Below are 119,681 nucleotides of genomic sequence, written 5' to 3' on the forward strand. Positions count from 1 at the left end.
TTTTCAAATAACATGTTAACTTACACTGAAATGCCAAAATAATCAGCAAACTAACTATTAGTACTAATAAGAGTTTAACAGAGCTGCCCAATACAAAAGTCAATAGTATTCCTTTAAGTCACTGAAAAATACATATATAACAGGAAAGATGTTATTTTCAAAAAGAACAAAAATTGTAAAATATTCAGGAGTTAATCTTGAAATCCACAAGTCCTTTATGGGGGCAAAAAGCCCTGAAATATCTTTCCAAGCTTTAACAGAACACTGGAATAGATGACACTTTCCTGCCATGCTTGTGGGTTGGGAGCCGGATGTGAGGGTGAGGCTGCTGCCCTCAGGCTGCTGTTGCCTTGGCCACACTTGCCGGTTCTGGTGCCCAAATTTCTGTGGGTTTGGAGACCTGCAGGAGGCTCTGAGCGGTGGGGTGGGTCACTGCTCTGTAGGCATCACGGCCCCTCTGGGTCTGCCTTTGATCCCAGCTGGCCCACGGCTGGATGGAGCTGCCCTGGCCCCCAGCACTTGCATCCATGGGCTGTGCTCTAGTCTCCTAATCCATGGTGCTGGGACCTGGCCTTCTCCAAGGCTGCCCATCCCATGCTGGGCTTTGTGTCTCCTGGGACAGGACGTCCTGGCCCCTCTGCCCCACACAATTGGTCCCAGGTCAGTGGCCCATGTTGGTGTTTTCTGCTCAGCCCTCCATGGTCTGAGCTCCTGAGAGAGACATTGTGGTGTGACCAAGCCTGACGGGTTCTTCCCAGACCATCCGGCCAGGAATGCCAGGGCGTGCTGGAGCATGCCTGTCTGCCATCTGGCTCAGCAGAGCTGCTTCCTGTGTGTGTGTGCATGTTGGGTGTGGGGCCTGGGCCTGGACCCTGCAGGAGATCTGGAGTCAGCTCCTCCCTGAGCCTGGAGGGGGCAAGCCAGGGGATCTCCCCTCTGCCCAGCCACCTGGACCCTAGGTTGGCTGCATGATGCCACGCCAGTCACCTGATCTCTCTGGGATGTGAGTCCCAGCCACGGGCCTTGGCCTTGGTTGAGGGTCTCATTCTGCGGACCCTTGGTGAGGGCTTTCCCTGCCACAGCTGGGGACACAGGGTCTGACTCAGGCTCAGGGGTGACATGTGAGGAGGTTTGGGGCCCTGGGAAGGGCAGAGGCAAGGGCCAGGGGCAGGGAGGAGGTATGGGGCTGTGGGCGGAGCGTGCCATGGCTGCGTGAGTCCGGAGTGGGGGAGGAGAGGGGCAGAATCAGGACAGGGTCTGCAAAACTGGCCATGTTTGAGCCCTTGCCTCTTAGAGCTTCCTCAGTTTGGCCCCAGGGCCCTCAACATCTTCACATCCCACCCCCGAGTCTAGGTCAGACTCTGTGTCCCCCAGCATGGGGGATGGACATAGGAGGGGTGTGTGCAAACAGCTGAGCAGGGGCTTAATGGGCGCGCAGGTTTGTTCCTGTGGGCACTGGAGAGCCATGGTGGGCTTTAAAGCAGGAGAGGGTCCTGTCACATGCGTGCCTGTGTTGGCAGCTGGAAGAGGGCAGGGAGGGGGCAGGTGAGGACTACCTGGGGTGTGCTGGAGTGGATGGAGGGTTAGGAGGCTGGACAGGAAGGGATGACTCCCACCAGGTTCCGGCCTGAGCAGCCAGGGGAGGGGTGCATCTGAAGTGGGGGGGGGATCAGGGAGGGTCCCAAGGCCAGCTGGCACCCCCATCGGTGCTCAGAAGGAGTCTGGGCTGGGGACAGAGGGCAGGGTCCCTGGCACATAAGGGAGATCAGAGCTGGGGGTTCCTGGAAGTCGCCCAGGAGGGTGTGTCAGGTCCTAGTGCCAGAGAAGAGGCTTGGGGGGAGGATCGAGGCATGGCAGGCAGAGAGGCAGGGGAAGCCCTCTGACATGCCACTGGAGGGGTGTGAAGCTGGCCCAGCTTCGCCAGCCAGCAGGTGGTGACCATCGGGAGTCCTTACTTATTTCTAGAAATCTGTCTTCGTGAGTCAGAACGCGACAGTGATGCCCCACGCAGAACTACCTCTAACTGGAAATCTGGAAACCATCTTAATTAATATCCAATATTAGGGGATTTATTCAATAAACGTGGGTCCCGCCTGAGAGACGGATTATTCTACAATCCTGTGCATCGTGCTTTCACGGTGTCTGTTGGGGTGATCTTTCCAAAACTCGCATCTGACCATATCACTCGCCTGCTCAAGCACCTCCCACGGCCCCTACTGCCCTCACGAGTGTGCTGCAGCCCAGGCTTCTCCATCCAGCCTCACCTGCAAGCTGGCATTCAACCTTTGCCCTGTGCACCACACCAGGCATTTCTCAGGGGTCGACCTTCACTCCTTGGGGCCCCTGCCTGTACCCCTCAAGACTCACCCCGACTCTCCTGCCCTCTCAGCACTTCTGGCCTCTCTCGCCTCTGTGCCACCATTCTCATGCTCTCCCCCAACCCCTCCTCTGTTATCCCCTCCCTCTGGGGCCTGCGAGTGTGTCCAATGCCCAACCTGGGCCTGGGGGTGCGGTGGTCATTGCAGGTGAGCTGAGCACATGGGAGTGAGAAAGGACCTGGTCGCTTGGGGGAAGCAGCCTTGCAGCCCAGCCGGCCCTCCAGCTGGTCCCCAGGGCCCAGCCCTCCCTGGTGGGCCGCCCCCTTCCAGCAGGGACCCAGGACGCCCTGCCGCACTCCGCACCCGGCTATTGGCGGCCCCTGCGGACCTCGTGGAGACTGCCCCGCCCTTGAAGGCGCGCATCTCCCTGGTCGTGGCGGATGTTTCGGCCCAGCTCACGGCAAGACGCTGGCGCCCAGCAGGTGCGTGTGGAGTGAGCGAGCGGGGGCGCGGGGGCGCGGCTGAAGGGATGACACCAGCGGCAGCAAGCCTCCCAGCTCCTGCTCGGACCTCCCACCCCTGCCACTCCCTGCGCGACCACACAGGCCGCCCGCGCTTCGGCCTCTGCTCTCGCTTCGCTCTTTGCCCGAGCCCCGCCGGCTGGGAAGCGTCGAGACAGGCTGCCCGGGCTCAGCAGCACCCGTCCCCACCGGCTGCCACCTGGCGCCGTCACTCCACCCCTCTGGGGACCATCCCTCGGCCCGTCACCACCCCCAGCGTGCCCGGGGCCCAGGCCTGAGGTGGACACGGCCTCGGGTCCCCGCTGTCGGAGGAGGAATTCACCTCTTCCCGGGGGTGCCTTCCGCCCTCCTGCCGGTGGCGCCTGGCCTCGCCAGGAATGCGCACGGGGCCGGGGCGCGGGCCGAGGGCGGGCGCTGGAGTGCGGTGTGCCGGGCCCGCCGCGACACGCTAGGGGACGCCATGCTGTGCCGCCGCCCCGGCGCCCCGAGCCGCCCCGTCTGGCCAGGGGGCCGTGCCGTCCCCGGGCCGGGCAGGTGTTGGGGGATCGGGGTCCCGTCCTCCCGCCCCTCCCCCGCGCCGGCCAAGTGCCCGACGGTGGCGCAGGAATCCGCAGGCCCAGCCGCTGTGCTGGGATGAGGTGCGCGGCCACGTGGAAGGCCCTGGCCTCTCCGTGGGCCCCGCCGCGCTCCATCTTTCCACCTTGGGTGGAGGTTTTGCTCAAGAATGCGTTCCTGCACCTAAGGGACCTCGCCGTGCCCCCTCCTCCAGGAAGCGTCCCTGGCTGCTCCGGTCGCAGGATGCCTCCTCCTCAGCCACTGCGTGCAGACTCTGAGGGCCTGGCCCCGTCCCTCTCCGTGTCCCCAGAGGGCGGCACCTGGTTGGGAAAGGACACCCCAAGTCTCTGGCAGTCCCGTGGCTGGGTAGGGGTCGGGGGCAAGGCCTGACCGGGTGGAGAGGGTGTGCACACAGCAGGTGGGCAGGAGAGTGACTGACACTGAAGGTTCCCCGCGAGCCCTGCGGCGTGGCTCTGAGGCCGGGCCCTCCCCTTCCTCGGTGGAGCCCTCCTTGATTCCCTTCTCCTTGGCTGGGGGCACGTGGCTGAGGCTGAATGAGCATGTCCCAGGCCAGCTCCAGGGCCCGCTGGCCTCTGGGAGGGGTGCTAATTAACGGTAATTAACATCTGCAGGTGCGGAAACCCAGGGACGGCTGGCTGAGGAGGCAGAGCTGAGGCGCCTCTCCAGCCCCAGCCCCGCGCCTCCCCGAGCTCCCGAAGAGACCCCGCCGCCAGCCCTCCCGCTTGGGGTTTTGAGATTCTGTCCCCCAACCCAGGCTCAGAGGGCGCCCCTGGTCCCGGGGTCGAGGGTGCTCAGTGGCACTGGCACGTGGGGTAGGTGACCCACTGTACTGAGTGAGTAGCAACTGTCAGCCGCTCAGAGAGAATGTGGGGGAAGGGCAGGAAAGAAGCACATTTGGGGGGTGACAAGCCAGGATCAGCATGGGCTCCACTGCGGTCAAGGGTGAGGCCAGGGCGTCCTGGGGTCTCAGAATGGGTCAGCTGTGGCAGGGGCGTGAGGGTGGAGGTGAGCAGGGCAAGGCCCAGCTGGCAGGGGGGAGTGGGCCTCCGGACACCCCAGGGTGGGCTGGGGGAGGGGCAGGGCTGGTGTTGGAGACTCACAGGCCGAAGGTGGGGAGCAGATCTGGGCCCCCAGGTGAGAGGCAGGGACCACCTCCCGGCGGGCAGGAATTCCCTGGGGCGTCCGGGGAGCAGGGCTGGGCCCTGGGAGCTGGGGTTCAGAGCCTGGGGGAGCAGGGGCTTGAGACCTGCCCCCTGCCCCCCTCCCAGCCTCCCCTGTGGCCTGGCTGGCAAGGCCTGGGCGCGCCCAGCTCCCTGGAATTGGCAAGGATCAAAGGGTGGAAAGCCGTCCTCCACCCTCGCCCACTGAGACAGGAATTTGTGGCCCCGGGGGACGGAATCCACAGCCACATTCCGGGTGCCCTGGTCGCCACAAGGCAAGGGTGGGGCAGGGCTGGAGTGCCAAGGCTGGCACCAGGGAGCGTGGGAACCCTGCCGCTGCCAGCACCTGGGCAGGCGGCACCCTCTGCTGGCCTGGGGTCAGGGCCTCTGCGGGGCCAAAGTGGGGTCCAGGGTGCAAGGCAGTGGGTGGGGCCTGGGTCTCTTCTGCTCACGGCAGGGTCACTCTCACCACCCAGGGGAGGCGCAGAGCCTGCCCCGTCTGGCCAAACAGCGGCCTCGGAAGGCAGAGGGTATTGGTGGGCCGCCCTGGTAGGGGTCACGCTGAGGGACAGGATCCTGGCGCACTCAGATGTGCTCACACACGTACGCACTCAGCCTGCGGCGACTTGCTCGCTGGCAGGAAGGCGGCCTCGCCTGTCCTGGTTGCAGCCCCAGAAGCACCCTGGAAGAGGCTGTTCCCTGCTGGCTGGAGCAGAGCTGAACTGCCCTGCAGACCCCCACCCTATGGGCACAAGGCCTGGCCTGCTGAGGTCGCGGCCTTCAGAGGCACCCGTGCTGGGGGAGTGGGGGGGTGGAGCCCTGCTCCAGAGGAGGGGGACGGAGACCAGCCTGGCACGGGCTGGAGGCCAGAGCCCAGTGCTCTGACTAGGAGTTGGCCCTGCCCAGCCAAGGCAATGCCTTCCCACCCCCACTTTACAGGTGGAGAAACTGAGGCCCAGAGAGGTCAGGTGACTTTTCCAAAGTCACACAGCAAGGTGGGGGCAACACAGCAGATACAAGGTGGACTTGGAGAACCCTTAGAGACCCGAACCTTACTTTCCCAAGAGCCAGGCTGGGTGGCATCCCCGTCTCTGGCCTCAGTTTCCTCACCTGGGGAGTGGGCTCACAGTAACCACCTGGCAGAGCTCTCAAGAAGCCCAGAAGGTGGCAGCCAACAGTCAGTCTCTTCTGCCCCCAGTCCCCACTCCCAGATCCCAGGTTAAGAGGCTCTGATGCACCCCAACTCCACATCCAAAACATGGCGCCCCCTGGTGGCCGCTGGTGGCATGAGCCCACCCGACCTCTGCCCCTGGGTGAGGGAAGAGCCTTTGCCAGGTGGGTGAGAAAGGACCTGAAGAGGGGCAGGGGAGAGGGCAGGCCCCGGGGACAGCGCTGTGGGGGCCACAGGCAGTGGGGCTGCTGGGCCGGGGCAGTGTCCCTGGGGGCTGGTCCGTGCAGGGGAGGCTGCAAACGACCGCTCAGGGGTTTGGAGCGGGTCCTGTGGGTAGCTGAAGGCCATTAGGGCCGAGGCACACTGTCCCCTGGAGGATGGCCGCAGGGGAAGCAGGGACCAGGGCTGGGCCTGCACCTGAGAGGAGGGCGGCCCCAGCTATGGGGGTGCAGACGCGCTGGGGGCGCTCAGCTGTGGGGTGTGGTCAGTCTGAGGCCTCCACCAGTCCGGCTGGGAGAAGTGCTGGCCAGGCTCCCGAGGTCTTCGGGAGATTGCAACGCCCACTCCCTTTCAGACCCGAGTGCGTGTCATCTCGGGAGGCCTTCCCCGCTCCTCCACCCTCAGAGGCCCACCCTGACCCTAACTTGTCCCTGAGCAGCCAGCAGCGCGCTGGCCTGGGAGGCCCACCGTGCTTGTTGAACGGGACTTTGGTGAGTGAATGGATGGAGGGGCTCCCAGTCCCCCCGGGCTCCCCCCTTGCCTCCCCGCCCCCGCCTGGGGTCCAGCCACAGGCACCATGCTGCCTGTCTGGTCAGAGCCAGCAGACTGTGATGGTCGGGGGCAGGAGGGACGAGGCTGGGGGTGGACAGAACTCAGGGTCATCCACCGGCCCCCAAAACCCCAGGGGGGAGCACAGAGAGGAGCCTTGAAGGGCGGGGGTCACAGGCCGAAGAGGGGCCGGGCCAGTCCATGGGGCCGCGCTGGCCTTTGGGTAAAGGGCTGGGCTGGGGTTCAGGGACACCTGCCTGGCCTCTGGGCACAGGGTAAAAGAACAAGTCTTGGCTTGTAGCCTGTGGCCCCTGCTCCTTCCACTACCAGTGGGTGCGGGGCAGGACAGACACCGGTGTGGCCCTGTGCGGGGAGAGGCCCTCAGCTCTCCCCCTCACCTCAGGGGCACTCCCGGCATCCTCCAGGGAGGGGGCTCCATGCACCATAACACACATGCACGCTGGCGTGAGCATACATTCACGCCAGCACGCACTCACAGGCCCACACCGTCACACACAAAGGAGCACAGGGCACGCACCCTTGTATGACCCATGCCCACACACGCACGTGTGAGCCGACCCAAAGCGGTGGGGACGGGGCTCCGTGGTTGGGTCCCGCGGCCTGTCTCTCCTCCACGGCAGCTGTAACAAGCCCCCCTCACTGGGGGTTCACCAGACACCGTTCCAGGCACCGTTTATGTATCAACTCCCAGACCCTGATGAACCCTCCAGTGATGGAAGCAACGCCCCTGGCACAGAGCGGGCAACCGAGGCAGCTGGGATTCACACCAGTGGCGCGGGGGCTGTGAGGTGCGGGCGGGGACGCGCAGGGCGGCAGGGCTGCAGCACCTGGAGGAACCGGGCCTGGCGGCCCTGAGGGGAGGAGGAGCTCGGTGCGCGCCCCGCCCCGTCGGGGAGCCGGCCTCCTCTTACCCCCGCGGGCTGGGGCCGGCCCGGTTCGGAGGGGTCGCCGAGGCCGGCGGCCCCCCCCCGGGAATTCCGGGCGCGTGTGTCAGCGCGCTCGGCTTCGCCACCTCCTCGGCCCCCTCGGCCCCCGCGGAGAGCTGGATTCCCGATGGGGCGGGGGCGGGGGAGGCCCCCGGGCCTAGGGCGGGGTCGCGGGCCCAGCCCTGCACCCCCGGAGCGTCCCTGGCAGGAGCCGGTCTCCCCTCCGCCGCCTCCCAGTTTCCGCGCCCCGAGGGGTCGCCGCTCCCCCGGGGACGGGCGGGGAGGGCTGGCACAGGAGGACCCTGACTGCGGAAGTGGACGCCCCTGGCCCTGGGTGCCGGCACGTGCGCCGGGAATTCTCACCACCTTGGGGTGGGGGGCGGGTCCTGCCCGACAGACAGGTGAGACCCTGGGGCTCGGTGACGATCCCCCAGGTCATGACCCACCAACTGTTTCTGTGCAAACCTCTACGTGAGTTTGGGGCGGCGTCTGGATCTTGGGTGCGAAGCCCAGTTGTGCCTCGGTTTTCGCATCTGGAATATGGGAACCATAGCAGTACCTACCTCGCAGAGTACTGTGCAAATAAAAGACACCACGGGGAACCCCGTCTGTGCCCGGGATGGGGTCCTGCCTGGGAACCCGGTCGCGGTCCTCTCCGGCGCGCGTTCGCGCGGGGACCCAGGACGCCCGCTTGCCCCGCGCCTCCGCTCTGTCCGCCTGGCTCCCTCGGGGGCTGCCTGGAGCCCCCTCCGGGCCGCCAAGACCGAAATCTCCTCGCTCGCCCCAGGCCCGCCCCGGCGCTGCTTTGCCGGCGGTCTCAACAGGCCCCGGCGCGCTCAGGCCCGCCGCCGGGCGAGGGTGGGTGCGCGCCGCAGCCTGGCTACCCCGCCGGCGGGCCCGGGGCGAGCCGGGGATCGGAGGGGGCAGCGGCGGCTCTAGGCCGGGGGAGGGGATGGGAGGGGGTAGGGGTGGAGGGGTCGGGGCGAAAGGGGCAGGGAGTTGGGGGTAGGGGCTGGGAGGGTCCGGGCGGGGGCCGGGGTAGAGGGGGCAAGGAAGCTCAGGGCGACGGGGGCCGGGGGAGAAGCGAGCAGGCTCAGGGTCTAGACGGGGTGAGGGGAGGAGGGGAGGGAGAAGGGCATCTCGGGATCCCCCATGGGGGAGGGGGCTGCGGGACGGCTGAGAACCCGGAACCCTCAACTCCCGCCGGTGGATGCCCCGCCCCTCCCCGGGCCCCTAGGCGCCGCACGCCCGTTTCACTGCGGGGGAAACGAAGGGTACAGGTCTGCAGCGCATCTGGCGGGGGTGGGGTTTTGTGTCCCTGCGCCCGGGGTGCTGAGGGGTACCCCCTGGGTTGCTGATGGGAACGCTGGCGGCGCTGGGGGGAGAAGCAAGCCCTGAGCACTGGCCGAGTCGGTGGTCTTGGACCTCACCTCCGCCTTCCTCTGCCCTCACCGGCGCCTCCCGGACAGGGGCTCTGGGCCGCGAGGCGAGGGAGGCGCCCGCGCCCGCCGGCGGCCGAGAGGGAGCTCGGGAGCGAGGCCCGGGGGGCGCAGTGCCGGCCATGGCCACCAAGCGGCGCGATGGGGCCGGCGGAGCGGAGCAGATACGGTTCCCCAGGCCGGCCCGCGGCTTCCCGAGATGCGGACGCCTCGCCTCATTTTGGAGTTTCTGTGCGAGAGGGGGACAGGGAGGCGGCTATTTGGGGCATTAGGTGGATGAAACTTGGGGTCCCCAGCTGTGTCTCTGTGAGGTGACCTTAAGCACCTGGCCCAGGCTATGCCTTTGTCTCCCCTATGGAAATGGAGGGGGGCGCGGGGAGAGAAGAGCATTCCCTGGGTGCTGGTCCACCTTGTTCCGAAGAGAAACAGGCTGTGGGGACGCTGGGCCTCTGGAGGGCGGAGAGGGCGGACAGCTGGCCCAGCTGGAGGAGGGGAAGGTGGGCCCCAGGCTCAGCTGGGGAAGTGGCAGAGCCAGGAGAGGTCATCTGGGACCAGAGGACCCTGCCCTGAGCCTGGGGGCCGTGGGGGCCTGGGCCTGGGGCTGGACAGCTGGGAGGGCACGTCTGTCACCAGGGCCTGGCCACTCTGGGGAACAGCGGGGGAGGAGGTGGGGGGAGCCCAGCCTAGAGCAGTGCCCCCCACCCTGTACCAAAGCTCAGCTGCAGGAACCAGCCCTGCATTCAAAGCAGGCTTCTCCCTCTGGTGGGCGCTGCCAACCTCCAGCCCTGGGACCCCTCCCCAGACACCTGCCTTCCCCGGGTCCAGCCCCACGGAGGGAGGAGCAAGTCGGCTGGATAGCCCACTTCCAGCTGTGGTGTTGCCCGAGCCCGGTCATCACTCCCTGCAATGCCCAGGGCCTGCCCACCTGCCCCTCCCCTGCCCACCTCACTCCCACCCCGTGTCCCAGTCGCCGAGGGTTCAGCCTTTCCTGAGCCCTTCCCTGAACTCACCCTGCAAGGCTTGGCTTCACTGTCACCCTCAGAGGACCCTTTTCAGAGCCTGTGCAGTACAGGATTAACCCCACAGGCCAGGGTTGTCCACACCCTGCACAGTCCAGAGAAAGGTTCAGCCTTTGCCTGGCTCCTAGGAGGCAACCTCTGAGCCCCTGGAATGTCTGAGACCCCTGTCCTGAGCCCACAGTAGACCCTTGGGTGGGTGGTGGGCAGGCAGCAGCCCCAAGGATCCAGCCATCAGGTCTTTGTCCTTGGTTTCCCGTTTACCAGGGCACAGGGTGTGGAAGAAGCACCCCCAGTTGTAGTCAGGCTCTCAAGATAAGAAAGTGGGACTTATAGGGAAAAGGGAGGGGGCACAGTGGATGGATAGAGAGGTGGGCAGATGGATGGATGGATGGAGGAAGGAGGGAGGAACAGAGGGGTGGATGGAAGGGTGGATGGAGGGAAGGAGGGAGGAACAGAGGGGTGGATGGGTGGATGGATGGATGGAGAGATGAATGAAAGAGACAGTGAGTTGTGCACTGTAAAACGTAGGTGGTGGGTATGTGGGGTTTCCCTGTACAATTCTTTTAACTGTGCTGTGTGTTTGAAAATATAATACAATGTAGGGGATATGTTTATAGACAAGCACTGTAACACACGTACACACGCTGCTAAAAACTCGTGAGCTAAAGAAGAGATCATAATAGAAATTTTTAAATACCTAGCACTGAATGAGAATATAAAACACTGCGTATCCAGCTGCACGTGTGGAAAAGAAGGAAGCCGCAGGGTTTGTGAGCCGCGTCCCCGTCTTAGGAAGTTCAGGGGGCGTGGGGTGGGGGGAGCAAAGGGGCAGGAGGGAAGATTTTACACTGAATGCAAGGTATCCCTGAATTTTGTAAATCAAATAAAAAGAAGATGTTGGGGGGAAAAAAGAAGATTTTGCGGGGTAGGACAGAATAAGCCCAAAGAAAGTTTGAAAACAGAGATAAAAATAAGCTTGGGAATGGATGAAATAGGAAGCAAAGGTGTGATGGAGAAGGCCCGTGGAGACAAAGTTAGTTCTTGGAAAAGAATCAACCAATGAAACAGACCAACTTCTGAGAAAAATAAACACACAAAAAAAGGAAAGAAAAAACACAAATTAAAAAACGTGAATCAAAAAGAAGATACAATTTTAGATTTAAAAGGAAATGAGAAGCCACAGACTGCTGGAAAATGGTTGCAAACCGTGTATCAGATAAAGGACTTGTATTCAGAATTATAAAGAACTTCCAGAACTCAACAGTAAAGGAACAAGTAACCTGATTTTAAAATGGACCAGGGACTTCCCTGGTGGCACAGTGGTTGAGAATCCACCTGCCAGTGCAGGGGACACGGGTTCGAGCCCTGGTCCGGGAAGATCCCACATGCCACAGAGCAACTAAGCCCGTGCGCCACAACTGCTGAGCCTGCGCTCTAGAGCCCACGAGCCACAACTACGGAGCCCACGTGCCACAACTACTGAAGCCCACATGCCTAGAGCCCGTGCTCTACAACAAGAGAAACCACCGTAATGAGAAGCCCACGCACCACAACGAAGAGTAGCCCCCGCTCGCCTCAACTAGAGAAACCCCACGCACAGCAATGGAGACCCAATGCAGCCCCCCTCAAAAAAAAAAAAGCGCCAAAGATCTGAACACAGCATGGATGATGGCAAATAAGTACATGAAAAGATGCTCCCCGTCCTTTGTCATTAGGGGAATGCAAATTAAAACCACGGTGCAATGCCACCGCATACCCATGAGAATGGCGGAAACTAGTGACATGAATAAAATGGCAACACCACATGCTGATGAAATTGTGAAGCAAAAACTTCTTACATATCACAGGTGAGAATGCAAAGTGGTGCAGCCCCGTGGAAAAGTGCGGTCACTTCTCACCATCTGGTGACCCAGGATTTCTACTCCCAGTATTTCCTCAAAGAAATGAAAACTTATGTTCACACAAAAGCCTATGTGTGAATCTTTATAGCAGCTTTATTTATGATCACCCCAGACTGGAAACAAAGCTGGTGTCCTCCAGCTGGTGAGGAGGTGACCTCTGAGGTCCGTCCACGAGATGCCGTGAGAGGAAGGGGCTCTCCGCGGGCCCAGCAGGGATACACCTCCAGTGCCTTTTCTGTGGGAAAGACACCAGACCCAAAAGGCTGCACAATTCCCTTCACATGACCTTCTGGAAGAGACACATTGAGAGAGAGGGAGATAGATCAGTGGTTGCTATGGGTTGGGGGTCAGGGAAGGATTGTCTCGCAAGGGCAGCAGGAGGGAATTTGGGGTGATGGAGCTGTTCTGTGGCATCACTCTGGTGGATACACAACCGTATGCATTTGTCAAAACCTACAGAGCCGAACACTGCAGAGTGAATCTTACTGTATATACATTTAAATTTTTTGAAGTGCAAACACATCAATTTCAAAAGAGAGGCAATTAGAGAGTACTGTAAACAACCATATGTCACCATTTCTGAAAACATAGATGAAATGGACAAATCGTTAGAAAAATAGAATGGGCTAGAAGAAATAAAAATCTTGAATGGCCCTATGACTAGCAAATCCATTGGAGCAGTATTCAAAAGTCTTCACATGCGGACACTTGGGGCTGGAAGTGAAGACACAAAGGGTGGAGGACGGGGACCCAAAGCCAGGGTCAGCTCTCCTGACCACGTTGACAGGCGACTCTTGGCTCTGACGGGCAGGGAGGGGCTGGGGGGGCGGGGAGCCTGGCACGCAGGCGGAAGCGGTAGCCCATGGCCACAGCAGGGGACGGAAGTCTGCCCACTGTCTCCCCGACGCTGAGCGGGGTTTCTGGGGCTCAGCCTGGGACCACAGATGCCAGTGTGGCACCTGAAGGCAAGATAGGACACGTGAAGGCTGAAGGTAGCAGTAGCACTCGCGCTTCTAGAAGGGCCCTGTCACTTCTGCCCGCAGGAAGGCCTCAGGGGCCAGCACACAGCCGCCAGCGATAACGGGAAGTTCACGGTGGAGCCCGGGGCCTTTTTGCAGAATAAAGTAGGAAATACAAGTTTCCTACGCAGTCACACTGATGTAAACGGGATGAAGAGGGCTCTCTGTGCAGAACCAGTAGAATGGGCCGTCCCCGGGGCACTGACCCCAAAAGGCATCCAGCTGGGAAAGGAAGAAGTAAAATGACCTCTGTTGGTAGGTGGTGTGATCTGAGATGTAGAAAATCCTAAAGATTCCACAAAAAAACCTGTTAGGACAAAGAGATGATGTCAGCTTAGTAGCAGGATACAAAGTGAACCTGGAAATCAGCTGTGTTTCTATTCACTAACAGCAAAGAAACTGGAAAGGAAATAAAGAGATCAGTTCCGTTTTCTTTTCTTTTTTTCCTACCGTGGGTCCCAAGAATTTGCATTTCTACCAAGTTCCCTAGGGATGCTGATGTGGCTGGTCTGGGGGTAGAAACCAGTTCCATTTTCAGTGGCATCAAAAATAATAAAATAGGGCTTCCCTGGTGGCGCAGTGGTTGAGAATCTGCCTGCCAATGCAGGGGACACGGGTTTGAGCGCTGGTCTGGGAAGATCCCACATGCCGCAGAGCAACTAGGCCCGTGAGCCACAACTACTGACCCTGCGTGTCTGGAGCCTGTGCTCCGCAACAAGAGAGGCCACGACAGTGAGAGGCCCGCGCACCGCGATGAAGAGTGGCCCCCGCTTGCCACAACTGGAGAAAGTCCTCGCACAGAAACGAAGACCCAACACAGCAAAAATAAATAAATAAATAAATTTTAAAAAAAAATAATAAAATACTTAGGAATGAACTGACCCAAGGAGAGAAAAGCCTTGTACAATGGAAGCCACAGAGCAGTGAAGTGGGAGAAGTGAAGAAAGACACAGGTGAAGGGCCCACATCCCACGCGCAAGGACCAGAGTGCTCACCGTTCTTACAACGTGATCTGCAGAGTCACCGCAAACCCACCCGAATCCCAGTGATGTGCATTCTTCCCCCCAGAAACATCCATCTTAACATTCATATGGAGACTCAGGGGCCCCAAACAGCCCAGGGAATTAACCCTCCTGGGGCAGAGATGGACGCCTCCCCACCTCCCCCGAGCCTGGCCGGCAGAGACCTAGGGAGAGGGCACAGGGACAAGGGGGCGGGTGCAGGAGGGACGGGCCGCGCCGGGGAAGGAAGCCAGACAGACGGGGAGCCAAGTCTGCGGCCGGGGCCTGACGTCAGTGTCCCAGCTCAGCCGGGGGCGGCTCTGCCCCACACCTTGCAGGTGCTAACGCCCCTCACGGGGTCCTGTCCGCACCCCATCCTAACCGGGGGAGCCAGGCCACCTGACCCGCACAGGGAGGAAAATGGGCCGGAGGTGGGCGGGGGGTGGGGGTGGATTCCAAGCGCTCCAGCTCCTCCTGGTCGCCTGGGGCCCTTGCCAGGGTTCCTGCGCGTCCGTGTGCGACACGGCGTGGGTGTGCGTGCGAGTGAGTGCAGGTGAGCCTACGTGCCGCACGCGCGTGCCCCGGGTTCACTCGTGTGTGGGTAAACCAGCGAGCCTTGGTGTCGCAGGTGGTGAGGAGGCAGATGGGGTGCCAGCAGGGCTGGGGTGGAAGAGGCCCGTCCAGGTGGGTGAGGGCAGCGACAGGTCACGGGTGCGGAGCATCGGGCGAGCGGCAGGAAGTGGGAGGGAGCGGCTCTGCCACTGACCTGAATTTTCTGAGGTGGGAGGAGCCTATGCGGTTGGAGTGGAAGAGATGGCTGCACACGCACACGCGCACGCGCACGCGCACGCCTCTCCCACCTGGACTCTCCCCAGCCCTGAGCAAAGCCCCTTCAGTGGGTTGGCTGCACCCCCCACCTGGTTACCCCGGGAGACCAGCTGCAGGCCTGGCCCTCGCGCTCCCCCCGGCCCCCCGACCGTGTCCTCCCGCCCTCGGCTGCGCCCGCCCCCCTCAGGCCCCAGGTCCCTCTGCAATGCTTCTGGCCACCCACCAGGGTTGTGGTCACGCTCCCAGGGCGGCCACAGTGCCTCTTCCGGTGCCTGCTGACTTGAGGGACCCCCTCCTCCAGCTGTGGGTTCCTGGAGGGCCGTGATCCCTGCCTTCCAGGACCTTCCGCGGGGCAGTGCACACAGCAGGTGCTCAGCAAATGCTCACTGGGTTGAGCTGATGGCCAGACCAGCCCTAGTTCCCCCAGCCCAGCAGCCCCCCTGGGTGTTACCCAAACTGCTGTAAGGAGGTTGGCCGGAGCTCCAGCACCCTGCAGAGGAAACCGATTGCTTCCGGAGCAAGCAATGGGCTCCCGCCCGTGTCAGCCGGGGTGTCTTCCACGTGGGGCTGCTGCCTCTGCCTCGTCTGTCTGGGGAGCGGGGTGGGGGGAGAAGGGAGCGAGAGGTGGGGGGAGCCTCAGCCCACAGCCTCGACAGCCCCACCCCTGGCGGTTTTCCTCCCCAGGTCACTTCTGCTTTCTACTCAGTGGCCGCGGATGACAGGTGGGGGAGGGCACAGCGCCTCAGACCCTGCTGGGCAGCTACAAACCTCGAAGCACGTTCTCGCCCCGCCCTCCTGGCACCTCGGCAGCTTCGGGCTTCCCGGGTCTGGGTCGGTGGTGGGTCAGGGGCAGCCCCTCTTGGCAGGGCTACCAGGCAGCCTGTGTCCCCGCCCACCCTCCTCCCACGGGGGCATCAGAGCAATTCCTAACAGGGGGCCTGCTTTAAACCCGCCCACAGGCCTTCGGGGCTCCCTACCCCGAAGGCAGTGCCGACATCTGGGGCTGGAAAATTCTTTGTGGTGGAAGAGGGCTGTCCTGGGCATTAGGGGTTGTCTGGCATCATGCCTAGCCTCCCCCACCCGATGCTAGCAGCACCTCCACCCCAGCTGTGAAACCCAAAACTGTCTCCAGAAAGGCTCAATGTCCCCTGGGGACGAAATCGCCCCAGCTGGGGACCCCGGGCAAGGTCCTGGGCCTGGATGGGTTGCAAGGAAGTGAGGCCCTCGGGGCCTCAGAGGCAGGGGATCCAGTGGGAAGGCTTCTGCTTTCACTCCCGACCTGCCATCTGCGGCCGACCTTGGACAGCTGAGCCGGGAGGCAGACTGGAAAGAAGGCAGACGCTCGGACCCGATGTCTGTGAGCCGCGCCACCCTGCCACGCGGGCTGCTCCTGGCTGCCTCTCCGCTTCTGCCTCAGCTCTCGCTGGACCGAGCTTTCCAAAGCTCCCGGGGCAGGGCAGGTGAAGGGCTGCACACACCTGCACTTCTGCTGGGCAGAGGCTGTTCTGCCGTCCCTCTGGGGGTGGCCTGGGGTGGCCCTGGTCTTTGGGACCCTTCCTGTGTCATGGGATCCGTAGGGCAAAACAAGCAGCTCCCAAAGGCCGCTGAGGCTGGACCGCAAGGGCCCGAGGGCCACACTCCTGGGAGGGCAGCAGGGCTGAGGGAGGGCAGGGGTCCCTTACCTGGGGTGGGGAGACTATCTTGCCCCTGCTTTGGGCCTGGCACACAGTAGGTGCTTAATAAAACAGCTGTTGGCCGAGTGAATGGCCTCCTGTGTGGCCCTGTGCACATCCTGTCTTGCAGAGAGGCTCACTCAGCCGGCGCCTTCCCGAGTCCTCGGCGGGTAGCCCTGGACAGGGTGAGCGCTGCCGGCCAGGCTGGCTCGGGGTCCCCGGCCAGGCGTGCTGGGAACCGTGGACACTGTCCACCGAGTGTCTGCCTGCTGAGGCTCCCTCCCTGGGGAGGCCAGGGACCGCCCTGGGGGCTCGTGGACCCGCTGTGGCTGGGGGGCCGTGGGCCGCGTCCACGCAGATGCCGGTGCCTCTCCCCTGCACGTCTCCACCTGCAGAAGCTCCTCGCACACCTTCAGTATTAATTCTTGTTAATTGTAGCACCTGTGCTCTCCTGTTCTGTCTTCGTGCGTTAACTTGGTGCAGGCATCCCCTCGGACTAGAGGGACAGACAGAGGGGGAGGCCCTGTCATACGAGCAGGACTCGGTGTGACGGTGACCCTGTCCTATGTCTGGAGCCCGCTGGTGCCCCCAACAGACACTGGTGATCGTGGGTCCCCAAAATATCACCCAAAGTGTCACTTGACGCTTTCTTTTTTCTTTTTTTAATTTATTAATTTATTAATTTATTTTTGCTTGTGTTGGGTCTTCGTTTCTGTGCGAGGGCTTTCTCTAGTTGCGGCAAGCGGGGGCCACTCTTCATCGCGGTGCGCGGGCCTCTCACTATCGCGGCCTCTCTTATTGCGGAGCACAGGCTCCAGACGCGCAGGCTCAGTAGTTGTGGCTCACGGGCCCAGTTGCTCCGTGGCATGTGGGATCTTCCCAGACCAGGGCTCAAACCCGTGCCCCCTGCATTGGCAGGCAGATTCTCAACCACTGCACCACCAGGGAAGCCCTCTTTTTTAAAATTAATTAATTAATTTATTTTTGACTGTGTTGGGTCTTCGTTGCTGCGCGCGGGCTTTTCTCTAGTTGCAGTGAGCGGGGGCTACTCTTCATTGCGGTGCGCGGGCTTCTCTTTGTTGTGGAGCATGGGCTCTAAGCACGTGGGCTTCAGTAGTTGTGGCACGTGGGCTCAGAAGTTGTGGCTCGCAGGCTCTAGAGCGCAGGCTCAGTAGTTGTGGCCCACGGGCTTAGCTGCTCCGCGGCATGTGGGATCTTCCCGGACTAGAACTTGAACCCATGTCCCTAGCATTGGCAGGCGGATTCTTAACCACTGCGCCACCAGGGAAGTCCCCTGATGCTTTCTACTGAAGAGTTGATGGGTCCTTCTGGAAATTCTGGAATGAACAATAAGATTATTTGCCATATTTAGCTTCCCTGGGAGGAGCACAGTTCTGTCAGTGGAGGCGGGTGTAGCAAATCCTGTTCATGCTGGTGGGCCAGAGCCACGTGGGCCAGAAGCCACGTGGGTTCATGGTTTCGGTTCTCCATGTGGGTCCTGCTTCCCAGGCTTGGGGGTGGTGGGTCTCCTGGGGTTTCTGAGGGGAGAAAGCCACCTTCAGAGGAGCTGATCCAGCCTCTACATTGGGGCCTTCTCCCCTCCATCTCCCCTCGTCATCCCTACCCCAAACCCCCTCTCCCAGTTTCTCTGGTCTCTGGGGTCCTCCTCCTCCCAGATCAACCCCCCTCTGGACGCTTTTCTCATCTGGGGGCAGTTTCATCCCTGGGCCTAGGCACTGTGCGCCTCACCCACCAGTCTGGGACGTGCCCTCGCCAGGTGGAAGGGAAGCTGGTGACCACGTGTGCCCAAGGCAGCACACCCCCAATACCCAAATGCCCCTTCTTGCTTAGGAAGAGCACCCAGGGTCAGTGGACACAGTGAAATCAAAGACCACATTTCCCAGCCGCCCCTGCAGCTGGGTGTGGCCACAGGACTGAATTCCTGAGGAGGCAAGACCAGAAGCATTGGGTGGGGATTCTGGGATGTCTCCTCAAAGGGGAGGGGCCCCATCGTCCTCCACTTCCTTCCTTCCTAACACCTGGAATGTAGATGTGAAGGCTGGAGCTCAAGTGGCCATTTTTGACCAAGAGACAAGGCACCTGGTTTCCCAAGGCCATGGAAGCTGCCGGACCAGCCCCGAGAGAGAGAGAGAGAGAGAGAGAGAGAGAGAGAGAGAGAGAGAAAACCCCTGTGTGTTCAGCATGGTTGTCTGGGGTTTCTGAGGTGATGGGTAGCCTGTCCTGGGCTGATCTAGGGCACACTATAACTTTGTTGAAACCATGACCCATGATTCACACTCAGAGCGTGCCCTGGTCAGAGGAACACGGGCTGGTATGAGTTTCAGAATCACCACGTTCTTGGGGTGACAGCTTCTCAAAAGCCCCTTTCCATTCCCAGCCTCTTCTCTCTCAGGAAAACTCTCTCTGAAACTACCCTGAAAGCCCCTTCCCTGGCTGGTGACGGGGAACTCCTGCCCTCTTATGAGAGCACTGAGTCCCATGGAAACCCCCGGAAGTCCCTGCCTCCCCCTCCTCCAGCCCGATTCAGTGACTCAGCACCACTGAGGCTCAAAAGTGGGGGGGGGGGGGAGAGGTCAGCAGTCAGGGAAGCCTGGCAGACTTACTGGAAGAAGGAAAAAAACGATCATCTCAGCCAATGGGATCCGGCGTCACACAAACGGACTGACACACACGACGGAGTAGGGCTCACTCCAGGCTCGTGGTGTTTGGTGATCGATGGACAAAATTTACCATAATAACAAAGCTAAAGAGACAGACCATGTAATCATCCCCACAGAGGCAAGGCGGATGGTTCATCGAGTTTGGGATAATTTGAGTGTCCTCGAGAGTGACGACTGTGGTCGACGGAAACACACTGAAGATACAAAAACCCACGGGTCCTGCACACCCGTGTTCACAGCAGCGTTACACATGGCAGCCAAAAGGGGGAAGCAACCCACATGTCCATGGACGGATGACGGATAAACAGATGTGGCCCATGCACACAGTGGAATAGGACTCAGCCGTAATGAGGAGTGAAGCTCTGACACCTGCTCCAACATGGGTGGACCTCCAGGACTTCATGCTGAGTGAAATAAACCAGTCACGAAAGGACAGATCCTGTGTGATCCCACTCATATGAGGCCCCTAGAGCAGACAGTCCTAGAGACGGAAGTAGGATGCTGGGGGCAGGGGCTGGAGGAGGGGATGGGGAGTGAGTGTTTAATGGGGACGGAGTTTCTGTCTGGGGAGATGAAGAGTCCCAGGGATGACGGTAGTGGTGGTCGCACGACTATGTGAGTATATTTATCACTGAGCTGTTGACTTAGAAGTGGTTAAAATGGTAAATTTTACGTTATGTATAATTTACCACAATAAAAATCCCCGAGTGCTTAATGATACTCGGGGAGAGAGTGAGAGAGAGTCCCAGACCTGGGCTACAGCAGGAGGCGACCGTTGCCTGTCGGTTGGGAGAAGAGGGGGGGGGGCAGCTCATTTCTCCCCGGAACCTGCCGGAGGACACAGGTGGAAACATCACATAATGGGAAAGTCACCACTTAGCCGACCAAGCAAGGTGGCTGCCCTGGGATGGGGAGTGGGGGGTACAGCGCCAGGAGGGGCGGCCAGGGTGCCGGGGGGGGGTCCACCCCACCACCCATCACCGGCCCTGTCGAAGGAGTGGTTGTTGTCGCCGTGATCCCGGTGCCAGAAACATCGAACTGAACCTGCCGGGGCTTTAGAACCACTTCCCAGTCACGGGAAGCCCGTGATGGAGAACCACGTACAATGACCCCGGGAGGACCCAATCAAGCAAATCTAGAATGTGCGACATTTTAGGAGACAGGCCCCTTCGGAAAGCGAATGTCATGGGCGCAAGGGGTCGGGGCGCTGCTTCCGAGTGAGGAGACCAAGAGGCCTGACGTCAACCAGCTGCGCCGTCCCTGCTGTAAACACCTGGGGACAACCAGGCTGGCTGTTGGGGGCCGAGGGGTGTGGAGGGCGGGCAGGACACGCACACGGCTCTGGAGGTGAACTCGGAGGGTCTGGGTGCCGAGCCAGGGGCCCGATTCTGCTCACAAACACGAAGCCCATCTCAGGGGATCTTCGTGCCTGTTGAACGTGGGCGGTGGTCCCCCCCCCGTCCCCTATAAAACCTTTAGGAGCAGTGAGGAGAGTGGAGACGTCAGCCGGAGGTGCACGGTGCCCGGCAGATGCCCGGAGAGGGTCACCACCGCCCGCCCTCTTACCTCTTCTCGAGTTTGAATCCATGAATATTCGACCCACTTAAAACGGTGAATAATGTTCCCCTGTCACGAGGTGATGAAAGTGAGGTTGCAGACAGGATCAGTGAGGAAACCCTTCTGGGTTCACAGACACCTGCCTGGTGGAAGTGGGACCACGGAAGCTAGTGGCCTCTTCTCAAGGGGGCCCCCGGGACATTGTCAAGAGGGGGCTACAGGGTCCCCCTTTGTCCTGCCTGAAAGACACTCAGCCTCCAGGAAAAGCACCCAGCCCCCTCACCCCCCAAAACCCCTTCCCCACACCTGCTTTGCTGGTCAGGAATTGTGCTCGGAAGGGGGTGGGGTGGGCACAGCTGCCACCCCCCAGCTCACAGCCCTCCACTCCCACCCCAGGGGCCCAGGCTTCCCTTCCCAGACCCCCCTGAAGACCCCAAGGGGAGGATTCGGCTGCCACCCCTGACCCGACAGCCGCGGCACAGAGGGTGACGGTGGCCAGGGTTTCACGTCCAAGCCCATCAGCGGGGTGCGGGGCGGCCTGGGAATACGCGGACCTCTAGGTGGGCGTGCAGAAGGGAACAGTCCCGGGGAGGGCCTGGGCCGCCCCCATGATGACAGCTGTCCCCCGCCATCCCTGAGGGTGCCTGGCCCACTGGCCGGACGTGGGCTCTGCCCCGGCTGAGGCCCTGCCTCACTCGGGCCCCAGGGGTGGGGGTGCCACCCGGCCCACCCAGACCTCAGCTCTCCCTGCCACTGCTCATCGGGGAAGAGCTGCCCTGGGCAGGTGCTCCGGGAAGGCTGAGGGGGGCCTGTGCTCAGACCCGCACGTGCTCTGCACCCAGCTCCCCAGGTGTTCCACGCCCCCACCCACCCTGAGAAGCTGCTGCGAGGTGGAGGTGGGGGGACCGAGAGGGAGCCAGCCTCCAGCCGCCAGACGAACGTCCCGAGGGAAAGTGCAGAGTGGGGGCCCGCCCTCCCGGGCTCCCCTGGCCCTGGACGTGAGGGGGGCGGTGGCCTCAGTTCCAACGCCGCCTACCGCCCCTGCTGTGGTGCTGGACACAGATCACCCACAAATGTTGGTGGGCCCAGCCCTGCCCTGGGCTGAAGAGCCAGGTCTGCAGTGGGGACGCAGGGAGGGGCCCACGGTGCCGCCGTCTCACCCCGAAACCCAGAACCAGCCCAGGGTGGTCAGGCAAGGTGGCGGTCACCTGCAGCACCCCCGCATCTTCCGAGGACAATGGCCGTGTGCTTTAGGCTGTGATCCTGCAAGCCGGAGAGAGACACACAGACCCCCCACGGCCAGCGTGGACACTGGGTCCCCGGGGGATCCCACGCGGCCTCTCAAGAGAAACCCACCCTCAGAGGCCACCTGGCCTGGCTGGAATCGGCTTTAGGGGCTCAGAGACACCACCCAGACGGGGTGTGCTGACCCACCCCAGGACGGGGAGCGGGGAGGGCGGGCTCCGTGTGAGATGTCTGGGCGCTGGGGATAGGTGCTGTCCTGGGGCCACGGTGGGCAGGGCCGGGCAGCATCTCTGTTCCCAGTGCCCCACGGGTGTCCCTGGGAAGGCAAGGCCTCTTGCAGGCGGCCCTGCTCTGTGCTCACCAGCCTGTGAGGGGCCATGCCAGGCCTGAGCCTGAGGAGCTGGGGTCCGTCTCCCCGGGGGTCCCTGCCCCTGGGTGACCAGCCGCAGCTGTCTGGGAACACTAGGCACCAGCAGCGCACGCGAGCGGGCCCCACGTTCGGCCCGAGCCGCCTGGGAAGGTCCTGAGGGAAGGCAGGCCTGCGTGTTGCCAGAACCACGAGGAGAAGGGGCACTGAGGCCGCTTTCAGGAAAGAGATGGGGCTACAGTCTCACCACCACTGAGAAGAGGCCCCGCCGGGCTGGCCAACCCCAGGTCTCGCTCGGTTTGCGGTTTGGGGAGTTTTAGAGGCACTCCTGCTACTTCCTGAAAGCTCTGAGCCGCGCCTGCAGGGAGGGAGCACGAGGCTGGCGCCCGCTGGGCCCTGAGTAAGTCCCGGGCCCTGTGCGGGGAGCAGTCGGGGTGCGGGTCTGAAAGCAGAGTGATCCGTTGGCATAAAGGTGGGGGCTTGGTGGAGGGTCTTAACCTGGGCTCCTTCACCGAGAGAGACCCCAGGGCACCACAAATGCGGTGGGAGGGCGGGGGACTGGGGGGAGGGACAGTCCCTCTGCTGCCCCTTCCAAGCTGCTGAGATGCCCCTCTGCAGAGTCCCCCGCCCCTCGGCCGCAGGGCTGGGCCGGCTCGGAGCCGGGAGCCGGGGCTTATCCGCCCGGGGAAGCTCTCCTTGCCCCGTGCCCAGGCACTCGGGGACTTCCCAGGGGCTGCGTGCTTGTCGCTGGTTCTCGGAGGTGGTGGGGAGGCTGTCGGGGTGGGTATAACGCGTGGCCACCCTGGCCTCCAGGGGCTGGTGGGGCCAGAGGCACGTGGGCGAGAGGAGGGACGGAAGGCCAGGGGGTCTCTGCTGGGGTGGGCAGCCAGCCCGGTCCTGAGGCCGGGCAGCTCGCAGGCTTCTTGGGACGGTGTCCAGCGCCAGGCGCTGGGGGGGGGGGGGCTCCCGCAGGTGTCTGCCGAGAACGGTGGGCAGGGGCTGGGCGCTGAGGAAGGGGTTCTTCCTGGCGTCTCTGCCTGGACGGCGACAAGGTGATGTTTTAGGGGTTCCTCCAGGCGGAAGGGAGAGGACGGAAGTGCCTCTGGCGACGGTGGGACAAGGTGCGGGTGTTCCACCTCCCTAGCCATCAAAGAAAGGGAGGTGCGTTTTAGAAGGCACACTATAAAAAATCTATCTAAATGGGAGAAATGGAGATGGACTCCCGCTGTGCTGGTGAGATGGGGGCCTCGGTTCAGCTGCCTGAGAGCAAGGCGCTCAGGGGCTGCAGGGGCTGGTAAGTCAGGAGCTCCCTCCCCAAAGTGTAACCTACGCACAGGGACAGAAGTAAAGTCAAAGCTCTGAGTGTGAGGAGGCGGGAGTGAGAGGCTGGAAATAACCTGGAAGTTCCAGCCGTAGTGAAAGGGTGAAGACGTCCTAGCAGACCCACCGCGACGCTCTGTAGCTGGGGACCAGGTCCCGTGGCGCGTGGTGGGGCACCGGGGGGGGGGAGGGCAGTGCGCCCGCTGCACCTGGGCTCGTCCTCTGTGCTTTTGCGTTTGTTTGAAAAGCTCCAGAGTGAAACGTCTGAAAGTGTATCTTAAATGACGGGAGGGACCCACTGCACACGCAGGGCGTAGGGCGCCGGGGGCCAGCGCTGGGGGCCAGGTCACTCTTTACCGTGTCATGTGAGTGTCCATCCGGACGCAGTGCTTCCTGTGGGGCTTCCGTGGGCCCTTTGGGGATGTGCAGGCACCAGGGTGGTGCCCAGGGCCAGAGGGGGTGGGGGCGGGAGGCAGGGGCCGCTCGAGCCCAGGGGTGGGTGCGTAGGGGCTTCGGGCTGACCTGGGCCACCCACCCCATGGCCTGTGGCTGTCACAGCCCCTCTGGAGCGCAGAGCAGGGACGGAGGCCCTGAGCCCACCAGGTTGGCATGCTGGGCAGGAAGGGCGGTGAGGCTGCTGGCGTGGAAGATGCATCCGTCTTGGCACCCGACCCCCGACCCCGGGAGAGGACAAGGGGGCACCCAGGCCTACCGGCTCCTGGCCGGCAAGAGCCCCAGCTGCCAGTGGGGAGGGGCCACGGGCACTCTGGGGCTGGCGGGGGGGGGACACCAGGAGGGGACAGTCCACGGCCACCCGGGGAGGAGGCCGGGGCGGAGACCTGAAGCCATGTGTGCATTGGGCAGGGAAAGGCCAGGACGAAGCCCAAGGCTGGGCTGAGCTCTGCTGGGCAAAAGGCCGGGGGTGGGCACGGGGGCAGGTGCCCGGGCCTGTGGGCATGGGCAGGGCGGGACCGCACCCCGGGGCGTGGGGCGGTCCCAGTGCCTGGCTGCTCCGGCCTGGGCCTCCTGTGGCCCCCGGTCCTCTCAGTGTGCCCCCCGCACCCCGCCAGTGCAGGCAGACTGTGGGCGCCCGACAGTCGGGGACGCGGCCCCGGATCTGGAATCAGTGCTCTGCTCTGCACAGGCTGCACAGCGCGGGGGTGCCGAGCAGGGGCCCCAGGACCGCACAGTGTCAGTTGGGCCGCTTCCTCTGGCTTTTGCAGAAGTGACTTCTAGAGACAGTGGTCCCCTTTCTGCTGCCATCTGCATCAGGGAAGAGCCGGGCGGTGCAGCCCTTGGGGGAAGGGACCACCTCCCAGTTTTCCAGAATCTCCGTTCTGACAAAGGAATCGGGCCCAGGGTGAGGCTTGTTGTGTCCCTCCCGGGCTCACGGGGCTCAGGGGCGTCTGGACAGCTCCCAGGTGGGCTGGCCCCCCTGCAGCTCAGGGCCCCCCTCACAGTGGGAGGCCCTCCTGGACCCCCCTTCCTCAGGCTCAGCCCTCCCTCACCCCCGAGCTGAGCGGGCCACAGCCCCATGTGCCACGCTGAGCCCGCTGGTGGCTGCCCTGGGCACCTTGGGCCATCTCCTCAGAGGGCAGGACGCCCGCTCTGCGTGCGGGTCTCAGGGCCGGGCGTAGACCTCGGCCAGAGCACCCCTGGGTGGCCCCCTGCCTCACTTCCTCACTTGCAGGGGGCTGACTGAGCAAGGAGGTGCAGGGATGGACGGGGGAGGCCCATTGACCCTCCAGGCCCATGCCCACCAGTCCGTCAGAACGTCAGTTTCGAAAGGTCAATGCGTTTCTTGATTCTTTGTTGCCTCAGCGCCTTACCTTTGTATTATCGAGGTCTTGCTTACAAATTCTCAGTCGATGAACTCCCTGCAGTTTCAGGTAAACACGTCGGCTTCCTGTTATTTCCCGGTGGTTCACCTGTTGTCAGCACAGCCGGCCCGCCCAGTGTTGGGGGGTGGGGCCTGCACCTGCCGACGCCCCACGGGGCTGGAGGCTCCGCCTGACAGGGGCTGTGGGTGGGGTCTGGGCCTGGCTCCAGGCTGGCTGAGGAAGGGTTTAGAGAGCCCGCCTCCCCCAGACCCTCTCTGGCTGACAGGATGGAGCTTACATTAGGGGCACCTCTGGTTCAGGAAGGAAGCAGAGAGATGGGGGGGGGGAGCCAGGATTCTGCCCCATCTGCCAGCACCCCCGAGCCTGTCCACCTCTGTCGTGGGCGGTCTCCCAGGGGTCCCGGTCCCTTTCACAGGAGTAATGTCCATGCACTTTGCATCTCAGGTAATTCTTTCACCAGGAAAAATTCCTAGAAAGGATTTTATCTGCTCAAAAGTGAAGCACAGGACTTCCCTGGTGGCCCCAAAATAAATAAATTTATTAAAAAAAAAAAAGTGAAGCACATTGAAGACTTTAAAATAATTAATTAATTTATTTAGTTTATTTTTTGCTGTGTTGGGTCTTTGTTGCTGAGCGCGGGTTTTCTCTAGTTGCGGCGAGCGGGGGCTACTCTTCCTTGTGGTGCACGGGCTGCTCATTGCGGTGGCTTCTCTTGTTTCTAAGCACGGGCTCTAGGCATGCAGGCTTCAGTAGTTGTGGCACGTGGGCTCAGTAGTTGTGACTCGCGGGCTCTAGAGCGCAGGCTCAGTAGTTGTGGCGCACGGGCTCAGTTGCTCCGCGGCATGTGGGATCTTCCCGGACCAGGGCTCGAACCCGTGTCCCCAGCATTGGCAGCCGGATTCTTAACCACTGCACCACCAGGGAAGCCCACATTGAAGATTTTTGAGGCATGTCACCAAACTCTGCTAGAAAACATCTGTGCCCATGTATGCTCCCAACACAGTGAAGGATCCCACTGCCTCACTCTCTTGCCAACACTAAGAATTAAAGTTCTTTATTTTTGCCAACCTGATAGGCAAGAAAAAGACCACTGTTTGGTTGTTTACGTTCGCATTTCTTTGACCATATAAGTGAAGTTGAGCGTTTTCCAATTTGTAGGAGGTACTTTTACTTCTTCTGTGAATGATCGGCTTTGACACTTATTTCTGTTGATTTGTGGGAGTCCTTTTTATATTAAGCCTCGGCTATTGTATCCCACAGGATGAATACAAGACTTGGCACTTAACAAATGCTCACCAACCATTTGTCAAATAACTTAATTTGTGATTTAATCTGATTTCCCTAAAGCAATTTCAACCCACCCTTTCTCCAGGTCACGTGAAACTCGTGAAACTCGGAGGAACCGTCTCAACAGGACTGTCATATGACCTACACCGCAGCCCTATCGCGAGCCCAGAGCTGGCAGACATGACAGGTGAGAGCCCCACGCCATGCCTCCTTTGACTTGGAACATTTAGGAGGGAGCCCGTGAGAATTTTTCTACCAATGTACTTTGTCTCGTAACAGGGAAAATTACTTCAAAAATTAGCATGCAAAAGTAGACTTCTCGAGGGACTTTCCTGGTGGCGCAGTGGCTGAGACTCCACGCTCCCAATGCAGGGGACCCGGGTTCGAGCCCTAGTCAGGGAGCTAGATCCCACATGCTGCAACTAAGAGTTCGCATGCCGCCACTAAAAAGATCCCGCATGCCGCAACTAAGACCTGAGGCAGCCAAATAAATTAAAAAAAAAAAAAGTAGACTTCTGGAAATAAAAACTAACTCAGAAACAATAAAGCCAGAGGCTTTCCACCAAGACATCAGGAAGCACCCACTTCTTAATTCTCTTGAAGGGCTAGAAAAGAACCAAGAACAGGACTGAAGGAGAAGTGGAGGCTCTGGGGTCCACCTGGGCCTCGTATCCTGCCCACTTCTTGTGAGAGACCCCGTGCCGAGCCACAGATGCCCCACAGCGCCTCCTTCCCCTCCTGGGGGCTCGTGTGCCCCCAGCCCGGGAGACTCCTTTCCCAAGCAGTCAGGGTCCTCTGAGTGCCCCGTGGTGGGAGGGGCAGGCTCTCACCTGTGTGCCGAGTGCTGGTCACCAGACGGCTTGGGGGAGGGGACTGGGCGTGGGCAGGTGAAGACGGGAGGCCACGTGCCAGCCTTGTGGCCCCAGCAGGTGGCATGTGGCTGCACCAGCTATACTGAGTCCAGTCGGCACCCTGGGGGGGGGGGTGGGCAGTGCTGGTGGGGGTGGCTGGGAGCAGCGAGGGGCCCACAGGCCTCACCTGGGCCTCCACTTGGGTTTTGGGTTCCCTGCACTCTGCCCCCCAGAGTGTGGCAAGACAGGGTCGGTGCTGGGATGGAGCCAGGGCAGTGCTGGGGTCCAGGGCGTTGGGCTGGCGCCTTGGAGGACTCGCATGGCTGGGAGGGACGAGCCGTCCAAGCAGGGCCAGCCTGGGCAGACAGGTGTCACCTTTCTCCCACCTGAGAACCGCCCTCCGCGGCCCGGTGCTCCCCTGCGCACCGTCGGCCCCTCCGCTTGGTGCAGCCCGACTCTCGTGTGGAGAGCTGACAGCCGGGTCTGATGACTCCCAGACGCCCTCCGTCTGCACGTGGAATGAAGCCCACGTCCCGGAGGTTAGGGCCATGGGTGGGGGCCCAGAGAAGGCACCGCCTCGCTCCCATCGGGATGGCCACTGTCAAAACCAAAATACCAAGGGCTAGCGAGGATGTGGAGAAATGGGAACCCCCGTGCGCTGTCGGTGGGAACGGAAAAGGGAGCAGCTGCTGGGGAAAACAGTATGGCGGCTCCTCAAAAAGCTAAAAAAGAGAATCGCCATACGATCCAGCAATCCACAAAAAAGAAGTGAACTTGGGTCTTCCCTGGCAGTCCAGTGGTTAAGAATCTGCCTTCCAATGCAGGCGACTCGGGTTCGATCCCTGGTCAGGGAACTAAGGTCCTACACGCCACAGGGCAACTAAGCCCACGCGCCACAACAAAGAGCCTGCGTGTGGCAACTAAGACCCAACGCAGCCAAAAATAAATAAATAAATAAATAAATAAATAAGAAGTGAACACAGGTGTGGAAGAGGTATTTGCACACCCATGTTCATGGCAGCACTACTCACAATAGCCAAGATGTGGAAGTAGCCCGAGTGTCCATAGACAGATGAGTGGAAAACCCTAATGTGGTCCATCCACACAGTGGGCTATTACTCTGTGCTAAAGAGGAAGGGTGCTCTGACACATGGACCCTGAGGATACGAGGCAAGGCGAAATAGGCCAGTCACAGAAGGACACACTCTTTACGATCCACTCACAGGAAGGGCTGGGGGAGGGGTGGGCAGTGAGTGTTTAATGGGGACAGAGTTTCAGTTTTGCAAGATGAAAAATTCTGGAAATGGATATGGTGACGGTTGCACAACAATGTGAATGTACTTAATGCCACAGAAGCGGACACTTAAAATGGTTAAGTTGGTCGCTTTTATCTTATGTATATTTTACCAGAATTTTAAAAATTTGGAAAAACAAGTGAGTGGCACAAAAGGTGTCGGGAGCACACTGGGGGCCGACAGCTCCATCACCCTGGGGACCTTCACAGCGAGCCTTCAGCTGAAGAACAAGCACTGCTCTCTGCCCGCCTTCACTGTCCTGCCGCTAATTTCTGCATCACGTCGCCCTGCGGGGGGCGGGGGGTGCTGAAAACCATGCACGGGCACTGGGGCTGAGTCCCTCGGGAGGGCCCTCGAAGCCCGAGGGATCCCGGACGGCTGCCCGCGACCCCACGGCCATGTCAGCCTTGGGATGCACTGAGGTTTCCTTGGCTGTTGGATGTGCATGTGGAAAGGTCCAGGGGTCTTCAACCTAAGCACCTAAAGAGCTTCCAGGCCTCAGGGGTCACTGGGCTGCGGAAGCAAGGGCCACGTTCTCCGCTGTCACTGAGGCCACCCCAGGCCTGTCCAGCCTGCTGGCCACTCCCCTGGCCGGATCACGGGGCCATCACCGCCAGAGGCTGCTGCAGCCGAGCGGCAGCGCGAAGCTCCACCTGCGTCCGGGCGCCGCCTGCGGCTCCCGCTGACCTCGAGGGGCTGCTCCGTCCACAGCCTGCTGTCGGAGATGCACAGGGCCTAAACGGGACAGCATCTCCCGAGGCCAGGGCACAGGCTCTGGGAGGTGCGTGTCCCCCCACGGCCACCCAGATGTTCCTGTCGCATGGCAGGTCCCAGGGGCGGGTCAGGAGGGAGAGGGTCCAGGAGGCTCCAGGCACAGGTCAGGCAGTGGGTGCTGGGGTCATCGCCACGAGAGGGACCCAGGAGAGGCAGGCTGGGCGGGAGAGGGAGGGCGCCTGGGACACGCTGGCTTCCTTCCCCACGTCGTGTGGGGTCCCTCAGCCTGGGGAGCCCCCGGTGTGAGTCACCGCAGTGTCCGTGGATCCTTAGACGGGGGGGCAGGGGGCTCATCCCTACAGCAGAGCCCTTTGTCCTGTGACTCATTCCTTGTCCCCTCGGAAACACCTGGTGGGGAGGCAGGTGAGGGGACCACCTCGCAGGTGCCTGGGGCCTGGGGCACCCCTCCGCACTGGCTTCTTTCCCCCTGTTGAGAGGGGTGGTAACTGGCATCCCAGGCGGGGCTTCAGGGGAGGGCAGGTGGGCATCCAGGTCCCGCCTTCCTCCTGGGTCCTCCATGACAAGCAGGCACTGGAGCTTGGAGGAGCCCTCAGTGCCAGTCTGTGGTTCTTCCCAGCCCCCCATCCCAGCAGGGACCCCAAAGCCCTGGTGAGCTTCCACTTCCCACGCTGTGGCCCAGCAGCCCGGCTCTGCACGGTCCCAGTGCGAACCCCGCGAAGCCCAGCTGACACATCTGAAGAGCGTCGTGAAAGCTCGGCTGAGCCCACGGGGGTGGAGGAAAGTCCGGAGCGGGCAGCGGGCCGTGGGCTGTGGGGAGCCCTGGGTTGTGTGATGCTGAGGTCCCTCTGAGCTGGGCTTCATATGATGGCTGACGGTGGCGACTGTCCCGTGTAACTGACGCCTAGAATCAACAGAGGGACGCTGACAGGCCTAAGGTTTCAGGGCTCATTTCATACTTATGGACGGATTCCTTATCGTTTGTTTCTTGAGGGCACAGCAGGTGAGCCCTGGCTCCCACGTGGGGAGGGCGTGGGCTCTGAATTGGGACACCTGCACAGGGACCCCTAAGTTCAGCCCCGCTATGAGGCCTGGATGGAAACCAGCCCTGGAGTAAATCCAAGCACTCCTGCCCTCCGGCCACCCGAGCTGGGGCAGAGGTCCCAGGCGGCCGGCTCCAGCCAGCCCACAACCCCTGGCAGGACAGCCCCTCCCACTCAGGAAACGCCCACGGATAACGCCCCATCAGGCGTGAGCTCACAACCGCCACAAGACGTGCGAGGGAGCCGGCCCGTGGGAGGGTGTGCAGGCACTGTGCCGTGGCGGGGGTCCTGCCTCCAAGACTGCAGGTGCTGGGAGGGTCACGCACAGTGACATCAGTACGTTGGGTGAATGTGAGGAGATCAGAGACGGAAGGAAAAACGTGAGCAGAGAACAAGAGACTCGAAAGGGAGCCAGATGGAGTGTCTAGAAATGAAAGACATGATCCCTGAATTTTAACGCAGTGAATGAGTAAAAAAACCCCGCCAATTAGACTCAGATACAAAGAGCTCACAAACTCAAGTTCAATGTCAGTAGGTTGCCTGGACAGAAGGACGGTCCTGCAGGATGGGGGCGGGGGGGAGGGTGCAGAGTGAGGTGAGGACAGGGCGAGAGGTCCAGCACGTGCCTGACCAGAGCCCCAGGAAGCAAACAGAGGGGCATCCGGAGAGCTGGGGTGTACAGAGTCTCAGATTCAGGGGTCCGAGGGCACGGCAACTAGACAGCAGGCGGCCGCCGTCGCAGCTTCAGAAGCCAGAAGACGGGCTGCAGCGGGGCCGGAGCTAAATCAGACCTCTGGGGGAACCGTCCTCCAGAATCGGGGTAAAAGTGCATTTCAGATGAACCAAAGCTGGGGCAGGCTCTCGTCCACAGGGCTTGCGAGGGCTGTCTTCAGGGAAAGGAGGGAATGACCTCGGAAATGCAGCAGATGAAGGAAAGGGAGCGGGCAGAAGACTGGCCGACATGTGGGCAGCTGTGAACAGGGATGGACAGTGTGAAGTCACAACAACAACCACGGCAGGAATAGTAATAATAATAACATCTGACCTATGGGGTTAAACAGGCAAAGAACCCCCACGGCTCCCATAACTGGGACCAGAATTGCACGTCAGCCAAACGTGGGGCCGTTAGAGCAGCAGTGTCCCAGGGTTTGTGCCCACCAGGAGGTGAAGGTTTTCTCACTTTAGACACTACTAAATATGCACATTAAAACATCCAGGGTACTCTCGAAAAGATTAAAAATGGCTTAATAATCTCCAAACCAATAAAGGGGGAAATAGACTAAAAACTAAACTCAATAAATCCAAAAGATGTATTGTTTGCTAGGGCTGCTGTAACAAAGGACCACAGACCAGGTGATTTATTTTTTTACTTTATTTTTTGGCTGCGTTGGGTCTTCGTTGCTGTGCACAGGCTTTCTCTAGTTGTGGTGAGCAGGGGCTACTCTTACTTGTGGTGCGCGGGCTTCTCATTGAGGTGGCTTCTCTTGTTGCAGAGCACAGGCTCTAGGCATGCAGGCTTCAGTAGTTGTGGCACACGGGCTCTGGAGCTGTGGCTCATGGGCTCTAGAGTGCAGGCTCAGTAGTTGTGGCGCACGGGCTTAGTAGCTCCGTGGCATGTGGGATCTTCCCGGACCAGGGCTCGCAGGCATTGGCAGGCAGATTCTTAACCACTGCGCTACCAGGGAAACCCAAACCAGATGATTTAAATCACAGACATTTCTTCTGTTGTAGCCCTGGAGGCTGGAAGTCTGAGATGGAGGTGTGGACGGGCTGCATTCTTCCGAGGCCTCTCTCCTCGGCTTGGGATGGCCGTCTTCTCCCTGTCCTCACATCGGCTTTCGTTCACACGTGTCCCTGGGTTTAAATGTCCCCCCCCCCTTTTTTTTTTTAAAAAAAGAATCCAGGTACTTGTTTTTTGGGTTTTTTAAAAAAATTTTATTTATTTATTTATGGCTGTGTTGGGTCTTCGTTTCTGTGCGAGGGCTTTCTCTAGTTGTGGCAAGCGGGGGCCACTCTTCATCGCGGTGTGCGGGCCTCTCACTATCGCGGCCTCTCTTGTTGCGGAGCACAGGCTCCAGACACGCAGGCTCAGTAATTGTGGCTCACGGGCCCAGCCGCTCCGCGGCATGTGGGATCTTCCCAGACCAGGGCTCGAATCCGTGTCCCCTGCATTGGCAGGCAGATTCTCAACCACTGCGCCACCAGGGAAGCCCCTAAATGTCCCGTTTTTATAAGGACACAGTCATACTGGATTAGGACCCACCCTAAAGACTTCATTTTGACTTGATCACCTCTGTAAAGATCCCATCTCCAAATCCAGTCACGTTTTGAGGTCCTGGGGGTTAGGACTCCACATATCTTTTTTTTGGCAGTTGGGGACACACAATTCAACTCATAACAGAAGGCGAATAGAGAATAAACTCTCTTCAAGCCCACAAGCAACACTTTGGAAAATGACTCGGTTAGTGACCAGGATGCAGGACGCGGTATTGCCGACCTTGAATCCTCGAGGCCATTGGCTGGGGGATGGGTGATTTAGGGTCACATTAGGAAACCATCTGGAAAACTTTAACCCTGGCGCGTCCAGTCCGCAGCTGACAAGAGCCTTCTTGCCCCTTCTTGCGCTATCACATCTGATTCAGGGGGTTCCCAGCGACACCCGCCCTCACGCTGTCTCTGCCCCACAGGAAACGCCACGCCGGTGACCAGCCCTCTGCCAGGGGCCCTGTCGACTGGCGTATCTCTCCAGAACTGCACGGTGCCCTTCAACGACAGCAGGGTGTTCCTGGTGACTGTGTACAGCACCGTGTGCACGCTGGGCCTGCCAGCCAACTGCCTGACGGCCTGGCTGACGCTGCTGCAGGCGCGCCAGGGCCACGTGCTGGCCGTCTACCTCTTCTGCCTGGCGCTGTGCGAGCTGCTCTACATCAGCACCCTGCCGCTCTGGGTCGTCTACATCCAGAACGGGCACCGCTGGCCCCTGGGCCCGCGGGCCTGCAAGGTGACCGCCTACGTTTTTTTCTGCAACCTCTACGTCAGCATCCTCTTCCTGTGCTGCATCTCCTGCGACCGCTTCCTGGCAGTGGTGTACGCGCTGGAGACACGAGGCCGCCGCCACCGGAAGACCGCCATCCTCGTCTCCGTGTCTGTCTTCGTTCTCGTGGGGCTCGTCCACTACCCGGTGTTTCAGATGGAGGAGAAGGAAACCTGCTTCGAGACGCTGCCGATGGACCGCGAGATCGCCGGGTACTACTACACGCGCTTCGCCGTGGGCTTCGCGGTCCCTCTGTCCGTCATCGCCTTCACCAACCAGCGCATCTTCAGGAGCATCAAGCTGAGCACCAGCTTGAGTGCCGCCCAGAAGGCTAAGGTGAAGCGCCTGGCCGTCGCGGTCGTGACCATCTTCCTGTTCTGCTTCGCTCCCTACCACCTGGTGCTCCTGGGCAAAGCCATAGCCTTTTCCTACTACAGAGGAGACACGGGCCCTGTGTGCGCCTTCGAAATCAACCTGTACACGGTCTCCGTGGTGTTCCTGAGCCTGGCCACGGTGAACAGCGTGGCTGACCCCATCATATATGTGCTGGCCACGGAAGTTACACGCCAAGAAGTGTCCAGAATCCACAGGGGGTGGAAAAAGTGGTCCATGAAGACAGACGTCGCCAAGCTCACGTATTCGAAGGATTCAGATGAGGCACGATCGCCCACATAGCTCACAAACGGCTACGCCTTCCCCAAGCCTGTCCGCCCACCAGGGCCACCGCCGGGCGCGTGGGCCTCGCCATGCACCCTGGAGGGCCCGACTGAGGAGCCCTGCCGAACCCAGCATGGGAGTCCAGGGCCGATCGCTCGGCTCCCCACGGAGCCTGCCCGCCAGTGTCCACAGCGCCGGCTGCGGAGCCCCCTCTGGATGACACGCCACAGATTTCTCGTTCTTGGAGCTTCTGCCCCTTGGGGGTCCCAGCCCCCCAGGCTTTTCCACTGGGAGCGGAAGCCCCACAAGGGAGGAGGCAGGACGCCGAGGGTAAGGGCGAGTCTGCCAGCTGCAGGGAGAGCCCGTGGCAGGCAGGAGGGCTTGTTCTGGCTGGCGCTCTCGGCTGTGAGCGCACCGCAGGGTCGCAGGCAGAGGCCATGTGACTGCTTGGTGCTGCTGGCAGCCGGCACAGGCTGTGCGTGCGGTAGGTGCCTGTCAGCCTCCGCGTGATGGCTTTATTTTCCGTGCTTTTCTGCAAGCGTTGCTTGGATGACTGTGACAGTACATGGCGGGGCCTTTGTTCTTCTGCCCCAGATCGTCGGTGCAAACTGTGCCCCTTCCTGTGGTGACTGCTCACGGGGCCTTGGCTGGGGCCTCTCTGTGCCGCAGACCCTGAGGGGAGCCGGGGGGCGGGGTGCACTCATGTGGCCTCCGGAGGGAGCCCCAGGTGCTCGTGGCAGCAATGGCCATCAGCTGGGAGGGCCGGGGGCCACCCCAGGCAGGGTGACACGCCGCCAACGGGCTCCGAGGACGGCGGTGAGTCCTCCGCACCGAGGCTTCCCAGCCCCGCTGTCGGGGAGAAGCCGCCGAGGGCCAGGCCAGGTCACAGCGCTACCTCCGTTCCCCCATCCGTGACAGGGCCAGTGACACCTACCTCAGCGGGCGGCATTGGGGGCTGACCACACCCACCGCTTATGTTCGCATTTCCCTAAGGCAGCGATCGATGTTTTGCATTGTGAGAGAGCCTGAGAGGATATGTGATTCAGAAAATACGTTTAGAAATAAAAGCGCAAGAATACACGTCGGTGCCAACTTCCTAACCTGGGGTAATGTCATTTTATCTTCTCAGGCAAACGTTTCCCCTTAGGGACCTCTTGGAGGGCCAAGCCCTGGGGGGAGGGGTGTGCGCCTGGGCTCTCCAGGTGATGGGCCGGCTTCTAGAACAGTCTGGAGTATTCAGGGCCGGGATCACAGGACGTTTCAACAACATCTGACATATGACTTCCCGGGGCTGCTGTACTAATTACTGCAAACTGGGGGGCGTAAAGCAAACAGGATTCTCTCAGCCTTCTGGGGGCTGGAGATCGGAGATCAAGGCGTGGGCAGGGCTCCTTCTGGCGGCTCTCAGGGGAGCCGGTTCCATGTCTCGCTCTCGGCCTCTGGTGCTGTCGCGCCGCACCCCCCCCAGGTTCACCCTCCTCTCTGTCTCTCTTCTGTCTCTTTGGACTTAGGGCTCCCCTGGATAATCCAGGGTGAGCTCAGCGCTGCATCCTTAGCCAAAGCCTATTTCCAAATAAGGCCCTGCCCCCAGATTCCGGGGAGTAGGTCGAGGCGGATCCTTCCGGGGGCCACCAGTCTATCCACTACGAATGGCAGGAAGGAGCGAGAATCCTGCTCTGAGGCTCCCAGGGCAGGAGTGGCCCCCAGACCCACCGCCCACCCCCCGTCGCTCCGCACCTGTCACCGTCCACTTGGCGGTGACCGTGACAAACGTGGGAAGACACGGTTACCGCGCAAGCACCCCACGGCTGTGCTCTGGCCTCCCAGTTGCTGCGAAAACCTGCTGTACAAAAAAAAGAATGATGCCAGTCTGTCTTTTTCATTAATACCCTTTCTTGGCAGCCTCATGCCGCTCCCTTGGCAGTTTTAGGAAAAGTTCCTGGCATCCGAAATCCCAGCCTGGGGCTCTCCCTCCAGCCCCCTCACCTGGCAAACCGCCCCCCAGGACCGTTCTTGCACCCTAGCCTCTCGGGCAGCGTCACTGGCCCTGGGGTTTCGGCATCTTACGCCTCAATTTCAGTCACGGAGGTAAAGCTCGTGCTCCCACCGAGGGGAGCTGCAGGGCCTTGTGAGCAGGGTCCCCACCTCCGCGTCCATGAGAGTCCGGGGCTGCCGAAACAAGTGATCACAAACCAGGACGAAATGTCCTAAAACAGGAATTTACCGTTTCACAGCTCCGAGGCCCCAAGTCCAAAATCAAGGTGTCCGCCGGGCTGCGCCCCCTCCAGAGGCTCCAGGGCACAGTCCTTCCTGCCTTTTTCAGCCTCTGGTGGCTCTAGGGGGTCCCTGGGCTTGTGGCTGCATCACCCCAGTCTCTGCTTCTGTCTTCACGTGCCCCCTTTTGTGTCCCTCCGGGTTGCCCCTTCCGTCTCAAGGCCGCGTGGTGGGCCCCAGTGGCCGTCTGGACGCCCGGCGCTGGCCCTGCCGGGTCCGCAGTCATCCTGGCCCAGCGGCTCTGTGGCGGGGCACTGCTTTCTGTCCGCTCTCCCCGGGGAGCTCAGAGCCTGCCTTGCCCGCACCAGGGAGCCCAGGCTGGGCAAGGCGCAGGGGAATCGGGTGGGGACTGGGTGAGAACTGTGCCCGACGGCTGCACCCTCCACCCTCGGCCATAGGGCTTCATCGCACTGGCCCGGGCGTAGCGGGTGCGGGAGCCTTAGCGGTGGGCCCGGCCCGTACACCCTGCCCCTCGTCTCTCCCTCTGTCCTCTCACGGGACTGTCTCAGAGGACCGCCTGTGTGTGTGTGTGTGTCATGTGACCCTGGACGCAAGCCCCCAGCCCCCAGCCCCCAGCGAAGGGGCTTCCCCGTTAGTTCACCACCACCTCTTCACACCCAGGCTGGGAACTGCCTACTTTTCCATCTTTTGCTGACATGATGCAACCAATAAACGACCCCTTTCTTCCCGGGCAGGGTCCCATCAAGCGCTGCTCCGCCCACCAGCTCCCCACTGTGGCGGAGGCAGGGCTCAGGCCCCGGAGCCGCTGGCTCAGGAGAGGGGCTGCCAGGACTTTGCCGGGAGGGGTGGCCTGGAGGGTCTCCGCCCCCGGGAGTCTCAGAGGGTGCCTGCAGGAGACATGGGGCCACATGAAATTAGAAGGTGGCTGCGTGCAGGGGCTGTCACCGCTGGGGAGGGCAGGCTCCGTGCTCAGGGCCCAGCCAGGTCCCAATCCGCCATCCACAGCCCTTAGTGGAGGGGCTGCCCGGGGAGGGAGGGGGGGCCCGAGGGAGGGGCTGGGCTCCGGTCACCTGCCAGCTCCGTGCTGGACACAGGGCCACCCAGGGCGTGAGGTGGCCCTGCCCTTGCGGCCGAGACCCTGGGGAGCAGCTGGAGAGGCGGTGGTCAAGGGCCCACCTTGGCCCGAGGCACAGTCTTCCCGGACGCACACCTCCCCTCCCCCCAGGGCGGTCTTATCGTGGCTGAACCTTCCTTCACAGACCACAACCTTTCTCCTTCGTCTGACTCACTCTGCTCAGGGAAACTTCTCACTTTCATAGTGGGGTTACAGAGCCCGAGAGCTGGCCAGACAGCCTCCCCTCCCTCCATCACACCCCTCCCTCTGACCCTCCCTCCTCCTCTTCCGCCCACCCCCTCCCTCCCTCCCTCCCTCCCTCCTCCCTCTCCCACCCACCCCTCCACAAAGTGCTCCCCGTGGTTCCGCGAGGTGGGGAGGGAGCCAGGCACAGTGAGGCCCACCCTTGCTGTCCTGGGGTCCATGGAAGGAGGCAGGGGCTGAGGAGGGGAGCCCCGAGACCCCTCGGGGCTGCCCGGCCACCTCGAGCAGCCCAGTCTACACTCCTGGGCTCTTTCCTCAAGTGTGTCCCAGACCAGCGCTCCCTGGAGGGACACCCTGCTATTTGTTCACTGATATATTCCCAGCTCCCTGGACAGGGCCCGTTGCTGTTCCCTGAGGGACCGATGGTCGCGTGAGTGGGGGAGCACCCTGCCAGCTGGGGAGACCCACCCAGGCTCCCCCGACACTTCAGCACTCACATGTGTCCAAATATTTGAAAAGCCAACAACCTAACAGCCCCGTCCCACCAGACACACCCCGGCTCCCAGCCCTGCCAGATACACCCGCACATCCGGTGCAGGGTCAGGCCCCCTCGGGGGCCCACCCTCACTCCGCCGGGCTCGCGAGTGGCCGCAGCCCACAGGTGTGCCCACCGGGCGGACCCCGTGGGGACAGGCCCAAGGAGAAGCCACGGCAGCGGCGGAGGAGGTGAGTTCTGAACGGTTTGGCTGGGAATCCTGGGGTCACGTGGTCTGGAGTTGGTCTAGAAGGGGCGGCACAGCCCCAGGAAGACACACTGCTGCCCAAAGCCTCCTGACCCAGCGAGAGGGACCTGCCGGGGAGGCCCTCCTGAGCGGACAGGAAAGCACGCTGACATTCGTGGGAGCGCTTGGTCCTAGTGGGGAAACAGCCGCGCTCCCCGTGTTACTCTAAGATCTTCCGGAAACCCCGGACGTCGGAGGACAGCTCGCTTTGGACGAGGTATTTCACCCCCGCCAGCCCAGCGTCGTCACCTGTGATCTGGGAATGGCCACAGGACCTGCCCGTAGGGCTGTTGGGGACGTTCACTGACATCTTGTCTGTCCCCCGCTTAAGCTGTGCCTGACACCGAGTGGGCGCTCAAGACTTAGAGCCTCGTTTCAGCTTCCTGGGTGGTCTTTCCCCGGGGTCCTGCGAAGACCCAAGTCCTTGATGACCAAGGCCCGCCCGTCCCAGTGACGGCCCCTAGAGGGCGCCCGCGAGGCTGAGCGCACCGTGCATGTCCGGCCCGCGGCCGCCAGGGGGCAGCACCACCCGAGGCGGCGGCAGCGGACTAGGCGGCCCCACCGCGGCCTGGGTCTCAGCGCCCCTTCCTCGCCGGATCCGGACCCCTTAGAGCGGTTCTAACGGGAGAAACCGCAAGGGGCCATGCAGGCAGGGCGTGCGGAGGCGGGCCCAAAGCCCGGTCTGAGAAGGGGAAGAGAAGCCGAGAGAGGCCCTGCGCCCGGTGACAAGTGACAGTGACGTGATGGTTGACGGTGACATCAACCGGTGCTCCCGGCCTCGTGCGAATCCGGAGAAACTACAGGGTCACGGGGCTTCGGGGCTGGGCCCCGGGGGATGGGAACACACCCCTGGGGCGGGGAGGGCGGGGACCAGCAGGGCCGGCGGTGGCCCTGTCGCTGGGCGCCGGGCAGAGCGGAGGTGGCCAGGTCCGCGCAGCAGGGAGGCCCTCCCGGGAGGCACCCAGAGCGCACCCGCCACCAGCCGGGGCAGCTGCTGTGGACACGGTCTGCCGGTGCCTCACGTTTACACGTGACCCAGCAACGCCACTCCGAGGGCGTAGCCAAGAGCGTTGAAAGCATCCGTGTACACAAATGCTGGAAGCAGCATTATCCCCAGTAGCCAGGTGTCCATAGCAAAACGTGGTCTATCACACGACGGACTGTTACTCGGCCACGAAAAGGAATGAAGTTCTGACACGTGTTACAGTGTGGATGAGCCTCAAAAACATGCTAAGTGAGAGGCCAGACACAAAAGGCCACATAAAGCATGATGCCATTTCTAAGAGGTGTCCAGAATAGGGAAATCCATAGAGACAGAGGGGAGATGAGTGGTCGCCTGGGGCTGGGGGCGGGGCAGTAGGGCGTGATAGCTAAAGGGCAGGGGGCTTTTTCTGAGGGCATGAAAGTGTTCTAACATTGACGTATCTATGGATACACTAAAAACACTGGCTTGTACACTTTAAAAGGGTGAGCTGTATGGTATGTGGTCACATCTCAATAAAGCTGTTTTGTAAAAAAAAGACACATCAGACCCCCTTCATCCAGACTGCAGCCCCAAGGCCCCTGAAGGGACATTCTGGGGCCACCACAGCTCAAAGGAGGGTGGGCTGAGAGGCCTCAGCCCCAGTGGCCCCCATGTATCCCCCACTCATGGCTCTGGGGCTCCACAGCCCCCTAGTGACAGAGGCCTAGGTTTCAGGCAATGGGCAGGCAGGGTGGGCAGGGTGGCTGAGGGTCCCCAGTGGGCTCTGCCCTCAGCCCTGCCAGACCACCTCCCAGCCTCACCCCAGGGTGTCAGGTGAGGTAAGCAGGGTACCTGTTGTTTCTGATGCTCAGGAGATAATCACCTTCCTCCATCATGACCATTCCTGACCCGCCTGGAGATGACAGCCCACCCTGCCCTGCCCGCCCCTCCACTGCTGGGTTTGGGCTCTGGGTGGGCTCTGATTTCTTCTCAAGTTTCAGCCTACATCAGAATCCCCTGGTGGGCCTGTTGAAACACAGACAGACAGAGCCTAGCCCCAGAGCTTCTGGGTTGGAGAATTTACATCCATAACAAGTTCCCAGAAGATATCGCTGCTGGGGGGTGCAGGCCTACACCTGGAGAACCTCTGCCCTAAGCCAAACACCACTGGAAAGGCATGTGTTCAATTCTGGCCAGTGAGAGGTGGGCCAGGACTTCAGTTTGCCTCCTGGAGGAAAGGCTCTCTCTTTCCACAGAACTCCTGTGAGACTGGGTGCAAGGTCTGGTGCTGCTGCAGCCACTCTGAGACTCTGGGGGCAAAGCCATCTGAGCAGGAAGCCCACACACAGGGGAGGACCTTTGTGCTCTGCACCTGCACATCCTGCTCCTTGGCCTCTTCAGGGCTAGTGGCATTTGCCTCCAGTCCACCACAGCTCCTGTGCCCAGGGCCTGCTCCACATCAGAAGGTGTGCCAGCCACACGCTGATCGACCCCTTTTACTTCCTTCAGCTCTCTCATGCTGCCTCCCCTGCCGTGTCTCTTCAGTTTCACAAAGACACCGTTTTCTTTCCTTTATTATTGTATCCATGTATACTTATGGAAGTTGCACTTTTCCTAAACGTTTCCTTGCCTATATAGGTACCCATGGAAACTATATAAAATTATTTTGTGTATACACTTTTATCCAACTTTTAGTTTTGAAATAATTTCCAGTTTACAGAAAAGCAGCACACACAGTTTTGTGGAATTAAAGAGACTAAAGTAGGAGCTGGGACAGGCCTGTAGGGGAAGCTCTCATGCCTACTATGCATTATCAATTACCCCAAACAGGAAACGACGTTTACCTACATCTCCCACAAAAGGTGCCTCCAATTACAATCCAACAGGAAGAAGAAAACCTCTCTCTGCCCCACGACAGCCCAGTCAGGGGCTGTAACAGCCCAACCAATGAGAGCCTTCATACTCGGGGCTCTGGGCTCGCTCCCACCCTTTGGGTATCACAGCCCCTCCCAACTCCCTTCTTTTCCCTATAAAAGCAAGTTCCTCCTCCTTGTTCCCTGGATTTGCCTGGGGTCCACCATAGTTCACATAGGCAGAATTGCTGTTCCTCTGGCTATTCCTGAATAAACTCACTTTTGCTGGTAAAATAACTGGCTACTATATTATTAAAGTTGACATATTTGGTGTCAGAAGTGGGGTCCAAAGGAGGCAAACCCCGAGAGATGACAGCTCGTGGAATGCAGTGACGTGCCCACACTGAGCCCCTCGTGCTCATCACGTCTGTGAGTTGCCACCTGCTTTCGGTTTGGTGCGTCTCCTCTTGGATTCCACGCCCCGCTCTTTTTGTGTTTTGAGCTCTCAGACTTTACATGGGACCTGGAAAGGTTTTGTCCTTTCTGGTTCAAGGCGTTGTCCTTGGTAAGTGCTCAGTTGTTTTCTGGAGTGCGGCAGCAGGGTTCTCTTTTGGGGATCACGCTAACCGGGACCTTTATTCCCTTTGGAATCTGGGCTCGGACTCTAGCAACTATCTATCTTGGGTTTCCAGGAGAACTGAGGGAAATGGCATCCCAGTCTCCTAAATTCTCTGAGGGCAGCCCGCCTTCAGGGACTCTGGCCAGTTTCATATTCAAAAACTATGGACCCCCATATGCACATTTTAACTAAGTGAGCCAAACAAATTAAAAGTAATCCGGAATTACAGGGCACATTATGGGAACTTTTAATCTCAAACTCATTTTTGTTAGGATTACATTGGAGGACCGTGGTCCTAAAATTAAACAAAATGAATGGTAGATTTATTTTTATTGGCACCTAAAAGCTTCCAAATGTGCACAAAACTCTAAAATTGCCTCTTTGCAAGGTACCGTTTCTAAATTGGCCAAAACAACAACAAAAACCTAGAAAAGAACAAAATGGCTTATGAAGCCTGGGGCTCCTTGTGTTACCTCCCCCAGCTTCTTTTCTTGCTTGTCTTCCCTGCCTGCTTTGTCTCAGACTCCACCCCTTTGTCTCAGGCCCCACCCCCTTGACTCAGACTCCACCCCTTTGTTTCAGATCCCACCCCTTTGTCTCAGGCCCCATCCCCTTGACTCAGACCCCACCCCCTTTGTCTCAGCTTCAGCCCTTAGCACCATCTCCCTCTCTCCTCCTCAGCAAAAACCGGCCCCTTTAAAATTGGATCCAAATGCTAAACCTTTAATTACTGTTTCTACCTTAACTGGAGCAAATAACAACTAGAAGGAAAGATTTAAATAGCAATTGCCCTAGGTTTTTGATTATAGACAAATATACTCCAAAACTTCTAGGAGAAAACTTGCTTTCTGTTTCTGTTTGTTGAAGCCTTTCGGTAAGTCACCATCCTGTTCTAAAGGCGGAAACTTTGTTTGAAATAAGTCCACCTTAAGGGGCACCCTTAAAAGAGAGGATTCCAAACGTCTCTGGAGACCATGTAATGCGTTCTTTGATTGGTATGCAGAAGCTTCTAAAAGACAAATTGACTTCATATACAGCTCTAAAAGGATCCTTACAGCACAGTTTGGATCTAACTATTCTTTTGAGCTTATATCTAAGACATGGCTAGAATTTTAAATGAAACTGTAAGGTCCCTGTTTGCATCTACCTGTATTTTCATGTGTGTCTATATATGTGTTGTAGTTGTGTGGTATTATTTTTCTCTTCTATCTCTGGTTGTTATTGTTAACATTAATTTGTAAAAGGGCTCTAATTAAGTGGTTTAAAAACAAACAAGTCATTATATGAATTAAAATATAACAGACTGGCCTAGGTGCTTTTGGGGTTTATGTAATCTGGGATTAATTTTGGTGAATTAAAGCTAACTTAGAGTCGTTGGTTTAATTAAAATAAACATGTCTCTGGGGTTATCAACGCTGAAAAGAAGGCAGCCATTCTAAGACCTAAATAGACATTTTTCCAAAGAGGATATACAGATTGCCAACAAACACATGAAAGAATGCTCAACATCCTTAATCATTAGAGAAAAGCAAATCAAAACTACAATGAGATATCATCTCACACCAGTCAGAATGGCCATCATCTAAAAATCTACAGGGGCTTCCCTGGTGGCGCAGTGGTTGAGAATCTGCCTGCCAATGCAGGGGACACGGGTTCGAGCCCTGGTCTGGGAAGATCCCACATGCTGCGGAGCAACTGGGCCCGTGAGCCACAACTACGGAGCCTGCACGTCTGGAGCCTGTGTCCCGCAACAAGAGAGGCCGCGACAGTGAGAGGCCCGTGCACCGCGATGAAGAGTGGCCCCCGCTCACCGCAACTAGAGAAAGCCCTCGCACAGAAACGAAGACCCAACACAGCCATAAATAAATAAATAAATAAATTAATTAATCAATTTTAAAAAAATAAATAAAAAAATAAAAATCTACAAACAATAAATGCTGAAGAGGGTGTGGAGAAAAGGGAACCCTCTTGCACTGTTGGTGGGAATGTAAATTGATACAGCCACTATGGAGAACAGTATGGAGGTTCCTTAAAAAACTAAAAACAGAACTACAATATGACCCAGCAATCCCACTACTGGGCATATACCCTGAGAAAACCATAATTCAAAAAGAGATATGGGGCTTCCCTGGTGGCGCCGTGGTTGGGAATCCGCCTGCCAATGCAGGGGACACGGGTTCGAGCCCTGGTCTGGGAAGATCCCACATGCCGCGGAGCGGCTGGGCCCGTGAGCCACAACTACTGAGCCTGCGCGTCTGGAGCCTGTGCTCCGCAACAAGAGAGGCCGCGACGGTGAGAGGCCCGCACACCGCGATGAAGAGTGGCCCCTGCTCGCCACAACTAGAGAAAGCCCTCGCACAGAAACGAAGACCCAACACAGGCAAAATAAAAAAGTAGCTATTAAAAAAAAAAAAAAAAAAGAGATATGTACCACAATGTTCATTGCAGCACTAGTCACAATAGCCAGGACATGGAAGCAACCTAAGTGTCCATCAACAGATGAATGGATAAAGAAGATGTGGCACATATAGACAATGGAATATTACTCAGCCATTAAACGAAATTGAGTTATTTGTAGTGAGGTGGATGGACCTAGAGTCTGTCATACAGAGTGAAGTAAGTCAGAAAGAGAAAAACAAATACCATATGCTAACACATATGTATGGAATCTAAAAAAAAAAAAAAAGGTTCTGAAGAACCTAGGGGCAGGACAGGAATAAAGATGCAGACGTAGAGAATGGACTTAAGGAGACGGGGAGGGGGAAGGGTAAGCTGTGAAGAAGTGAGAGAGTGGCATTGACATATATACACTACCAAATGTAAAATAGATAGCTAGTGGGAAGCAGCCGCATAGCACAGGGAGATCAGCTCGGTGCTTTGTGACCACCTAGAGGGATGGGATAGGGAGGGTGGGAGGGAGATGCAAGAGGGAGGGGATATGGGGATATATGTATAGGTATCAAAGTGCTGATTCACTTTGTTATAGAGCAGCAACTAACACAACAGTGTAAGGCAATTATACTCCAACAAAGATGTTAAAAAAAAAAGAAATGAATATGCTCAAACTACAATAAAAGATTTAAAATTAAAAAAAAAAAAGCAGGCATTCTACCTGAGTTATTTATTTATTTATTAATATTTGTTTATTTATTTATTTAGGCTGCTCTGGGTCTTAGTTGTGGCACGTGGGATCTTTTTTAGTTGCGCATGCATGTGAGATCTAGTTCCCCGATGACCAGGGATCAAACCCGGGCCCCCTGCTTTGGGAGCCCAGAGTCCTACCCACTGGACCAGCATGAAAGTCCCCTACCTGGGTTTGTTGGTCAGACAAGACAAGTTCATGTTATCTTTGTTAAATAATTTGTCAGCAAGAAAAATTAACTGGGTATGATAAAATTTTTCATGAGTGATCTAAATATGACTGTTGAAAACAAATGAATTGAATGGATGTGGATGAGATACAAGTTTGTAGGTAAACCTTTTAAATAGGTTCCTCAGACCTTTTTGGTAACCTGAAACCTTACAGTTTTGCTAAGTTAAATTAAATGATGGGTAGTCATTAAATATCTAGATTATTCCCAAATAAAATACTGAAACATAACTAAAAATAGTTTCATTCACTTTTGGCTTCCTTTACAAAGGAAATAAAGATACTTGGGTCTATTGGTAAACATGCCGCATTGTAAAATTTACTACAAGGATAATATGCTTTTAAGAATTATGAATTGTATTGATAAATTTCTAGTAACAGACCATTCATAATTGTTTAAAACTAGTAGAAATAATAAAAGAAAACAACTCTATACAAGGAAAGTAGGATGTGTGTTTTTGGTAAGAAAAGGTATGAGGAATGGAAATGCACTTTGTTGAGGGAAAGAAAGTACTTTTGTTCTAAAGTGAATCTGATTGTTTCAGAATAGGAAAAAGGAAAGACAGGACAGAAGCTGGATGGTAATACTAAGTTGTAGGTTTGTGGAAAAGGAATCTTAAAAAAAGGAAATTTATGTGTGGTCAAGATGGCTAAAATTGAATTGCTATTACAAGGGTTTTAAAAATAAGCTTTAAAAAATAAATAAATAAAATAAAATAAAAAAATAAAAATAAGCTTTAAAATCAGTAGTGTACTTATGTAAAACTAAAACCTAAGTTTCATATGCTAACAGGACGAGGTTTTCTTGAATTGTTGCCTGCTTCTGATAAGAGATTGTGAAAGGTTTTTCCTTACCTTTTAGTAATCTGCTTAGAAAACCAAAATTGTGTTTTACCCAGATTATTTCCTGTGTTTCAGGTTGTCTTAATCAGGCATTTGATTACTTAAGAAAACTGAATCTTCTCAATATTAAAATAGCTACATTTTGCTTACAACTATGTAACTTTTTAATTTATCTTTGAAATCTTTTATCATTACTTCGGTCAGATAGATAATTAAGCATCATTTCTCAATGGTCCATTGTCCTGTTTGAGCAAATGTCCAAAATCTTTTGATATTTTTGACAAACTTTCCAAAAGTTGGGTTCTAAGTGAAGTCTTTCTGACCTTGAAGTAACTCTGGGCTCTTCCAGCAGGCCTTTGGAAAAGCTCAAAGGATTTGTCTCTCACCCGGTAAAATGTTAAACTAATCAGGCTTATTTGATGTTAAATTACATGGGACACTTGTTAAAGAAGAAGGAATACTAAACCTTTTAACTTTATATTTGTATACGTATGTATTAATATAACTATTCCAAAATTGTATGAAATCCCCAAAATTCTGAGATGTCCTGATATAATGTCATCAGTCATAATTTAAAAGTAGATGACAGAAATAAGATCTTCGTTGAGCTTGGGGATTTCCCTTGTTGTGTAGTAAAGAAAGGAAAGTTGCCCAAGGAGAGGTGTGGTCTTTGCCCTCGAGTCCTGGGAGGGGATGTCCTGCCAGCTAGTAGTGTTTTGCTGGGGGCCTGGGGCCACACCACATAGTCTAAGTTGAGATTTAGGGTGGGGGTGTGGAAGCCCCGAGCGAGCACGGATCCTCCTGGCTCCAGCCCGACACACGGAAGATGTAATCTTTATCTCTGCATCCTTTCGCAGTAATAAACCATGACAATAACAGTTTTCATCTAGTTTTGTGAGTCCTTCTGTGTATCCTATTTAGGACCTCTCCATTAAGAAGTTATTTTTTAAAGAAACCTCCTCTCCTTTCCATTTCTTTTTAATTAATTAATTTATTTTTGGCTGCGTTGGGTCTTCGTTGCTGCGTGCAGGCTTTCTCTAGTTGCGGAGAGCGGGGGCTGCTCTTCGTTGTGGTGCGCGGGCTCTCGAGCGTAGGCTCAATAGTTGTGGCGCACGGGCTTAGTTGCTCCGTGGCATGTGGGATCTTCCCGGACCAGGGCACGAACCCGTGTTCCCTGCATTGGCAGGCGGACTCTTAACTACTGAGCCACCACGGAAGTCCCTCCTTTCGACTTTTGTGATTTCATTTCTTACAGGTAAACCTGAAGCCCCTGGAGGGACGCGCAGTCCAGGGAGCACAGGCGCCGGGCTTCCCTCCCCCACCCCGTCCTCTCCCCCTCCTCCACCCCGTCGTCTCCGGCCCTACCAGCCCCACCCTCCGGAGGCCAGCGCAGGCGCACTGGGGCCGCGCGCGGAGACCTGGGAGCCGCCGGGGGCGGCGCGGCCGAGGGCGCGGGCCCAACGGCCAACGCGGCCGCGCGGGAACTCGGGCGCCAGGCCCCGCCCATGGTTTGAACCAGAGGCTCCGCCCCCGTGCCCGGCCAATCAGCGGGCGGGGCGGCCGGCGCCACGGCGACCCTTTGTGGGCGCTGCGCGGCCCCGCCCCCGGCGGCCCCTCCCCGGCGGCTCCGCCCCTCCCGGCGGCCCCTCCTTCGGCGGTGGCGCGGGCGGCGCGGACGCGGGCTGCCAGGTGAGCTTCTCGGCGGGGCCTGGGTCTTTGTGCGGCGGCGGGGTTCCCGGGAGGGCTCGGGCGTGGTCGGGGACCCTGGGAGCCTGTGGGGTCCTTGGGGGGCGGCCTGGGGCGGGGGACCCGGAGGGCTGAGGACAGCCTGGGGAGTTGGGGGTGGCTGGGGGTAGTCCGGGGGAGGGGGCGGCTTGGGGGTCCGGGGGCGCGTCGGAGAAGGGGGCGCAGTCGCAATGACCGGCGCCCCCCGCCAGCTCGACGAGTGACCGGCCTCCTGGGATTCCCCCTCTGCTGCCGCAGACTAAACTTTGGCTGTTCCGCACCATTTCAAGTCAAAAGTAATATATAGCCTTGCCTTTAACCTAATTGGGGGCTCTTTTTAAGAGGAGAAACAGTTACGATGGGTCTGTTGGGCTCCTCCGCAGGGAAGTCCCTACATTGTCTTCTTACCTTTGATTTGGAAGGGGTCAGTGCAGGCCCTCCTGCTCCTCCTGGTTCCCACGAAGACCCTCCTGGGAGACCTGTAGGGACCCTGGGGAGCCACTTGTCTGGCCGACTTGGATTTACAGCCCTGACCACAGTGCCACCAAGTTGCCGCTCCTCTGTCACTCATCCATCCCTCATTCTACGCCTCCTTCCACCCACCGGTCGATCCTTCCATCCATCATCCACCCATCTACCCACCCGTCCACCAATCCATCATCCATTCGTCCATCCTTTTATTCACCCATCTGTCCATGTTTCTAGGTTTCCTTCCTAATCTGCGTTCTTTGTAGAGCGAGGAGTGGGTGGTGAGTGTTAGCGATGGAACACTTGAATTTCATCCTAGGTCCTTTTAGCAGAACTGGGATTTGCAATACTATACTGCCTTCCAGAAATGGCCCGGCCAGGGGCACCTTTCTCTGGAACCCCGGAGGGCAGGGCTGCCTCCCTGTAGTAGGCTGCATGCCTGTGAGTGTTCAGTTTGGGTTCTTTTCCTTTGTGTCTCAGTTTTAATTGCTTTGAAAAGGAATGTTAAGGATATTTTGCAATAGCTTCCCTCCCCATACTGTAGGAGACCCAGCTTCTCTCTAAGCTGGTCCAGGGGGTATCAGGGAGCAAGGAATGCCAGCCTTGGGTGGCCTGAAGCTGGTGCTCTGTCTGCTTCCCCTGCAGGCTGGCCTAAGCTGCCCAGTCCAGTGGAGACAGACATCAGGGAGGGGAGCAGGATGTGGGGGGAGGAGGACTCCCAGACCCTGGCTGCTAAGGGAGCTGTCTTCAGTGGGCTCCTTGTTCCGCCACATCCTGCTGCAGTCAGAGGACTAGGAAAAGTACCAGGCACTCACTTCCTCAAGTCAGAGGCAAGCGCAGCTCTACATTTTCAAAAGCTTATTGTCCCCAAAGCAGGATTCCCAGGAAAAGCATCCACCAGGTAACTGTTTGCTGGGAGAAGCTGTGGTCCAAGTAGAGGGTTTCCCTCTGCTGGAAATCGCCGTGTTTCCTCTTGTGGGGCCCTGTGTTGCTTACACAGAACAGCCAGACTGAGTTTACTGTTATGTTAAAATGAGCCAAAGAAGATACTGTCCGCTTACAAAATTAAGTTAAATATTGTATGAACTTCCTACATACAATTGCTCTTTATTTTCAAGTTTCACCATGTATTATAATTAAAGTAGAAATTCAGAATAAAAAAATCAGTTACGACCTTTTTTTTTTTCTTTTTTTTGGAGAGAGAGAATGACAGGTTTTATCTTGGAAGGAGGGCTGGAAGTTTCCCTCAACTTGCTAGGAGAACATATTCCCAGGCAGAGAAGGTTTGTGTATTTTATTCCAAGTAACAAAAGTACTTGAGGGAATTCCCTGGAGGTCCAGTGGTTAGGACTCTGCGCTTTCACTGCTGTGCGCTCGGGTTCAGTCCCTGGTTGGGGAACTAAGATCCCACAAGCTGCACGGCACAGCCAAAAAAAAAAAGTACTTGAAAACAACTTTTTAGTGCTAGCTTATGAAAGCTGCAGACAGGCGATAGTGGAGGGGTGACCGCCACACAACTCAGAGGCAGCCTTCTCAAAATTTTGTTTTGCCTGCTCTGCCTTCAGTTTTCTTTGATGAGTATTTCAAAGCCAATCTGATAGTGAGACAGAAACTGAGAGTGTTCGTGTTGATTTGCCTTAGAAACCTGAAACTCACGAGAGTGATTGGCCGTGGCTGAAGGTCATGGTGACGAGTCTATCCCCAGCGCCCCCAGCCCTGCTGCTCTGGATCTGGGGATCTGCATTTTCCACCGGCTCTTGGGATGGTGGCCACGTGGCGTGAGAGCTGCTCAGGAACGGGGACCTGGCTGTGACTGGGGTCCCCTCTGCTGGGAGTGCTTGGGGTGGGCGGGCGCAGTGCCCCCCCTGGCTTCACCGCCACGTGGAACTCCTGACCTGTCTGTCCGTCTTCACGTTCCTCTGCCCGGCCTGCGCCTGGTCTGGAGGAGGCCTGAGGGCGGTGCTGTGCGGCCACGGGGGTCAACCCTGGCGGCCGGCTGTCCGGGGATGTTGGAGGGTTTTGTGTGGCACATGCTAACTGTGGGGACTCGGTGGGCCTCGGGTGTTTAACCAGCTACGTGGCGAGACGACTGTGGAGGTGACGGAGGTGGCTAATGCCTAACATTTTTTTGTTCAGCACTCAGCGGTGAGTCAGGCTCTGCGGTTAGGACAGCCTCGGAGGCGTAGGGCCTTGTGTCACCCCGTGTTGGAAGGGTTCAGTGCCCTCCGGCCACAATCACTGCTGGGCAGGGAGCTGTGCTCCACCAGGCCAGCCTAGGGGTTCTGGGTCCCCACCTCTGCCCTGAGCATCTCTCAGGGTCCCTTCTGAACCGTGCTCTGTTCTGACTTTGTCCCAGACACAGATGTCTAAGGAGGGGGAACCCTCGCAGGCCACCTTCTGAGATCATCGTGACCCCACCCACTCACCCAGCCTCTGGGTGGCGGGCACTGTCCACGGGCTGCCCCCTTCCGTAGATGTAAGTCGGCCAGCATCTTCTTTGTGGAGTGTGGCACAAATTAACAGTCGCTTAGGCTTTGGAACGTTTGTGGGGAGTAGTTTGGGCTGACTTGGAGCTTGTATGTGTTCTGGCCTGCCCATCGGGGCGCGGGGGGGGGGGCAGTATCTAAAGTGTTTAGATTTAATGTGGTAGCCACCCCCATCACATTGGTTATTGATGCATTTTTGTTTACTATGAAGGTATAATTTGATGCAGTGAAACGAACAGATGTTAGTTGTGCAGTTCAGTGAATTCTGACAAATGCATCCTCTCGTGTGACCCAGGCGCCCATCTGGAGGGGCTGTATTCCCACCGTCCCAGGGAGTTCCCGCCAGTCGTGACTCATCAGTGGCAACAACTTGGGTTAGCTTTGCCTGTTCAGTGAGTTCATATACATAGCAGTACGGTCCCTGTGTTCCTGTTCTTGCTTTGTTACTCATATTCACGTGGTGTTTTGAGATCCATCGTGGCGTGTCCTTGCGTCTCATGGTGGGTTTTGTTTGCCAAGTGGTGTCCCGTTGTCAGATACACCACACTTCACCCATTCAACTGGCTGATTTTCAGTCTTAAGTAATGGTATGTCGGGTGGTGAAACTGGCTGGTGGGGGGGCCTGAGCAGGCAGAAGTGCTGTGTGGGGTGGGAGGGGTAGGGATGTGGTCGGGGAGGGTCTAGCTGGGGCTGGGACCGTCGGTGAAGCGCAGGGGGAGCTCACCAGCAGCTGTGACACATCAGTGCAGGAGAAATGGCGGAGGGAGAATTGGTTCTTCCTTCCTTGAAGGCAGCTTGGTAAAGTCGCGCTGCCCCTCGCCCTGCAGATGCGCTGAGGAGTCAGTGCTGGAGCTGGGAGGGCCGCCTCCACCCGCCTGGAAGGCTGGGAGGGCAGAGCCCTGGGTAAGCCGTCAGTATGATCAGGGCGTTGTATGTTGGGACAGATGCGCGGCTGTCCGAAGTGGTGGTAAAGTTCTGAGTAACAGGGAAGGTGTGGTGAGCAAGGAAAGCAGGACTTGCCGAGACTCAAACACGCAGAGGAGAACGTGCTCGGGAAGCGGTGGGAGCCGACGTGATGACTGCTTCCCGAGTGTCTTTGTCTTGTGCTTTCTGCTTCTTTCCCGATTATCTGCAGTGACTGTGGAGGTGAACGAAGGCTGCCTCGCGAGGAGAGCAGAGGCTGTTTATTCCAAGCTGCTGCGGCCAGGGAGCCGCCGCCACCACTACCACCACCGGGCTGAGCAGGGACTCGGGCAGCAGGGGAGAGGGGGCTCGGGGGTCCTGATGGGGGCTGAGGGGCTGGGGAAGCTGGACGGCTGGCGAGACCCGGGCGCCACTGTGATGGCTGGGGCACGTCTGGTTTTCTCCGGTTGGTCCTCAGTGGGAAGCGAGGACAAAGACCGTGGAAGCCGTGGGTTATTGATCAAGCCAGGCCACTGGGGGTATGTCACAGGGCAATTGCAGGGCTTCCTGGGCTGTCGCTAGAGATGGAGGTCTGACTTCTTGCAGGTCTGGCGCTGAGGGAGCAGGCTGCTTCCTGGGCTGGTTCCTGTGATGGTGGCTGGGTGTCCCAGGCGGATCGGGTGTCATCACTGTGTCCCTTCCGTCTCTCAGAGCGAATAGCCGTAAGCCTGCCCTCTGCCCTTCTTTCCTGGCAGTGCTGCCCCAGGTGTTGACTACACCGGGCTGCAGCCGGCCCTGAGCTCAGCCCCCGGGGCTCCCCCTGGGTTGACCACTTGTGAATTCGTGGGCTGGGGGTTCTGAGGACCCCTCACGGAAAGGGAGGTGGGGTCCCAGGGTTTCCTGGCTGTGGGTCAGCTGTGGTCTCCGGCCCGACCCCGCCAGCCTGAGTGGCTGCTGACCTGAGCTGCATGGGGCCCGTGGAGGGTGGCTCGACTTCCTCTGTCGGTAAACTCAGGCTTAATTGTGTTACTCGAGGGAGTTTGGTTTGGGCCTTAAATAATCTTTTTTTTTTTTTTTTGGCCACGCTGCAGGGCTTATGGGATCTTAGTTCCCTGACCAGGGATGGAACCTGGGCCCTTGGCGGTGAAAGCGCGGAGTCTTAACCACTGGACCACCAGGGAAGTCCCTGGGCCCTAAATTAAATTGGTCGCTGTGCAGAGTCAGGATTTTAGGTTTGGTCGAAAAGATGCTAAAAGACAGAGGTGATTAACTTGCTACAGAGGAACCCTTGAAACTTAATTTTTTTCACCCCAACACAGGGTGTCTCTTTATAGACATAATTCATATGAATTATAAATTAATTATAGTTAATTATAAATTAATTTATATTATAAATAAATTACGTCTTTATTGACATAATTTATAGTAATTCTCAATATGCTTAGACAATTTAAGCCAGTGACTTTTACACAAGTAACTGGGGGGAAAAAGACTGTAAAAGTTGAATTTGTAGCCAAGACAAAAAACTTGAATCCCTTATTACTAGAAGTCACTGAAGTATTTTTCCTGTATTTTGGTGGTAAGCTGCTGCTTTTGTAAACGCAAGTTCGTGTGCCGGATGCACACTGAGGCCAAACAAACTGAAACACCAGAGTCTGGAGCAGAGAAAGGTGTATTGCAGGCCCTGCATGGAGACGAGGTGGCTCCTGCCCTGAAAAGCCTCGAGCTCCCCGGGGGGTTTCGGCAAAGCATTTTTAAAGGCTGGGCGAGGGAAGGGGCGGGGGTGGGGGGGGTGGTCGCAGGGTACGCGATCAGGTCGTGCACGATTTTCTGATTGGCTGATGCTGAGGGAACAGGGCGCTGTCACAGGGGTTCGCAGGACCAGTCCTTAGGCTCCGGGAGGCCTGGGGCTACGCGCGCTCGCTCCTGGCCATCAAGTGGTTAACGTCTTCCATTTGGTGGGGGAGGTTTTCACATCTGCAAAACAACTTCAGGAAATGTGCATCAGTTACTATCATCTGGGTACTTCGGAGAGGAGCTAAAGCAGAGGCTGTGGGGGAAGGCCTGTACCGGGAAGGCCCCCATGGTGTCCTGCCCGGTTGCACTGTCATTCACTTAAAGACAGTTAATAAGCGGGTGTGTGCAAGTGTTACGATTGGCTGTGGCCTCGGGGTTATGTTGATAAGTTAGACCTGTTTGCTGTTCTGGGGAAATTAGTCTTGAGGGGAATGAGCTATAGTCACTTAGTTTTTAAACTTTTTGTTTTGAAATATCAATAGTTATGGGTCCAGGGGCAGTTGTAAAGAAGCGTCCTGGAGGTGCCTCCTTGCCCTGCCGCCCAGTGTGGGCGTCTGCGTGAGATGCCCAGACACGCATCCCCACCAGGAAACTGGCTTCCGAGCAGCCACGGAGCTGATTCGTGTGTGTGTGTGTGTGTGCGTGCGCGCTTGTGTGCGGTTCTGTGCAGTCGGAGCTCACGTAGCACTTCCTGGACCCCCCACCGTGGTCCCCACACGGAGCCATGTCCTCGCCCCAGAGAGCCCCTTGGGCTCACCCTTGGCCGCGCACCCATCTGTTGTGTTAGGGTCCTTACAGAGGTGGAGACTGCCCTGGGCAGCCTTCTGAGATTGGCTTTCTTGCTCTGCATGACCCCCTTGAGACCCATCCGAGTCCCCCAGCCACTGGTCACTCCTCCGTGCTGTGTGCTGGCACCTGAGTGGCAGCCTCTCCCCGCTTGAAGGGCTCGGTTTCCAGTATGGGGCTCTTACGAGTGGAGCTGCTGTGAACATTCTTGTACATATTTTTGTACAAACATTGGTTTTCATTTCTTTGGGATAAATGCCCAAGAAGTCACTTTTAAAAAGTTTTTTAAATGTTAAATACACAGGAGGTGAGAGCTATGACCTTGAAAGGAGATTCAGACGACAGGGGACCTTTTTCCGTCTGTGTAAGGCTGCGGCTGGCGGGGCTGGGGGCAGGTGGGGGCAGGGCCGCTTCTTCCTTCACCACAGAGCTTCCCATCAGCCGGGCAGCACAGGCGCTGCCACCCGGTCCCAGAGCCCCTGGCCACGCCGCAGTCATAGGCCAGCAGCAGCCACAGGGGGCCACGGGATGGTTTTGTTTTTTTTTTTAAAGAAGGAAATCCAAAAATTAGCGTATTTAAAAGATTCTAACTCTCTTGGGACTTCCCTGGTGGCACAGTGGTTAGGAATCCGCCTGCCAACGCAGGGGACACGGGTTCGAGCCCTGGTCCGGGAAGATCCCACATGCCGCGGAGCAACTAAGCCCGTGCGCCACAACTACTGAGCCTGTGCTCTAGAGCCCGCGAGCCACAACTACTAAGCCTGCGTGCCACATCTACTGAAGCCCGCGCGCCTAGAGCCCGTGCTCCGCAGCAAGAGAAGCCACCGCGATGAGAAGCCCGCGCACTGCAATAAAGAGTAGCCCCTGCTCGCCGCAACTAGAGAAAAGCCCGCACCCAGCAATGAAGACCCAATGCAGCCATAAATAAATAAATTTATTAAAAAAAAAATTCTAACCCTCTTGATGAATAACTCAAATGGATTATCTGAAATAAAAATGTTTATCTACTTTATGAACTTGAAAAGAGAGACAGTTCATGCGTTATAGCTTAACTTTGTGCTTCGAAGGACAGACCTCGCCAGGGTGCTTGTGGGGGGAATGCTGGGGCCCTTTCTTGCTCCGCTCTTTAATTCCCCGAAGGTCTCCCAACTTGGAGTCTGTTCAGAGGGACAGCTTCCTTGTACTTTTGCCTCTGGGAGCAGAGGTGCAGCGAGCTGGCTGCGTCCGGTTGGCATCGGCCCGGGTGAGGCCCAGGAACCAGCCAGCATCTTCACGCCGTGGTGCTGGTACGGAGTCCACTCTGAGTGATGCCGCCTGGGTGGCCGTAGGCTGCCCCAAGCCCTGGTGAGGACCCCGCCCCTGGGCCTGGGCCTTCCAGACACGGGGGGAGGGGAGGAGTTGGAAGGGGGACGGGTGGCCTACCCGAGCAGGCAGAGCCCAGCCTGGCGGAGCCCGCCCTTGGCGGGAGAGCGCTCGTCCCGGCTTGCTCCGCCAGTGCCCCGGGGGCTCCCTGCAGGTCCAGCATCTCCCCTGAAACTTCTGGGGCACAGCTTTTCAGGGGGGCTGTGTGGCACGCGTGGGGGCCCCCTGCTGGTGAAAGCACTGAGGAGCCTGCGCCTGCGTGCAGGAACGGCTGTTGGTGGCCAGGACCCCTCAGTCAGCCGGCTGCGCGGCACTCAGCCCGCCAGCGCCAGCGAGCGCGAGGCCCCGTCCTGCCCGCGGCCCCCGTGCTGTGCCCAAACTCCTCCCTCCCAGGCGCCAACACTCGGAAAGTCGGTGTTCCCGTTCAGCCGAGCTCTTTAAAATGCATTTATCCTGTTTTTGGTCCACTTATTATTTTTTTAAATTTATTTTATTTATTTTTGGCTGCGTTGGGTCTTTGTTGCTGCGCGCGGGCTTCCTCTAGTTGCGGCGAGCTGGGGCTACTCTTCATTGCGGTGCGCAGGCTTCATCGCGGTGGCTTCTCTTGTTGCGGAGCATGGGCTCTAGGGCCCGCGGGCTTTAGTAGTTGTGGCTCGTGGGCTCTAGAGTGCAGGCTCAGTAGTTGTGGCGCATGGGCTTAGTTGCTCCGCGGCATGTGGGATCTTCCCGGACCAGGGCTCGAACTCTTGTCTCCTGCACTGGCAGGCAGATTCTTAACCGCTGCGCCACAAGGGAAGCCCCATTTATCTTTTCTGATGGAGACAGTTGCGCTGCGGTTTAGAGGTGGCATCTAGAACAGCCTTTACAGGGTCTCTGTGGCTGGGCTTGAGCCAGAGGCGCGCAGGGGCTGCAGCCACCTGGAGTTGCCCCTCAGCCCCGTCCCGCGCCCCTGTCTGCGTGGGTCACTCCTGACGTTGAGACTGAATCTGGGGCAGAGTCTGCGGGGACCCTGAAGTGGGCTCAACGGCATCTTTCTCGGTTTCCGCAGGGCACGATGTTTGCGCGAGGGCTGAAGAGGAAGTGCGCGGAGGACGAGGAGGCTGCGCCCGCGTACAGTCTGCAGCGCCAGTCGCTCCTGGACATGTCGCTGGTCAAGCTCCAGCTGTGCCACATGCTGGTGGAGCCCAACCTGTGCCGTTCGGTCCTCATCGCCAACACGGTCCGGCAGATCCAAGAGGAGATGACCCAGGACGGGAGCTGGTGCGTGCCGGTGCCCCAGACCGCGGGGCGGGCGTCACGCGACCGCCTGGTGTCCACGGAGATCCTGTGCCGCTCGGCGCGGGAGGGGGCGCGCCCGGCCCCTGACCCCGGAGACCCGGCCTCTGAGCTCCAAGTGGTCCCAGCAGCACAGGCTCCCGGGGCCCCTCCTGGTGCCGTTTGGGACGGGGACGGTCCTCGAGAAAACAGAGGAAGCTTTCACAAGTCGCTCGATCAGATATTTGAGACACTGGAGAGTCAAAGCCCCGGTGCGGTGCAGGAGCTGTTTTCCGACGTGGACGGCTCCTACTACGACCTGGACGCCGTGCTGACCGGCATGGTGGGCGGTGCCAAGTCGGGCCAGGACGGGCTGGAGGCCTTCGCCGCCACGGCCACCCCGTCCCCCAGTGCCGGCTGCAAGTCGGACCTGGGCGAGCTGGACCACGTGGTGGAGATCCTGGTGGAGACCTGAGCCGCGGCCGCGGCACACAGCAGATGTGTTTGCAAGGCCCACGAAAGCAGCCGGCGCGCTGGGGGTGTGGGTGCCCGCTGCCCTGCAGCCGGGGCTGGCCTCTGGTTTGTCTGCGATTAGGAGACCGACCCAGAACAGCATCCGGTCCGCCCGCTCCCCCCTCTCCCTCCCTCCCAGGGCTGGGCTGCTTTCCCGCAGGCCGGTCATCGCGGCTGCCCTGGGCCCTCGTCTGTGTCCTGCTACAGCCCCGCTGGAGGATGCCAGCCCCCTTCCGCATCCAGCCTCATCCAACTTTAGATAGGTGAATTTTCTAAAATTAAGTTTTATATGTTTTGGGCAATATTTTGTCTTAAGATATATTTTTAAACTTTTAATACTTTTATCACTTTAGATTTTTTTAGCTATTTTCTTAAAAATATATTTTTTCTATAAACATTCTCTGCTGCTACATTACAAACTTTTATAACCTAAACAGTTGCAGTTGGTGTATTTCATTTTTTTTAAGGTTTAACACACACTGTTCTTTTTCCAACAAGCGTCACTGCCCTGAGTCTGCAGTGTCCACACATTGTGATTTCCACTTTAGACTCGGGTGTGAGCCTTGCCCATACCCACTGCTGCGGTCAGAGCGAGGTCAGAGTTGAAGGCCTTGCACGGTGGTGCCTTTACCAGATCTGCTGTGCGAGCCACGTCTCAGTTAGACTTCAGTGTAGATTTTGGAGGGTTTTATTTATGCCTATTTATGTATAAGTGTCTTCAGAGCCGACGGTCAGGTACGGTCTACCTGGAGATCACGCGCGCCCTGAGGTGTCTTGGGCGGTGCCTCCAGAGGGTCTGTGACTCGGGGCCCCTCCTGCGCGGGTTCCCAGCACAGCTGACCTTCCTCCCGAAGATGCTGCCCTCCGCGTGCCCCTGCCTGGCCGGGCTGCTGGACCCGTGTCAGCAGGGCCAGTGTGCCAGTGTGTTTGGGGAAGGCGCGTGTCCGTGCACCACTGGATTGGAGAGTGGTGGCATAAATTTAAGTCTAGTGTTAAAGAAGTCTGTACACATGTCATCTGTGGGCCCTCGATCTTGAGGGTCGTTGACGGTGGGGTTGGCTGGGTGGTGTGTGTGCCCTGTGACCCTGCCCCAGGCACCGAGACCGCCCGCGACTTTTAGATCTTTTTCACTTGTTTGCAAGTGAGACTGCACTCTCTCTGCACACCCACCCCACGTTTCCCGTTTCTCGTGCTTTTTCTTCCTTCTCCAGCCCTTAGCCAAAAAGGGTTGTTTTCTTTTGCGCATATGCCATTCTTAGTGTCAGTGGTGTGCACCTCATTTTATTAAAAAATTATCCAACAAAGTGGAAATGTGTTGTCAATTATCTACCATGTCGTAGTCCTCGAGTGGGTCTTTTTACCCTAGTTGAGCTCAGCCAGATTATCTAAGGGAGACTGTGGGGCTGCGAAGGGATTCCCCGTGGGTTGTTGACAGGCAGGCTGTGGGACGACTTCATCACCTGACCTCGCAGGGCTCTGAGGCAACTCTCCCCACCCCAGCTCTTGTGGCAGAAGACAGGTGAGGGACAGCGCACTTGGATTTGGGCCGATGGTGGGAGCCTAGCCTGGTCAGGAAGCTGTGGGTGAGAGGCAGGCTGTGGCTCTCAACATCCAAGGGTTGCTTCCTTCAGAGTTTGAAAGTTATTTCCTTGTGGAAAGTAGCTTAAGTGTATGTTTTATAAGCAACAAACCTAAAGCGGTATTTTGTGTCTTTATGGCATTTCTATCTTTTTAAAACATTTGCTCAGTTTCAGGGTAGCTACAGTGTCTTATCTGGCAGCCTTCCGCAGTATGACACAGGCAGGGCTCAGGGTGGGGAGCGGGCAGCGCCTATAGCCAGGCTTCGGCTTTAGGGTTCCCAACCCGAGAGGCTGAGACCCCAGCCTCCTTTCTGCCCCTGCTAGTGACCCCTCCTTCCTCCCTTTGCTCTTCGGGTTCTTTCCAGCCACCCACTCATTTCGGCAGCTCCCTTGAGGTGCTGATGGCCTAGACGTCCTGGGCAGGGCGAGGTGGGGCCCTGCTGGACACCGATTCCTCTGGAAGCATCAGAGTTTCTCCAGAGAGGAGCAGAGGCAGGTGGCCAGTTGCTGGCGATGGATTTGAATTGAATATGGAAGGGCGGGGCGGGGCTTTAAACCCCCGTGTGCGTGTGGTCACGTGTCTGTAAACTTTGGAAAAGGAAGGCTGCTGCCTTCACCCCACCACCTCTCCTGGGCTGGTCCTGGGCTCTGGGTAAGGAAGCTGGGTTTGTGGGGAGCGAGTCATGGTGTGTGTTTGCAGTTGCTTCTGAGCACAGCTGAGCTCCGGCCAGCTCCTCCCCCGGAAGGACTTGGAATTCGCTTGCTGCTGTCCGCAGGGCCCGATGTCCCGGGAGCACGTGGAGGGAGGGGAAGTGGGGTTTCGTGGAGGGAGGCAGCAGCCAGCCCTCGAAAGGAAAGACTGCGGAGGGGTTCCCAGCCCTGAGGACAGTTCAAGGTACAAGCCTTGGCCAGTGGCAGGTCCTCACACTGAAACTTCTGAACCGTCGCTAATAAACATACATCGAGTTATCTTTATGGACAGTAAGTGATATGAGATAATCATCACACGAGAAGGTGATTAAAAAGCTCGTAGGCAATGCAGGTTGAAGTACTGAGATTTGTCAGGCAGTGATGAATCCCAGTTCTGTTACTTTTCTGGAGTTTGTGAATTCCACTCTAAGCACTGCTTGCGTTGCTTCCCTCCATATTTTGATGTTGTATTTTCCTCGTCTTTCATTTTTAGAATAAACGTTGTCACGTGTCCTGGCTGTCTGTTGCTTCCTCCCCCATGTGGCTGGTTCCTGGGCTGGCAGACTCCAACACTGGGTCCCTGGGCATCTCTCGGCTTCCGTCTGCGTGGTCACTCAGGACCCCTTCCCTAGCGTGGAGGCATCAGGGAAGCCAGGCTCCTTTTTACACAATGGCCAAGGTCTCTCCAGGCCTGTGTCTCTGAACCCAGCTCTGTGACGCTGATTGAGACTTGGTGGCAGAAACCCCAGAGTGCCCGCCAGAGGGGCTTTCTCTCTGCTCTCCGACCCCCACTTCTGCGAGAGCTGCCTCTGCTCGGGGGGGATTTCTTGCAGCTCTCCCCCTCACGCCTGGGCTGGAGGATGGGCCCAGACCTGCCCGCCGCTGGGGCTGCTCGGGACTGGACTCTGCTGTCGCAGCGTGGAGCTGAAAGTCTCCTCGCTCGCCGCTGGGGTGATGAGAGCGGCTGTGGGCCTCTTCTGTTGCCTAATTTCAGTAAGTATTTTAGACTTCTTTGTAGTCTTAACCGTGTTTATTTTCAACCACGGTTTGGTAGCTGATTGATTGGGCTTGTTCTGCTCAGGGTGTGAGTGACCGCCTCCTACACCCTGTACGTCTGAATCAGGTGACCAGTCAGCACTTAATCGTGTGCCAGCCTGTCTCTCCCAATTCAAGAAGCCCCCCTCCTCAAGCACATGGGCTGGACATGAGGACACAGAATCAGAGGCAGACTTGATGTCTGATTAGACGGGGAGTGAGGGGGAGGGGAGCAGTGGTTTCTGGCTTGAGGAGCTGGGTGGGTGGCGGAAGAGCAGAGCGGGGTCGGGGAAGAGTTCGGATTTGGGGCCTGTGGAGTCTGGGACTCCTGTGAGGAGAAGCTGGAGACCCAGCTGGACGCTGGGCCGGCAAGGGGAGGGGAGAGCTCGGCTTGCAGCCAGGGGGCAGGGAGGGCAGCTGTGAGGACAGTAAAATGACAGCATCTGAGTTTGAATCTCGGGGGGGAGGCAGAATGGCATATTTTGGGTTGTCACGTCTAACTTTAACCGAAGGCTGGGAAATGATGGCACGGCCCAGGTGATCTCTGCCGGTGGGGTCCTGGGAGACCCCAGAGTGGATGCTCCCCTTTGACGGAAGCAGCATGGCAGAAAGCAGTTTCCAAATTCCCACCTCTTTCTGGCTGAAAATGGAAATTAGGCAGATTTCCCAAACATACAGCCCCCCAAAATCTGTTACCTCTTAACAAAGGCTCAGATCCACAGGTGATCTGTGGAGTGGCCGAGGGTGCTGGGGTGCAGGTGACAGCCAGCCGCCTCCTTCTCCCATGTGACAGGTGACATCTGCTGGTCACTGTGACCCCACTTGGCCTCTGTCTGGGTCTGACACCTCCATCGATGGAGCTGGCGTCTGAGGCTGCCCCCGGCTGTGGTCTCCCAGACTCGACAGTGGCCTTGGAGGGACAGTGACGCCGGGGTCCTGCTGTGCGTGTGCCAGGCCCCGCCAGTCTTCAATCCCCAGACCTCCCTGAGGCACTGGAAGGGCTGCCTGCCAGGGTTTCCAGCACCAGTCCCCACAGAGCCGGTGATTCAGCAAGAACACAGCTTGTCCAGGCTGTTGTTATTTAATAAAATTTTACAAAAGTCAGTGCCAACTGCTGGGCTCTGCGGTCATAAGAGGTTCCCTCAGCTGAATCCTGCCGGCAGGCAGACATCACCACTGGGTAGGCACCCAGGCACCGGGCAGGCGAGCACACTTGCTTTGCGGAAACAGCACCTACCCTTGTGAGTGCCCTGCCACGTGGACACCCAGGCCAGGGGCCAGTGTGGCAGCAACGCACGCAGGGCCTCCCGGGTCCCTGAACGGCTGCTCCCGGTGACAGACAGTTCCAGCCACGTGCGAAGCCACCCTGGGGTCCCAGGCAGCCAGGCCTGGGGTCCCGCACAGGTGCCCCCAGCGGCTGGCAACACCTTCCCGGGGGAGGGTCCCTGGAGCCAGGCTGGGGTGGGGCTCCTGGGGACCCGGGTGCCCCCTTCCTGGTGACTGGCTCTGCCGAGGGACACACCCCCCATCAAAGCGTCAGCCCTGATATGGACCACCCCTCCACCAAATAGCTCTGGTTTCCAGTACCAAACCAAACCGGTAAGAAACCGTAAAATCCCTCATCAAGACACAAAGTCCTCCCGCTTTAGCAAACGTCACTGTTAAACAATGCCATCTTTAGGTTACGAGGAGTGAAAATCTTCTTTTTCCTTGGAATTGTGATGTATTGCCCATTTCCGCGTACGGGGGTCTTGAGGAAGAGGCTGTACGTGATCAGCCTGCCCTGTCTGCCGCCCGGCGTCCCTGAGAGCTGGCAAGAGAGGAGGGACAGGTCGGGGAGAGCACGCGCGCCCCCAGAGACGCCCCCGGCCGCCCGCGCCTGCCCTGGGCCCCCGGCCCGTCTCTGGCGGCGTCTCCTTCCCCTCATCTTGCGCCCCTCCCCACGCGCTGCCACCACAGAGGCGCGCGGGGACAGAAGCCACAGCTTCTCCCGGAGCAAACGGGACTTCGCCGTGAGCAGGGCCCGCTCTGCCCCGGGGCCGTGTCGGCCTCCTGTCCTCCTCCCACCCGGCCGGTGGCCCCAGGGACATTCCCAACGAACGGCTGCCGTGGCCGCGGGCCCCGCAGGGGCTGCCCGGGGTGGGGGTGGGGTGCTTGCTGGGGACGTTTCTGCCTTGCTGCTCTAAGACGGCCCCAGGCACGTGCCTCTAGAAGGTTCCGCCTCCTGCCCCTCGGTTTCGCAGAGCAGAGGGGTGGCCCCTGTGCCCGTCTCCCGCCAGCCGGGCGGCGCCAACTCACACCGGAGCCCCCTCCCTCCACGCCCTCCTGCCGCCCCAGCTCCGGATCAGGCCCTTGGCCTCAGCGCCCCCTGCGTGGCACCCCGCACTCCACGCTGTGCCATCCCGCCTTCTCCCTGGGGGCGGGGGGCGCGCAGAGCCAGCTCCACATCCGGGCAGCACGGGGTCCTGGGGCGCGGGGGTGGGGACGTGCCCCGCGGGAGCTGGGCTGCTTACGGCGCACCCCTCCCAACACGTGGTCCCAGGGTGGGCGGGAGACCCCGTTCCCGGAAGAGGCTTTTCCTCCAGAGGGGCTGCAGGACGGAGGCCGCCTGCCTTCCTCCCGCCTGCCGCCCCTCTGACTCTCACGAGCCCATGAGAGTTAAAGGATCGAAGCGACTGGAACCCGAGACCCAGGCCCCAGGCGTCCCGGGCGCTCACCTTGGTCTGGATCAGGGCTGTGCAGCGGTGCAGGCGGAAGCCGAGCTCTTCGGGCTCGTGGAGGCCAGGGTCTCCCAGAGTGCGGCCCGGGCCCTCCGAAAGGCTCTGAGGAAGTAAACCAGTGTCAGCAGAGGGAAGGAAGATTAAAGGGTCGTTTTCTCCCGTTTTCCTTTTTTCACCTGGGCCCTGCGGCACGTCTCCCTGGAAAATGGCAACGTGGCCCCGACTCGGGCTCCGCTGGGGGCTGCCAGCCGCCCACCCCGGCTCACGCGGCCCTCCGGCCAAGGACCGCGGTGCCCTTCTCAGCCGAGGTCCTCGCCGCCTCTCCTCCCCCGTCCCCCCACTGTCTCCCTCCCGCAGAGGCTCACCAGCCGGGTCACTCTCCAGCCCCGCAGGCCCCCTCCAGGCCAGTGTGGCCACGGCCACCATTCCTGTGCCCCCGTGTTCACCGGGGCCTGCCTGCCAGCCCCTTCTGTGTTTTCCACTTTTGAAAATTTCCATAATACTTAAAAAATGGAAAAAGATCTTTGCCAACTTGGTGCCTGAAAGACGACCATCCATACAATTTGCGTTTCTTTGATGACTCATGAGCCCTATGGCGTGTAAGTGGCTGTGAGTTGGGTCTCAGTGAGACACGTGGCCTCTGGCCGTGGCCTTCCCGAGCGCGTCCCCGGCCACCGCTCTGCTCCGGCTTGGCTGGCGGTGGACCCCACACCTCCCCTGCACCCCCCGCCTGCGGCCCTCACAGTGAGCCGGCCCCGCCGGAGCCCCGGCCCCCAAGCCCACCGCCTCCAGTAGCACCTGTGGCGTGTCTGCGCCCTGCGGCCCCCAGCGGAGTGCGCCGCTACATCACCGCGCTGCCAGGGCACCTCCTTCACCAGGCGCCGAGGGCAGGGCTGCGCCTGACGGCCCGTCGAGGAGCTGCCGGAGCCAGACGAGGGCGCCCTGGCTCGCCCTTCCCGCCTTCTGAGACGGCAGCGTCCCGGCTGCAGGTGCGCGCCCGACCCCTGCCCCGTCCAGGAGCGGCGCACAGCGTGGCTGGCAGAGATGCTCAAGGTCCAGCCGGCCCCCAGGAGCCCACCTCCACCCAGGTCATTTCACCTTCTGAGCAGCGTCTATTCCGAGAACAAGAAGGAAGTTTTCCCGGCAACGGGACTCACTCCAGAGGCATCGGGAAGTCATCACGGTCCTGGTGTTCTGAAGAGCTCTCCAGAGTTTTCTGGATTCAGAACTGGAAAAGAGCGGCATTAATTACAAACTAGCCCAGAAGGCCTTCAGAAGGGAGGCAAAGAGGGCAACTGACCCTTCAGAACTCTGACAACAGAGCCCCGGCTTCTCACCACTTTGTTCGTTTACTCAAGCATCTACTGTCCTGCAAGTGCCCAGCACTGCCCCCTCCTCCCGGCTTTATTTCTCTCCACAGAGCACAGCCCTGGCCTGAATGACCAATTTCACCATCCCGTGTCTCCTCCGAGGGCAGAAGCTCTGGGAGGCCAGATATTCCGCAGTCTTGTTTCCTGATGATCTCAGGTGCCTAGAACCATGCCAGGTACCACAGAGATGTCCAGAAACTGAGAGGAGCAGATGCCCAGAGGGATAAACACGAGTGTGAGCCGCAGCCCCGCCCTGCTGCTCAGCCTGGCCTCCAGGAGAGGAGGCGTGGCAGGCGCGCAAATGGCTACAGGGAGACGGACTCGCCAACTGCCGAGTCGCTTCCAGACCACCCCAGAGTAACCGACCCTCTGTGTCACCACAGCATCCAGCCCGGCCCGGTCCCGACACTCAGGACCACCTGTGCCTGCGGGTGCCCCAGGATCACACGGCCCGCCTTCTGCCCTGGACCACGACCTGGGGAAGCAGCATGCCCAGAGGGCACACCAGCCACCTGGGCTGTCCTGGTCATCCAGGCTCTGGCTTCTGTCCCCAGGCCTCTGCTGGGGTGGGGGGAGAGTGCTCTGGGCAGGCGCTGGCTGGGACCCCAGCTCGGACCCCCGCCAGAGCCTAGGAGAGCCCACCTGCAGAGCTGTCTGACAAAGTCTTCGCCTGCCCGCCTGCCCGGCAGCGCACAGGGACCAGGGAAGTCAGCCCCCACACACCTCCACCTCCTCCCTCTGCGGCCTGGGTCCAGCAGGTCCCAGCCTGCTCAGCCGCTATTTTATCCATTCGAGCTAAACTGGTTTTTCACTCAGTGCTCAGTGAAAGGGTGTCTTAGAAAATGGCCATCCACAAACAAGTGCCTTTGCGATCTCCCTTAGGGACCTTGCCCTGGGAGTGTCAGCCTTGCTGGCAGCCCCAGGAGCAGCGGTGGGCTGACCCTGTGGTGGGCCTAGAATGTCTCCAGGGCGCTGGGGTGTCTCCAGGGTACTAGGGGGTCACTCGGTCCAGTCCCCCAGGAGCCCCTGTGCCCGCCACCCAAGCCCACTGGTCCCTCCCTCACCCCCAGCACTCTCACCAAGACCCGAGGAGCTGGCACTCCCTGGCCCACTTTGCTCCGGGTGAGCTGGTGGGGGGCGAGGGGGGGGCTGGACATGGTTCCAAAAGGAGGAGCCGCTGCACCTGTGCCACCCGGTCCTTCAACCCTTGGACCACAGGTGGCGGAACCTCGGGAGGGACAAAGCTCTCTATAGAGGTAAAAACGGAAGACCCCATGCGTCCACCATATCAACCAAAGGCATAAATGCGGAGCTGCCAGAAGAAATGTGAGTACCAATTCAAGTTCATTACCACAGTTTATGCACAGATTCAAGGCCAAGTTTTTCTTCATTGCTTGTTTCTAAGAAATGGTCGAAGGTGGAAACATCTTCAGTTGCCTGTGGGACTGGTACTTCTTGAAAAGCGAAGCTAAAAATCTTCTCATAGTTGACAATAGGCTGAAAAAGAAGAATTAGGAGAAATACACACATCATGTCACCTTATTCCAAATTTATAATTTTGGTACAAATGAAATTTGTAAATGATTATATACCGTTACTGCTACTAAAACATGACATGTTTGTTCTTAAAAATCACTGCACTGTGCATCGTGCAGTGGAAACCAGTGTGTGTGGAAAAGTGTGATTAGGGGACAATAGTCATAAACTTCATCAGTGGCACATGGAAAAAAGATATGCACACAATAAAAATATGAGCACTGTTTCCCACGTGTTAATTGGTTGAGAAATCCATTCCTATTACAATAAACATGGCCCTTCCTGGAAAAGAAGTTTGCAGGTTGTGAATTAGTGTGAAGTGCTGGAAGGTGGGTTGTCTGACGTCAGGGTGGGTGTTGGTAGACCGAGGTGGCTGGGAGAGGTGGGCGTGTGCGTGGTGTATATTCACATGGGCCTCAGCTCAGCAGGTGTGGTTTTCTGCATTCACCTGGGGTTTCCTGCAAAGTTCACATTATGCTTCAATTGTTCCCGATACAATAATCGCATTGGAAGACAGTCCTGTCTTCAAAACAAGCATTAAAGCAGAGCTAACTGTACGAAGACTGGATCTTGTCAGAGGTCCTGGTTTAGAAAACAAACGGTCCATCCTTAGAACCAGCACATCGTCTCCTCCCTTGTCTGTCTCACTTTCGGTGTTTGGGGGAAACCGTTTGGGAAGAGAAGGCAGAGAAAGAGGAGGCTGAGAGGAAGCCACACTGAAGGGAAACCCTGGAGGTCAGGGCAGGAAGGGTGGGCGGAGCAAGGGGGCGAGTCCTGGGCTCTCCAGGCCACCTCCAGTGCCCGGTCAGTGCACGCACACTGAAATGTGACTCTTGGTGAGGTTTTCTAAATAAGTAGATTGACAACTCAGACGAAATGCTCTTTCACCCCATGCCCTAAACTGGGGCCAGGAAAACACAGCCTGGTTGATGGAGAGTGGGCAGACGCTCCCCTCAGGAAGGTGGAGGGAAAGGAAGGCGGGGGTGGGATGAAGGCCCGGAGAGAAGCAGACCCCCTCCCTGGCCAGCCCACCAAAACACAGGAGACACTTCCTGTGCAACATGGCAAAGACGAGTACTTTAGAAGTACCTCAGAAGGTGTGATGGCGCTGGTTCCTGTCACCCCAGGTCCACCCTGGTGAGATTGGCGAGAACCACGCTCCTCCTGGGCAGAAATGGTTCTCGGCGGCTGAGGTTCTGTGGGCCTCTCCGGGAGCTCAAAGGACTGAGAGAATTGTTCAGACCTGGCTGAGGATTCCCGAAAGGCTTCAAACTCCCCCCAGGCACCGCTGTGTTCCCCTAGGTCTGGACCACTGGCGGAGGCAGACAAGCCCTCTCCGCTGCGCCCAGAGATCCTGGCTTCCCCATCGCCATCCGGCGGGGGAAGGAGGGAGCGGGGACTCGCCCACTCGACAGCGTCACCGCTCTGTCTCCCAGGTGCCGAGCCTGCACCGCTGTCTTTAGAAACCCGGCAGAAGGAAACCCCGCCTGCTTGCTCTGCGAGGTCACTCAGAAACGCGCAGCGAGGGGGCATGTGGCCAGGTGCTCCCCCCAGCTCCCGCTGGCCTTGCATGTTGGTGCCGCCAAGCCCGCATAGACGCGATGGGAAGATGTTCAGGAGACATGCACACTGCTGCGCGGGAGCTGCCCGGGGCTGGACAGGGCCCGAGGGGGTTGCCTGCTCGCCCACTGCCCAGCAGCTGCCGGCGGCTCCCTCGGGAGTACGGATGGCCTGGTGTGGGTCCACTGTCGCTGTGGAACGGACACAGACCGCATACACAGCCTGGTCACCCAGGGAAAAGTGACCGGAGCCGCTGCCCGGCTTCTTCCTCCACGCGTCTGGGCGAACGGTCCAGCACAGGGGCGTGTCCTAGAGACCAACCAGGTGCTGGGGGTCAGCACTGCCTGGGAGGGTGGACGAACTGCGGGGTCCTGCCTCGGCCGCGGTGGGCAGGGGTCTGCGAGGCCCAGTCTGGCAGAGCCGGGGAGAGTCCGGGCGCCCGCGGGAGGGCGGCGCCCGGGGGTCCCCGAGAGTTGGGTCGGGGGCTCGGGTAGTCCCCTCGCGGGGCGGGCGGGGGTCCGAGGCGGCCGCTGAGGACCACGATCGGGCCTGGCCTACGGCTCCCGAGCGGCGGACTTGGGGCGCGCTGGGGCCCCGGCGTCGGGCTCCGGCCCGCACCCACCTCCGCCACGTCTCCGCCTCCGCCCGCGGGCGCAGCAGGCTGCCGGGGGTCTCCTCGGCCTGCGCCGGAAAGTTGCCCGGCAACGACGCGCGACTGTCCAGCTTCCGTCGTCTGCCGCCCTGGCGTCAGTGCGCCGGCGCCGCGCGGGGCGTGGCAGCGCCGGGCCCCGCCCCCACGCCGGCGAAGTTCTGTGCGCGGAGGGAACGGACTGGCCTGCTGGGACCCGTCACCGCCGCGCCTCTCAGCCGCCGCGCGAAGAGGCTCTGGTTAATTAGACGACTCCTCGTGCTGCCACCCAACGTGGAGCGGGCGCCCTACACTCCCCGCGGCCGGGAGTGAGCAGGCGCGTGCTGCCGCCAACGTCCTTCCCCCCCACCCCGGCGGCCAGCTGCAGCCCTCCGACCCGGGCCGCCCTGGATGCCCTCTCGTGCCCCTGCCCCGCCGCAGCGGGGATGTCTGTAGCTGTGCCATCTGTCTTGCCAAATCCTGAATCCCCAGAAGCTAGTACTTCCAAGCGTGGGTCTCCTGGCAGGCAGGAGCGGGGGCGCGACCCCGTCCCTCTCGGGTCCCATGTAGTGCCCTGATTCTCGGCCTGGTCACCAGCCAGCCCCAAGGCAGAGCAGGGCCAGTCTGGGCCATGGACCACCAGCCCCTCCTGCTGCCACCTGCCCCAGGACAAGGGTCACTCATGGGCTAGCCCTGCCCTCCTGCTAGCTCCCTTCCCAGGCGCTCCAGGCCTTTCCCCATCTGCCTAAATCAGCCCTCCACAGATGCCGCCATCAGGCCCCGGCTGAAGCCCTGATCCATATGCGGTCTCCCAGTCTACCTCCATGCTCAGATTTCTCCACCCTGGGACCTCCTGGGGATCTCCCTGGGCCCTGTCCGGTTTGCATGAATCACCTGCTCTCTTAATGGTCCTTCACAGCTAAGCTACCGAAAATTTCAATTTTAAAAATTACCAGATGAGATCGTTCTCTGAACCCTGGACCGTAGCCATCTGCCCCGTGCCCTGCTTCCCGAGGGGCACAACGGCCAGCAATGCAGTGTTGGAGCGATGCAGTCAGACTGCCCAGTGCTGGGCAGACACCAGGGTGACCCTGCAGGAAGGTGACCAGACACCGGCTCTCTCCTGCCTCGATGTCACCCAGGGAGAGCGGTCCCGTGCTGTCCACTCACTGCTCGGACCCCCTCATCCACTGTCCTTGCCATCCTTACAGTCCAGGGGCTGGAAAGGGGTAGGAGGGGTGTTGTCCTCGTGTCCCGGTGAGGAAACTGACGCCCAGGCACGAAGGCCTGAGTAAGAAGTGTTGCTGGGGCTGGAGCCGGCTCTCCAGACCCTCGGCAGCTCCCCACGCGCTGTCTGGACCTCAGTGAAGAGTGAGGATGGCACTGTGACCCTCAGGGGACAGAATGAGGTGACCCGACAAGACACAGGCCCGCGGGTGGGTTGCTCTGCGTTATGTGGTGTGGTAGCTGAGTAAAGCCTCCTGCAGGAGCCCCTGCTGATCCCCAGAACCTGTGAATTTGATGTCTTACAAGGCAGAAGGGACTCTACAGACATGATCAAGTTACGCCTCTCACGATGGGAAGAGGGTCCCGGGTTACGCCGTTGAATTCGATGTAATCCCAAGGGTCCTTACAAGAGGGAGGAGGGAGGGTCAGAGTCTGAGAGAGAAGATGGCAGGACGGAAGCAGAGGTCAGAGTGATGCAGGGCCACCAACCAAGGAGCGCAGGTGGCCTCGGAAGCCGAAGAAGGCCAGGACATGGATCTGCCCTGAAACAGATCCCCGGGAGGAATGCAGCCCTGCCGACACCCGGAACTGTAAGGGAATAAATGAGAGTTGGTTTAAGCCACTGCCTCTGCGTGTGTGTGTGTGTGAGTGTGGTTACACCTGGCTGACCCCTGGCTACCCCTCTAAGGAGGTGCTGCCTTGGGGGAGCCAAGACTCAGAGGAGGCAGCAGAGGTGACCCCGACATTGGGTGCCGTGCCCTGGACGCAGGAGTGGGTGGGGGAAGCTCAAGGAGCTGACAGGTGGCCCCTGGCTCCTCAGGCCGGCATCTGGGGGCTCTGGGCATGACGTGGGCAGAAGCCGAGGGCCAGGCCTCCAGGCGGGTGGGCAGGGGAGGCAGCTGTTGAAGTTTAAAAGGCTTCACGTGCTGGGGAAGACTGGCCAGAGGGGGCAGGTCCCCATTAAAGTGGGGGAGCAGGGCACACAAGCCACGACTCCCCGAGGTGCTGTGCGGGGTGGGCACAGTGTGGTCAGGAGAAAGAGCCCATGTGGCCCTCCCAGGCTGCTCCTCTCTCGACACCTCGGTCCAGCCCTGAGCCCCTGAGCCCCAGCCCTGCGGAACGGCGGTGGGGGCAGCTTCTCCTCTGCCATTGCCCAGCCAAGCCTCCCTTGACACAGCCTCAGGAAGAAGGGGCCGGCTGCCACTCCGCCTGGAGCCCCGCAGTATCCTAGCAACTGTGCACATCGCCTGGTGAGCCATGGGGAGGGGTCACCCGCTCCAGGAAGCACCTAGCTTTCCGCCTCTCAGCCCCGAGTCCTTAGGGTGAGTCCCCAGGCCTGGAGTGGGCACTCAGCTTGGGGGAGAGTGAGGCAGTTAGAGGCCGGGGGCCAGCAGACGTGGAGCCCTTCCCCCCGCCTCTGTGCAGAGGACTGGGTGCGAGGGCAGATGGCAGTGGAGGACGTCCCAGGTGCCCCCAGCACCCTGGTGTGCCCCTCCAGCTGGGCTGGGCTAGGGCAGGGACAGTGGCAGAGCTATTTTTGCTTATGCTGCCGCGGCTGCTGCAAGGAGGCATCAATCATTGATGCTCTGGGCATCCCTGCCTGCCCGGAGTGGCACGGAGAGCAGCCAGCCAGGCGGGTGGGGCAGGCCTGGGGCTCTGCTGAGGAGCTGGGGCCCAAGGAGCTACGGCCGCCGGCAGCCCTGGCTCCTCACCCTGTCCCCACCAGTGCACTGCACCGCCAGCCCCTGCACCTGGGTACCCAGTCTGAGACCCGCGACCAGCGGGCCGGGCCAGGGCTGGGGTGTGGCGCTAGCCTCCCTGGCACGGTGGTCCTAGGGAGGAGGTTGAGCAAGTGTGGGCCAGCAGGAGAGAGCGCGGGCCGCTCACAGCCCCTACAGGCTGCCCCCCGCAGGGGTGACCCTCAGAAATGGTGCGGGGCCTCGTGTGTGCCAAGGGTGGCTGTGAGTCAGCCCGCGTCTCCATGCTTCTTGAGGGGCAGCTATTCCTGAGCCATGCCAGCTGCTGTGGCCTCCGCCAGCGGGGCGTCTGTCCCCAGAGGGGGACCTCAGGACGGGGCTGGAGCGGAGCGTGACGGCAGGAGCTCCTGGCTGCGCAGGGCTCTGCGGCAGGCGCCTGGCCAGGCTTCGGCTGGGCGGTAGGGAGGGCAGGGGTCAGGCACAGATGGGCCTCACAGGTCCTACCCGGGCAGCCTTCTCCCCATCAGGCGCTGTGACCCCGGGGCCAGGCTGGGGTTCCAAGGCCCCCACGGGTTGAGGGAGGGATTGGTAGGAGGAGGCAGGGCCCAGCCTGGCTGGCCTGGGGGCGGACTCGTGGGCAGTCTCCCTCTACACAGCTGCAGTCCGCCGTGTGTGGGGTATACTGCCTGAGGGACCACACCCTTCCAGAGATGAAATGGGCCTACAGGGCCCCAGGTGGTACATGGGGGTGCGCACAGTGGGTGAGGCCAGCCCTCTGCCTCAGGGGAGACAGGAGGGGAAGGGGCAACCCCTTGGCTGGGGGTGGGGGGCGGTCCCTGCCTACCCTCATCCTGAATCTGGGGCCCTGAGCCAGTGCTGAGTCAACTCCCTGGCTGCAGAGCGAGCTTGGCCCCAGCAGGAAAATATAAGCCCACCCAACCCTCACCAAGCCCAAAGGCAGAAGTGGCCCCAGGGAGGGTCCCTGCCTCAGCCTCCCCCAGGCCCTGGCTGGCCAGGATTCCCAGGGAGCCCCCAATTGCCCAGGGACTGTCCCCAGAGGGGCCAGCGGTGCCGCCTCCACTCTCCCTCAGTGGCCACGTGAGACCCCCTCCTCCTGGCCTCTGTTTAGGTGGGGCAGCCCCCTGGCCTCCCCACCCCAGGCGCCATCCTCCCCCTCCCCGCAGAGCTGACAGGAGCCACCACAGCCCTGTGTGCACCATGCTGGACAATCAGGATATGTCGCACAGGGTGAGGCCACTTCAGCTGAACAGGGGCCCAGGATCCACACGACTTATCCAAGTTCCCATGCCTAATAGGGCAGGGGGACAGAGAGCTTGTGCTGACTGCACAGACTGCCCCTTGTTCCCAGGCCCGCAAGGCCAGAGTCACACACACAGAGGACAGGCAGGCTGAGCCCCCCGACAGGCCCGAGCAGATGCCAGACACACCCAGGGACACATACAGCTGTCTCCCTGTGCCCACAAGTAACTGATTCCCATCCGGACAGAGCAGGCCAGGGTCTCGGGCCCCAGGGCAACGCTGCCTGGCCCGAGAGAAGACACCAGGGCAGGAGGGGTGAGACCCAAGCCCCAGTGTCCCCACCTAAAGGACAGGGCTGTGCCCCGTCACGCCATGGGCTCGAGAGACGGGAGGCTGCCAGGGCCTCTTCCCGGCAGTGATGTGTGTGTCTGTCTGACCGTCTGCTGGAAGGCCGCCCGGCTGCAGCCCAGCTAACGGGAACTGCCGGGCATGAGCCGTCCCGCTGGGCAGGCTCACCTGGGCCCTGCCGGCTGTGCGTATCCCTGAGTGAGCCCAGGAGTAAGTGGTGTGCTCTGTGTGTGCACCTGTGTGTGTCTGCATCCTGTTGTGCACAGCCCGGCACGTGGGCCTGAGTGGGTGCATGTGTATGAGCGTGTTCCCAAGCATTTGTGTGTGTGTGTGTGCGCGCGTGTGTGTGCCTGTCTCTGAGTGCATGCGGACATATCCAAGTAGACCTGTGTCTGTGTATTGGTGTCAGTGTGTGACATCTCATCTACAAGCGTTTGTGTGTCTGTGTCATGTGTGTGTCTATGTGTGTTTCTGTGTCTGTGTCAAGTCTGTGTGTCTGTGTGGTCCTCCTGTTTCAGCCTGGCCCCTTTCTGCCCCAGGAAAAGTTGTTTGTGTGTGTTTCATCTGTCCCAGCACCACCGGCACCATTCCAGGGCAGCCCCCAGGAATGTTGTGGCCCCGACTCCTCACCCCCAACCCCTGCAGGACCCGCACTCCCCAAGGGGCCCTTCCTCAGGTCTACACCAGGCTGGGCCTCAGGTAACCCCCTACTTTCTCAGAAACAGAACTCTACCAGGCATCCCCACTCCCTGCCCACACCCCCCAGACGTGCCACCCGCTGAACGACACCCAAGCTGGAGCCCAGGGTGGCCCCTAAACCTCCCCAGTGGTCTTCCAAGTTCCCTCTGCCAGCTTCCAGAACATCCAGGACCCTCCTCCCTCATCACAATCCCGCCCTGGTCCAGCCCCCACCCTCTTGCGGGGCTCCTGACCTCCAGCACTGCGCCCCTAGGGACATCCCCCAGCCACCTGGTAGTCAGTCCTGCTGCCCCCTGCCCCCAACCCCACTGAGCCTAACTTTCAGCGGCGTGAACCAGCTTCGGCTCTCTTACTCCGTCCGTCCTCTGCACACACACTACTGCGTTGCTTCGGTCCAGAACGCTGTTCCCTACTCCTGAAGTCGGAGCTTAGACTGTCCGCCCGGAGCCTTCCAGGACCCCTCCCCACCCACCCCCACCGTGGCACCATGCTACCCCGCTGCGCACACCTCCAGACCAGGAGCCCCCAGGGCCGGGCTAGTGGGGGTCAGATCACATGCCGTGGCCTCCCTGGGCTCCCGCTGCCCCTACGCCCTCGCCCAGGGTGCCCCGCTCCCCAGCTTGTGACTGAAATGTCTTGTCTCCGGACTGGGAGGCAAGACTGCGGCGCGCAGGTCAAGTCCGGGAGTCTTGGCGCGGCGTCCGGGGACCCCTCCCTGGCAGGCGTCCAAAGTCAATCCTCAGGACTCCGTTGGGGCGCGGGGCGGGGCCCATCTAGCGGCGGGGCGGGCCTGCCGCGGAGCCTGTGCCGGTGATCAGACTGGAGGTGGGACGTTGGCTGGGTCGGGACTGAGAGGCGGGGCCTTAGGGGGCAGGGCCTGGGTCACGCCGGTTCCCGGCTGGACAGGGGCGTGGCGTGGCCACTAAGGGCGGGGCCTGGCGGGCAGCAGCCAATGGGCTGAATGAGGCCGGCGGCGCCGCCCGCGCTCGCTCCGCAGTGGCTGGGCTCGGGCTGGGCTGGCCGGGGCGGGGTCCTGGCGGTGGCGGGGTTGGGGGCGCGGGCTCCGCCCGCAGTCCGAGGTCTGCAGCCAGCGGCATCGCGGGGCTGCGGAGGCAGAGCGTTGCGCTCGCCCGACCCCCTGGCCGCCCGCGCGGCGGAGCCGGGATCTGCGACTGGACGCGACGGGCCGCCGCCGGCCAGCACCGCCCGGCCGCCAAGATGTGCGACTGCTTCCACATGGTGCTGCCCACCTGGCCCGGAGCCCCCGGCAGCGGTGCGCCTCCTCCCCGCCTGCAGCCCGCTCCCCTCGGGGCGGGTGGGCTCCGCGCGGGGCGCGCGCCGGGCGGGTCCTGGGGCGCGCAGTGCGGGTGGGCTGCGGCGCCGGCCGGGGTGGGGGTGCCTCCGGGACCGGCCCGCGGTCTCGAGCGCGTTTCTGCGCCTCGGGGGCTGCTCGGGTCTGTGCGTCCCTCCTCCTGCGTCTCGCCTCTTACCTGTCCCTGTCGCTCGGCCTCCCACCCCTCTCCATCCCTGCCGCTCACTTTGTTTCTCTGGGTCGCTGACTCGTCTCTACCACTCTGTCACTCCTCGCCTCTCTCTCTGTCACTCACTGTCCTGTCTGTCTCTCCCTCTCTGTCAACTGTACCCCTGCTGTAGCCCTCTGGGACGTGTGCTGTCCCTAGAGGCAGCCGCCTTGGGAGGGCCGCACGTGTAAGTGGGGCATGACTGCCGTGGGTCACCAGGCGGTGGGAACCTGCCGCCAGGACTGCCCTCTGATCTGCTTTTGGGGAGAGCAGCCTGGCTGGACCAGGAGTTAGGGTTGTTGGCTTTGGTCCAGGACTGCTAGGCTGGGCTGGGCTGGGTCCAGCGTGCGGCTGCTGTGTGCTGGCTCCCTGGCTAGGTGGTGGCTGAGGTCTGGGGCTTGGTGAGGGGCCTGAGTGGGGTCAGAGCTCAGGCCACAGGGTCCCCCAGTTCTGAGCAAGGGTAGGTGGGGCTTCCCCATGGGGCAGGACCCCCTCCCTCTGCACCTCTGGCCGCAGAATGAGAAGCAGGTGCTCTGTCTGTCTGTCATCTGTCTGTCCCTGCACTGGGCCTGGCTCCAGGGCCTGGGTGTCTCAGCATCGTGGAGGGCAGGGACAGTCTTTCCAGCCCAGGGTCAGTAATGCCGCAGCCTGGCCACACCCAGGACACCTGGCCAGCTGCCGGCAAGGGGGGCTGGGGCCACACTGCATTAGCACAGGCGGAACCCCACTCCCTGGGGAAAGCAGAGATCGATGATGATGGCACTGCTGATGCAGAGGGGGTGGGGCTCCCCTTCAGCTGCAGCAGGAGCCCCCATGGTCCCTCCTGTTGCCCATTCATCTGGTTAGCACTGAAGCCCAGCTGACGTCCTGTTTCGGGCTCCCTTGCCCAGGTGGGAACCCAAGGCACCCCGATTCTCCCTGGACAGCCAACGGGAGAATGATGGGTCCCCAACCCCCTCCTCCTGACTGTGACGGGCCTGGCCCACATCCCTGGGAATCTGCCACGTCACAGGGAGAGGAGCAGGGCCCAAAGGACTTGGAGCTGTTGCTCTGCCTCGCATCCCACAATGGCCTTCTCCTCACTCAGCCGCCGCCTGGAGACTCCCAAGCTGCAGGGTCTCGGGCCACCTTCTCCACCCTCCTGCCTTGCAGAGGCCTGTGCTGGGAGCACCTCCCCAGCCGAGGCCCTCATTCTTACTCTGACGTGTGGTTCTCTGATCTCTGGGGCAGTTCCTCCTTGTGTCCAGCCTGCAAAACCATCCCCTCTTAGGGAACAAGATGAGTGGCTTTCACGGGGCGTTGGCAGGAGACCTGGCCCTGGGGGTTGTGTCCAACATGCAGATTCCCAGGCCCTCCCCATCCTTCTGAGGAGGCCAGGGAACATGCATTCCTAATAAAGAACCATGGGGATTCAGTCCAGGCATTTTCCAGCTGCAGTTCCCTCCTAGCAGGCCAGAGGTGGGCAGGCCCTCCCCGTCCCTCGTGTTTCTGCCCAGCCCACACCTGCCCTCCTGGACCAGCCCCTCCAGGTCCTCTGAAGACCCCTCCCACATCCTGTCGGTGCCCCAGACAGGGGCCCGGGGGAGGGAGCCAGGTCTGGTCCAGCCTGCACTCGGAGGCTGCCCCCTGGTGGCTGTGCTGGGAACACACCAGCACAGGACCCGCCTAGCCTCCCTGTGCCTGGCCAGTCTGAGTAGCACCCGTTCACCCCCACCCCACTACTGCCTTCCCAGGCGACCTCCCCGTTCCCGCGGGGGAAGGGATCTCCGTCTGGGCGCACCGCCCTCATGCAGGCACCAACCACTCCACCTGGAATGGGCCCCCCCCTTCCTATCCCAGGGGCAGCTGGTTCCTTCCCGAGGCAGAGCTGGGTCCTAGGCAGCTAGACTACTGATAGGGAGCCCCCAGCTCCCCGGCTGGGGCTCTGCCCTGCAGCTTCAAGCCCCTGGCTTGGCCTGAGGCCCCTCCCACACCCACCCTGAGAAGCCCCCACAAGGGTCAGAGAGCCCCAGGTGCAGATGACACCATGAGGGGTATCTGGGTGGTCTCTCCCTGGCAGGGGGCCGCGGCAACACTGGGGCCTCTCCCGAAAGCAATGCAATGTCGGGCATCCCCTGTGGTGGCCTCACCCTTCTGAACAGGGCCAGTGGCCTCTGCACAGGCCTGGACTCTGGGCTATGGGCTCGATCTCGAATCTATGAACAGGAGTGACCATGGCTGCTCATGGCCCAGGCAGGGCAGAGAGGTAGAGCTGTGTAGCCAGGGAGGCCAAGGGGTGGCTCCAGTGAGCTGTCCAAACTGGTGGCTTTGCCTGGGTTGTCCACACTGGTGGAGGGCTGTGTCCCCATTTTGCAGACAGGGACACTGAGTTTCAGAGCAGTGAGGCAGAGCCCCGAACCAAAGTGGAGCCTCTCTGGCCTCCACAGGGGCCAGAGCAGCCATGCCACACGCTCTGATGCTGCCCTGCCCCCCCAGGCAGGGGGCCCACAGGGGCGGGCACGGAGAAGGAGGCCTCAGAGGCCATCCTGGGCAGGAGTACCGACCCTCCTGACACCTTAATGAGGACGATTCTGAAAGCCACCGCTGGTGACAGCATACGTGTTGCTGACAACACCCCCACTCCTTCTCTTTGTGGAGAAACACTGGATAGCCTAGCTCCAGCCTCAGGAAGCGGGGTGGGGCCCAGGAGTGGATAGGAGGGTCCAGTGCCCCAAACCACCTGCCTCCGCCTGTGTGCCCACTCCACCTGGGGCTCATCAAGGCCTTGCCCTTGTGAAGGCCACGGCCTTCTCTCCCTCTGGCCAATCTCTTCCATCCTGGGCCCAGCCAGGAGCTGCCTCTTCCTGGAAGCCCCCTGGATTGTTCTTCAGACTCCGACCCTCTCTGTATCTTCTCTTGTGACTGCCTTTGCTGAAAGGCTGTGTTTCGGGTTCAGCCTGGGGCTGCTTTGCCTGGGGGTGGGGAAGTGGAGGTGCCAGCGAGGAGAACCCCAGGGAGGTTGGGTGGGGCATGGGCCATCTGGGGGCCCCCGCCACCCATTTCAGGGGTGAAAAGCCCAGATTTCCCCAGCTTGGCCCTCTGCCTGGACAGGGGCAGTAGGAGGCAGACCCTACGCTTAGGGCTAATGCGAAGCGGGGTTGCCTGTCCACCCACCCATCCATCTGTGCATCCCAGGGGCCCCGGGCCTTAGATGTTCACAAATTGGGGAGCAGGGATTCACCAGTGTTCATTCATCAAAGGTGAGACAGGTAGGGCTTCTGCCATCAGTGCCACCTTGGTGCACAGGGAAGTCAGGGAGGGCTTCCAGGAGGAAGGGCTGCCTGATGCGGCATCGTGTGCAAGAGGCCTGGAGAGAATGTTGACTGGGAGCAGCAAGTAGCTTAACAGGGAGGGTCTGGGGCTGGGGGTGGGGGTTAAGGGTGGAGAGGGGTGGGGACCGTGCTGTTAGGAGGGAGGGCTGTGTTCCAAGGGCACCGGGGAGCCTCAGAGGGCTTCAGGGCGGGTCCCATGGGAAGGGATAAGGCCCAGTCGGGCGGAGGAGGGGGCACTGGAGGAGCTGAGGCTGAGAGCGGGGAGGGTGGACGGGGAGCCTCACGAGAGCTGGCCACGCGCCCCTGAGCCCCCTCCCCATTCTAAGGGCAGCTGCCCCTTTTGGCCGGGGTCTGGTCACACTGGGTGCCTTCAGGGGCATCTCTAGGCCCTGCCTCTTCCTCCAGGTGTCCCTTTGTTTTTCTTTTTTTGGAGGCACAGGTGGCCGGGAGCTAAAGGTCCACCTCGCTGGGATAAATATTTAATAGTCAGAAGCACTTTCTAAAATGGAAAGATGGAGCTGGCCCCGGGGAGGCCTGAGGGGCTGGGGCGGGGTGGGAGATGGCGTCCCACTGTGCCCACTGCTTGCCTGGTTCCTGCCCTGCGGGGAGCCGGAGGACCCAGTGTGTGTACCTGAGGGTGAGGGGCGGCGACGTTGGGCCCCTCCCCAGAGAGCTTGGTGGCAGAGACTCGCCCGCGCGTCGCGCCCAGGGCTGCTGGTGGAGCGGTAGGCGGAGCTGTGGCTCCCAGCCGCCAGCAGAGGCGGGCTTTCCACCTTCTTAGCTGGTTGAACGCCAGGAGTCCCGGGAAGGTCCCAGAAGGGCTCCTGCCTGGACACAGCACCGGATGTGGGTGTCCATTGCCGAGAGGATGGCCGAGGCTCAGAAAGGAGCGGCCCAGGATACCTGGGCGGGGTTCTTATTTGGGCCTCCCTGTCACAACAGTGGGGTGACAGGCTCGCTCAGCCCCGTTGTCCACTGGAGGGTCCCCCCAGGTGCCGGTGTCTGTGTGGGCTGGAGGCCCCGGAGGTGAGGCCCCGCTGGGCCAGGTCAAGTCTACTTTGTTTGGGGCTCAAGCCTCCGGCTGGCTGCCCACCCCAGGGTGGGGGTCAGACCGTGAGCGGCCCACATTGGGCTCTGGGTGCCCTGCTCCTCCTACACCTCCCCCGACCCTGGCTGATGCCCTTGTTTCCCAAGAGCTGCCAGCGCTGCCAGACCTTTCCAGGCGGGAAGAGGATGGCCCCCCACCAGGCACCTGACTGCGGGACCCCTCCAGGCGGCTCCCCCCGCACCCCCGCCCCGGCAGGCCTTGCTCCTGGGTGGCAGAAGCACCTGCGGGCTCCTCCGTGACACAGCCCCTGAGAATGCCACGCTTGCCCCACCTCCTCGCCAGCTGATTCACTATCAGCTGCCCCTGGCCCTGCCATGCCCTTTCCCACGGTGACTCCAAGGAAGGGCCCGGAGTCCAGGCGGCTCTGAGCTACGGCTGCCTGTGCAGCGGGGGTCGGCGGACACGTGCTGGACAGCTGGCATCCAGGCCTGGAGGTGTGGCAGCTCAGCAGCTGCCCTGCCCACCGTCCCTTCAGCTGGCCCAGCACCTGCCTGGAGCCACGGGACCGGCAGGTGGGGTCCCCGGGAGCCGAGGTGGGCGGACAGGGCCTCCTCACCCAGAGCCCTTATCTGCTGGGGAGCCAGGTACCCGCCTGCGGGACTGACACCAGCCCAGGGGCGGGGTGGGGAGTGGCCCCCTGACTCTCGCCGCTACCGGATCACAGTGGTCCCGACCCGGAGCCCCGTGCCAGCAGCTGACTCCTTCCCTTCCCAGCCACTTCCCATCGCCCTGGAGCTGCCCCCGCACAGCACTGCAAGGGCTGCTGGCGCTGGGCTCCTGAGGGAGCGAGTCCAGGGTCTGAGCCGGGGCGGGGGGGTGTTGGAGTCTGGAGAGGGCTTGTGGGGGGCGGGGTCAGAGCACAGGGTGTCGGGGAGAGTGTGGTTGAGGCCCCCTCCAGCCAGTGGGCGGGGGGTGTCTGGCCGCAGGAGGTGGGAGCCCGGCCAGGCTGTCACAATGGTCCAGGGCCCGGTGGGTGGCCGCGGGGGAGGTCGTAGGGTTCAGGAGGATGGGGGACGGCTTGATTGGGATGGAGCGTCCAGGCTCAGGAGGGGACGAGGCAGGGTGACCCTGATGCGTGCCAGCTTCTACCCCCGCCTCCCAGCTGAGTCAGCCGCCCGGCCCTGCGGGGGGGCGGGGGCGGGGGCGGGGGATTTGGGGGTGTCGGTAACAGTCTGGTGGGGTGTCGGGCAGTAAACAAAGAATTCCCAGGTGAGAACTGTGTGGGCCGGTGGAGTAGGTGAGGCCACTGGCCAGCAGGCCTGGCCGGTTTTCCTGTCTCAGTGTGACTAGAGTCTTTTATGACCGTTAGGTTTTCAGGGGGGACAGGCCGGGAGGGCCCTGGTGCTTTTCCTCCTTCAGGCCTCTCACCCAGTTTTCCCAGCAGCGCCGGCTGCCTCGAGCTGGTGGAGCCCTCTGCCTATCCGGGGGCCCTCTGAGCGGCCAGGGGCCTCCCCCTGCTGTCACCCCACCTCAGGCCGCTCTGGGCTTCCGCTGCCCGGTGGGGGCCCGGCCTCCCGGCAGCTGCTTTCGGTGCCTGTTGCCCTCAGTTACGCAAGGAGCCCTCAGCTCTGCGGCCACCATTGCAGACCTGGTGTGTCTGGTGGGGGTGTAGGTGTAGGTTCGGGCTGACCCATCGCCGCCCTTGAACCCCAGCCTGGGCCCCTCAGCTGTGCCGGCCTGCTCCGACCTGCTCGTGGGATGCAGGTGCCCGCAGCCAGCTGGGCCCCACCCCACGGGGCTGTGAGGTGCAGGGCGGGGCAGCCCCAGGACCAGCAGCAGATCTGCAGATAGACCAGCCCGTGGTCCTGCCTGGGCCTGCCGGGCCTGCCCGGGCTCCTGAAGCTGGGAGGGGCCTTGGAGCCAGAATCCGCGTTCTCCCGCACCCCTCAGGGGTCCCCCAGGGCAGGGGCTGGGAGTCCTGGGGGGCAGAAGGGTGAGGTGACAGGAGGGGGCGGGCCAGGCAGGTGGCGTCTGGGGAGCAGGGGAGTTGGGGGGTCTTCAGCACGTGTTCCTCAGTTGCCACTTATATCCAACGACTGGGGAGGGGTTGGTTAAAGCTGCTGGTTCCGGGGACCCACCGCACTCAGCTCATCAGATGCCCTGGAACTTTGAAGGATGAGTTTTGGCTGAGAGGGCTAGAAGGTGGCCGGGGTCAGGCTGCCCTCGAGGGGCATGGGCAGGGGGGCAGTGGCCAAGGCCACCTTCCCCAAGGTCACTGGCCCAGGCCATGGGTGGGCTTGGTCTGGCCCTGCTCTGGCCTTTGTGGCCTTGGCTGTGGAAGGGGCTGGCTGTGCCCTGGGCAGTGGTCTCAGCAGAGCCTGTGGGGCCGTGCAGCACTGAGGTTCCAGAGGGAGCAGTAGCCTGTGCCCATCCTGGGTCCCTCCTGGAAGGGCCTCCGTCCCTGCCTTGGGCTATGCCTCCACATCCCTCCCCTGCACCCCCAGCCCGACAGCCCTCAGCCTCTGTCCCAGGCTCGTGCACAGCTTGCCAGGACGGTCCTGTGTGACATCTGAGCCTGTCCACACAGCAGGACTGGACTGGACCGGGCCGGGCGGGGCGGTGGCAGTGACTCACACATCCCCGAGCTGGGCGGTGTTTCCTCCCCGAGTCAGCTGCTCGGCCTGGGGGGGCACTCTGGGGGAGGGGTGGGGGCCTGGCCCCGCTGCGGGGGCCTGTAAGGGGACCCGCCCAGTCCCTCTGGTAGGGCGAAGGGGGCTTGGCGGGCTCTGGGCCCACGGAGAAGGGGGCCCGTGGGCGGGGCCATGGAGGGAGGGGCCGTGGAGGGGAGGAGTGGGGAGGACGGCCAGAGGGAGCTGCAGACCTGGGATCTTCACTTCGGGGCAAGTTGGGAGGACGTCGGGTTCGGTAAGCGGCTGCGCTGTCTTCTGTACCCACCCTCTGCCCCCTGTCCCCTGCCTTCTTCCTGGGTTTAGCCCTGGGGCACCTGACCACCTCACCACCCAGCAGGTGGAGGGTGGGGGCACAGGGTTGGGGGGTGGCAGAGCTGGGCCGGGCATCTCCCTGACTCTGCCCTGCTTCAGCTCCAGCCGATGTTGGAGGGTGCCCAAGGGCACCAGCATGGCCATTTCAGTCCCAGGACAGGCAGATCCCCAAGGCTGGACCGTGTGGCCTGCAGGGGGTCCTCAGAAGATGGCCGTTTGGTGCACTGGGAACCCTGGGGGTTGGCGGGAGGGCGCTTGAGACACGCTTACGGGCAGGTGCCAGGTGGGTGGTGGGGGCCCGTGGTGGTGGGCCGCCCTGTCACAGGGTCACACTGTGCTGGGCATCTAGGTGCTGGCCTTTCAGCCCAGACAGAAAGAGACTCGGGCCCGCTGGTCCTGTTGGGGTGGGCAGGAGGTGGGGACGCCCCTTTCGGCTGCCGGGCCCATGGAGGTGGGGGACTGGAGTGCCTGCTTCAGGTCTCGGTGTCTCCAGGTGCAGGAGGAGAAGCGCCGGGCCCACCTGCTGGCCCTCCCAGCCCTCGAGACCCCGCTGCACCCTCAGGCTGGGCGGGACTCACCTTCCCTTCCTCTGCCCACCTATGCCCAGCACTAGCATGCACCTACTGGGTGCCGGGCTCTGAACGTTTGTGAGAATGTTCTAGGGACCAGGGACCAGGCAGTGGCCAGAGGTGATGACAGGGTGGCCAAGCTGGACCGTGAGATGGCGGAGGAAACTGCGTGTGGAAGGGACAGAGGTCGGGCGAGAGCCTGCGCTGGAGGTCAGCTCCGAAGGTCTGGGGCCCAGGCAGCAGCGGCACAGACCGGGGAGGCTGCCGATGATGGCGGGCCAGGCAGACCGACAGGCCGGAGAGGGCGATGGGAAAACCTCCTGGCTGCAGCGGTGGCTGCAGTGGCAGCGGCTGCGGGGTGGGTGAGGAGTCCTGGCCCCCAGGCCCGGGCGGGCTGAGGCTGCTTCCCGAAGCCTTGGAGGCAGAGCAGGAGCCTGTGGGTGTTGCTTCAGAAAGGCTGACAGTCTCGTGACGAGTCAGCAGAGCTCGGCACTTTCCTCGTGGGGTTCCAGGATGGGGTGAGGCCAAGCGTCCCGTGTGCTGTGGGCACCGGGCTCCAAGCCCGAGGGCAGCGTCCCCCGAGGAGGGAGCCTACATCCGGGGCTCCCACCCCCTCGGCTCCCTGGGCCGGCCGGGGGCCTCAGCTGCGGCTGTGCACATTCACACACACACCCAGCACAAGCACGAACACCCCGTGAGCAGAGGCCCTCGTGCTCGTAAACACACACACGCACGTGCGCGCGCACCCAAGGCTGGACACTCAGGCCGCTACCTAGGGCCCTCCTTTGTTCGCAGCTCTCCTCCCCACCGCTCTCACAGCCCCCCAGTCCCACCGCGGCCCTCGTGACACCCCAACTGGCGCCCACACCCGGCCCCACTTGGAGGCTGGAGCTGGGCCCTGGCAGCGGCCAGTTTGGATGCAAACTTGGGTTCTGTTTAAGCAAAACTGCCACACCCACGAGTGGCCCTGCTCTGGGCCCCCTAAGAAGCCGCACTTGGCTGTGGGCTGGCGGGAGAGGCCCCAACTCAGTCCGGGGCCCAAAGGGCAAGGTAAGTATGGGGAAGTCATCCAGGCAAATGCCCCCTTCCTGCGACCCCCTCCACCTGGTGCCCCTCAGCCAGCATCGCACATCTCCTCGGCTCTGCCCCCTCCGTAGACTCACTTCCTGGAGGTCCCACCCCGGAATATTACAATTCCCGGGAGTGAAGCTTTTCAGCTGACGTGGTGCCAACCCCCCTCCCCCAAGTGCCCCGCTAGGTAGTGTTTGAGGCCATGGAAGAGTTAGGGTGAGGGGCTGGGGCCACAGCAGGGCCTTGAGCCTCGAGGAGGAGGGGGAAGGGCATTTGGCGAAGTACCAGGTGCCAGCAGCGGGATCTGCTGGGCCTGGCTCAGCATGTCACCTCCACATCCTTCTCTGTAAAGTGGGGCTTTGGTGACCTTATTTTATTAGTCATTATTCGAGGCGACTGCGGGGCCAAGGCCAGGCCAGGCAGGCTGTTGGGACACCTCCCATGCACTCGGGGTGGGGCCCCAGGACATGGGGACTCGCAGGCCAGTGCTCTGGGGGGTACTTGAGTGCCTCCTTTTCCCTCCCCAGGGGCATGTCTGAGGCTGGCAGGGCTGCTGGCGGCCTTGCCCCGTGGCAGGCAGGATTTCCTCCTTCCTGTTTGTGCATCTCTGGGCCAGGCTCCAGCCAGCCTGGGGTTCTGCCCTAAGGGTGCAGAGGGACCCTGAGCTTAAAACCACAGCCGGGCATCTTCCCAGCGGTCTGAACTTGGGCGAGGCCAGTCCCCGCCTCCCTGAGCCCCGCTTTTTGTTCCTACCTTGGGTGTAGGGCTCTTGCACCCAAGGGGGTGGCTGGGAGGGCAGGACTGGGCCGGGTGGGGGCCCAGAGGCAGGAGCGGTGGTCCAGCTGGAGCAGGGCTGGCTGAGCCTCCCCCGCCCCCAGGTTCCTGGCTGTTAACACCTTTCCTCACCCCTGCCCTGGAGCGGATCTGGGGGTATGGCTTCTCAGGGCCCGGGGGTCCCCGCCCGAATTCGGGGCCTTCCACCGCATCCCCCCTGGCACACAGCGCCCGGCCCAAGGCCCCGCTGGCTGGCCCGACCGCACACCCGCTCGGGGTCCCCTCCTCCAGCAGCCGCGGTCCAGAGCCTCCCCAGGTCTGGGCGGACCCGGACCGCCGCGCTCGCCCCCAGGGACACGCCTGCCTGCCCCGCGCGGAGGGCGGTCCGGGCCTTGTTTTGCTGTGACTCAGAGAAGGCTGCGGGGCTCAGGGGAGGCCGGGCTGCCTTTCTGGGCGCGTCCCCGCAGCTCCGCAGACCTCCCCGCCCCTCTGCCGGCTGCCGCAGCCCCGAGCCCAGGCCGGTGGGGACCCTCCGACGCCCCCAGCCGGGCACAGGGCGGGAGAGGCAGCCCCGCAATGACCGGTCCCGGGCTGGCCAGGGTGGGAGCGCGGCCACCCTGGACTCCGCCCGCCGCGTCTAGTCCCCGCGCCCCCCCGCGGGCTGAGCCACCTCGGGCCAGTGGCTTCCCCTCCCCCAGCCTCAGGTTCCTCGTCGCTCACCCACAGCGCGCCCACTTTGGGGATGGGGGTGAGGGTCTCGGCACAACTGGAAGGGAAACTGCGGCCGGAGAGTGGGGTCAGCTGCCCTTGCCCTTGGCTCCCGCGCAGGGCAGCGGGCTCGGTGGGGAACAGGCTCTGATCTCCACCGCTCCCGCGGGCGGGGCCTGAATCAGCCTGGGACTCGCTCCCCCCTCCCCGCCGCGCTCCCCCCCCACCCCGCCTCCTCCACAACCCCCTCTCCGCGCCACCCCCCCACTCGCTGCGGTCCCTCTGGGCTTCCGGGTGGGCAGAGTAGCCCTCTGACATCCATGGGGAAATCAAGGCTCAGAGAAGGGACAGGCTTGCTCAGGGTCACACGGCAAATTGGCCAGAGAGTAGCAGCCAAACCTGCACTCCCGCCAGGACTGGGCTTCCCCCGTGTGCTGCACGGGGACAGGGACGTGCCTGGTGCCCATGCCGGCTGCCCGGCCTGTGGGACAGGGATTCCCTCCCGGCTCTGAGCCCTGCTGGCTGCGGTGGGTTGGGAGTGGGCACCCGTGTCCCCTCCTCACCAGCAATGCAGTCACAGCCACAGTGGCTGAGGCTGAGCCCAGGGCCAGACCTAGTGTGAGATCCTGGGCTGCTTCTCCTGGAGTACTGAGTACAGTTCCGGGGGCGCTGGGCCTGGAGTTGCTTGTGGACCGGTTTTAAGGAAGGGCTTTGGTTGTTGAACCATCACAGGACTATTTACGTAGCCTGTTTCTCCTTGTGCGGTGCTTGCAGCGTTGTTTCTCTAGGAATATGTCCAATTCCTCTACATTTTCAGATTTTTTGGCATAAAGTTTATAATTTCCTCATTTCAATTTTATGTAGAATTTAAACATTTTGGGAGAAAGGTACAAATCATGTGTGTGTAGCTGGATGCATTTTCCCAAAGTGGACACACTGGTGGAACCAGTACCCCTTACCCCCACCAGAGGCCTCTCCCCCGCTGGTCTGCCCCCTCCCAGAGGACTTCCAACACCAGTGCATCTGTGAACCGCGTGCAGCGGGTTCTGTTTGAGCTCTTTATGTCTAGCTTTATTGCCGCACTAAGTTTGTGAAATTCCCCCACACTGTCTGTGGACGCAGTTCATCGGACAGAGACTCCCAAGTTTTTTTCATTCTACTGGTTTTTTTGGCGGTGCTGCACATCATGCGGGCTCTTACTTCCCGACCAGGGCTCGAACCCGTGTACCCTGCATTGGCAGACGGATTCTTAACCACTGCGCCACCAGGGAAGCCCCTAATTTAATAATTTTAACAATTAATCAGTTGTTTCCTTTAGGGCTAGTGTTGTCTGTGTCCTGGTTAAGAATTGTTTCCCTATCCCCAGTGTCATTTCTGTTTATCTTCTGGAAACTGTATCATTAAACTTTGGATCTGCAATCCACATGAAATTAATACTTCCTGGGTCTGACCTAGGGGTCGAGATCAATATTATTCCTTGTGAATTTCCAGTGGACCTCACACTGCTGACTGAAAAGATCATTACTTTCCCACAGCGCTATATCTGTATGAGTCTGGTTCCGGGACCTTTGTTTTGTGCCATTGGTTTTATTAATAATTTGCATTTCCCTGACGACTAAAGAAGTTGACCATCTTTTCCGTGCTTACTGGTACACCTTCTTTTGTGAAGTGTCTGTTTAAATCTTTTGCCCACTTTTAATTGAGGTTTTTTAGTTTTTGTCTTTTTCTGTTGATTTGCAGAAATTCTTCTGGATGCAAGTTCTTTGTCAGATATACTGAATTGCCTTTTCATTTTCTAAAGAATGTCTTTCAAGAGAAGTGTTTAATTATGATGAAATATGATTGATCAGATTTTCTTTTATGATTCACACCTTTTGTATCCTGCCTAAGAAAACACTGCCTCCCCCAAGGTGGTGAAGAATTTCTCCTCTGTTTTCTTCTAGAAGTTTTATAGTTTTAAGTTTTACATTTAGCTCTATGATTCATTTTGAGTTAATTTTTACATGTGCTATGTTGTAAGGGTCTAGGGTTTTTTTCCCCAAATAAATATCCACTTGTCCCAGCACCATTGTTGAAAAGACTCTTATTTTTCTATTGAAATAATTTGGCTGCTTTGTCAAAAATTAATTGATCTTACAAAGTGTGGGACTATTCTGGACTTTCTATTCGTTTTCACTGATATTTGTGGTTATACCGTACTGTCTTGATTCCGTTGAGAGGCAGAGAAAATACATAGTTGATCTGAAATGGTCTTAATTATTTTAAATTTACTGAGACATTTAAATGAGCCAGCATATGATCTATCTTGGTGAATGTCCCATGTGCACTTAAGACGAATGTGTACTCTGCTCTTGTCAGGAGGAGTGATCTGCACTGTGGTCTCATTGGTTGATGGGTGGATCACTGTTCTTACCTATTCTGTTTTGTAAGGTTATCGATTACTGAGAGGAATGTTACAATCTCTATTGTAATTATGGATTTGCCTTATTTGTCCTTTCATTTTTGCCAGCTTTCACTTCAGTGCTTTTAGCCTCTGTTATTAGGTATATACAGACTTCGGTTTGTTATTTTTCTTTATGAACTGTGCCCTTTATTATTATGAAATGATTAGTTTTTGCACTGTATGTATTTTTTCTTTCCTTTTCTTTTAACTTCTTTATATTTATAGTCCATTTCTCCTAGATAGCATGTAGTCAGGGTTTGCTTTTTAAATTTAATCTGATAATCTCTACCTTTTTGATTGGAATTTTAAGTCCTTTTATATTTAATGTATTGTCAAAATGGCTGGTTTAAATCCTACCATCTTGCTAACTGCTTTCTATTTTATTCCATCCATCCTTTGCTCCTCTTTCCCTGGTTCCTTATCTTGTTTTAGAATTAATTAAATGTATACACAGGTATATAATTACTTAATAACATACATTACATATATAAATATAAATTTTGTATTTATAAACTAATATAGATGTATACGTTATAATTAATTATATATTAAATTTATATATTAATGTAAATTATTTATATACATTATATATATGTATAAAAACAATGTGTATTTTTAGTATTGCATTTTATTTCCACTATTGGCTTATTAGCTACACATCTTTTTCATCTTTTTTTTTTTAATAAATTTATTTATTTTATTTATTTATTTTTGGCCACGTAGGGTCTTCATTGCTGCTCAGGGGCTTTCTCTAGTTGCGGCGAGCGGGGGCTACTCTCTTCATTGTGGTGCGTGGGCTTCTCATTGCAGTGTCTTCTCTTGTCGTGGAGCACGGGGTCTAGGCGCGCGGGCTTCAGTAGTTGTGGCACGTGGGCTCTAGAGCGCAGGCTCAGTAGTTGTGGCACATGGGCTTAGTTGCTCTGTGGCATGTGGGATCTTCCTGGGCCAGGGTTTGAACCTGTGTCCCCTGCATTGGCAGGCAGATTCTTAACCACTGTGCCACCAGGAAAGTCCCTATCTTGCCTTTATTTTTGAAGGACAGTTCGCTAGATATAGAATTCATGGTTAACAAAGTTTTTCTTTCAGCAATTTGAATATATTGTTCCACTTTTTTCTAGTTTCCGTGGTGTCGACTAGTAATTGTATTGCTGTACTATTAAATGTGATGGGCCACTTCTCTCTTGTTGCTTTCAAAATTTTCTCTTTCCCTTGAACATTTTGATGTGATTGTCTAGGTCTGGATCCCTTTGTGTTTATCCTACTGGGGTTTGTTGAGCTTCTGAGATCCGTAGATTGTTTTTAGCCATTATTCTTTCAAACATTTTTTCTGCCTCCCTCTCTCTCTCTCTCTCTCTCTCTCGTTTCCTTCTGAGACTTCAACTACACATATATTGGTGTTCTTAATGTCATCTCACAGATCTCTGAGGCTTTATTCATTTTCCTTCAATCCTTGTTCTTCAAATTGGTCAATTTCTATCAATCTACAGGTTTTTTGTTTTGTTTGGTCTTTTTTTTTTTTTTTTTCTGGCGCACTGTGTGTCTTGAGGGATCTTAGTTCCCCAACCAGGGATTGAACCTGCGCCCTGGCAGTGAAAGTGCCGAGTCCTAACCACTGGACCACCAGGGAATTCCCCTAATCTACAAGTTTTTTGCTTCCTTCCACTGGCATCTCAGCTCTGCTATTGAGTCCCTCTAGTAAACTTTCAACTTCAGAGTTTCCATTTGGCTTTTTTTTTTCTTTTTCTTAATATAATTTCTGTTTCTTTATGACATTCTTTCTTCATTGGGCCCTTGTCATCATATTTTTCATTAATTCTTTAAACATGGTCTCCTTCACTTTTTTGAATAAATTTATGAATGTTGCTTTGGAGTCTGTGCCAAATCCAACAGCTATGGACATTCAAAGAGTGTTTCCATTAACTGCTCTGTTCCTCAGTGTGGATCATACTTTCTTGTTTCTTTGCATGTCATGTAGTTTTCTGTTGAATGCTGGACATTATAGTTTATATATTATAGTAACTCTGGATTCTGACTCCCCGTCAGGGTTGTAGTTATTGTTTTATTTGTGTGTTTGTTTAGTAACTTTCTTTGACTAAATCTGCGAAGTCATCTACCTTGTCTGAGCCCGCCCCCCCATCCTGGCTCACTGCCATCACACCTGATCTCGCAGCCCCCCCGGCTCAGTGGCTGTGGGTCCTCCCCCGACCCCTGCATGTGCTCCCAGACCCAGTGTCCAGGGTTACACCACCGCTGCGGTATCCAGCCTCTCCTGGGCCCCTACCCCCAGCTCCACCCTCTGCTCTGCCCACCTGCAAGGATCCACTGACTCATCCTCTCCCTTTGCAGTGTCTGGCCGGCAGTTGCAGCCTGAGGAGCCAGATGCAGAAACCGAGGAGGACCACTGTGTAAGTGAGGTCCAGGGAGCATGTGTGCCCCATTCGTAGCCCCCACCCCCCTCCTTTCCTGGACTTGAGCAGAGCCCGAGTGGCTGAGGGTGACCTGATTCTCTCCTCCTGCCAGGTGACTGAAGGGTCTGTGGATGAGATCATTCGGCCCCGGCCACAGGGGTCCTCGCCTGTCTACGAGTACGTGACTGAGGGTGCCAGCTTCGGCCTCCCGGTAAGCCTGCTCTACAGACACCCACAGGCTTAGGGAAGGCTCAGGTGTGCGGCCACAGGTGACCACGCCTCCTGCGTCCCCCTGTGTGGGCAACTCACGCACGCACCTGTGCAGCCACACTGCCCTGCCACGGCGGTGTCCACTCGGCTGTCTTCTCTGACTCCTCGGTCCTTCACTGGAGCCCTCCCATCAGCTGGCCAGGAGACACTTGAGATGGCACACGTGTGTGTGTGGGGGGAACAGACCTTGTGCTCCTGTGTGCGACGGGGCACAGGATATGTGCACACACGTGCCCTCTCTGACGAGGAGACACAGACAGGGTCCTGAGGCCGCCTCTGGAGACACCTGGGGGAAAGCATGGACCAGGTGTGTTTACTAAAGGCCTCATTCTTTTTTCAGAATTGTTTACGTACTTACTTCTTTTGGCCATGCTGTGCGGCATGTGGGATCTTAGTTCCCTGACCAGGGATCGAACCCGCGGCCCCTGCAGTGGAAGCACAGAGTCCTAACCACTGGACGGCCAGGGAAGTCCCAAAGGCCTCATTCTTGTACTGTTTCTTTTTTGCCCCCTCTACTTGCGGACACGAGGACTGGGCCCTGTGGGACTCACCAAGGCCCAGAGTCACCTTCCCCCTGGAGGAACTCAGCTCCCCCTGCACACAGTGCACTCTGGGGGATCTAGCCCCTGAGCTGGGGCCTCCCCGAGTCCCTCCCGTCCCCTGGGCTGGGGCAGGTTGGTGACCCGCTGTCTGTCGCTGCTGCAGGAAGACACGCCAAGGAGGCGGAGGTCCTGGTGGAAGCGGGATTCGGGGGATTCGCAGACGCGTTCCAGGATGAGCCGTCTGGAGGTGGGTGTGCCGGGAGCTGATGTGGGGGGGCGGCCTGTCCACACGGGCTCCAGCGGGGGAAGCCAGGGCCAGAGCGAGAAGGCGAGGAGCCGGAAAGCTGGCAGCGTGCCCCTGTGCCCTGGGGAAGGGCGTGCCACCTCCCTCATCAGGCCTGGGGGTGGGTAGGGGCTCCAGAACACTGGTCCAGGCCTCCCCCAGACCCCTTTACTCTCATGGTGAAGGGCCCAGACTGCTGACCAGATGGACCTGGGTGCACGGACCTCAGTGTTCTCAGCTGTACAGTGGGTACGGCTGCTGCCTGCTGCATCCAAGGCCACGGAAGGGGCTGGGTTCTGTAGGCTCCCAGCCAGGAGGGTGCGCTGCCTGCTGTCATTGGCGGCCCTAGCAATTCTAACGCTCTCCCAGACCCAGAGGAGCTGTCGTGTCCGAGGTCAGGCTGGCCCTGCCGTTTCCGGTATTTTCCTCAGCATTTATGAGCCGCCTTGGTCTGAGCGCCGGCTGCCTTGTATGTGATGGGTGCTTGGAGTGAGTGTGCTGGTGAACCAGGAGCTGATAAAGGAACGCTTCGGCCACGTGCAAGCAGAAGACTCTCCCCTCTGCTTGCCAAGCCCCGCTGGGCCCGGATGGCCGGGGCCGGGCTGCTCCTGAGTCCTGGCAGGTGGGGACGGGGACAAGGGAGGCTGCTCCCAACTGAGGCGACTGCAGCTGGCTTCCCCCGGAGCCTGGACCCTGCGCCCGGGCTCAGCTGCCCAATGATGGGAGGACTCTGGGGTCCCTGGCCTCAGAGGAGGCAACCTCCCAGCACCCACGCCCACTATGGGATAGGCGTATGCTCACTAAGGCCTGATGTGCTTCCGCCCTAGTCCACGCAGGAGGCGACGGGTGGGACACTGAAGACCAAGGTGGAGGCCGGAGCCAGTGGCTACATTGTCACGGGCGGCGGGGACCAGGGGATCTTTGTCAAGCAAGTGCTGAAGGAGTCCTCAGCTGCCAAGCTCTTCAGCCTGCGAGAAGGTGCCATGGCCCCATCCCCATGTCCCCGTGGTCCCATCAGGATGGGGGGGGGCCTGAGGGGGACGAGCCACAGTGGACTCAGATGAGCCCCTAGAGACTGCTTAGCTGTGTCCAGGCTGGGGCCACTCGCTCTAACAGGTTTTCTGCTTGGAAATGGGGGCTCCTTCCCACCCGGGGCTCAAGAGGAGGAAGGGGCCGGGCAGCCCGAGCGGGGTCGCCTTCTCGGTCACGCACCTCTGTGGACCCCTCCCGCGAGGCCCGACGAGGTCCGGGACACTAAGGGGCGGGGGCCGCTCTGTCTTTGTCTAGGGGATCAGTTGCTCAGCACAACCATCTTCTTTGACGACATTAAATATGAAGATGCTCTGAAAATCCTTCAGTACTCAGAGCCTTACAAGGTTCAGTTCACAATCAAACGGAAACTTCCTGCCAGGGAGGACGAGGAGGGAGCTTCCGGCGGCGCTCAGCGTGGCTCAAGGGGCAGCAAGGAGCAGGTGAGTTTGCGTGGCCCCGCAAAGCTGGGCCCTGGCCGGGCTCCTGGTGCCCAGGCTGAGGCTGGGATGGGACCCCCACTGCCCGCTCCCATCCTCCGAGCCCCTGCCTCCGACTCCCTGTACGGGGGGCCAAAAGGTTCTCTCTCCCTGTTTCAGGACCAGGATATCGCCGACGGGTGCACGGAGACCCCCACGAAGACGCTGCCGGAGGACGGAGACCAGGAGAGGCTCATCTCCAAGCCCAGGGAGGGCAGAGGCAGGCAGCCCCAGAGGGAGCGGCTCTCCTGGCCCAAATTCCAAGCTCTGAAGAGCAAGCGTGGGCCAGGGCCCCGGAGGTCACACAGCTCTTCGGAGGCCTACGAGCGAGGGGACGTGCCTGACCTGCCCCCCACGAGCACAGACACGGAGGCCCAGCTCACGGAAGAGGAGCAGGTGCCGGAAGCAGGGCCGGGCAGCCAGCGGAAGAGAAGTTTCCCAAACCTGAGATTCCGGGTGGGCTCAGGGAAGGGGCTGTCGGGCAGGGGAGCCCACGGTGGGACAGTCCAGGCTGGGGTCCTGGTGAAGACGGGGCCCTGGGATGCCGGGCGCAAGGCCGCCAGGGCTGCCGCACATGGCGGGAGAGAGGACAGGACGGCAGGGGTGCCAGAGGAGGCCGAGCCCACCATGGAGCCCGGCCTCCCCAGTGAGGGAGCCCCGGGGGAAGGGGCCGGCCCAGCCCCAAGACAGAGCGGGGAGGGGGCCAGGGAAGGCACGCAGGCGCTGGAGATCGGCATTGCCAGACTGTCTCTGCAAGACTCAGCAGGCCCAGGCAGCCACCAAAACCACCAGCCAGAATTCCACGTCCGCATACCCATTTTAAAGCCACCCAAGTTTGGACTTTACAAAGAAGAAGTGCTCGAGAAAGAAGGGGCCACGACAGCTCTCCAGGGGGGACCATGGCAGAGAAGGGTCTCTGGTGAGGACGCGGAGGCCAAGGGGGAGGACGCAGGTGAAGCAGAAGCGCACAGACCCAGACAACCCCCAGTCCATCAGGATGCTCTGCCAGCACAAGCGGGAGGAGACACGGAGGATGATGCAGCCCGGAAGGGAGAAGAGGACAGCGAGGGGGGGGACCCACACACGGAGGAGAAGGAGGGGAAGACGAAAATGCTAAAGCTCAAGCTGCCCTCCTTTGGGTGGTCACCAGCAAAGGAGGCAAAAGGAGACAAAGTGACACAACTCCAGGAAATGGAGAAGGAAAAGGAAAGCAGCACCACAGTAGTAACATCAGAGACAGACATAAAAGGCAAATATGGACTAGAGACAGACAGCAAGTTCAAAATGCCCAAGTTCAGGATGCCGTCCTTTGGGGTGTCAGCACCCAGAAAGTCTGTCGAGGCCGCCGTGGAGGTGTCCGTGCCCAAGGCCCAGGCCGAGGTGACCCTACCCTCGGTGCAAGCCAACGTCAAGACCAGTGACCTCAGTATCAAGCTGCCCTCTGCCGAGCTGGAGGTCAAGGCCGCCGAGGTGGGCGTGAAGCTCCCAGAGGGCCACATTCCCAAAGCGGAGCCCAAGGAAGCGGCCGCGGGAATCGGACTCAAGGGCCACCTGCCGAAGATGCAGGTGCCCAGCATCAAGGTGCCCAAGGGGGACATCAAGGCACCCCAGGTAGACATCAAGGGGCCCAAAGTGGACCTGAAGGATGCCAAGGGCGAGGTGATGGCCCCCGAAGTGAAGGTATCACTGCCCAGCGTGAAGGTGGACACCCAGGCTGCGAGCACCAAGCTGGAGAGTGACATGTCCCTTGGGGAAAAGGAGGTGGCCGCCAGAGACAGCAAGTTCAAAATGCCCAAGTTCAAGATGCTGTCCTTTGGGGTGTCAGCGCCCAGCAAGTTCGACGAGGCCGCCATGGAGGTGTCCGTGCCCAAGGCCCAGGCCGAAGTGACCCTGCCCTCGGTGCAGGCCAACGTCAAGACCAGTGACTTCAGCATTGAGCTGCCCTCCGCCGAGCTGGAGGTCAAGGCCGCCGAGGAGGGTGTGAAGCTCCCAGAGGGCCACATTGCGGAAGCAGAATCCAAGGAAGTGGCAGCGGGAATTGGACTCAAGGGCCACCAGCCCAGGGTGCAGATGCCCAGCATCAAGGCCCCCCAGGTGGACATCAAGGGGCCCAAACTGGATTTGAAGGACACCAAGGGCGAGGTGACGGCCCCTGACATGGGGTTGTCACTGCCCAGCGTGGAGGTGGGCACCCAGTCCACAGGCACCAAGCTGGCGGGCGACGTGTCCCTTGGGGACAAGGAGGTGGCCGCCAGAGACAGCAAGTTCAAAATGCCCAAGTTCAAGATGCCGTCCTTTGGGGAGTCGGCGCCCAGCAAGTCCGTCAAGGCCGCCGTGGACGTGTCCGTGCCCAAGGCCCAGGCCGAAGTGACCCTGCCCTTGGTGCAGGCCGAAGTGACCCTGCCCTCGGTGCATGCCGACGTGAAGACCAGTGACCTCAGCATCGAGCTGCCCTCCGCCGAGCTGGAGGTCAAGGCCGCCGAGGTGGGCGTGAAGCTCCCCGAGGGCCACCATCCCGAAGCGGAGCCCAAGGAAGCGGCAGCGGGAATTGGACTCAAGAGCCACCTGCCCAAGGTGCAGATCCCCAGCATCAAGGTGCCCAAGGTGGACATCAAGGGGCCCAAACTGGACCTGAAGGACGACAAGGGCGAGGTGACAGCCCTTGACGTGGAGGTGTCACTGCCCAACGTGGAGGTGGACACCCAGGCCGCGGGCACCAAGCTGGCGGACGACGTGTCCATGGGGGACAAGGAGGTGGCCGCCAGAGACAGCAAGTTCAAAATGCCCAAGTTCAAGGTGCCGTCCTTCGGGGTGTCGGCGCCCAGCAAGTCCCTCAAGGCCTCTGTGGAGGTGTCCGTGCCCAAGGCCCAGGCCGAGGTGACCCTGCCCTCGGTGCAGGCCGACGTGAAGACCAGTGACCTCAACATCGAGCTGCCCTCCGCCGAGCTGGAGGTCAAGGCCGCCGAGGTGGGCATGAAACTCCCCGAGGGCCACCTTCCCGAAGCGGAGCCCAAGGAAGCGGCAGCGGGAATTGGACTCAAGGGCCACCTGCCCAAGGTGCAGATGCCCAGCATCAAGGTGCCCAAGGTGGACATCAAGGGGCCCAAACTGGACCTGAAGGACGACAAGGGTGAGGTGACAGCCCCTGACATGGAGATGTCGCTGCCCAGCATGAAGTTGGATACCCAGGCCGCGGGCAGCAAGTTGGAGGGCGACGTGTTCCTGGGGGACAAGGAGGTGGCCATCAGAGACAGCAAGTTCAAAATGCCCAAGTTCAAGATGCCATCCTTCGGGGTGTCGGTGCCCAGCAAGTCCGTGGAAGCCACCTTGGAGGTGTCCGTGCCCAAGGCCCAGGCCGAGGTGACCCTGCCCTCGGTGCAGGCCGACGTGAAGACCAGTGACCTCAGCATCAAGCTGCCCTCCGCCGAGCTGGAGGTGAAGGCCGCCGAGGTGGGCGTGAAACTCCCCGAGGGCCACCTTCCCGAAGTGGAGCCCAAGGAAGCGGCAGCGGGAATTGGACTCAAGGGCCACCTGCCCAAGGTGCAGATGCCCAGCATCAAGGTGCCCAAGGTGGACATCAAGGGGCCCAAACTGGACCTGAAGGACGCCAAGGGTGAGGTGACGGCCCCTGATGTGGAGATGTCACTGCCCAGCGTGGAGGTGGACACCCAGGTAGCGGGCTCCAAGCTGGTGTGCGACGTGTCCCTTAGGGGCAAGGAGGTGGCTGCCAGAGACAGCAAGTTCAAAATGCCCAAGTTCAAGATGCCGTCCTTCGGGGTGTCGGCACCCAGGAAGCCCGTCAAGGCCCCCGTGGAGGTGTCCGTGCCCAAGGCCCAGGCCGAGGTGACCCTGCCCTCGGTACAGGCCGACGGCAAGACCAGTGACCTCAGCATCGAGCTGCCCTCTGCCGAGCTGGAGGTCAAGGCGGCCGAGGTGGGTGTGAAGCTCCCAGAGGGCCACATTGCAGAAGCAGAACCCAAGGAAGCAGCAGCGGGAATTGGACTGAAGGGCCACCTGCCCAAGGTGCAGATGCCCAGCATGAAGGTGCCCAAGGTGGACATCAAGGGGCCCAAACTGGACCTGAAGGAGGCCAAGGGTGAGGTGACGGCCCCTGACGTGGAGATGTTGCTGCCCAGCGTGGAGGTGGACACCCAGGCCATGGGCAGCAAGCTGGAGGGCGACGTGTCCATGGGGGACAAGGAGGTGGCCGCCAGAGACAGCCAGTTCAAAATGCCCAAGTTCAAGATGCCGTCCTTCGGGGTGTCAGCGCCCAGCAAGTTCGTCGAGGCCGCCGTGGAGGTGTCCGTGCCCAAGGCCCAGGCCGAAGTGCCCAAGGCCCAGGCCGAAGTGACCCGGCCCTCTCTGCAGGCTGACGTGAAGACCAGTGACCTCAGCATCGAGCAGCCCTCCGCCGAGCTGGACGTCAAGGCTGCCGAGGTGGGCGTGAAGCTCCCGGAGGGCCATCTTCCCGAAGCGGAGCCCAAGGAAGCAGCAACGGGAATCGGGCTCAAGGGCCACCTGCCCAGGGTGCAGATGCCCAGCATCAAGGTGCCCAAGGTGGACATCAAGGCCCCCCAGGTGGACATCAAGGGGCCCAAAGTGCACCTGAAGGACGACAAGGGCGAGGTGACGGCCCCCGACATGGAGGTGTCACTGCCCAGCATGGAGGTGGACACCCAGGCTGCGGGCACCAAGCTGGAGGGCGACGTGTCCCTTGGGGACAAGGAGGTGGCCGCCAGAGACAGCAAGTTCAAAATGCCCAAGTTCAAGGTGCCGTCCTTTGGGGTGTCGGCGCCCAGGAAGTCCGTCGAGGCCGCTGTGGAGGTGTCTGTGCCCAAAGCCCAGGCCGAGGTGACCCTGCCCTCGGTGCAGGCCGACGTCAAGACCAGTGACTTCAGCATCGAGCTGCCCTCCGCTGAGCTGGAGGTCAAGGTCGCCGAGGTGGGCGTGAAACTCCCCGAGGGCCACCATCCCGAAGCGGAGCCCAAGGAAGCGGCAGCAGGAATTGGACTCAAAGGCCACCTGCCCAAGGTGCAAATGCCCAGCATTAAGGTGCCCAAGGTGGACATCAAAGGGCCCAAACTGGACCTGAAGGACACCAAGGGTGAGGTGACGGCCCCTGACGTGGAGATGTCGCTGCACAGCGTGGCGGTGGACACCCAGGCCGCAGGCAGCAAGCTGGAGGGCGACGTGTCCATGCGGGACAAGCAGGTGGCCGCCAGAGACAGCCAGTTCAAAATGCCCAAGTTCAAGATGCCGTCCTTCGGGGTGTCAGCGCCCAGCAAGTCCGTCGAGGCCGCCGTGGAGGTGTCCGTGCCCAAGGCCCAGGCCGAAGTGACCCGGCCCTCGGTGCAGGCCGACGTGAAGACCAGTGACCTCAGCATCGAGCAGCCCTCCGCCGAGCTGGACGTCAAGGCTGCCAAGGTGGGCGTGAAGCTCCCGGAGGGCCATCTTCCCGAAACGGAGCCCAAGGAAGCAGCAACGGGAATCGGGCTCAAGGGCCACCTGCCCAGGGTGCAGATGCCCAGCATCAAGGTGCCCAGGGTGGACATCAAGGCCCCCAAGGTGGACATCAAGGGGCCCAAACTGGACTTGAAGGACACCAAGGGCGAGGTGACGGCCCCCGATGTGGTGGTGTCACTGCCCAGCGTGGAGGTGGACACCCAGACCACGGGCACCAAGCTGGCGGGCGACATGTCCCTTGGGGACAAGGAGGTGGCTGCCAGAGACAGCAAGTTCAAAAGGCCCAAGTTCAAGATGCCGTCCTTTGGGGTGTCAGCGCCCAGCAAGTCAGTCAAGGCCACCGTGGAGGTGTCCGTGCCCAAGGCCCAGGCCGAAGTGACCCTGCCCTCGGTGCAGGCCGACAGCAAGACCAGTGACCTCAACATCGAGCTGCCCTCCGCCGAGCTGGAGGTCAAGGCCGCCGAGGAGGGCGTGAAGCTCCCAGAGGGCCACATTGCCGAGGCAGAGCCCAAGGAAGTGGCAGCGGGAATTGGACTGAAGGGTCACATGCCCAAGGTGCAGAAGCCCGGCATCAAGGTGCCCAAGGTGGACATCAAGGGGCCCAAACTAGACCTGAAGGAGGCCAAAGGTGAGGTGACAGCCCCCGACATGGAGGTGTCACTGCCCAGCGTGGAGGTGGACACCCAGGCTGCGGGCACCAAGCTGGAGGGCGACGTGTCCCTTGGGGACAAGGAGGTGGCCGCCAGAGACAGCAAGTTCAAAATGCCCAAGTTCAAGGTGCCGTCCTTTGGGGTGTCGGCGCCCAGAAAGTCCGTCGAGGCCTCTGTGGAGGTGTCTGTGCCCAAAGCCCAGGCCGAGGTGACCCTGCCCTCAGTGCAGGCCGACGTCAAGACCAGTGACTTCAGCATCGAGCTGCCCTCCGCTGAGCTGGAGGTCAAGGTCGCCGAGGTGGGCGTGAAACTCCCCAAGGGCCACCATCCCGAAGCGGAGCCCAAGGTAGCGGCAGCAGGAATTGGACTCAAAGGCCACCTGCCCAAGGTGCAAATGCCCAGCATCACGGTGCCCAAGGTGGACATCAAAGAGCCGAAACTGGACCTGAAGGACACCAAGGGTGAGGTGACGGCCCCTGACGTGGAGATGTCGCTGCCCAGCGTGGAGGTGGACACCCAGGCCACGGGCAGCAAGCTGGAGGGCGACGTGTTCCTGGGGGACAAGGAGGTGGCCGCCAGAGACAGCCAGTTCAAAATGCCCAAGTTCAAGATGCCGTCCTTCGGGGTGTCAGCGCCCAGCAAGTTCGTCGAGGCCGCCGTGGAGGTGTCCGTGCCCAAGGCCCAGGCCGAAGTGCCCAAGGCCCAGGCCGAAGTGACCCGGCCCTCTCTGCAGGCTGACGTGAAGACCAGTGACCTCAGCATCGAGCAGCCCTCCGCCGAGCTGGACGTCAAGGCTGCCGAGGTGGGCGTGAAGCTCCCGGAGGGCCATCTTCCCGAAGCGGAGCCCAAGGAAGCAGCAACGGGAATCGGGCTCAAGGGCCACCTGCCCAGGGTGCAGATGCCCAGCATCAAGGTGCCCAAGGTGGACATCAAGGCCCCCCAGGTGGACATCAAGGGGCCCAAAGTGCACCTGAAGGACGACAAGGGCGAGGTGACGGCCCCCGACATGGAGGTGTCACTGCCCAGCATGGAGGTGGACACCCAGGCTGCGGGCACCAAGCTGGAGGGCGACGTGTCCCTTGGGGACAAGGAGGTGGCCGCCAGAGACAGCAAGTTCAAAATGCCCAAGTTCAAGGTGCCGTCCTTTGGGGTGTCGGCGCCCAGGAAGTCCGTCGAGGCCGCTGTGGAGGTGTCTGTGCCCAAAGCCCAGGCCGAGGTGACCCTGCCCTCGGTGCAGGCCGACGTCAAGACCAGTGACTTCAGCATCGAGCTGCCCTCCGCTGAGCTGGAGGTCAAGGTCGCCGAGGTGGGCGTGAAACTCCCCGAGGGCCACCATCCCGAAGCGGAGCCCAAGGAAGCGGCAGCAGGAATTGGACTCAAAGGCCACCTGCCCAAGGTGCAAATGCCCAGCATTAAGGTGCCCAAGGTGGACATCAAAGGGCCCAAACTGGACCTGAAGGACACCAAGGGTGAGGTGACGGCCCCTGACGTGGAGATGTCGCTGCACAGCGTGGCGGTGGACACCCAGGCCGCAGGCAGCAAGCTGGAGGGCGACGTGTCCATGCGGGACAAGCAGGTGGCCGCCAGAGACAGCCAGTTCAAAATGCCCAAGTTCAAGATGCCGTCCTTCGGGGTGTCAGCGCCCAGCAAGTCCGTCGAGGCCGCCGTGGAGGTGTCCGTGCCCAAGGCCCAGGCCGAAGTGACCCGGCCCTCGGTGCAGGCCGACGTGAAGACCAGTGACCTCAGCATCGAGCAGCCCTCCGCCGAGCTGGACGTCAAGGCTGCCAAGGTGGGCGTGAAGCTCCCGGAGGGCCATCTTCCCGAAACGGAGCCCAAGGAAGCAGCAACGGGAATCGGGCTCAAGGGCCACCTGCCCAGGGTGCAGATGCCCAGCATCAAGGTGCCCAAGGTGGACATCAAGGCCCCCCAGGTGGACATCAAGGGGCCCAAAGTGGACTTGAAGGACGACAGGGGCGAGGTGACGGCCCCCGGCGTGGAGGTGTCACTGCCCAGCGTGGAGGTGGACACCCAGGCCGCGGGCACCAAGCTGGAGGGCGACGTGTCCCTTGGGGACAAGGAGGTGGCCGCCAGAGACAGCAAGTTCAAAATGCCCAAGTTCAAGGTGCCGTCCTTTGGGGTGTCGGCGCCCAGGAAGTCCGTCGAGGCCGCTGTGGAGGTGTCTGTGCCCAAAGCCCAGGCCGAGGTGACCCTGCCCTCGGTGCAGGCCGACGTCAAGACCAGTGACTTCAGCATCGAGCTGCCCTCCGCTGAGCTGGAGGTCAAGGTCGCCGAGGTGGGCGTGAAGCTCCCCGAGGGCCACCATCCCGAAGCGGAGCCCAAGGAAGCGGCAGCAGGAATTGGACTCAAAGGCCACCTGCCCAAGGTGCAAATGCCCAGCATCAAGGTGCCCAAGGTGGACATCAAGGGGCCCAAACTGGACCTGAGGGACGCCAAGGGTGAGGTGACGGCCCCTGACGTGGAGATGTCGCTGCCCAGCGTGGAGGTGGACACCCAGGCCGCGGGCAGCAAGCTGGAGGGCGACGTGTCCCTTGGGGACAAGGAGGTGGCCGCCAGAGACAGCCAGTTCAAAATGCCCAAGTTCAAGATGCCGTCCTTCGGGGTGTCAGCGCCCAGCAAGTCCGTCGAGGCCGCCGTGGAGGTGTCCGTGCCCAAGGCCCAGGCCGAAGTGACCCAGCCCTCTCTGCAGGCCGACGTGAAGACCAGTGACCTCAGCATCGAGCAGCCCTCCGCCGAGCTGGACGTCAAGGCTGCCGAGGTGGGCGTGAAGCTCCCGGAGGGCCACCTTCCCGAAGCGGAGCCCATGGAAGCGGCAGCGAGAATCGGACTCAAGGGCGATGTGCCCAAGGTGCAGATGCCCAGCATCAAGGTGCCCAAGGTGGACATCAAGGCCCCCCAGGTGGACATCAAGGGGCCCAAAGTGGACCTGAAGGACGACAAGGGCGAGGTGACGGCCCCCGGCGTGGAGGTGTCACTGCCCAGCGTGGAGGTGGACACCCAGGCTGCGGGCACCAAGCTGGAGGGCGACGTGTCCCTTGGGGACAAGGAGGTGGCCGCCAGAGACAGCAAGTTCAAAATGCCCAAGTTCAAGGTGCCGTCCTTTGGGGTGTCGGCGCCCAGGAAGTCCGTCGAGGCCGCTGTGGAGGTGTCTGTGCCCAAAGCCCAGGCCGAGGTGACCCTGCCCTCAGTGCAGGCCGACGTCAAGACCAGTGACTTCAGCATCGAGCTGCCCTCCGCTGAGCTGGAGGTCAAGGTCGCCGAGGTGGGCGTGAAACTCCCCGAGGGCCACCATCCCGAAGCGGAGCCCAAGGAAGCGGCAGCAGGAATTGGACTCAAAGGCCACCTGCCCAAGGTGCAAATGCCCAGCATCAAGGTGCCCAAGGTGGACATCAAAGAGCCGAAACTGGACCTGAAGGACACCAAGGGTGAGGTGACGGCCCCTGACGTGGAGATGTCGCTGCCCAGCGTGGAGGTGGACACCCAGGCCGTGGGCAGCAAGCTGGAGGGCGACGTGTCCCTTGGAGACAAAGACTTGGCCGCCAGAGTTAGAAACATTAAAATGGAAGGCGGAGGTAATATCCAAATCAAAAAATCACATTTTAAAATTCCCAAATTCTTCTCTTCATCTGGCAAATCCTTCAAAAGTTCTGCACCAGTAGATGTTAATTTTGGGGTTTCTCTGCCCCCAAGTACCTCTGTCACGTTCTCAGAATTTAGTGGTGGTGGATCTTTGACGCAGGATTCGGCCACCAGGGAGCCGTCCGTGCCTCTTCCCTGGTTGGGTTGGCCTGGTTTTTCTGGCAGCCTTGATCTCGGTGGTACCCATGCCGAGCCTGCCTCTCTGTCTCCTGCCGAGGGCATCATACTCACAAAATACCAGGTGACTCTCCCCGGAGCCGCCGTCCCCCCGGAGCTCCCTCTGGAAGCAGCCCCTTGTTCCCAGAACGATGCCCATCTTCCCAGCACAGAAAGTTCTGCCCGTCTCCCAACCCAGGAGAGAGTTGCAGTGTCCCAGACTGACCGTCCCGCAGGCCCTGTGGACCCCATGTTTCTTGCATCGTACGGTCGGGTGAGTTTTCCTAAGTTTCATCCACCAAAGTTCGGGTTTTCTGTCCCAGAAGCAGCCGATGCAGAGGTGGAGGCCGGTGCCGGGGATTGTGCCCCCTCTCTATCCACTACTGGCCCTGCCCGGGGCCTGGACTCCACAGCTGTGCCGCGCAGCGCGGGGCCGTCGGCAGTGGCTGCAGGTGAGACCCCAGCTAAAGATACTGAACGTGGAGGGAAAGACAGTCCCTTAAAAATGCCGTGGATCAAGCTTCCATCATTCATGTGGTCCCCAAAGAAGGGGACTGTGCCCCCAGGGGACCCTGAACGCAGCCTGGACTCCGCAGAGCTCGGCGTGGCTGTGGACACGGGTCCCAAGGGCATGCCCCCTGGGTGTCCTGTGTCTGCAGCGGAGGTGGCAGTGGACGCGCTTCCGGACAAGGACGGAGAGGGGAGAGGCATGAAGTCGCCTGGCTGCGCCGTGCTGGAACACGCGCCTCCCACAGCGCCCGCTCCAGAGGGAGGGCCCGGCCTGCCACGGGGAGACCCCGCTGCTCCACGCTCTAGGCCCCCGGCAGGCGGTGGCGCCCGTGCCACAGAGAGGGCTGGTGGTGCAGCTGGTGCTGGGGGCACCGGCACGGTGGTCGGCCCCCCAGAAGGAGCGGGCGCGGACCTCCGTCTGCCACAGGCCCCCGCTCCCCTTTTGGACTTTGCCAGACCCGACCTCAGACCCAGCAAGGCCAAGGTGGGGGTGAGCTCGTCTGCTGGTGGCCCTCCGTCTCTGGGACACAGCAGCCAAGGGCACGGGCTTCGGGACGGCTCGGCAAGCCAGCCTCTCGGCGAGGCGACGGCCCCCTCAGTAGGAGACCCCCAGCAGCCGTCCTGCAGCCCAGCAAATGTGGACGTTCCTGCGATGGAGACCGCGGCCTCGCCTGGGGGCTGGTTCAGGATGCCCGCGCTCCGCCTGCCCAGCATCCGGCGCCCCGCCAAGGAGAGGGGGGTGGCTGGGGCTCGGGGGGCGCCAGTGCCCGCGCCTGCCGCCAGCGCACTGAGGGAAGGAGAAAGGCCAGCTCCAGTCAAGGGTCAGGGGGTTCCTGGGTCAGAGGTGGAAGAAGCTATGTCCCTGCAGCCCCCAGAGGCAGGGGCAGACGAGGCAGCTGCGGAGCTCGCGTCCTACGCAGACGCACACATCCTAAAGAGAAACCTTGAGGAAAAAGGCTCAGAGCCGCACCTCTCTGCTGCAGGGGTGCCCGCTGCGGACCTTTCCCCTTCCGAGGTCAGGGTCCGTCCAGGCGAAGGCTCCCTGCCTCTTCAGATGCCCAGCGGCAGACTTTCAGGAACCCAGGCTCCACTGGGAGAAATGGGCACGGCTCCTGCTGCTGGGCCTGCAGGACTGGACCTTGCTGCGGGGGAGGGGAGGGCAGAGGAACGGTCCTCCCAGCCTGAAGGCCCCATTAAACTGAAGGCGTCCAGGACCGACGGGCCGTCCCAGGTTTCTGTCGTTAACATGGGTCAGCCCTGGGAAGGCTCCGTGGTAACTGTCAAACTGCCCAGGATAAGCGTGCCAAGGTTCGCCTTTCCCGACCCCAGCTCCGAGGCTGACATCTTTATCCCCGCTGTGACAGAAGTGCGGTGCCCAGGGAGCAGCCTTGCCCACGCCCTGCACGAGGAAAGCCCGGGAGTCTGGGGTGCCAGCATCCTGAAGGCAGGTGCTGGGACCCCCGGGGAGCAGCCCATGACCCTTGACTTCTCCCCGGAAGCTTCCCCCATTTCCAAGGTCAGAATGCGCACTCAGCACGCGCAGGGAGAGAGCCCCGAGGTCGCCGTCCACAGCAGGGTGACGGCAGAGTTGGCTGACCTCTCAGGACCCGAGGCTATTTCCACCCAGGTCGTGCGGCAATTGGAGATCCCCGCCTCCGAGATCCAAACGGCTTCTTATGGGTTCTCGTTGCTAAAGGTGAAGATGCCGGAGCCCCGCACGCAGGTGAGTGTCCGAGACTCCCGGCTGAGGGAGGGCCTGCAGGAGGCTTCCAAACAAGCTACCCCGGGAGCAGACCCCGCTTCTGGAGATCTGCAGCCGGACACCGGAGGACCGTTTGAAGTGATCTCGTCCAGTGTCAACGTGCCTGGACCGCCAACATTCACGCCCAAAGTGCACTCTGGCTACCAGGGTGCCGACAGCTGCTCGGACGACGAGGAGGCTGCAGAAATTCTCGAATCTCCCCCTGAAGACGAGAGCCGGGAGGCAGCTGCCTCCCTGGCAGAGGAAGGCAGGGCTCCAGAAGAGAAACCGGAGGGTAAAAGATCTTCCGGGCTGTTCAGGTTCTGGCTTCCGAGCACTGGGTTGTCTTCCTCTGCCGAAGAGACACGTGCTCATTCCAAAGATGAAGCCCGCTCGTCGGCTCCCGTCCAGACACAGGCTGGGGCACGGCCCGAGGCAGAGCCACCTAAGAAGCCCGAGAAGGCGGGCTGGTTCCGATTTCCCAAATTAGGGTTCTCCTCCTCTCACACCGAGAAAACCAAAAGCTCTGAAGACGAGGCAGCTCTGGCAGAGCAAAAACTCCAAGAACAAGCGGTCACGTTCTTCGATGCCCCAGAAAGCTTCTCCCCAGAGGACAAGGGGGCCGGGGAGCCGGTGGAGACTGCGGGCGCCAGGCCGGGCGCCAGAGCGGTGACCACGTCCACAGCAAGGACGGAGCTGGGCCTGCGGGAGCAGGACCCAGAGGGCGGGATGAACCTGCACCCGGGCCCACCACCAAGCGAGGACAGACGGACAGACGAAAGGAGGCCCTGCGAAGCCGCCACCGTGAGGGCGCGTGTGTCCACCTTGATTCACAGCACCGAGAGCGGAGCAGAGGTGCCTGAGTGCGGCGGGGCCCCACCCTCACACAGCCCTCCCAGAGCGGGGCCCCAAAAGTGCCGGCGCCCCAGAACCTCGGCGGCAGAGGCGGCGTCCGGACTCCCCACGAGGCCCTGCGCTCCTGAGGGTCCTCATTAGACACGCGTTCCCCGAGATCCCGGCCCGCGAGGCCCTTGCGAACACAGCTGCCGCTTGGAGAAGGGGCTGTGATGGCTGTGGGTGCAGAAGTCGTCTGGGATTCAGCTCCTGTCCTGCCGCTGCCTCCTGGTGGAGGTAGTGTCCCTGTTTCCGGCAGGGTCCGGCATATTCCAGGAAACCCCCTTCCCTGCTCGCTTAGAACCAGCTCACTCCGCTATCGGATGTCTCGCCGCGCGAGCTTTGGGACGCGTTGTGTGATGCACGCGCCCTGGGCTGGGGGCGGGCGAGCCAGCAGAGGCCGTTCAGACGGCCGTGAGTTCCCACGAGACGTCTGTGGGCGTCCGCTTGCCCGCCGGCACCCCCCCGCGTGCCCGGCCCCTCAGTGTACCCGCTGCCGCCAGGCTGCAGACGGGACCTGCTTGGCTGCTCCCTGGACCCTGGACGGGCAATAAAGGAAGTGCTGCTTCCCCAGTGACGACTGCGAGGTGTTTTGTTCCGCGTTGGAATTCAGCCCTGCTCTCCCCCCACGCGCTCCGTCCTAAACGCTCCTAGGTTGCTCTGGAAAGCAGAGTCAAGGGCGGCTCGCTCATCCGTCTGTCTGTCCAGACCCTCCTCTGAGCCAGCGGCTGCGAGAGACCAAGAGGAAGAAGGCGAGGGCCCAGGAGTCCACAGTGTGGCCAGGGACACAGACACACACCCCCACCCCCAGCTGGGAGGCAGCGCAAGGCGTGGGTGGTGGGCAGAGCAAGGACAGCACACAGAGGGGCCCTTGGCCTCGGGGGCGAGGGATGGGTAGCTGGGTCCTGGGCCACGATGGGGGCCCCTCTCAGAGGCTTCCTTTGCCGTGGTGGCCCTCCTCCCCAGGCAGCCCACGGGAAGCAGATTCAGAACAAGGTTGAAGGAGTTTCCTACAAACTTCCAGGGGTCAGATCTCCTCCCGGCTGCCTTCAGACGCCCCTCAGGGGCCCGTGGGCGTGAGGCGCTCGGAGGGGGAGCTGGAGCCTGGCCCACCTCCCTTCTGCTCAGAGAGGAGGGGCTGCCCTCACGGCTGAGGCTACAGGAAGAAGAGCAGGGCGGGGGCGGCGGCGGGGTGGGGGGGACGCTGGACCCAGAGGGCATCTTGCTGCTGCCAAGACTGCTCCCCCCAACCCCCCTCCCCGTGCTGCCCTGAGAGAGCCTGGGAGGCTGGGTCCTTCCCCCTGGCCACCGTGGGAAGTCCCATCTCCCGTGGCCAGCTGGGAAGGTCCCCCAAGGTAGGGGATGTGGAACCCTCTGGAAGGTGGTGCGGGGGGAGGGAAAGCTCAGTGGGGACTGGGTCCCGCAGTCAAGGAGGCTGCAGCAGCCTCTCGCAGCCCCAGCCTCGCCCTGCCCATCAGACCGACGTGGGGAGCACAGCCCCCTGGGAACACTGCGGTGGGGGTCCGCCTGGCTCCGTGGGTTTCATTCCTCTCCGAACCCAGAGTCAAGGCATGAGATATCGTAGCCTCGGTGCTGGAGGCTGAGCAGGCAGCTGTCAGCCCGTGGGGAGCCGCTGACAGCACAGGCCCTTCCACCTTCCATGTGGCCTCTGCTCTGTGTGACAACGTGCGTGAGCCACCTGCACTGTGCCAACATCACCGCAAATGAGTGGCTTGAAACAACACACATTTATGATCCCCCAGTCTCTGTGGCTCAGGACTCCAAGCACAGCTTAGCCGGGTCCTATGAGGCCGCCATCAAGGCACTGGCCGGGCTGCCGTCTCATCTCCAGACTCAACGGGGGAAGGAACCACTTCCCAAACTCACAAGGCTGCTGGGTGCAGGCTGGGTGAGTCCTGGGGCCCTGTTTCTTGCTGGCTGGAGGCTGGAGGCCACTCCTGGGGCCCTGCCCTGCGGGCCTCTCCATAGGACAGCTCACGGGAGTTTCCTTCATCAAACCAGCAAGGGTCGGCTCCCCGCAAGATGCTGTTACCACCTCATGTCACATAACCACCTCTGCATTCTACCTGTCGCAGGCGAGGTAGCTGGTGCCCTCCCTCAAGGGAGGGGTCACACAAGGGCCTGGGTTCCAGGGTCCCAGGAGGCAGGGTCTGTCCCCCACACCCCAGAAGGGGTCCCTGGGGCCTCTCATGCCTCATCAAGCTGGGCCTCCTGTGATGGGGGTCTGCTTTGGAGGCCTTTGAGGCTGCCACTGAGGTGTGGCCCCCAGACCCACAGTGTGTGAAGTGGGCCTTGCACTGGCTGCGGCCTTTCGCCCTGTTGCCCCGCCATAGCCTGGCGCACAGAGCCCTCCTGGACCACGGCTGATCAGCCTAGGCAGCAGAGGGCCTGGGGTCTGCTGCTCCTGGGGCGCTGCCCTGCAGCACAGTTGCGGTGGGAGCGGGGTGCCGCCAGGGGCAGCTCACGCACAGACCAGCTCCCAGAGGCCCTGGGCGCCTCTCAGGCCGCTTGGAGCCGTGGCACTCTCTCCAGATCCCCGCGGGTCTGGGCAGGGAGACAGGCTGGGTTTGGGGATCTTCCTCGCAGACGAGGACACTCACGTCAAAGGCGTCCGACAGTAACCCAGCCAGGTCTCTCTGGGGCCAAGGTGACGTGGGGGCAGGGGAGCAGCGGCCTGGGGTCCACTCGCTCAGCTCCCTCAGCGGCCAGGGTCTCTTGGACATTGAGCCAGCCCCCAGCTCTAGCCTCGGGTGCCCTGGGGGCCTCTGCGAGGGCAGGTGGGCTCTGAAGCCGAGGTCAGAAACCAGGAAGTGGCGAGGCCAGGGCCGAGACAGGCTTCTGACCCAGCATTCCTAGCAGAACCAAGTTGTCAGACCAGGATTCAGCTCCTGCCTCTGCAGGGCAGGTGCTGGGCGAGTCCCAAGAGAGGGTGAGCTCCAGTGGGGCTGCATCCAAACCCCATCCTGGCTGGTGTCACCCTCCTGCCAGCTCAAACCCAGGTCCTCTCCACTCTACAACTCTACCGCCCGGTTCCTGGCCCCTTATACACCAGGACTGGGTGCCACGAGCAGGTTGGCCTCTACAGGTCTGGGCCCACCACCCCAGGCGCCAGCCCTGCCCCCATCAGGCCTCCCCCCGACCCCACGCCCCCATGCCCTGCCCAGGCACCAGCCCCGCCCCCATCAGACCTGGGCCCACCCCAGGCACTAGCCCCGCCCCCATCAGACCTGGGCCCACCCCAGGCGCCGGCCCCGCCCCCTGCTCTGTCCCTGGGTTCCGTGGGCAGGAGGCTGGATGCTGGCAAGAGTCAGGGGCTCGCATGGCGGAAGCCCAGCCCCGCCTCAATGTGGCCTCGTGGACACAGGCGCCTCGCAGGTGGGTAGAGGCTGAACTCCAGCCTGGGGCTGAGAAGGTGGGACGCAACCTGACCCAGGACTCACAGGAGAAACAGGGAGGCACACAGTATTGTAAAGGCTCCATGTGTGGGCAGGAATTGCGGCTCTGTGGGAGCCAGGGAGGGCATCCTGGAGGGCTCCCTGGAGGAGGTGGGGCTTTAAAAGGGTCTAGATTTGGAGAGCAAACAGTTTGCGCCTGCCCTGCATTGGGCAGTCCTGTCCCTGACCAGGGCTTGTGTGGATGGAGCTGCTCGGGGTCCAGACTGGGGGCCAGGCAGGGAAGCCTGGTCGGGAGCAGTGGGGCTCCGCAGCCAGGAAGGGCTGGACGTCAGCCCTGCCAAACACAGTCCTGGCCCTGGGCCTGTCCGTCCAGGCCTACAGCGTAGCGGGAACTCCAGTCTCGCTCAAAGAGTTGCCGCAGCTGCTCCTGCACGGTTGTCACCCCTGGCTGGGTGCTGGGGGCCCTCTGGCTGACCACCAGGCCCACACCCGAGGTGCTGCTGAAGTAATCTTCGGACCAGTTGGAAGTGCCTGTGGGCGGAGACGCTGGGTTACTGGGCCGCACGGGGGGGGTCCTCTGCTGCCTGGCCCAGCCCGATGGCCCCAGTGGCCACTCTGCCGTGGTCCGACTCCAGCCCTGCAGCCTCTCTGGCGCCGAGTGCAGCCCGCTCTTCACGTGAGGGACTGCACCCCAGCAGCCCACGGACTCAGTGCTCGGGGGGCTCGGTGCCAGGGGTCCCCACCTGCCTCCATGGGGGAGGGCCTGAGCCCTTCAGCAGGTCCCCGCCCGGGGTCCGCGCTGGACGGAGAACAGCGCCCCCTTCAGCACCCTGGCCTGGCCACCGCCCGGGCGACACGATCCCTTCTGTGGGCCTGTGTGCCCTCTGCTGGTGTCCGCTCGCTCCGCAGCCCACAAGGACTCAGGTCCCGAGCACCTGCCCGCAGCCCTCACCCCTGCTCACCTATGTAGGCCGCCTTCTCCGTGACCATGAACTTGCTGTGGTTCACCCTGCTGAAGGGGATGTTGGAGTGGTTCCTCACGGGCACAATGAAGACTTTCTTGGGGGAACAGAGAGGGCGTGTCAGCCAACAGGGAGGCTGCTTCCCGGCCCGGCCAGGGGGTGGGTCCTCACCACGTCCACGGACACGTTGGCCGCGGGGTTGCTGAGGGCTTGCAGGGACCGCAGGTAAGGGAACATGCTGGGGTCCGTGTTGAGCCAGCAGCTGACCAGCAGGTGCACGCGCACACCCCTGCCGACGGCCGCCGCCCGCAGCGCCGTGTCCAGCACCGGCCAGTACCTGGGGAGGGGTGCGGGGGAGGGTCAGGGTCCAGGGTCCTCAGGTCAACCGGGCCCTGCCCACACGCCCCGAGTGGGCAGGGGTCCTGGCGGGCGAGGAGACAGGCCAGGAGCTGCCCACGGGCAGAGGGGCCTCCCCCGTCCGGGGCTGCCCGGCTCCCGCCCGGCCTACCTGGCGGGGTGGGTGAAGCGTGTGGTGGGGAAATACTCCATCACCGAGGCATAGATGAACTCCCGGGCGCCCCCCATCACCGCCAGCAGCGCGTCCAGGTCCCGGGTGCGGCCGTGGGGGCAGAGTGCGGGCGGCGATGCCTGTGCGGGCAGAGAGGTCCCTGAGGGCACTGCCCACCCGGTTCTGAGCCACTGGGTTCTTGGACCCGTGACGCCACGGTGCACCCACCCTCCAGCACTGGGAACCAGGAGGAAGACAAGACGTCGGGTCTGAACAGGGGCCCCGGGCTGGCCTGACTCCGGAGGAAGCTGCCCGCGCGGCTCAGCCTGGGCCCCCACGTCTGGGGAAGCGTCCCTGCCTCCGAGGCAGGGTCTCCACTGTAGCCCAGCACTGGGGCAGCTGCCGTGTACCCTGAGGGAGGGTCGTGGCTGGTGGGCATGACCGCCCGCCCCTCAGTCCCCCTCTCCTCCCCGCAGAGTGACAGAATTGCCTGATGCACGGGTCCTCCCCCCACCCTCCCTGGGCCTGAGTCAGACCCCATCCAACAGTGTGCTTGGAGGCCCCCAGGGCCACAGGACGACCCCCACAAGCACTCAGGTTGCCTGTCTCCCGTGGATGACGATGACCGCGTCCTCTCCTGGGGCCGGGCCTGCCCCTCACCCTGGGGCCGCAGTGCCGTCCACGGCGCTGGCTCCCAGAGCCGTGGCCCCGAGGACCTAGCAGACTCTGAGGTGTCTGCAGGCCAGGCCCAGGGTGGGCGGGGCTCCCTGTGCCTCTGGCCAGCCAGGAGAGCAGGGGCTCCAGTCGGCCCCCCTGACCACCCTTACCGAGAAGTAGGCAGCGGTGGGCACCCCGTCAAAGTAGTCCCGGAGGGGCTGGAAGCAGTTGATGTGGGAGGAGAAGTTCCGAGGCCAGGGTTTGGGGAGGACAGCCTTCGGCACCCCCAACACCCAGTAGGTCTGGAAGGTCTTCTCCAGGTCCTGGGCCAGGCGGCTGCAGTTGTAGATGATGGCGCCGAGCTCCTTCACCTGCAGGGACCGGGGCAGCGCTGCGGGAGGGGCCCCTCTGGGGCCGTGTGGACCCCCCCGGGCCGGGGGTGCCGGGCAGGTGCGGCCCCCGGCTCGGCAGCCGGCCCACAGCAGCATCCACCCACCGCGAGAATCCGTAGCAGATGGTGCGCTCGGGGAAGCCATGGGGTGCGGTGCCCTGCGGGTCCCTGTTTTCCTTGAACATTGTATTCCAAGGGCAATACGTGTTTATTACCAAAAGACAATAGAAAACGCATAAATGCCCAGAGAAGAACGAAAAAAAAAATCATTCTCCACTGCTAGATGACAGCTGCTGTCACCGTTTTGACTCATGGTTAAAGCACTGCTTTCCCTAGAAGGGATCGTGCTTTGTCTGCATGATTTCCCGGATAAGGTGACCTGAGCATCTTTCCGGGCGGTTAAATGGCCTTCCGCAGCAGGAGTTCAGTGCCGTTTGAATCCGGTAACCAGTCTCCGGGTGTTTCTACCACAGCGATGTTACAGACATGGCCACTTCCCCCAGGGTGACTGCCCACATGGGGACATGGGGCCTCTCCACTCGGGTCTCGGGGACTCACCTGTGTCAGTGACCGCCAGTCCATGTTGGCACTGCCCACATAGACGTGCCGCCCATCCACGACCCAGAACTTGGAGTGCAAAACGCCGCCGGTGAGCCTTCCCATGGGCACATGTCGCACCTGGGCGCCTGACGAGGGTGCAGGACAGTGCGGTGAACCCGCTTCGTGCTGAGCCAGATTCTCAGCTCTTTCTTTGCAGGTGGGTGGATTCCTTTCTCCTCACAGCAGTCCTACTCAGTTGATGTTGTTATTCCCATTTTACAGGTGGGAAAACTGAGGCATTGACCAGCTGGGGGTCCCTCCAGGCAGCCCGGCTCTGTGAGGATTGTCCCTGCTGCCTCTGGCTCCAGGCCAAGTCGCCACCCACAGGCTGAAGCGTCTGGGCTCAGCACGGCCCGGAGACCACCCTGTGCTCTGCCCCCTGGGAAATGACACGTCCGGCTCCCTGGAACTGGCCCCCGGGGAAGCCCACTTGAAGGCGCTTGCAGCCCTGGGCTCCCGGCCTCCCCGTCCCGGGCAGCCCCACTGCTCTCGCCTGTCCCCAGGCCCAGGACGGCAGGAACCTACCTCGGGCCACCAGGACCTGCAGGTCGGTGGAGTTCCGGACCAGTGTCGGGGTGCTGGTGGCCACAGCCAGGGAAACGTTTCTGTCCAGCAGCTGCTGCAGCTTCTGCAGAAGGGCCTCTCCCTGCGAGAGCAGGCCAGTGGTGAGAGGCCAGCCCCATCCCACCAGGAAGGGCCCAGGCTTCCCCAGGAGGCCGCCTCTGGCTGCCCACAGCTCGGTCAGACAGATGCGCTGCCCGCCAGGCTTGCTGTGTGCCTGGCCCCTGGACGGCCCGCAGCCTCCGACTCGGGGGACGGGTGGCGCACCAGCTGGGAAGACGAGTCATTGACCCCAGTGTCGGACCCCGTGAGGGACCAGTAGAAGGAGGCCACGTGGACACTCTCCCGGGCGGCGTCCAGCAGCTGCAGCCAGGCCTGGGCCAGGGGCTGGGCAGACGGGCTGCCTGCTGCAGGCGGCAGGTCCTGGGGGATGCTTTCCACGAGGACAAGCCTGCGGAGGGAGGTGCCAGGTGTGAGCGCAGGAGCCACCAGCCAGCCTCGCATCACCTGCTCCGTCCCGTCCAGCCAAGCGGGAGGGCTGATCCCAGGCTGAGGGTGCAGGGAGGGGGCCGCAGGCCAGACTGGGCAGGGCAGGCCGGACACCCAGGAGCGCCCTGGGGAGGGGCCTGAGTGGGGGGCCTGAGAGCAGGGCAGATGGGGCCCAGGCCCCCCCCAAGCCCAGGCGCTGTCTGCTCGGGGCTGTCGCTTGCGGAGCCCGGCAGAGGTGTTGGGTCTGGGCTCCTACAGCTGTGGAGGCCCTTGGAGACGCCCGGGCTGGCCCAGAGGGGAGGGCTGGGCCAGTGGGGGTTGGGGGTAGGCTGGGGGTGTGCTGGGATTCCAGGACCCCACAGCGGGGCGGGAGGGGCGGGCGCTGCGACTCCACCCCAGGTGGAAGGGCTGCGATGGTGCCACCTCGGCCCAGGTAGGACCGGGGCTCGCGGCCTTGTCGGAGTCCCTGGCTGGCCGCCTGCGTTTGCTGCAAAGAGCGCCCCAAGTCGTCCCCGTCCCCCGCCCCCACTCCGGCCCGTACAGTTCGGGGCTTCTCCCCCTCCCCCGACCACGCCCCCTGCCTCACAGCCCGCCCTCCCCGGAACCTGCCTCTTCCAACAGGAGGTGGCAGAGGGCGATGCTGGTCCCGCTGGGGCGCCCCAGGGGGAAGGCAGGCGGCGGCCTGGAGCAGCGACGCGCCGGCCACCCTGGAGACCTCGCGGCTCACTCACCGGCAGGAGTCGTTCTGCTGACGCCGCCAGGCCTCCCCTCCCAGGGGCGCCCAGGCCAGGCTGGAGCCAAGGCCCCAAGACGCGGTGGGCCCTTCCTCGGGGTGCACGTGGCGCCAGGTGGAGGAAGAGAGCACTTGCCACAGCACGTAGGTGAGGGTCACAGCGCTCAGGCACAGCAGGGCCAGAGTCCCCCGCACCTGCAACCGGAGGAGGGCGTCACCACGGGGTCCCCGGGGCGTGGCCGCGCTCTTCCGGGCGGGCCTGACGGCCTCTCCAGTGCTGAGACAGGCCGTCCCTGCTGCCAGGGAGGCCAGGCCTGCAGCCGGGCGGGGCTGGCGCGGATGGGACCACGCAGGCCCCAGCCCACCGCCGGGGCCCAGCCCGGGGCCGCACGGTCACTGGTCATCTTCCCAGGTCCCCCGAGACGGGGCATGTGGCCGGTGCCGAGCAGCCCACCCGTCAGGGTGCCCCTGTTCCCCCGTGGCTAGTTCTGTCCTTGCCACTCTGGCCCAGGGGTCCTATGAGGCTGCTGAGCCCCTCCCTCAGGCCCCCAAGTCCTGCTGTGCGGGCCTCCCTGTCCCGTGGGCTGTGGGGTGGCGTGGATCGGGGCCACGCAGGGGCCACCGATGCGCTCTGCAGAGACCTCTGCACCTGCTTGGGGTGACCTGGCATCACCCACAGCTCCAGGCCCGGCTGCAGTGGTTCCACGGTGCCTGGGCCGCTGGGCACTGGGGCCACCACCTCGTGGGGCCCCTACAGCCACCACTCCTGCCCATGGTCGCACCCTCACCACAGCCCGGCCTGAAGCTGGCGAGTCCCTTGCCCATCACTGGTGCGTGTGCATGTGTGCGTGCATGTGTGTGTGTGTGCGCCCTGGTCTGTTCCCGGGACACACGCGACCCACTGTTCTCCCTCTTGGACCCCCTCTCGGCGGGCATGTGGGTGTCTGAATCTCAGTTCCTTGTTTCAGTTACAACCTCAACGAGTCTTATGCCATTTCTGCTCTCCAGCTTGGCCCTCTCAAGGCTGGCCTATAAATAGCTGCTTCCCTTCCCGGGCGGGCCCCCCCGGCCTGGCCCCTTGCAGCCCCTCCTGGGCGCCGGGCAGCAGCCCTTGTCCTGGCTGGGGAGTCCCGGCACTGACAGAGTGTCGCTGTTCAGGGGGCTGGGGCTGAGTCGGGACCCCTTGATGCTGGCAGCGGGGCTCTCCCTGTGCAGCAGGACTCTGCAGGCAGCTGGGGACAGAGGATGCGTCTCGTCCCCTCTGAGTGGTCACTCCCACGAGGAGCTGGAAGCCAGGCCGGCTGGGCCCCGGCTGGAGTTGGGCCCCTCCCCAAAGCAGCCTCCAATGCCGCCGTGAGGGGGATGCCCCCGATCTCAGCACGCCCGCCCCAGAGTGCAGGGAGGGGCCCACGCGCAGCGACAGGGATCCCCCCCCGCCCCGCCCGGCCAGCCAACCGTGAGGGGTGGGTGCAGCCCTCCCTCCTGGCCTTGGTGGGGAAGTGGCCCCTGCAGCCTGGGGCCTGGGGCCTGGGCTGCGCTGCCTGCCTGCGAGTGCAGCTTGGCCAGGCACTGGGGCCCTGGGAGCAGGTGTCCTTCCACAGGACCCGCTGGCCCGCCTCAGTGTGGGGAAGGGGCGGCCATAGGAGCTGGGCCCGGGGGCTGCGTCTGCCCTGAGTCAGAACCATTACCGGGTGGTGGGGGCCCCAGAAAGCAGAGTGAGAGGGGGGACTCAGGCAGAGTGCCCGAGGCCCGGCACCCCTCCCTGCCAGGAGCCCCCATAGAGGGGAGTCAGGGTGCTTCCCCACCTGCACGCCGCAGAGGAGCGCTCGGGGGCCTGCCACTCCCCTCCCCGTCCGGGGAGGGCTCGGGGCCGCATCAGGCCTTCACGGTGAACAGGTCCCAGGGCCCTTCACTGACCCGCAGGAGAGGCAATCGGGGTGCAGTCCTGGGCGGGGCCCCAGGGCCATCCTTGGACAGACGCTGCCCCTGCTGCACCACCCGGGGCCCCAGGCAGACAGGAAGGTTGGAGCGCGGCAGCCCTGCCCCCACGGCCCCCATCTGGGACTCGGAGCACGGCCGAGGCACCTGCCGGGCCACCCATCCCCTTGGGAACTACAGGGGCCTGGGGAGGCCAGCCGTCCAGGGGGGCTCTGGGCAGCTGCAGCCCTGCGGACCCTGTATGTCCAGGGGTGGGGCTGGCTGTTGGGCGAGGATGACCCACTAGCGCTGGCATCTCAGGGCCATGACGGGTTGGGAGGCTCCCATGGGACAGCTCTGAGCTCCCCCCCAGCCCTGTGTTGGGCAGCCGTGGGACCCTGCAGGCATCGGAGGTCATGGGTGAAGGGGTGAGACTTCCTGCCGTGCAGGGCATGTGGCGCAGCTGCCCGGCCCAGGCTGGGGCGGAGGGAGGGCCTGCTCTGAACTCTCTAGGAGACCCCGAGGCCCTGGTGGTCCTGGCTGCACAAACTGGAGGAGGAGTGGGTGCTCTGCAGGCCCAGCTGGAGACTTTATGACCCTTTGGGCCCAGGGCTGCTGGCAGCACGGGGCCAGGGGGCAGTGGACCAAAGTCCCCGTCTCAGGGCCTTTGGCCTGACTCTCCCATCCGGCCTCACTGGCACTTACCTCTGGGGGTCCTGCCTTGGCGTTCATCTTGGCTTTGCCACAGACGCAGGCCCTCAGCTCGCCAGCAAGCGCCCGATCACGTCGCACCTGCCTCCTCTCTGCAGCCTGCTGCTTCCCCTTCTGGCCACTTCCTTTTCTTCCTGAGTACCTCCCTCCGCGCCCTTGACAGACATCTGGAGCTGGGTGGGCCAGCCAGGGGGTGGGGCTGAAAACTTTCACATCCAGAGAAAATCCCTCTCCACCCCCCAACCCCAAGTCACAGGCTTATGCATCTGAGTTAGTTTTGGTGCAAACCACTGAGACTCTTGACTTGAGGAACCAGGGCTTGAACATTGTTTTTCTCCATCACACTGACCAGATTCTGGGGCTGGCAGCCTAGGGATGGTATTGGTTCCACAGCCATCAGGAGCCAGGTCCCTCCAGCTCTCAGCTCCCAATCCCTAGGGTTGACTGGCAGCCTCATGGCCCCATAATTGCTGCTGGAGCTCAGCCATCACCTCATGTTCCTAGCAGAGCATAAGAGATATCCCAGAGGAGACATCCTGGAAGTCCCACAGGGCACTTCCATTTATGTCTCATGATTCAGAACTTAGTCACATGACTGCATCTAGCTGCAAGGGAGGCTGGGAAATGGAGGCAGCTAGGACCCCTATCCTGGAGAATGCAGGTGGGTGGCTTACTGGGCTGCCTGAAAAGGCAGGCCTGGCTATAGTTTGCTGGTGCTCAGCCTGGGTCCCCAGCAAGGATTTCTGCCTCCGCCTGCCCCATCCCACCACCACCCCCGGACCAGGACTCTCTGAATACAGGACCCTTTCACCCCCAGCCCCACCCCATGTGCCCTGCCCCCCCCACAGACAGTGACCTTTAGAATAGCCCTTCTCTTTGTTTTTTGTTTTGGATTTGGCTTTCTTTTCCTCCCTTCGGCTGCTCTCTTCATTCCTTCCTTTCTTTTTTTTTTTTTGAATAAATTTATTTATTTTTTTATTTTTGGCTGCGTTGTGTCTTCATTGCTACACACGGACTTTCCCTAGCTGTGGCGAGCAGGGCCCTACTCTTCATTGCGGAGCATGCGCTCTAGGCCCCACGGGCTTCAGTAGTTGTGGCATGTGGGCTCAGCAGCTGTGGCTCGCGGGCTCTAGAGCGCAGGCTCAGTAGTTGTGGCACACAGGCTTAGTTGCTCCGCGGCATGTGAGATTTTCCCAGACCAGGGCTCGAACCCGTGTCCCCTGCATTGGCAGGCGGATTCTTCACCACTGAACCACCAGGGAAGCCCCCTGGATTTTTTTTCTTGTTCCATTTTCTCCTATTCCCTGAATTCTAGGCTTTGGGGGATGATGCTTTGTGATGGACACTCACACAGACCACTCGGACGCAGGGGAGGATTCTCTGCCCTGGCCACCCTGCAGTCCGGCAGGTCACCGGCCACCCTGCGGTCCGGCCAGTCACCAAACAGGTCCCGACCGATGCATTGTGAGTGAAGGGGCGTTATGTCAGTTCTCTTCTGAAGCCTTTAATCTTGGGTGTAGGAAGTACCACTCTTCCCTCCTGTCTGTTCTGGGCTCTGACAATGCAGCCCCGATGGGAGAGCTCCTCGGGCTTGATCCGCAGCAGACTTTCCATCAGCAGTAACTATTCTTCGGTTGTGTTGATCCACTGACGTTAGGAGGTGGTGTGCTTCCACACTACTCAGCTTATCTTTAAAATTTTGCCCCACAGACATAAGAAGGTATATACATAATAAACATCTTTCCCTCTTCCTGAATAATATGAGGGCGTTTGAATACTTCAACTCCAGTGATCTCCCCCTTATATTCTGCTGTTGTCATTTTAAAAAAAATTCCAGCTTGTAATACTATTATTATTATTATTTTAAAACCCCAAAGGGAGTTCCCTGGTGGCCTACTGGCTAGGATTCCGGGCTTTCACTGCCATGGCCCGGGTTCAATCCATGGTCAGGGAACTGAGATCCCACAAGCCGTGCGGCACAGCCAACAACAACAACAAAAAGAACCCCCCCCCCCAAATTATGCATCTTATAATTATTTTATGCACTCAGGGTGTGCTTAAGAATTATTCACTTTTATGGATTTATCTACTCATCTTTCCTTCTTTTATTTCAGAGCTTCCCTCTGTGGTCACCGTCCTTCCTCCTGAAATAATCTTTTAGAATGGACTTGATATAAAATTGATATTTTAAGGCAGGACAAGAAAATAATTAAACGTAAAGTTCTCTCTCTGTGTTCGTTTGGGCCTCCTCCCTCCCTGTGTGCCAGGTGCATCTGTGTCACACCTTAGCCAGAGCTCCTCACAGGTGGGCGTGCCTGCCCCCCCACCC

The 119,681-nt window shown here is 60.4% G+C and overlaps 7 protein-coding genes across 10 annotated transcripts; 4 read left to right on the plus strand and 3 right to left on the minus strand.

The window, feature by feature from the left end:
* Nucleotides 1–6,685: 6,685 nt before the first annotated feature.
* LOC137749595 (collagen alpha-1(III) chain-like) lies at nucleotides 6,686–25,094 on the minus strand. The gene is made up of 18 exons (XM_068536960.1): nucleotides 25,020–25,094; nucleotides 24,224–24,283; nucleotides 23,869–23,924; nucleotides 22,724–23,167; nucleotides 22,439–22,605; nucleotides 22,186–22,347; nucleotides 21,616–21,804; nucleotides 21,451–21,571; nucleotides 15,120–15,257; nucleotides 14,758–15,010; nucleotides 14,404–14,500; nucleotides 12,519–12,655; nucleotides 9,310–9,414; nucleotides 8,892–9,129; nucleotides 8,025–8,561; nucleotides 7,447–7,747; nucleotides 7,303–7,362; nucleotides 6,686–6,731 (listed from the first exon to the last, which is right to left on the minus strand). Exons 1-18 carry the CDS (start codon nucleotides 25,092–25,094, stop codon nucleotides 6,686–6,688), a joined length of 3,186 nt encoding a protein of 1,061 aa, XP_068393061.1.
* Nucleotides 25,095–26,783: 1,689 nt separating this feature from the next.
* GPR132 (G protein-coupled receptor 132) lies at nucleotides 26,784–34,423 on the plus strand. Its single transcript, XM_068539467.1, has 2 exons — nucleotides 26,784–26,826; nucleotides 33,248–34,423. Exons 1-2 carry the CDS (start codon nucleotides 26,820–26,822, stop codon nucleotides 34,267–34,269), a joined length of 1,029 nt encoding a protein of 342 aa, XP_068395568.1. The 5' UTR covers nucleotides 26,784–26,819; the 3' UTR covers nucleotides 34,270–34,423.
* Nucleotides 34,424–47,865: 13,442 nt separating this feature from the next.
* On the plus strand, nucleotides 47,866–58,833 carry CDCA4 (cell division cycle associated 4). Of its 4 annotated transcripts, none has more exons than XM_068539491.1 (2): nucleotides 47,866–47,924; nucleotides 56,811–58,833. In XM_068539491.1, exon 2 carries the CDS (start codon nucleotides 56,817–56,819, stop codon nucleotides 57,489–57,491), a length of 675 nt encoding a protein of 224 aa, XP_068395592.1. In that variant the 5' UTR covers nucleotides 47,866–47,924; nucleotides 56,811–56,816; the 3' UTR covers nucleotides 57,492–58,833. The 4 variants fall into 4 exon arrangements, with proteins under 4 accessions (XP_068395592.1, XP_068395582.1, XP_068395601.1 ...); XM_068539481.1 differs by lacking the exon at nucleotides 47,866–47,924 and adding an exon at nucleotides 50,620–51,501; XM_068539500.1 differs by lacking the exon at nucleotides 47,866–47,924 and adding an exon at nucleotides 51,625–51,817.
* A 3,063-nt stretch (nucleotides 58,834–61,896) lies between these two features.
* On the minus strand, nucleotides 61,897–69,639 carry CLBA1 (clathrin binding box of aftiphilin containing 1). Its single transcript, XM_068547780.1, has 8 exons — nucleotides 69,602–69,639; nucleotides 68,943–69,307; nucleotides 68,643–68,830; nucleotides 67,550–68,329; nucleotides 66,276–66,421; nucleotides 64,653–64,782; nucleotides 63,552–63,656; nucleotides 61,897–62,644 (listed from the first exon to the last, which is right to left on the minus strand). The coding sequence occupies exons 1-8, from the start codon at nucleotides 69,637–69,639 to the stop codon at nucleotides 62,480–62,482; spliced, it is 1,917 nt and encodes a 638-aa protein (XP_068403881.1). The 3' UTR covers nucleotides 61,897–62,479.
* Nucleotides 69,640–85,750: 16,111 nt separating this feature from the next.
* Nucleotides 85,751–93,873, plus strand: LOC137771668 (protein AHNAK2-like; the record flags this gene model as incomplete). The annotated part of the gene is made up of 7 exons (XM_068559087.1): nucleotides 85,751–85,922; nucleotides 90,672–90,730; nucleotides 90,846–90,944; nucleotides 91,709–91,792; nucleotides 92,656–92,806; nucleotides 93,116–93,300; nucleotides 93,457–93,873. Coding segments are annotated over exons 1-7 (1,167 nt in total), but the record flags the coding sequence as incomplete, so codon positions are not given.
* AHNAK2 (AHNAK nucleoprotein 2) lies at nucleotides 93,837–106,903 on the plus strand. The gene has a single exon (XM_068539522.1). The coding sequence runs from the start codon at nucleotides 93,964–93,966 to the stop codon at nucleotides 106,507–106,509; it is 12,546 nt and encodes a 4,181-aa protein (XP_068395623.1). The 5' UTR covers nucleotides 93,837–93,963; the 3' UTR covers nucleotides 106,510–106,903.
* Nucleotides 106,904–110,151: 3,248 nt separating this feature from the next.
* On the minus strand, nucleotides 110,152–115,394 carry PLD4 (phospholipase D family member 4). The gene is made up of 10 exons (XM_068546303.1): nucleotides 115,285–115,394; nucleotides 114,723–114,926; nucleotides 113,770–113,953; nucleotides 113,467–113,587; nucleotides 112,900–113,027; nucleotides 112,121–112,321; nucleotides 111,294–111,433; nucleotides 110,957–111,122; nucleotides 110,786–110,882; nucleotides 110,152–110,354 (listed from the first exon to the last, which is right to left on the minus strand). The coding sequence occupies exons 1-10, from the start codon at nucleotides 115,392–115,394 to the stop codon at nucleotides 110,152–110,154; spliced, it is 1,554 nt and encodes a 517-aa protein (XP_068402404.1).
* Nucleotides 115,395–119,681: the final 4,287 nt, after the last annotated feature.

This window comes from Eschrichtius robustus, chromosome 1 (assembly GCF_028021215.1).
Source record: "Eschrichtius robustus isolate mEscRob2 chromosome 1, mEscRob2.pri, whole genome shotgun sequence".
Lineage (NCBI taxonomy): Eukaryota > Metazoa > Chordata > Mammalia > Artiodactyla > Eschrichtiidae > Eschrichtius > Eschrichtius robustus.

Coding starts and splice junctions, on each gene's coding strand:
- LOC137749595 (XM_068536960.1), bottom strand. CDS start 25,094: ATGGCCCAAGGTGCCCAGGGCAGCCACCAGCGGGCTCAGCGTGGCACA. Junction 15,011..15,119: donor ACCTCCTTACAGCAGTTTGG/GTAACACCCAGG, acceptor GCCCCGCGGAAG/GTCCTGGAAGGCAGGGATCA. Junction 14,501..14,757: donor TGGTCTCCCGGGGTAACCAG/GTGGGGGGTGCA, acceptor CTTCCACCCCAG/CCCTGCTGGCACCCCATCTG.
- CLBA1 (XM_068547780.1), bottom strand. CDS start 69,639: ATGGCTACGGTCCAGGGTTCAGAGAACGATCTCATCTG. Junction 64,783..66,275: donor GAATCTGTGCATAAACTGTG/GTAATGAACTTG, acceptor GCTCTTTTCCAG/TTCTGAATCCAGAAAACTCT. Junction 63,657..64,652: donor GAATAGACGCTGCTCAGAAG/GTGAAATGACCT, acceptor TTACTTCCTCAG/AGCCTTTCGGAGGGCCCGGG.
- AHNAK2 (XM_068539522.1), top strand. CDS start 93,964: ATGGAGCCCGGCCTCCCCAGTGAGGGAGCCCCGGGGGAAGGGGCCGGC.
- PLD4 (XM_068546303.1), bottom strand. CDS start 115,394: ATGCCAGGTCACCCCAAGCAGGTGCAGAGGTCTCTGCAGAGCGCATCG. Junction 111,434..112,120: donor CCACCGCTGCCTACTTCTCG/GTAAGGGTGGTC, acceptor CTGCCCGCACAG/GCATCGCCGCCCGCACTCTG. Junction 110,355..110,785: donor GGAGAAGGCGGCCTACATAG/GTGAGCAGGGGT, acceptor CTCCGCCCACAG/GCACTTCCAACTGGTCCGAA.